This window comes from Mustela putorius, unplaced genomic scaffold (assembly GCF_011764305.1).
Source record: "Mustela putorius furo isolate JIRA1106 unplaced genomic scaffold, ASM1176430v1.1 tig00003854_pilon_pilon_pilon, whole genome shotgun sequence".
Classification (NCBI taxonomy): Eukaryota; Metazoa; Chordata; class Mammalia; order Carnivora; family Mustelidae; genus Mustela; species Mustela putorius.
In genome coordinates, this window is record NW_025422006.1 from 7686630 (window position 1) to 7792500 (window position 105871).

At 49.7% G+C, this 105871-nt stretch overlaps 2 protein-coding genes across 6 annotated transcripts in view; one reads left to right on the forward strand and one right to left on the reverse strand.

Moving 5' to 3' along the window:
- Nucleotides 1–3359: 3359 nt before the first annotated feature.
- FAM189A2 (family with sequence similarity 189 member A2) lies at nt 3360–67181 on the forward strand. Of its 2 annotated transcripts, XM_004769238.3 has the most exons (11): nt 3360–3914; nt 13880–13936; nt 42779–42889; nt 50496–50624; nt 52437–52544; nt 52635–52768; nt 58171–58300; nt 58453–58531; nt 60912–61064; nt 63280–63572; nt 66327–67181. In XM_004769238.3, the coding sequence occupies exons 1-11, from the start codon at nt 3489–3491 to the stop codon at nt 66528–66530; spliced, it is 1824 nt and encodes a 607-aa protein (XP_004769295.3). In that variant the 5' UTR covers nt 3360–3488; the 3' UTR covers nt 66531–67181. The 2 variants fall into 2 exon arrangements, with proteins under 2 accessions (XP_004769295.3, XP_012899607.2); XM_013044153.2 differs by lacking the exon at nt 13880–13936 and having other exon boundaries at nt 3709–3914.
- Nucleotides 67182–86528: 19347 nt separating this feature from the next.
- The window catches only part of APBA1 (amyloid beta precursor protein binding family A member 1), a 193574-nt gene continuing 174231 nt past the window's right edge, over nt 86529–105871 (reverse strand). For all 4 annotated transcript variants that reach the window (XM_045065075.1, XM_045065077.1, XM_045065076.1 and 1 more), the window contains 6 exons: nt 105545–105730; nt 100996–101175; nt 98839–99051; nt 93324–93443; nt 91059–91199; nt 86529–90219 (listed from right to left, as the gene is read on the reverse strand). In XM_045065075.1, the coding sequence (XP_044921010.1) occupies nt 90148–90219; nt 91059–91199; nt 93324–93443; nt 98839–99051; nt 100996–101175; nt 105545–105730 (912 nt within the window). In that variant the 3' untranslated portion in view covers nt 86529–90147. The remainder of the gene's footprint in view (nt 90220–91058; nt 91200–93323; nt 93444–98838; nt 99052–100995; nt 101176–105544; nt 105731–105871) is intronic.

Sequence of the window (105871 nt, forward strand, 5' to 3'; positions counted from 1 at the left end):
AATTTCTCCGTGGAGTCTGGCTTTGATCTTCAGGAAAGCTGGCACCTCCATCAATGAAATGCCTGAGTCAAATTTTCCACGTGTTCTTCTTCACTTTGTTTATTTTCAACTTTTTTTTGATAAGGGCCTTATTAATATAAACTTCACATTCATCTTGATTGAGATACAATTTACGCATTTCAAGTGTACAATGCAGTGGTTTTTAGTATCTTCACAGTGGTGTGCCATCGTCACCACGATTGATTTTAGAACATTTTATCACCTCAGAAAGTAACCCCATTCCCTTTAGAGCTTGCCCTCCCCCCATTCAGTCTCCACACCCCCCTCGCCCCTTCCCCCACCCCAACCACTAATCTGCTTTCTGTCTGTATGGATTTGCCTGTTCTAGGGATTGCAAATGAATGGAATCATATGATACCTGGGCTTTGGTGACAGGCTTTGTTTAGTTAGCATAAACTCTTCAGGGTTCTTCGTGTTGTAGCAAGTACAGTACTTCATTCCTTTTTATTGCCCAAAATATTCCATTCTACGGATTACCGCATTTTGTTTATCCATTCGCCCACAGTTGGTTTGTTTCTACTTTCTGGCGCCCGCGAATCATGCTCTTGGTGTACAAGCTTTTGTATTCATTTCTCCTGGGTGTGTCCCCACGACTGGAAATCCTGGGTTTGGTGATAACTCTGTGTTTAACTTTCGGAGGAATTGCCAGACTGTTTTCCCAAAGTCCTCACTTCTGTGTCTTTTAAGACAATTTGAAACCAATGACTCCGAATCATCCCCTAAGATTCCATTTATATACAGCCCAGCTTGACCCGGTGTAGCCAAAAACTTACTGTAATCAAGTGTTGGGGGATGCTGAGAGTCAAGCTTGGATTACAAAGTCCAACATTCAAATAGTGAAGAGTATATCTGGCCCAACCTTAAAGTCTGGGGCAGTGTTACTTGGATTTGTGTGTATGATAAGCAGAAAAAGAAGCTCACAGTTATAGACGGGGCTGGTAACAACAAAAAAGAAAACGTATGGTACTACAGTATGAAAGCTTGTAATCACCAGCTTCGGAAAAGGTGTAGTGTCTTGAAACTAGGGATTTTCATTACCTGCATTGTCATCTGTTTCTGTACGGTGGTGTCCCCTTCTATGTGGGAAATGTGCTCCAAGGAAACCACAGATAGTGCCAAAACCTATGTACATACCGACGACAAACTTTCATTTATAAATTAGGCACAGTAAGAGAGTAACAGCTATGACACAAATACAATAGGACAATGATAGCAATATACTGCAGTAAAAGTTAGGTGAACGTGGTCTCTCTTTCTTTTAAATTGTCTTATGTTTTGTACTCACCTTTCTTCTTGTGATGATGTGAGATGATAAAATTCTTACGCGATGACATGAAGTGAGGGGAATGATGTAGACATTGTGACCTAGTGTCAGGCTCTTATTGACCTTCTGATGATATGTCGGGAGCATCGCCTGCTTCTGGACAGCAGTTGACGACGATGGGTAACTGAAACCACAGAAATTGAAACTGTGGGTAAGGAAGGACTTCTGTACAGGGAAGGAGACTTTAAAAATTTAAGGGTAAAGTACTTAGAAATACTTTAAAGTATTTAAGCATAAAACACAGAGAAGTATATAAAATGTAACTGCATGAATTTTCTCCAAATGAACTTCACCCACATAACAAGCACCTGCCACAAGAAATGGACGGTTATCAGCTCCCCTAGAACTCCTGCCTTTCCATCAACTGGCCAAAGGGAAGCAGGACATCAAACTTCTAGCACCAGTATTCCCAGACACATAGAATACATTTTGATAGTACATTCAGGTGTCTAGAATTGATCAATGGAATAGATTCATTAAGCTAAAAGGATTTCTAAAGACTCAGACTTTTGACACTGCAAGGTGTAGAAGAATCTTAAAAAATGAAATATCTTTGGGTTTGTGTATAAAATAAAAGGTATAAACTCAACATAGAAGAAGATTTTAACATTCCCTGCAATTTAAGAACATGGGCTGTAAGATGTTTTAAAGTGCATGAAGCAATTTACTTTAAACATTTATCTTAAAATACAGCTCCCTGTTTCTCCAGAGTTTGAAGTTCATTTCCAAGAGGATTTCGTAAAAGAAGTCCTGGGGACTGTTAATCACAGGTGCTTTAATAATTCAAAAAGTGTATATGTAAACACACCTGCCCAGGGGCAATGCATCACTTTGTGGGTTGGAGTAAGTAATGACCAAAATAAATACAGCGTTTGCAAGCAGAGCATAAAAACAGATACACATTTCCCTGGGCTTACGGTGCAGGAGGTTGAATACCCCCACCTTACTGATAAAAGGAACAGCCTAATATTGAGACTGACTCTGCAAAGCGACACTGTCCTGCTTCTGAACCTGGAGAAAAAATTCATTATAATGTGTTCACGTATAAGAGCACTATCAAAACGTAAGAATCCTCGGAGCGAAGGGCATATACTCCTAGAGTAAATCTTTTTGCAAAAGCGAATCATTTTTTTTTTTTTTTTTTTAAAGCTCTAAGTGTGTCTTATAAGTTACCAAAAAGAGGTTAGGATTTTATTAGGGTATTTCTTTATTAGTTTGGGATGCTACGTTCCACCGGGTGATGCCTATTCTAGCTCAGGGGGCAAGGTGAGCCTCTGCCACACCCTCCGGGCCGCCCCCAACCCCGTTCTTTCTTTCTGGGTGGGGGATACTTCCAAGGTAACCTCGCGTTCACGCCGGCTCCCAACCTCGGTGCCAGGAAAGCGGCCCCGCTCGCCCGCCCCTTCCCCACCCCCCACTTCCAGGCAGCCGGGCGGCCGCGCAGTGTCTGCGCCCGGAAGCGCGCGCGAGCGGTGACTTCGCTCTCTGCCTGGTCCTTCCCCGAAGCCCGAAGACGTTTCCCACCAAGTCACCCACAACCCCTCTTCCTGCCACCTCCCCTCTTGCGGGGGGCCGGGGGGGGGGTAGTTTAAAGCCGGGCTCCCGTCGCTTTGCACTCGCCAGGGTCCTGACTTCCGCGGGACAGGAAGGGGGCGAGGGTCCGGGGCGCTCGCGTTCGGCCCCTGCTCGGCGCGCGGGGGACAGACGGTCAGACCGTCCCCCGCCGGCTCCGACGCGCCGGACTGCGAGGTCCCTCCTCGCCCCAGGGACCTACTTACCCAGTTGGGACTGGGCCCCTTTCCCGGACCCCGGGGAGCGGGCGCGGGCTCGGCGGCGTCCCGGAGGCGGCGGCGCGGCGCGGGCGTGCGGGGCGGAGAGCGAGGGCGCGCCCGGGGCCGGCGGGAGGCGGACCCCCCGCGGCAGGTGGGTGCGGCCGGCGGGAGCCCGGGCCGCGGCGGCGGCGGCAGCAAGTGGTTGGGCCGCGCTCGTTTCCTTCCCTCCCCCTCGGCCTCGGGGTCCGCCCGCGGTGCCCAGTGCGCGGCGCCCGCGGCTCGGCTCCGCGTCCCCTCCCGCCGCCGCCGGCCGCTCCCTTCCCCGCCCGTCCATGTCCCTGCCCGTGGTGCTCCCGGGCTCCTGCTGCCCTGTGGCCGGGCTCTCGGGCGGGCCGCAGGCCGGGGGCCCGGGCGCCGCCGCCACCGCCGCCGCCGCCGCCCAGGAGCCGCCGCTGCCCCCGCTGCGGCCGCGCTGGCCCCGGGCCGCCCTGCCGCCCCCCGTGCGGCCTCGCTGCGCCGCCACCGCCGCCGCCGCCGGGGTGCTGGCCGGGCCGCCCGCGCTCTCCTCCCGCCGGGCCGCCGCCGCCGCCGCCGCCGCCGCCCCGGGCTCGGCGCTGCTGCCCGCTCGCCCGCTGCTGTCGCTCGGGCTGCTGCAGCTGATCCTGGGCTGCTGCATGGTGGCGCTGAGCTTCGGGGCGCTGTCGCTGAGCAGCTCCCCTCAGGTGAAGAACTCGTGTCCGTTCTGGGCCGGCTCCTCGGTGAGTGCCGCGCGCGCCTCCCGCTCGCCGGGGCCGGGACCGGGCCCTTCGCGGGACAGGGGGCCTCTGGGGGTCGCCTCCACCGCCCCGGCATTGCAGCCCCCGCCCAGGGCTGAAGTTGGGGAGCACAGCCCCTTAAGCCAGTTGAAGTTTTTGGAGACATTGAGGCTGGTGCGGGGGGAAAAAGGCTCAAAGAGAGAGTACTTCAGGCGTGAAATGGGTTGCACCTGGACGGTGTCTGCTCTTTGCAGGCTGAAGGATTTTGTTGTTCCTCTCAAGTTAGGAGGCTCAAATAGATTTCCCGCTCCGGGAGGCTGCAAGAATGGGGGTGGGTGGTAGGAAAGTAGGAGAAAAATGATTCAACTTCGGGCCGTTGAGTATTCACTTCTCCGGAAACACCTGCGGGGGGAGGACGGGCATTTGATCTGTTTCCACGGAGGTATCCACAGTGCCTGGCACATTAGCAGGTGCATTTGTGGGATGACTGAAGTGACAGCCTGACTGGAGCATGCCATTTATTTTATTCCACTTCAAGGCACACAGAAATGTGAAATGTATGGCGTGGGATGGCTCCACTCTAGCTGGGGACAAGTTCAGGAGGTAATGACAGGGTGTGTGCACACCACGCTGGTACCTGGTCATTAAAGGAGGGCCCTAAACAGCCACTGGATTATTGGAGGCAGGCGGACTGCTGTGCAGAATTTAATTCTCAAGAACTCCAAGTGTCCTTATGCGTGAGCTCCCCAAAGCCTCCAGGGCAGGGGGCAGCTCCCTGGAGATGTCTACCCAACTACCCACCCAGCGCAGCCGGGGCCCTGCTTCCTCTGGGGGGGGGGGGTTTGCTCTGGGGCAAAAGGGACCCAGCCTCTGGGGAAGGCTACTGCCTTCAGTGTCGGTGGACTCCAGGTGGCTCCTCACCCTTCACTCCTAAAATGTCCTAGCACCTAAGGCATCCAACCTCTTGAGGTTTGCTGGGGATTGAGAGACTTGGAAATCGGTCTTTGTGGAATGATTGTGGAAGATGGGTGTTTGAAAGTAAAGGAACTTTTTATGAAGTAACTAAATCTGAAAGCTTGAAGAAGATCCGTAATGAATGTATGTGCCGAATAAACATAAAATGGTCCTTTTGTGGGTCCACGCATACCCAGATTCAAGAGCCAATTCTAAGACGATAGGGAGAACTAATTGCACCCAAAGTAGTTGTTTGAATAAGAACATCAAGAACATTAAGTGCTGTGAGCCTGGCCTGACATTTTATACCTAAATGGATGCCAGTCTGCTCTCCTTTCGAAATGCTTGGACACTGGATGGGCCCTTGCTGTGGAGTTCACGGTCTGTTCATGGTGCTCGAGGAATCCCCCCCTCTTGGCCCCGCCACTGGGCTCTCCCCACGGCCTCCTGGCGTCTTCTTTAAAACAACAGGGTCGGGATTAGATTCATTATGCTCCCTAGTCCACTTGTCAGACTAAATTCAGCCAAATGGTGGATGCATTTCGTTTCTCTAAATGCCACGGACCAGAAGTGAATCTTGCATACATTTGTAGGGATTTTTCCCTTTATAAAAACCGTAATCTCTTGTCTTCTCAAAGATAGCTAGTTTAGGAGGATTTAAACCTATTTTTTTTTCTCTTCTGAAATCAAACCCCCAAATCAGTGTACTACTGTAAATTACTTCAGAGGTGAATGCCCTTCGATGTCAGTCAAGCCACAGTTGGATTTGATGAAGTACATATAGCTAATAAATAAACAAACAAAATAAAAAACGGCTCTTCCTGGACCTGCTGGCTGGGCGTGTCCTTGTTATCTAGGACCTAGCAAAACAGAGCAGGGAAAGATCAGTGACTTGGAACTTTCTTTTCTGTCAGCTTGTTTTCCACACCCTACCCCTCAGCTCTACATGCAAAGCTGCAATTGTTCATTATGCTTCTTTTTTGGTGACCTGTTTCTGAGGTTGACCACAGAATTTACAAAACGACTGTAAAAACAGCAGAAACTGCATGTCCAGTAAGACTGGGTAGAAGTTGAGGATGGCATTAGGCACCATGACCATGGCGTTTTAGGAAAAAAATGTCACCAGTAACGTGTAACTTTTGAATTTATATACATGAGAGAGACTTTAGGTTTGTGTGTTCGTTTTTAACTCTGCATTATGGGAATTTTTTTTTTTTTTAAGATTTTGTTTATTTATTTGACAGAGATAGAGAGGGAACACAAGCAGGGGGAGTGGGAGAAGGAGAAGCAGGCTTCCTGCTGAGCAGGGAGCCCAATGTGAGGCTCAACACCATGACCCTGGGATCATGACCTGAGCCGATGGCAGGTGCTTAACAACTGAGCCACTCAGGCACCCCTGCATTATGGGAAATATTAAATTTACTCAAACATTGTTCAGTGAATGCTCCTATGCCTCTTACCGGGCTCCAACAACTGTTTCATCTCTGCCTCTGGCCGGCTTTGTTGCTGGCTCTGTGTGTTCTGATAGTATCGGAAGGATGTTTTAAGGGGGGTAGGAATGAGCTCCATGATGCTCCCTAGGCCATTTGTTGCATTAACTTCCCACATTATTTTGAAGCAAATCTCAGATATTACACCATTTCATCTGTAAATCGTTCAATATGGGTGTCATTTTGAAAAGAAAATCTAAACAGAAAGAAAATATAAACAGAATAAGGAGACTGCATTGAAGTGACCAGGCAGGTTTTAAGAGCACCCCCCCCACCCCAACTCTTCTTATGAAAATTTTATATCTCACCATATGTAGAAAGAATAGTATAACGAACCCCTATTTACTCATCATCCAGTTTCAGTAGTGAATCAACCCATGACCGCTGGTCACCCACACCCACTCCCCTACTGGATTATTATTATTTTTGAAAGATTTTATTTATTTATTTGTCAGAGGGAGAGAGAGCACAAGCAGGCAGAGAGGCAGGCAGAGAGAGAGGAGGAAGCAGGCTCCCTGCTGAGCAGAGAGCCCAATGCGGGGCTTGATCCCAGGACCCTGAGATCATGACCTGAGCTGAAGGCAGCAACTTAACCCACTGAGCCATCCAGGCGTCCCTGGTCCTAGATGATGATGATTATTTTTTTTTGGGGGGGGGTACTAGATTATTTAAAGGCAACTCCCTGGTATCATAATTTCAGCCCTGAAATATTTCAGTTTGGATTTCTAAAAAGAAAGCAGCTTAATAGGCAAAGAAAGGGCTCAAGAACACATTGTAATGTACTAATATAAAGATAGCTAAATTGAGGTTTTTATGAAAAAAGCTTAAAAATTATGACTGGAGGACAGCAGGATTTAAAAAATATATATATATCAGCTTTATTGAGATATAATTCACATTCCATACAATTCACCTATTTAAGGCATGCAATTCAACAATTTTTGGTGAATTCATGGAGATGGGCAAACATTGCCATAACCAATTCTAGAAAATTGTCATCATCCCCCAAAAAACCCCCGTACCCATTAGCAGTCACCCCCACCCCTCACTTCCCCCTTGATCCCTTTGGCCCTAGGCAACTACTGATTATTTTACTTTCTGGTTCTATGGATTGTTCTGGATGTTTCATATGGACAGAATCATCCAGTATATGGTCTTTTGTGACTGGCTCTTTTCACTTAGCATAATTTGCAAGGTCCATTCAGGTTATGGCACGTGCTTACGGCCCACTTTGTTCCTTCATTGCCTAATGAGATTCCACCATATGGACACGGGATGTTTTATGTCTCGGAAGTGTTGCTGGCATATGAAACTAGGTAGTCGAGTGGTAGAGCCAGCTTGTCTAAGGTTACTTTGGACCCACGATGGAACACAGTGGAAGGATATCTTCATCTCCAAACTCTGAATGACCATGACGTGCCTTCCTCTGCTCTCAAGATTAAACTGGCAAATCTTTCAGAATTGTCAAGTCCTATTAAGAGTCTTTTTCCTTACTTTACATTCACACCATCGGTAGTTTGAAGAGAGTGTTTTTAAACATACTCATTGTTTTTGAGCATTCTGTGATCATTTATTTTCTTCCTGGTATTGGGTAATGACTTAGTCTACTATTATTCCTGAAGGGCATGGAACTAAGAGGTTACCGCTTTTAAATGCATCCCAATGTTGGACCCCAGGGAGGTGGCAGGAGAAGAATCTCCAAGACCATGTTCAGGTCATGGTGTCCTGATTTTTTATTTGGGAACACATTTAGTTACTACCACACTACACTGGATTATTGAAAGAGTAGAGGATTGCATTGGTTTGTATCTTCTCCTTCAAAAACCAAAATTCCTTACTCTGATGACATGTCCTTGGGAGATATTTTAGGCGAGTGGTAGAGAATTGGTTATTATTAAATTTTGCTCTTTTCTGGGAGCCTTGACATCCTTAATATTATCTGCATACATCTCTGTTTGAGTCACTGACCTAAACTCATGGTCCCCGCCCCCCACCCCATTTGAGTCTGTAATTCTTTGTCAAGATTCTGGTTCCTTATAAAGAGACAGACATTGGTGAGCCTTCAGATAAGACTTTTTAAAAAAATTGCAGTGATGAAATATAAAAAAAGAATGAATGGTTCAAAGGAGAAACTAACTAAAAAATTCTGAAGTCTTTACTAGTTGAACAATAGTAAATACATTTTTTTTCCTATCATAATCATCAAATGCTACTTCAATATTTATGGGCCATTTAAAATATAACTTTAGTGATGATTTTTTGATGTTCTTTGATCCTTTATTTTGCGTAGCAGCAGAGTGGCATTGATAAATTCTTGAGTAAGTCTTTGAGCCTCTCAGCTTCATTTACCTGTCTGTAAAATGGGTGCATTGATTCTTGCCTCAGAACTGACTTTGTGAGGGTGTAATTAGACAACATACAGAAACACTTGCTGCTGGGCTCTAGTACCAGGCCTGGCATGTAGCTGAACCTCTATCAGTGTTTTTTAAATATCAAGGCAATATGTAATCCAAGTAAAGTGAAAAGGCCAGTTTTCTCGGGGACATTCTGGTAACCATCATGTATATGTTAGAAATATCCAGGTGGCCACTTTCTCAGTCTTTTTAATGAATCATGCTGGACAGATAGGGAAGCATGATACACACCAATACATATAATTGCACACACACATTTTTTTAAATTGCCAGTGTAAAAGCTGTATGTAAGATTGATTGTGGAGAGGTTTGACTCTTGTGTGCTTAATTCATAAGGTGGACATGGTACATTTACAGCTTGGGTCTTTTTATCTCTATGTTCAGATATAGCAACTTTTGGCAAACAGTCCAGAACATTTTTGCCCTAAGGCATGTTCATGGATAGCAAAGGAAAAATAGGGCAGTAAAATAATAAGCTTTTGTTCTTAATGATTTGATTTTTCAGTTGGGAAATTAAGGCCCATTAACCACATATGGTGGGTAACAACGATTCTCGTGTCAAGTATCTTGGAATCCTTCTTTGCAATATCTTTGAAAAAAGAAAGGCCTCTGCTTTTTCCTATAAGCTGTGAGGAATGGGTTACAAGTGAGTGAAACCAAAATTATAATAAATCTCATTATAATAACATAGAGATAATTCAGCATTAGAAAATAGGTGCTTGCCTGTTCATTCAGGACAAGTTTCATCTAGTACTGGGTGGAAAGAATGCTGATGAGGTTGCTTTTTGCTATTGGTAAACTCTTTTAGGAAGCCCAAGAGTGGAAAATGTATTTAGGCTGAAATAGTCATCTTCGAGCAGGTTTACCCCCCCATTTCTGATCTTCATTCATTTATTCACTGTCCATTCATTCATTTGTTGACTCTGGCCATAACTAACTGAGTGACTCTGGGAGCCTCGAATACTCAAAGATCCAAGCCCTCATGGGATTACCAGTGAGTGTAAAACACAACCAAACAAGTAACACCGTTGTGGTGTAATGGGTACTGTGGAGGGCCAGCATTAAGGGACCTTCCTGTCCCTTCTGATGGAGCTCCAGCTATTGCTGGATGGAGGTATTGAATCCTCTGGCTCCTTCTCTCCTTTCTCTGACCCTTCTTGCCATTTATGAATTCCCCCAGCCCCAGATGAAATGGGAGCATCATTTCCTAAGTCTTAAGCTCTTAAAAAGTCATCCCCAACTTCTCTTCCACATTCCAGCGGATTCTAACTGATCAGTCTCTGCCTCACCTCTCGCAGGGTCCCATAAATGTCGTAGGGTTTAATTGGGCTTGGAGAATGGGAGAAGTTGAGTAGAAGTAGATACATGCCTTTGTTGCCAGGTTTAGGATGGAGGTGGCTGTAACTACAAGTCCCACTTGCAACAGGAATGTAATTTCTTATATCCCTGTAAAGAAGGGTGGTTTATAGAAATCCCGTTGGGATTTAATGTGAGCGTGTGCTGAATCTGTAAAACAATTCAATGGAAATGTATTTATTACCTTTAAATAGTTTGCCTTACAATCCATGAACATGGTATATATTGATTTGGGTCTTCATTTAATTCTGCTTAATAAGGTTTGTATTTCTTCCTACTGGGTCTTAAGTTTCTTTAAGTTCATAAGTATTTTGAGATTATTGATATTTAGTATTTGTCAAATACATCTTGTACATATTTTTAAAATTATGTTTTAAGTTTAGTTTATTGTTCATATATGCAAAACCCCCTCTCAAAAAACAATAAAGATAGCTTAGTCCCTTTACCCCAGAGACCCTTTATTTTATTTTATTATTATTTTTAAAGACTATTTATTTGCTAGAGAGAGAGAGAGCAAGAGAACAATCAGGGGGAACAGCAGGCAGAGGGAGACTCCCCACTGAGCAGGGAGCCAGATGCAGGACTCAACGCCAGGACCCTGGTGCCATGACCGGAGCCGAAGGCAGCCACTTAACTGACTGAGCCACCCAGGTGTCCCAGAGACCCTTGATTTTAAATGACTATTGTATCTGTCATGATCTACTAGATAAATGAATATATATATATATATATATATATATATATATATATTTTACCCCTCTCACCTTAGCAACCCTATTACTGGGATTATATCCAACAGAAATAAAAAGCACTTGTTTTTAAGCATTATTTGGCCATGGATGGTTACCCTAGCATTCATTGTGAGGGCAAAAAACTGGAAATAGAATGCTTATCAATGAGCATGAAAATGATTGAATGCATTGGGCAAACCGTACAAAGGAATGTCATGTAGCCATTAAACAGAAATGAATGAGAGTTATTCCAGTGGACATGAAAACATTCCCTTGAGATATTTATTGAGAAAGAAAAAGAAGAGAAGGAAAAGTATCTTCTATGACCCATTTTTTATAAAAGTTCACCTCTGTGCATGTGTCTATGTACACATACACGTTTGTCTAGTAATAAGAATTTAAAGAAAAATCTATACATGTGTAAAATAGATAAACACACCAAATTGTTCATGTGGGTGAGGGGGGCGATCGTGTGGCTGATGGGGGAGGTGGAGAGTAGAGCTGAGGTCTCTCACTACTTTTTTAATGGGAATTTATGGGCCGGGCTGGGCACCTCATTTTTAAGATAATGTTGATTTAATGGAAAAAAAAATATGTTCCAAAAGCTGAACCAGAGGAGAGGCAGGGGTTCTAGATAGCAAATCCTAACTGGTCATTCACATCATATTTATACTTTAGTGAAGTGGGCAGTTTGTGTTTCCCTCAAGGGCAGTCAACTGTTTCAGTTATGTTTTTACAAAAATAGTTGCATTTCCTCAGCTGAGTCCAGTAAGCCGCAGGGCGGGCAGGCAGGGAGCGAGCGTGCACACACACACACACACACACACCACCACCGCCACCGCCACCGCCACCGCCACCACCGGAGCCAGCACTGGAGCCAGCACTGGATTGTAGGGAATGTGGAGGAATTGCTACAGTCACAGCAGGGGAAACTTTTTTTTTTTTTTAAAGATCTTATTTATTTATTTGACACAGAGAGATCACAAGTAGGCACAGAGGCAGGCAGAGAGAGGAGGGGGGGAGGAAGCAGGCTCCCTGCTGAGCAGAGAGCCTGATGCGGGACTCGATCCCAGGACCCTAAGATCGTGACTTGAGCCGAAGGCAGTGGCTTAACCCACTGAGCCACCCAGGTGCCCCCAGGGGAAACTTTTGAGTTAGAAGAGACAGGGAGAGGGTTTCCTCTGCTTCACCACATCTCTAACGAAACAAGAGCGAGGACCAGAAAAGTGAGCTGACTTTTCTGCATAAGCTGCACACTTATTCAGAAGCCAGGTGGGGAACCTGGACCCCAAGGTCTCCCGGATGTCACGTTCCAGTCTGTAACGGAGCTGCGGCCACAGGCAGACCCGAGCCCTGCGTGTCTCCAAGCAGCTCCCGTTCAGCGTGCAGAAGGAGCTACTGAATGTAAGAGGTTTGCAAAGATCTAGCTCCTGGTGGGCAGGCAGCTGAGAGTATGTTTAAACATCCCCAGGATGCAAGGATGGGTTGCCTGTCTGCCCATATGCGGTTTCTGGCCCTTGATATAAGGGGGTAGACGTGTCCTCTGCTGGTTTGACACTGTGGCAGTGTGGACTCTCAGCCAGTGAATGCAGAAGGGAGGGCAGGGTAGCAGGCCTGTGAGCTTGGAATCTAAAGTAACACTAAAATCCCTGTTGATGTGTACTGATAAACAGTAATCGTGAACTGTACCTATGAGGGATTTTGGTAAGAAGTACATAAAGGGAAGCTCTCCTAACAGCACTAAGCAGAGGCGTGCACACTGTTCCCCGAGGGAAAATGTACTCCAGGGACAGGACCATGTCCCTGAGCTGAAGAATCACTTCGTTTTTCCTGCTGGGCTTAGTGAACTGGGTAATCCAGAGGGCCAGCGGTGATTTCCAGTTTACGTTTTGGCCAAATGTCGATTCTTCTTTACCAAGGATTTTAGATTGTTGTTTATCAAAGTGTCATTTTGCAACGTGAGACTTTTCTTGCTGTAAGCCCTCCCCTCATTGTGGAATAAAGGCTCAGGAACAGTCATCGGTTGCCAGACAAGGTAGGAGTTGACAGTCGGTGGGCGAGGCAGAGAGGCACCTCTCAGAGAGCATTTGGGGGGGAACATTGTGTGGAGGGCTTCCCGGAGTGTGCCGGGAATGTGGGATGGTGGGATCCATGAAGGCTTCTCAGAGGAGGTGACTGCTAGTCAGGATCTTGCAAGATGCGTGTAGATCTCAGGCAGCCGTGAGGGGAGCTGGGAGAAGACACCACAAGCAAGAGAAGCATAGAGCCCTGCGGTGGCTAAAGCCTGGCCAGCCTGGTGGGGGACAGGTGTGCCTGGGAGGTAGAGGGGGAGGGGGAGGGGCAGGGGTGCATAGAAACCAGGCTTGAGAAGCAGGCAGAGGAAGATCCTGAGAGACCTTGGGGTGCCACTTCAGGGAGTTCACTTGTCCCACCCACAGAGGATGGGGCCCACCTAGCGAAGGGAGGGTTGCAGCCATGCATGTGTCATACGAGGTTGACAAGGCAACAGGTTCGGTGCTCTGGGGCAGGGAGCTTGGATCAACAAAACTGATCCCTTCACTAACTGAAAGGATAGACTGTTCTCTCTGTGTGCTTTTTTTTTTTTTAAAGATTTTATTTATTTATTTGAGAGAGAGCATGAGCAGGGGGAGGTACAGAGGGGCAAGCAGACTCCCTGCTGAGCAGGGACCCAAAGTGGGGCTCGAGCCCAGGACCCCAAGATCATGACCCCAGCCCAAGGCAGACGCTCAACCGACTGAACCACCCAGGCACCCCGTCTTTGTGTGTTCTTAATTGACCTTGAGAAAAACCATGCACAGTCAATAAAAAAGCTCTGGGGGCCTTGGAGAGAAGGCGAGTCCAAAGTGGTCTATCAGGGCTCATGTAAGCAGTAGGAACATTAAATGTTAGAATTAGAAGGCTTTGAAATTTCAGGGTTTTTTGAAAAAAAAATTTTAGAGACTAGGATTAGTTTATTGGAATTGGTCCCTTTTCTAGATTTATGATACTGTTTATCCTTCTAGGTGATACTCTCTGGAATCATAGGATTAACAACTTGGAAACGGCCTATGATACTCCTGGTATGTACTGATCTCATAAATTGTTACCCTTTGTAAAATGTGCTATGTGAGAAGTCTGTTGGAATCAACCACTGAAGAAATACCAAAGCTTTCTTGTTCATTGAAAAAAGAATCTCACAAGGGATACCATTAGAAGTCAGACCTTCTCGTAACCGTAAAGCGAGTTCATAGTTCTGTCAGTTTTCTGATTCTTCTTAAGCTTCTTATATACCCAATGTGTTTCTAGTTCCAGGCTTAGATCTCTTGTAAAGATGTAATTTTATTTTTATTTATTTATTTATTAAAATATTTTATTTATTTATCAGAGAGAGAGAGAAAGGGAGAGAGAGCTAGCACAGTCAGACAGAATGGCAGGCAGAGGCAGAGGGAGAAGCAGGCTCCCCGCCGAGCAAGGAGCCCGTAGTGGGACTTGATCCCAGGACGCTGGGATCATGACCTGAGCCGAAGGCAGCTGCTTAACCAACTGAGCCACCCAGGTGTCCCTAAAGATGTAATTTTAAAAATCGGTTTGCTATGGACATTTATTTATTTGACAGAGAGAGAGAGATCACAAGTAGGCAGAGAGGCAGGCAGAGAGAGGGGGAAGCAGGCTCCCCACTGAGCAGAGAGCCCGATGCGGGGCTCCATCCCAGGACCCTGCGATCATGACCTGAGCCGAAGGCAGAGGCTTTAACCCATGGAGCCACCCAGGTGCCCCTGCTATGGACATTTTAAAACATTCACTAAAGCAGAGGGAATAATTAAGTGAACTTGCTACACTGATCACCGGCTTCAGCAACTCCTGACTCAGCCAGCCTTGTTCAGCTGGACCCCTGCCCATTCCTGTGCTCCCAGGTTCTTTTTCTCTGAATAGTCTTTTGAAGTAAATCTCAGTTATTAAATCAGGAATACATAATTTTTTCTTGTCATCATGCTTTGATTGGACAACCGCAGAGTTTCATGACTTAGACTCTCTTTATCACAGATCTACCATATTTTCATGGCAATAAAGACCTGAATTGGTTAACTTTATCTTTTTTTTAGTCATTGATTTTTTTTTTGATATTGATATATTTTTAACATACTATAAAGTTAACCCATTTTAAAGTTCACAATTCAGTGGCATTTAGTACATTCCCAATACTCATTTTTTTAATTTGTTTTTGTTTTTGTTTGTTATGTCCTTTGGATTCAGAGAATACTATAAAAAATAGACAATTGCCAATGGAATTGCCAACTTTCAAAGACGAAGTAGGCCTGACAATTGCAATTTAAATACATATAATGAATTCTATATAACATATATGTAATATCTCTTCTGATTTTTCTTCCATCCATTTTGAATAGGGTTAAATAATTTTCTAGAACCGTTTTGTGTATCTGCTTAACAGTTCATCTTAAACAGACCACTGTTTGCTGGGTGGTGGGTAATAAATACAAAACTAGCTAAATTATTATTATTTTTTTAAAGATTTTATTTATTTGACAGAGATCACAAGGAAGCAGAGAGGCAGGCAGAGAGAGAGAGGGAAGCAGGCTCCCTGCTGAGCAGAAAGCCCGATGCGGGGCTCGATCCCAGGACCCTGGGATCACAACCTGAGCCAAAGGCAGAGGCTTTTAACCCACTGAGCCACCCAGGTGCCCCAAAACTAGCTAAATTCTTAAAAGCAGGGAGAAGTCCACGGTAGAATACAGTCGGAGTAATACATCCTGGTACTGTGGTGATGGTCTTGAAAAACTAAAGAGTTTTCAGGCCCACAAGACAATTTAGGTAACATTTCAGAAGTCCATCATTTAATATTTCTGGCAGGAGTAAATTATTGGTGCAGCATTTTAATCTATGAGATGGCAGGGTAGGACAAAATGAGGCTCTGGATGAGTTTTATGGCATGTGTTATGCGTGGCTGAGGTCTCTTTTGCAACAACTCTCTAGAAAAATGTTGGATGGGGTCCAGTGTTTATACTAATATTTGGCTATAGGAGTCATTTTTGTCCTGATTTTTCCATTGGGTCAATATTAAAATGCTCAGTAATACAAACCTCAAGTATTTAAATTAAAATCAGAAAATCCCTAATGTTCTTTGTCCTTTTAAGGTTCCCAGTGGTGAGAAGAATCAAAGCATGTGTTCTGGGTGGGCATTTAGAAGGTGGACCTTTTAAGACATTTGTTTCTCTAATGTTTTCTTTTGGAAAGGTAACTCACAGATTCATTAGGTGAGCTCAAACAGCTATAAATGAAAATGACCTTAGTAGAGATGTATGTTTATTATTATGCCTTTGGATTTATTTCTCAGCTTTGTTGATAAGCATAGGTACAGCTCTATCAAAGCTACAACCAGTTTGTACGTACCATGTTGTGTGCTGCTTTTTCTGTTTAAACATTACATTCATCACGTCCATATCAGTAAATATTATGTTTCCGTGTATAAGGAGTCCACATGCCTGCCTGAAAGGCATTCTGCCCTATTTCTGTGTTACCGTCAGTTATAAACCTGTCGGACACATGGGCTTCTGTATTTCAATTGTTATGAATTATGTATTTAGAATCAAGAAGTATATAGAATCAAGTAGAGATTGTTTTGAAATGCTAATTAACATCAGTTTATAAAGAAGATAAATTAGTTGATAGTAATTATACAACGACAAAGAGTTCTGGGTATAGCAACAGATCCTTCGAGTCTTGGTCAACAACCTGAATGAAAAATCCTCAGTTCACATGAATCTTCATAATATTCTGTTATAACTTGTGCCATATGCCTCTGCTATGTTAAAAAATTTTAAAAAATCATGATGTTATGAAGGAAACTGGACACACCTGTCAGACCCTTCTAGTCTGCTTCCCAGCTCATCCCCCGAAGAGCTGTGTAACGTATAAGCCACTTAACTTTCCGAGTGTAGTTTTCTTTTCTGAACTGGAGGGGTTAATCTAGTGACACCAAGTGGGTGGGGACTCAGACTCCCCCAACCCTCCCCATAATGGCTGCTTCACCTTTCCTTTGGTTTCCCCCCGACCCCTTCCTGAGTTTAGGGAATTGTGCCATTGGATGATTTGGGGTAGGAGGTCACATTCCATCAGAGAACCAGGGGGGCCCTGTGGGTCTCTGCCTCTGCAGATGGGGGCTTGGCTGGTTAGTTCCAGCCCTTCTCCCCTATACCCTAGCCACAGGGGCATCTTCTGACTGGGACCCAGCCTGGCTGTCTTAACCAAATGGGGGCCTTCTTCCCCTGGCTGTTTCCCTGCCTGGCTCCTTTTCTTCTGGGTCTCAGCTCAGTAGTCACTTCCTGAAGGAGACCTTCCCTGGCTACCCAATGACAGTGGCCCATCGTCCCTGTCTCTCAACACGTCCCAGCACGGACTTTTGGCTTCACAGGTTGTAATTAGCCTATGTCTTATTCATTTTCTACTTGCTGTCTGTCTCCCCACTGTGGATAGTTGTATGAAGACACGGGTCTTGTCCGTCTCATTCACCCAGTGTCCCCGGAAACAGTGTGCCCGATACACATCTGTTGTTGACTGTGAAGCCAATTTGGCAGCCACTAGGAAACGTAGGTCCTAGGTCCTTGGCGTTTCTTTTTTTACTTCTGTCTTAAATCTCTCTCACTAGTTTCCATCCTCTACAACATTGTAGTCTTCCCCTTTCTACTTCAGGGTGGTTAGGGAGTGTAAGGGTGGGGGACGTTGGGAGGGGGCAGGTGCTCTTCCCAGGGCCCTCTGAGAGGCACGCTGTCCTTGTTTTGCGTTGTTGGGGGCACACTTCATCTAGAACACTTGAATACTTCCTTTTGAGGACTGTTTATATTGGTGCTGCTGCTTTTGTGATGGTTTCAGTGATTACATTCGGTTTTATACTGGTGTGAACAAAGAAGGCTCAGCCTGACCCAATTCCTTCAAATTCACGTTTTTGTGGAAACTCGGAGTTGGAAGTGTTCATTTACTGGATCCTCTTTGTTATACCGATTAAATACTCCATGTGCCCAGGACAAAAATAATAATCTTGGAACATCGTGTGTAAACATTTATAGCTATTTTTGACCATGACTTGGATCAAGCTAGGGTGTTTGTGTATGTGTGTGTGTGTGTGTGCGTACTTGTGTGTACGTGTGCCCACATGCATCATTTCAGGCTGTGTGTTCTCTATCAAGAACAAACATTTCCCATTTTTTAAAAAAGATTTTATTTATTTATTTGATAGAGAGAGAGATCACAGGTAGGCAGAGAGGCAGGCAGAGAGAGAGGAGGAAGCAGGCTCCCTGCAGAGCAGAGAGCCTGATGTGGGGCTTGATCCCAGGACCTGGGATCATGACCTGAGCCAAAGGCAGAGGGTTAACCCACTGAGCTACCAAGACACCCCCATTTTCATCTTTAAAGAACATTCTTATTTCTTCGACTTACCTCCTTTTTCATTCTAATGAAATGGTTTATAAATTTTTAGATATTATAGACTCTGTGCTGGGAGTGATTTCAAAGAATGTCTTGTCTTGTCTCATCACCTCAATTCAAAAATGGAATTGTCTTAGTAAGATGTTTTTCTTTGGTGGTCCATTGGGTAAGAATTTCTGCCATGAAAACTTAGCCAGACTTTCTGCCTATAATTTTGGTTGCTTATGAAGTGGTCATTTGAACTATTTTTCTTGTCAGTGTAGAAGAGATGAGGGGAATATAACCTGAAGGTTGGTTAAGATCGCTTTATTCTTTAGCATCAAGAATAAAGGTGCTAGCATCAAGAATCAAGGAAACATCCTTGATGATGTTTCTGGGTGACATATGGTTTGTTCTCAACTGTGGGCCATGTGGGTCTGCACCCCAGCCTGAGAGAATAGGAGAGGTAAATGGACTGGGTATTTTTTAAAAAAGGATCCATCAGTTTCTCTTCTGACATTAAGATTATGGAATTTAGGGTAAAACTTCATTACCCAAAAAAGAAACTAAAAAATGGTTTCGGTAAGATCTACAGACATTCCGTTCTCTCACCTAACTGTCCACACAGGCTAGGCTGGCAAAGAAGGTTCTGCTCTGCGAAGCCATTTGGGGATCTGGGTCTTTCCGTCTTACTGTGCCTTGAAGGGAGACTCATGGATCACCAGACAGTGTCAAGAGATTGGTCAGATAGTCAGAATTACTTGTAGGTGGGTCAGCTGCGAGACTGATGATGGCCCTTTCCTTTCTGATGGCATGAAGACCGGGAGGGGTCAGAAGACCTGTGGGCAGTTTAGGGATTTCTACATTTATAAGATGAGCTCTGAAGCTCTGGCTTTGTGCATTCCGGTTCTTCTAAGTATATTTCCTGGTTGTCAAAAGTTTGGAATGAGCCTTGGTTTGAGAGTTCAAGAAATCTGCATTTTAATGCTGACACATAACCCCTAGTTATCAGTGACCTTGGGGAAGTCTCTTGGGTTCTGCATCCACAAAATGATGAACTTACGTCAGAGCAGTCTTCTAAGAGTCCTTTCACTCTCGTTGTGTATGTTTCTAGAATCCTCATTAGTTACCCGGAAGGCATTTTAACTTTAAATGGACATTTTTAACATAAGCTCCCTGTGTATAAATACTATGATTATTTCACTCTTGGTTTTTTAAGGTATAAAAATAGATGGCCGGTCTTCGTCTTCAGAATAGTTAATAACACTCTGTTGCACGCTTATAATGTTTGAGAGTTTATATCGTTAGCATGTGGCTAATATGGCAGGCATTTTCCCCATTTTATAGTTAAGGGACCAGTGGCTCAGGAGTGAACCAGCTTGTCCGGTTGACAAACACATGAACTATTATTAGAAAGAACTGGGGATGTTGACTCCCAGTCCAGTGCTCCTTTCCTGGTACCATTCCTCCACCTCCTCCATTAGCAAATTGCTAGGTACGTCTCTGTGCCCAACAATGTGTGAATGTAGGTATGTGTGTGTGTAATTTAAATTAATTATTTTTTAATTTGTGACTGCCTGATTCTTTTTCAAGTTCTAAAGGGGTCAGTGTATCCTTCATTGAAAAGGGCAAGTGGCAGAATTGAACAAGGCAACAGGAGGGCCCACTTTGAGTCTTTTTTTTTTTTTTAAAGAGTTTTTTTTTTTTTTAAGATTTTATTTATTTATTTGACAGAGATCACAAGTAGACAGAGAGGCAGGCAGAGAGAGAGGAGAAAGCAGGCTCCCCACTGAGCAGAGAGCCTGATGCGGGGCTCGATCCCAGGACGCTGGGATCACGACCTGAGCTGAAGGCAGAGGCTTTAACCCACTGAGCCACCCAGGTGCCCCCCACCATTTTTTTTTTTTAAGATTTTATTTATTTATTTGACAGAGAGAAATCACAAGTAGATGGAGAGGCAGGCAGAGAGAGAGAGAGGGAAGCAGGCTCCCCGCCGAGCAGAGAGCCCGATGCGGGACCCGATCCCAGGACCCTGAGATCATGACCTGAGCTGAAGGCAGTGGCTTAAACCACTGAGCCACCCAGGCGCCCCGAGTCTTAATCCTGATTGTCACTTTCCATCGTTGAGCGGCCAAGGAAATGATCCGATCAGTTTCCTCATTTGTACAATGGGGCTGTAGCCATCTCTCAGGATTGTAGATCGGGATGTTGTCGAAATTGTAAAATGGGGGCTCTGAGGGGCTCATTTGGTTAAGCATCTGCCTTCAGCTCAGGTCCTGATCTTGGGGTCTTGGGATCGAGTCCTGCATCGGGCTCCATGCTCAGCGGGGAGCCTGCTTCTCCCTCTCCCTCTGTCTGCTGCTCCCCTTGCTTGTGCTCTCTCCCTTTCAAATAAATAAGTAAAATATTAACAAAACCTGTAAACTGTAAAATGGGATCTGAGTTTAGGCGAGCACGTTATGAATCATTTTCATCATCCTCTCAGAAGATCTTCGAGAGGAGATTTGGTCTCTCAGTTTGGGGTCATCAGATAACCCATAGCAGCAAAATATGCACGTAGGCATCGTTAAAGCAGCCTGGGCTGGGCTGGGCTTATCTGGGCCCACAGTGAGCCTGGTCTGCTGGCAACAGAAACTTCTTTTCTCTCCTCTGATCACCTGCTCCCCAAATCTGTGCATTGGGTAAGAAGCTGGCATCCTCAGGGGCTGGGAGGACTTTGGGGTGGCCCATCTCCGGGCAGAATCAAAGCCTGGGCCATTCCTTGCTTTGCAGACGAGCCTCAGCCAAGCGGGTGTGCTCTCATTAGCAGCTCGTTTGTCAGCGACAGGTACTTGCCCAGGCTCCGAGGTATCCTTCCTGCCAAGTCCATTATTACAACGAAAGTGAGCCTCAGGCCCAATTCTGCTACACATGCACACACTTATTAGCCGACAGACAAAACAATCGTTCATGTGCTCTGTTCTGCAAGCTTAAAGGGTAGAAGACTAAGGTTTTTACTGAGCGCACAGAACCGCGTGAACAATTTCTTACCACTAGTTCTTGTTCTCCCTGTTTGTCTTGAAAACCATTGCTGATGCCCCGAAATTCTGCTGCTGAAGCAAAGCTCAGTTTATTGGATCTGGCACAGTCGGGGAGAACACCTCCTTGCCGGGAGTTCTCAGCAGGGGTGAATCAGAGAGCCTGTTTGCTGTTTTTGCCCATTTATAGGGTTGAAGGATCCCGGTTGGTGGATTGTAAGGTGAGCTTTCCAAGATAAGAAATTGATAGGATTTGGGCAAAAACCTTATAACCTAATAGCTTTGGATTGATTGGTGGTCGACTAGAAGGGAGGGCCTGGAAGGGTTGGCAGTCTTACAGTTGAGGAACAAATATTTCCCGGGGCAAGGAGCTGCGTTATCTTTGCTTGCTCTCAGTATTGTTTAATATAGGGTCAGAAGACTATGACCAGCTGCAGGGACAGGAAATTATGTTGGTTTTCGTTCTTACACATGTCCAGGAGTACCCCCTTTTTAACATCCGTTGTGCAAATTAGACAAGCTAAGCGATTCCTCAATGGGACAACTCATTCCCACAGTCATTCTGCTCATTTAACAAAGTTGCTTGGTTGTTGCTGAGAGATGAAAGCCAAGGAAGCTTCTGGAATATGGCCATGCTCATACATGCTGGTTCATTGTCCTGGAATTTGAATTCCTGACCGCCCTTAGGATTAGGGTGTCACGTGGACCAACTGATACATTCATGGTATCACATTGTCTGTGCTGAAGCGCGTCACAGGGCCCACTGTGGTGGTGGGGAGTGAGCCCTGCCTCTGGGCTGTCTGGGCCCCACAGCTTGGAGGGACCCATTTCTGACATGTTTATGAGAGAACTGCAGAAGCCACGAGCCATCTGGGGCAAGAGGGGAGACCATTTTGAACTGGCGAGCATCTTGAAATCGATACCATGTCTTGTGGAAAGTTGTAATGTATATGGTGCCATTTGTGTGTGTGTGTGTGTGTGTGTGTGTGTTTAAACCTGGGGGATCTATACCTATGTGTTTATAGTCACTTGGAAAATTTCTCAACGGACATACAGGAAAGTTTATAGTAGGCACTTCTGTGGCGTGTGTTGTGTGAGTGGGAAGGGGAAGGAGAGAGACTTGGACTTCCCACTTTCTACCTGGAGAGGACATGCATTGTGTTGTGGGACCTAGAAACTTTTTTGATTTCCTTGTTTTGTTTGGGTTTGGTGGCCAGCCTCTTTGTATCAGAAGGCTGGGGCTTTATTTATTTGCCTTCGTGGGAATCTCGGTGGGAGGCTGGGACCTTCCAGCGATGGAAGCTTCGGAGGCCAGATGCTAACACGTCTGGATGCCAGCAGTCAGGACGTGAGCCGGCTGACCTCCACGCGTGGGTGCTCCTGCCCCAGACTCTGAAGCTGGAGTCATTGATGCAGAGTAGCCAGGCTGCTTGGACCTCCTTAGGTCCAAGGCTGGCAACCAAGGACCTGGTTTTCCTGGGCCATGACCTTGGTAGAGGCACAAGCACCCAGTTTCCCTTGGCTTCTCCCCAGGTTTCTGAGCCTGGTTCCTGGGGCTTCTGTGAGCTACCTGATAGCCCTGCGAGAAATTCCTTTTCTGTTCGAACAGCCCAGGTTGGTTTCCGTTGTTCGTAACGTAATCAAGAACTCTGCTGTAGGACTGTGACTTTTGTCTTCTATGAATGTTGCTTTTATAACAATTTAAAAAGCGAATTCAAAAATAAGTGAAAGGGATTCATTTTAAATATTCGGTTACTTATGGTAACTCGGGGGAAAAATGAGCAGTCCTGTGGGTGCTCAAGTTCGATTAATTAATGGCGAGTGCTTGGTGTTGGGTGTCAGGGCTGGAGTGGTGGCTGAACCAGGTCTTACTAGATGTAATTTCTTTTTTTTTTTTTTTAAAGATTTTATTTATTTATTTGACAGAGAGAGATCACAAGTAGGCAGAGAGGCAGAGAGAGAGAGAGAGGAGGAAGCAGGCTCCCTGCTGAGCAGAGAGCCCGATGCGGGACTCGATTCCAGGACCCTGAGACCATGACCTGAGCCGAAGGCAGCGGCTTAATCCACTGAGCCACCCAGGCGCCCCTAGATGTAATTTCTTAATGAGGATACCGAAGGGTGGCCTTAAGGAATTCTTTAAAGAAGAAAACAGAATAATGTATAAATCTTTGTCTTTTAGCAGGCATCCTGCAAGTTGATGAAGACGAGGGAGTAGAGATTTGAGTCAGATCTGGATCTGATCTGGGTCCCCTAAGTGCATAATTTAGGGCATAATAAGTAAATCACCTCTTTGAAACTGTCTCCTATTTATTTTATGTCTGTATCCACAAAATATATTTATAAATGTATATATGCATATTGTATATTTCAAACATGTATATATAATACATATATGTGCACACTGTACATATCAAACACATGTATGGCATATATGCTATGTATATTTATCAAACCTGTGTATGTTATATACATACATACATTGTGTGTGCGTATGTGCCGTATGTATGACGTACACATGCACTGCATGTATCTATCTATTTTTATATATTTCAAACACACCCCTGTGACATGGTGACATTTGATAATTTGCTAAATGCCTTTTAAGAGGAAGAAAATCTTTTTTATTGAAGGCACTCATCAGCAGCCTTATTCTGGTTAAAAATAGTCATCAGACCTCTGTACATTTCTCCAAGCACCCCAGTCCTGAGCACACTCCCTGAATTAGCCTTTTTAACCCACTGAGCCACTCAGGCGCCCCTCAAATTAACCATTTTAAACTCTGATTTTAGTGCCCCTGATGGTTGTCTCCATTCTAAAGATGAGGGATTCATAACCTTTTCTCGCATTTATCCTTTCTTGTTTTGGGGTTTTTTTGGGGGGGAAATTATTTTTATTTCTCCTCTCAATAAGTTTATAATTTTAAATAATTTTTATAAACTTCTGTTTCTTAGTTCATCAACTTGAGGTAGTATCTTTTGACTCCTTTTATAAGATGAAGGGATTAGCCCTCAAACCTACTTTTTTCCTCCTTCTGCTGCCTTCTGATAGTAAAACCATTACTTTTAGATGCTCCGTATTTTAACATTTACACCCTGCTCTTAAACTTTATTAGACCATTCAGATTTTGATCTTAAATCGTGTCTAAAAGAGCAAAACCCAACAATGGGCCTTGCAGTATTTTCACTATGTGAAGGTGATTGTAACAGGGTGTGAGAATTGGAGTCTTTATTTAAAAATTTTAAAAATTATTTTAGAAGATTTTATTTATTTGAGAGGGGGGAAGGGGTCGAGGGAGAAGGAGAGGGACAAGCAGACGCCCCCGCTGAGTGAGCAGATGGACTCTGGGCTCAATCCCGGGGCTGGGTCCCAGGATGCTGAGATCGCGGGTCTGAGCCAAAGACAGACGCTTAACTCACTGAGCCACCCAGGCACCCTCGGATTCTTGATTTTCAGATTCACCTGGGGCTGCAGTTCGTAGAGGAGATGCCAACAGCTTCCACATTCCAGTGCTAGACTGTTGAAGCAGGACTTGTAAAACTTCTGGGTAAAAACCAGTTTTGCAACCCTTAGCTGATCTCCAGCCCCTAGCCTATACAAAGATTAGGGATTAAAGAGACAGATGGTTTGGAGAAAGTTACTGAATTGCTGTGGCATTTTGAGTCCACCTCCTCATGGGGGAGGGAATGAGTGCTTTAAGATAAGCCCGTGGAGAACCTGATACTGGTCCCTTGGTTGACTGGACTGGTATCAGACACTTGCCTGGGGAATTTTAAAGGGCTGGTTGGAGTGCCTTGTGGTCTCAGAGTTAAAGACTACTGTTGGGAAATCATTGTACTTTCCTGGACCAAGACCAAACTGGGAGAGGCTGGGCCTGCACTGTCTGATGCTTGAGAGAAGGGAACGGTAGGCTGCACAGTCCTGTCGCAGAGGAACCAAGAAGCGCGTTCGAGAACAAGTGCTCTGTAAACACTGAAAGCAGACGGGAGGAGTCCCGTGAGCTGCCCTTACCTTCTTTACCGGTGTGGCCCGGTCTCCCGCTTACTCCCTCCTCTCCAAGGGGACAGAGCTGTGGCTGGCAGGCTTTAGGAGAAGTGGACCCAAAAAGAGGGAAACAGAGAAGATGGCGTCAGTCCCTTGCCTTTCCCCTGCAGGCTGGCTCCTTCCCTGCGGTGACCTGTCAGATAAGAGGGAGAAAACCTGGGGCGCCTGGGTGACTCAGATGGTTAATTGTCCGCCTTCCGCTCGGATCGTGGTCCCGGGATCCTGGGACTGAGTCCCACACCGGGCTCCCTGCTCCTTAGGGAGCCTGCTTCTCCCTCCCCCTCTGCCTCTCGCTCTGTCTCTTATGAATAAATAAACAAAATCTTAAAAAAAAAAAAAAGAGAGAGAGAGAAAAGCTAGAACTGAAGTTCAAGTTTTGTCTGGGACCCAGGTCTGGACACGTTAATTATGGAAATGAGAATTTTTGTAACTTAAAGTGACTGGAGGATTTTTTTTTTTGCACCTGACATTGACCAGAGGGGTCACAGGTGCAGTCCCAGAAATCATCTAAGGGGTCAGGACACACTAGCCCTGCAGCGTGGGCTTGAACAACATGGAGGGAGAGAACAAAGTGGTTTTCTGTTGGCTCCTGCGAGCCCTGCTTACTCAAGGGATCGGCAACATTATTTTTGGTAGCAGCACCGTGAGTGATTAAGTTTAGAGAAAAGGAAATGTAACCCTGTGGTCCCTCAAAGGGGGATCGTTTTGAGCAACCACATCAAATCTGTTGTTTTTTCTTCTTGTCTGTCATTTGCTGGGTTCCGTCTCGCATTTCACTTGACTTCAGTTTTGGACCATGACTTTGACACATATGTTTATGTTATTTCTGGAGTTTTTAAAAAAATATGCATCTGAGTCTCCTTTTCTGGAGTTTCTAAACGCCTCTTTTCTTTTTCTCTTGGCAAAGAAAGCCTCTGATCTCGGAGATGATCTGACCGTTGTGGCACTGCCGTCCTTATGTCACCATTGTTGTCGTCTTCGACAGTTTTATGGAACTATATTTGATACATTATAAATTCACCGTGTAAAAGTTCAGTAGTTGTACATGTACAGTACAGTAGTTGTTACATGTTCACAGACAGGCACAAACATCTTTATCACCAGTCGTACAACATTTTCATCAACCCCCAAAAGACCCAGTACCCATTAGAAGCCACTCCCATGGGGTGTCTGGGTGGCTCAGTGGGTTAGGCCTCTGCCTTCCGCTCAGGTCATGATCTCAGGGTCCTGGGATCGAGCCCTGCATCAGGCTCCCTGTTCAGTGGGGAGCCTGCTTCCCCTTCTCTCTCTGCCTGCTTCTCTGTCTATTTGTGATCTCTTTCTGTCTCTGTGAAATAAATATAATCTTTTAAAAAATTAGAAAAAAAAAAGGAGTCTCTCCCATATCTGGGGCGTCTGGGTGGCTCAGTCGGTTAAGTGTCCGACTCGTTTCTTTTGTCTTTTCTTTTTCCTTTCTTTCTTTTCCTTTCCTTTCTTTTCTTTGTTTTAAGATTTTATTAGTTTGAGACAGAGAGACAGCACATGCGTGAGAGAGCATGAGCGGGGTGAAGGGCAGAGGGAGAAGCGGACTCCCTGCCAAGCACGGAGCCGGATGCGGGATGAGGACCTGAGCTGAAGGCAGACACTTAACCAGCCAAGCCACCCAGGTGCCCCAGGCATCGGACACTTGATTTCAGCTCAGGTCATGATCTCCGGTCATGAAGTCAAGCCCTGCGTCAGGCTCCTTGCTCAGTGTGGAGTCTGCCTGAGACTCTCGCCCTCTCTCTGCCCCTCCCCATCCAGCTCGCTCATGGGCAAGAGCACACACTCGCTCTGTTTCTCAAAATAAATTAATCCTAAAAAAAATCCTTTCCGTTTCCTTGCAGTTCCCCAGCCCTAGAAAACCACTAATGAATTGTCTGTCTCCATAAATTTGCCTCTTCTGGGCATTTCAGATAAATGGGATCCTATAATATGGGATCCTGTGTAACTGGGTTCTTGCACTCAGCATATTTTTTAGCACAGTATTCTAAGGGTCCCCCATATGATAGCATGTATTATTGCCTTTCCTCCTTTTTATTGTTGGATACTATTCCACGGATGGAGGTATTACATTAAAAAAAAAAAGATTTTGTTTATTTATGGAAGAGAGGGGTAGCAAGAGAGGGAACACAAGCACAGGGGATCTGGAGAGGGAGAAGCAGGCTTTCTGCTGAGCAGGGAGCCTGATGTGGGGCTGGATCCCAGGATGCCGGCATCATACCCTGAGCCAAAGGCAGACACTCAACGACTGAGCTACCCAGGCGCCTCTGGATGTATTACATTTTATTTATCTAATCATCTGCTGGTGATCATGGCCACTTTCTGGCTATCATGAATAGCTCTGCTGCGAACATGAACATGCAAGATTTTTTGGACAAGTTTTTGTTTCTGTTGCCTATACACATAGGAGAGAATGGCTGAGTCATATGGTAACTCTATGTTGAAGAGTTTGAGGAACGGTTTCCCTAAGCAGCTGTATCATTTTACATTCCCATCAGCGGTGGGTGCAGGTTCCAGTTCCTCTTTGTCGATACTTATTATTGTCTTTTTTTATTTTAACAAGATTTTATTTATTTGTTTGAGAGAGACACAGGGAGTGAGGGAACACAAGCAGGGGGAGTGGGAGAGGGAGAAGCAGGCTTCCCACTGAGCAGGGAGCCCAATGTGGGGCTCAATCCCAGGACCCTGGAATCATGACCTGAGCCAAAGGCACCTTAAGAGCTTAAGGGCTTAAGAGCTGAGCCACCCAGGCACCCCTATTGTCTGTCTTTTTGATGAGAGCCACCATTATAGGTTTGACGTGGTCTCTCAATATGTTTTTGATTTGATGTTGACACTCTTTTCATGTGCTCATTGGTCATTTTCTTGTCTGCTTTAGAGGAATGGCTATTTAGATTCCTTGCCCATTTTTCCATTGGGTTTTTTTTTTAATTGCAAGTCTCTTACCAATTAGCAATTTACTTTTTTGATGGTGTCCTTTGAGGCACAAATTTTTATATCATAATGATATCCAGTTTATCTATTTTTTTCTTGTGTTGTTAAACATTTGTATTTAAGAAGCCTCGATCTAACAAGTTTGTAAAGACTTGCTTCTATATTTTCTTGGAAGAGTTTTATTGTTTTAGTTTATGCTTGGGTCTGTGGTCCATTTTGAATCAATTTTTGCATATGGTGTGAGGCAGTGGTCCACGGTCTTTCCTTTGAATGTGGGTCTCTAGTTGTCCCAACATCATTTATTATAAAGACTGTACTTTCCTCATTAAATTGTCTTGGAATACTAGTTGAAAATCAGTTGAGTCTAAGTGGGAGGTTTCTTCGTCTGACTTCTAATCGCACTCTCTGCTAGCTGTTCCACTTTTCCCTTTGGACATTTCTGGGACTACTGACTTCCTGATCTAGTATGGACTTTTTTTCTGGTTTTCTCGGCCTGCTGCACAGCTGTCATCTGAAAATTTCTTTTCTTTATATTCTTGGGTTACAACTCTTGTTTCTTAGATCTCGTGCCTCATGTATTCTTTTTCCTCGAATCCCTTTTTCATTTTACTAGAGAACATGATCAAATAAAAAATTTCAGAAATGATGTGAAGGAAGAGGGGAGCTCTCTCAGGGTTTAAGAGTCTTGATGTGTCTTTGTTTTGCCCTCCTGCTGACCCTCCCACTTTAAGGGTGGTTTACCTGGATAGAGAATTCTAGGTTCAAAAAAAAAAAAAGTTTTCTATCCAGAATTTGAAGGCATTGCTTGATAATTTCTGTCACCGATGAGAAGCTTGATGCTGACTGATTCTTGCTCCTTAGTAAGCAGCCTCTTTTTTTTCTTATCTGGAAGCTTTCAAGATTTTTTTTTTTAACCTTGGTATTGATAAAGCTTCATTTTCAAGAAGAAAACATCATGACTTCTGGGAAAACACAAAGTGACATGCGTCATTAATGAGGGAAAACTGTTTCAAAGAACATTTGAGAAGTTAAGTGTTTGTAGGCCATGTTAAGAGGGGACTGCTGAGGTGGATACAAAACGAGTGGGTGTCCAGTAGGCCCCCCTACATGGTACCTTTAAAGGTTTTCTGTTCCACTGGCTAGAACTTATTTTCATCTCTCCTGAAAAAAAATCTACAACTTAAACTGTGCCTCTACGGAGTTGTAAAATAGCCAATTACATAAGTAGATAAGTAAATGGAATACCCAATAATCTCTTCTGTTTTTTTTTTTTCCAAGTTTCAGGTAATTTTTCTGACAGTGTTCTGAAATTACATGAGGATGTGTCTAGTTGTGGGTTTTCTTTTGCTTCATCCTTTTTGAGTACTTTCACTCTGTGAGGCTTTGAGGTCTTTTCATTAGAAGACACGTGTCTTTCTTCAACACTGAGCACTTTTCTTTATTGTTTCTTTGATTATTTACTTCCCTGCATTAGCTCTTTCTCCCTGGAACATTTAGTAGATGTAGAGCCTCTTGAATTTTTGCCTCTTTGTTTCTTCATTTTTCAAAGTCTTCAACTTATGATACTTTAATCCTATATGCTTTGTGAGGTGTTCCCTAAAAATAAGACATTCTTCTACCTCAGAATAATAACATTATCACAACTAAGAAAGTTATTGGTAATTTCCTTTTTTCCAAGTTATTGGTGATTTCCTGATGCCATGTAATATTCAGCCCCTTTTAACATTTCCCCAGGTACTCCAAAATGTTATGTAACTTTTTCTTAATCGAACTATACACTCACACATACAGAAATATTCATGGATCATACTTCAGTTAAAAGCCTTTGATTAGGAAAAAGTTATATAACATTTTTTTAATCCAAGACCCTATCAAGGTCCAGTCATTCCATTAGATTATTCTGTCTCTTTAGTCTTCTCTGTTCCAGAACACTCTTCCTGTCACTTTCTCCCCTTTTTTTCCCAGGGGTTGACTTTGTGAAGACGAGTCCACTGGTTTATTTCTTCCTTTCTTCCTCCCTTTGCTTTATCTTCTCCTCCTCCCCATTTCCTTTTGTCCCACTCCTCCACCTTCTCTTCATTCTAATTTTAATATGGGAAATTTCAAATTTGCCCTTATCTGAAAGAAATAAACATCTCCAGGTTCTCTCGTACTCATGTTCCAGCTATCATAATCATGGACTCATGTTTAGACCTATCTCACCTACACCCCTGACTTTTCTCTTTCTCCTGCAATGGGATTGTGTTGAAATAAATAACAGCCTTGACAACGTTTCATCCTTAAGTATTTTAGTGTATGCTTATAAATGGCATGGCTGGTAGTTCAGCAAGTGCTGTTGGCTAGAGCGTGGATGTGTGGCTTCCCCACATAACAGCTGCCCAGCACAGTGGCTGGATTCTGCAAGGGAGGGTCTCAGAAGGGTGTTCCAATGGCCTGGGGTGGGGGTAGGAGGTAGGGAGGCTGAGGGTGGAGTGGGGAGAGTACGCCAGGCTTCCTAGGGTCCAGACGTGATGTCTATTGCATTCTATTGGTCAAACAAATTCCTAAGACCAGCCTAGAATCAAGGGGATGAAAATTGGGAATTAGACTCCACTTCTTTTCCTCTTTTTCTTTTTTCTTTTGCAATTCTTATAAATTGGGGTAAAATGTACATATTTTAGGTATATCATTTTGACTCCCGAAAGTGTACAGTGTTCAGTGACACTGAGTACATTCACAATGCTGGGCAACCATCCCTCCTACCCATTCCCAGAACTTGTTCATCATCTCAAACAGAAACTCTCTACCCATTCAACCGTAACTCCTCATTCCCCCCTGGCAATTGCTGTTCTATGAATTTGACTACAGTAGGTGCCTCTTATAAGTGGAATCATGCACTATGTCCTTTTGTCTGTGGCTTACTTCACTTAGCAGAGTGCTTTCACAGTTCATTCATGTCATAGCTCGGGTCCATACTTCCTTCCTCCTGTAGACTGGCTCACCTTCCCTACTGTGCATTGTCCTCCACTGCCTGATGTGAGGGACAGCCTGTGGGAACAGAGGGAAGACTCGTTGGCAGCCATCCACGGAGACTGTTGACTCTGCCTAACTTCTCTAGAGCTGACAGTGGAAAAGCCACTAGAATCAGGGAAAGAACCAAAATTAGAGAAGCACAAAGGAAAATAGAAAAGAATAATGAAGTAAGAGAAGTGGAGTCTCAAGAATCACAGATCTGCAAACTTTCTGTGGTTTAAACCTTTCTGTGGCCGGGGCACGTGGACGGCTCAGTCGGTTGAGTGTCTGGCTTGGGCTCAAGTCATGATCCTGGGGTCCTGGGATTGAGCCCCACATCGGGCTCCCTGCTCAGCCGGGAGTCTGCTTCTCCTTCTCCCTCTGCTTACCACTCCCCTAGCTTGTGCTTTCTCTTTCTCTGTCAAATAAACAAATAGATAAGTAATATATTTTTTGAAAACCCCTTTCTGTGGCTGTTGGTATCTTCAAATCCCAATTTCCTCCTGCCACCTTATTCCCAAGGGCTATAGCAAACCATGTTCCTGCTCCTTCCATTTTGTTTGAATAGCCAGTCTCACATGTCACATCATCCTCTTGATTATTTCTCTTGAGACTGTCATTAGGGTGTCTTTTTCCTGGTCCTTACCACATTCTCAATTAGTATATGTGCATTTAGGGTGGTAGAGCTGTCTGATGTCTACATTGCATCAGGGAATCATGGAGCCAGACGTGCTCCATGGGCACTCTCTCCTCGGCTAAGCCTGATCGCTCAGGTCATGAGGAAAGTCACCTTTCTGAGCAATGAGGGCTGATGTCCTGAAAGGAAAGCCTGGGAGACTGAGGCTGGGGGTGGTCTGCAAGGGAACAGGGAGTCTACAAGGGAGCAGGGGATAGGGCCCCGTGGTAAGGCAGGATTTCTTCTTCACAAGCAAGGAGCTTCGAAAGTACCCCTGAGATTTGTATGTTTTCACCAGGAATTAGCAACTCTCAGTTATAAATGCTTTAACTGAGGTTATAAGCTCATCTCAAAGCTGTGTCCCAAACTGACAATAATTCGTCTTATTCTGTCTTATTCAGGGGGCAGGGGTGGGAAGAAGCCTGGGACTGGGAATAAATGTTATTATATTTTAAACACTTTATAAAAAGAGAATCTGGGGACAGCCATAATGTGAGTAAATCTGATACTTAACTGTCTTTGGGAGGAAAGGGAGACGGCTAGTTCCATATTCACAGCAACGGGCCTGTGTTTTGCTTGTTGGCAAGGAGAACGAGTCTGGACGTTGGTAACATATCTGCCAAGCTTCTGGAAGAAGTTTTAAAGGGTGTCAAGGAAGGGAAGCCCCAGAGTAGGTTCGTTAGGGATCCAAGGATTACAGGCACGTGGGCAGACCAAGTCAGTGCATGTGTGAGCTCCTGAAATAGGTTGAAAGCAGCAGGAGTCTGGGCTTTGAGAGTGGCCTGTGATTTGTTATGCTTTGTTGGTTGCCATGGTGCTGGGTGGTCAATCTTAACATTCATTTTGCTAACGTAGTTCAGAAAAGTATTCCCTTGATATCTTCAATCTTTTTTCCAGTGTCTGTGTGCTTTACTCCGATAACTTTGCTCATGATTCTACATGTTTGTATTGAAATGGTTCCCCAAACGGAATTAAAATGTTAAATATTAAGAGCTAACTGCACAGTGACATTAACTGTCAAAGGTCCTATGACATTCATCTTATTAACCAGTGACTAATCAGTGGTTTGGAGCTTGGACTCCCTGGTGCTTAGGACATAAATGTTAAAATGCTGGTCAGATTCCCAGCTTGATCCCACAACATTCTTGTTTCACTGGGAAAATATAACTTACATTCTAAGGACTGGGTGCTTCGCTCTTCTACCCACTCATTTACCACCTACACTCCTACTTCCTTTGATATAATGGGACAGGAGTCCCAATCGTTGCTACCTTCTTTCTCTAGAAAGTCGTAGTTCCCACCAGGAGCACTGGTGGTAGCCATGTTCATGCCAGTAGTGATAGTAATCGTGTTTGCCCTTCAGATCTGTTCTGTGTTTGTTCCAGAATGTTAGTAAGAATGCACAATGCCTTCATGTAGTGCTTATCATAAAGAATTGGCTCTTTCCTGTGTTTATTGATTGATTGGTGGGTTCCTCCAAACTAGTTCAGTATAATTTAAGACCACCTACATCTTTGTGTCTTTGGATCAGATTTTGTGCCCCATGGGAAAAAAGTGTATTTTGGTCTTCATTTACCTTGAGCAGTATCAAAAGGCTATAAATGAGGGAAAAGTGTTTAAATGACTTCCAGGGGTATTTTTTTTGAAATTGAAAGATGACTAAAAAGAGGGCCCTGGGTGGCTTAGTTGGTTGAGGGTCTGACTCTTAATTTTGGCTCAGGTCATGATCTCAGGGTTATGAGATCGAGTCCCTCACCGGGCTCTGCAGTGGGGGTGGAGCCCACATAAGACTCTCTCTGTCTCTCCCTGTCCATGTGCTCCTTCTCCCCTCTCTCTCTCTAAAAACAAGAAAGAGAGAAAGAAAGGAAGAAAGAAAAAGAAAGAAAGAAGAGCACAAAGGGAAAGAATTCTGAAGTGATAGTATTTTTTAAATTGGAAGTTTCTAGAAGTTTCTTTTCATGAGGAAAGAATTTGGTGAGCTTCTGATATTTATTTATTTAAAGATTTTATTTATTTTATTTGACAGACAGAGATCACAAGTAGGCAGACAGGCAGGCAGAGAGAGAGGGAGGAGGAAGCAGGCTCCCCACTGAGCAGAGAGCCTGATGCGGGGCTCGATCCCAGGACCCTGGGATCATGACCTGAGCCGAAGGCAGAGGCTTTAACCCACCGAGCCACCCAGGTACCCTGATGAGCTTCTGATATTTAAATGGAAGCGCACATCCACGTGAGTGCGTGCACACGTGTGCACACACATCCAGATTCACGAATCCCACTCATGAGGCTCCGCCCTCATGACCTCATCATCCCACAGAGGCACCACCTCCCAACGCCAACACCTTGGAGTTAGGATCTCAACAAATATATTTTGGGGGATGCAGACATTCAGAACGTAGCACTGAGTTTTAGTTCCTTTATGAGCTTCCTCTAATTTGTCCATCCATTCTGTTTTTGGACATGGGCATTGTTTCCAGTTTGGGGCTAGTATGAACCAGTGCTCTGACGTGTCTGGGTGTGTCTTCTGGGGGACATATGCATTAATTTATCTTGGCCATATACCTAAAGTGAACTACTGACCCATAGGCCGATGTGTGTTGAATTTTGTGAGGAAGAACAAATGCTAGTGCTTCTTCACAGTGGTTGTACCAATTTCTAATGGCTTCTTAGACTCTCAGCCAGTCCCGTTTTTAGCCTCACTGTCATGGCCACCACCCATTTCTGAATGTTTGGAGAGTCTGAGGAGTGAATCCCATGGTTTTGACTTCCCTCGTGGCTCTTGTAGGAATTTCTTTTCTCAGCACCCCTGAGTCCAGTTCATACTGGCCCACTGGCTTTCCAGCTTCTAAAATTGTGGTGCCATTTTCCTGTTCTTTCTATCCTTACGTATTTCTGCATTTAAAACATTTCCTTTGCTGCCCCTGTAATGGGTTTTTAGGAATTGGTAGCACTAAATGCTTATGTTCACTCCACCATACTAAACCTCTCATTTTTAAACCACGCTACTTCCACACAATCTCTGGAACCATCTATTTATTTAAACATGCCTGGGAACATTTCAGATGCATCTTGAGTCTGGAGCAGTGGGGAAGAAGCAGCAAAATACAGGTCCTTGTACAGTAGGGAAAGGTCAACCTAGTTAAGGAATGAACTCTTGTACCAAAGGAGACATTCAACAATACCAAGCAGTGAGAGGCATAATTATTTAATGACATTATGTGATGGGGATTATGAGGAATTTTTAGCAGGTGGGAATGGCAAATTGAAAGTGATATTCCTTCTCGGTGGCCTCAAGTTCCCCAAACGTGCTTTTATTGAGACCTGGGATGGCCTGGGGGCACACTTGCAAAAGATCAGAGCGGAGCTGAATTCCGTTATGCAAAGCATAATGCCTTTGCATCAAGCTACTGGTATGTGCGTATCACAAAATACTCCTGGCTCAAGTTCATAACAGTAAAACCAAAGGCATAAAAGGTATCACTCATGTTGCCTGTCCTGGGAGAGGACCAGCTCTTTGGATCTTGGATTTTGCACCTTACCCTTAAAAGCCCCCGATGCCAGTTATGGAGGGCAAGCCTTCCACTTTTTGGGTCCCACTGTCTTTCATGTCTAAAATCCAAGTTCTAGGGCGCCTGGGTGGCTCAGTGGGTTAAGCCGCTGCCTTCGGCTCAGGTCATGATCTCAGGGTCCTGGGATCGAGTCCCGCATCGGGCTCTCTTCTCAGCAGGGAGCCTGCTTTCTCCTCTCTCTCTCTCTACCTTCCTCTCTGCCTGCTTGTAATCTCTCTCTGTCAAATAAATAAATAAAATCTTTAAAAAAAAAAAAATAAAATCCAAGTTCTAGAAGGACCCTTCTGCATCGACTCTGGACTTTTCCGTTTCTTGATGGTAAATCCCAATGATGATTTGGTCTTGGTAGAATTCAAGGAACTATATGTAACCCATGGTGTTCCCTTCGCGGGGCAGGTGGTGATGACTGTGAGTTGAGAACAATAGGAACAAAGCTTAGAGATCAGAAAAAAATATAGGTCAAATGTAAGGAAGAAATTTATAGAGAATATTAGTCAAGGTCCTGGCAGGGCACAGATAACAAGAAAATTATACCTTGAGAAGAGCTTCATAAAGGGCTTGTTCATGAAGGAATGTGCAAGGTGTAGGAAACCGTGAAGCTGGGATTGTCCCGAGGCTTGACCAGAATCTGGAATTTGGAATCAGGGACCGAGGATCCCTTGAAAGAACCTGTGGCTTTCCGTTAAGGGACACAGCCTACAGGGAAGGAACCTATGGAGTAACTACCCACGTCACCCTCCTCCCTCCTTCCAGTCTTCTGCAAGGGCCCCCCAATGGCTGAACTTCACTAAAGGCAAGAGACCAAAGGGGACCCATGGATATAGTCTTCATAGGCCAGCCTCCTTGGGAAGGGCTCAGGCGAGAGGGTCAGGAGGTCTCTTCCGCACAAGAGTCCATGGTCAACATGGAGTGAGTTCCCTTAGGAACTTATCTGCAGGCTGTAGGAAGAATTCTTCTTAGAGAAGTTTTGGAAACAGTATACCTGCAGATTATTCTTACAATCAGAGTGTCTCTCTAACTGCCATTAACTCCAGCATGTCCCAGGCGTTGAGGAGAAAATGCCGGTACTGGGCCTAGTGAAATCCATTTTGTGATAACAAGCTGCTCCCCCAAAGGGGAAGTGCCTATTATTATAAATAATGAGCCCGATTGCATAGCATTCTGCAGCGTGCAGAGGACTTTTTTGGACAGCATTTTGTGTGATTCTCTCATTAATCTTTTGAGGTGGCTAGGAATATAGACCTGTTTGATGAGAAAAGTGAGTCTCACAGAGGTTGCTTAAAATATCACGGCGGGGGTGCCTGGGTGGCTCAGTGGGTTAAAGCCTCTGCCTTCGGCTCAGGTCATGATCCCAGGGTCCTGGGATCGAGCCCTGCATCGGGCTCTCTGCTCAGCGGGGAGCCTGCTTCTCTCTCTCTGCCTGCCTCTCTGCCTACTTGTGATCTCTGTCAAATGAATAAATAAAATCTTAAAAAAATTTTTTTTTAAATATCACGGCAAACGAACCAGGCATCTTGGTTCCAAATTCAGGTGCTTGCCGGAAAGAGCAAATTCAAGTCACCTGCAATGATTTCTTTTTTAAAAAGAAAGAATTGGGGCACCTGGGTGGCTCAGTTGTTAAGACTGATACATGTCTGATACATGACTGATACATGTCTGCCTCTGGCTCAGGTCATGATCCCAGAGTCCTGGGATCGAGCCTCACATCGGGTTCCCTGCCGCAGGGAGCCTGCTTCTCCCTCTCCCTCTCCTACTCTCCCTGCTCGTATTCCCTCTCTCGCTTTGTCTCTCTCTGTCAAATAAATAAATAAAATCTTTAAAAAATTAAAAAAAAAAAGCAAGAATGATGAGAATATAAGAAATGTAAGAAATCCTTGCCCTTTGCAAACAGAGCCGAGCAGACTTTGTGACTAGGATGTTCCTCCTTAGTAGCTGATGTCTTCCTGCCTTCTGTTTGCGAGGACACCCTCTGGTGATGAGTGGGATGGAAATTTGGGTCTTGGAAATTACACGATTATAGCTGGGTTAAAGCCAGAGAGGTCTATCCCGAAAGTCCCTGTAAATCCCAGCTGGGTCCCTTGTAACTCCACTATTATACACCCTTGAACCTGATCCAGCCTCTGAAGGAGACAAGCTTGGTATCCTTCTAGCTCCCATGTCTGATACATGCTGCCGTTTCTGCACTAGACTAATTCGAATGACCAAATAACCAATAAGCTCGGCCAGAGTTTTAATGATAGTAATAAAAAAGCCACCGGAAGGAATAAGTATGGGGAACAGGGCACAGTGATTTTGTACACAGCCTATGTGCCTTGGCTGTGTCCTCATTCTGGGGTTGGTGTTCAGTGATCTGACTCTGACTTCTCGTTGGCAACCCATCCAGTGCGGGACAGGAGCTAAGTCTACCAGGCAGTGAACCTCTGGAACATTCTCTCAGCTCGTTTGTTATTCCGACGTTCGAGAAGTAGCCCCATCCATTGTATGATCTCATACTCCTGTCTTGGCAGATGGATTCAGAATTGTCTTTCTTTCTTTTTTTCTTTTCTTTTTAAAAAAGATTTTATTTATTTATTCAAGAGAGAGAGAGTGAGAGAGAACATGAGGGGGAGAAGGTCAGAGGGAGAAGCAGACTCCCCATGGAGATGGAAGTCCAATGCAGGACCCGATCCTAGGGCTCCGGGATCATGACCTGAGCTGAAGGCAGTCGCCCAACCAACTGAACCACCCAGGTGCCCATCTTACTATCTTTTTAATATACTAAATATAATTGGGCACCTGGGTGGCTCCGTGGGTTAAGCCTCTGCCTTCGGCTCGGGTCATGATCTCGGGGTCCTGGTATCGAGCCCCGCATCTGGCTCTCTGCTCAGCAGGGAGTCTGCTTCCCTCTCTCTCTCTCTCTCTGCCCACTTGTGATCTCTCTCTGTCAAATAAATAAATAAAATCTTTAAAAAATATATACTAAATATAATTTATATAAATCCCTGATCAAAAGTGTTCTAAAATTAGCTAGGTTTTGAGAGTTGGATACACCAATGTAGACAACATCCCAAACAACATATGGAACATTTCTATCATTTTAGACAATTCTTCTCTTTCTTCCCAGTCAATCCCCACCCCCCACCAAATAGGCACCAGTCTTCTGATTTCTATCACTACGATTATTTTGTCTTTTCTTGAACTTCATGTAGGTGGAATCATATAATATCTGGCTTACTTCACTCAATGTGTTTGAACTTCTGTGTGTTGTTGTACATCGGTAGTGTGTTCCCTTTATTGCTGGAAGTATTCCATTATTCGGAAATACCACAATATGTTTCCTTGTTCTCCTGCTCTTGGATATTTTGAGTTATTTTTACTTTTGGTCTAATATGCACAAAGCTGCTGTAAACATTCTTCTGTAAGTCTTTTTGTGGGTAACTGCAGTCATTTCTCTGGGTCTGTTCCTAGGAGAGGAAGAGCAGGTCAAAAGGAAGGTGTATGTTCAGTTTTTTTTTTTTTTTGCAGTTTTTAAATTACACGTTTTACTGTAAAACAGTGTTAGAGTTACAGAAATATTTTAAAGATAATAGAGGTCGTGTAGATGCCATACTCAGTTTCCCCATCATTGACACCTTACTTTAGTATAGTACATTTGTTGCAACTAACGAACCAATATTGATACATTATTATCAACTAAAATCTGGACTCTTCAGATTTTCTTATTTGTATCTAATGTTCTTTTTATGTCCCTTATCCAGCCTAGGAGGCCACATTATGCTTGCTTGTCATGTCTCCTTAGGCTTCGCTTGGCTGTGACAGTTTCTCAGATTTCTCTTGTTTTTGATGAACTTGACCATTTCGCAGAGTACTTGTCGGGTATTTTGTAGCACGGACCTCAGTTGGAATGACCTAATGTTTCTCTTATGATTAGACTGAGATTATCATCAGTTTGGCAGAGCAAGAACACGGAGGTAAAATGCCATTTTCATCACATCATGTCAGGGGTGCATGCCATCCACGCGACTTATCAGTGATATTAACCTTGGTCCCCTGGCTTCTCAGGGTTCTCCACTAGAAGATTGCTCCCGCTCTTCCCTTCCATATGTATTCTTTGGAAGGAACTCACCTGCTACAACCCATGGTTAGGGAATAGGGAGTCGAGGATGGACTATCTCCATAAACCACAGTTGACCTTGGAACAACAGAGGTTTGAACTGCATGGGTCCACTTACATGCAGATTCTTTCTTTTTTTTTTTTTTAGATTTATTTGAGAGAGAAAGAGCACACAGAGGGAGAGGGAAAAGTAGACTCCCCACTCATCAGGGAGCCCGATGCAGGGCTCCATCCTAGGACCCTGGGATCATGACCCAAGCCAAAGGCAAATGCTCAACCCAGTGAGCCACTCAGGTGCCCCCAGACCTTGTTGTTAATAAATATAGTACAGAATTGTAAATGTTTTCTCTCCCTTATGATTGTCTTAATATAATAACATGTTCTTTTCTCGAGCTTCCTTTCTTGTAAGAATGTAGTATATAACACATATAACATGCCATATATGTGTTAACTGACTCTGTTATTGGCAAGGCTTCTGGTCAATAATAGGCTATTAATAGTTAAGTTTATGGGCATTTGGAAGTCATAATCCGATTTTGTACTGCATGCCGGGGTTCAGGGTGAGCACCCCTGAGCCCTGCATTGTACAAGGGTCAACAGTATTTAGAATTCTTTGGCAAGGAAATTTACATTTAGTTTTTAAGAAGAGGCATTTTATACTCAGACAAGCAACGCCGGAGGGTCCGTGTGCTCCTTGTCCTCGCCAACCCTTGCTGTTGTCACTCTTTCTAAGTGTAACCATTCTAGTTGATGTGAAGTGGTATCTCACTGTGGTTTTAATTTGCATTCGTGATGACTAATGATTTTGAGTAACCTTTTATGGGCTTATCGACCATTCCTATGTCTTCCTTTGTGAAATATCTGTCCAAGTCTTTTGCCCGATTTTCTGTTGTCTGTTTTTTATTATTATTATTGAATTGAGGAGTTATATTTATATCCTGGATAAATGTTCTTTGCTTAATACATGCATGAAATGTTTTCTCCCAGTCTGTGGCTTGCCTACTGGTTTTCTTAACAGTGTCATTTGATGAGCTGGATTGAAGATTTTATTTTATTTATTTTTTTTTAACTTTTTTTTTTTTTTTTAAAGATTTTATTTATTTGACAGAGAGAGATCACAAGTTGGCAGAGAGGCAGGCAGAGAGAGAGGGGGAAGTAGGCTCCCTGCTGAGCAAAGAGCCTGATGCAGGGCTCGTTCCCAGGACCCTGAGATCATGACCTGAGCTGAAGACAGAGGCTTTAACCCACTGAGCCACCCAGGTGCCCCGTGGATTGAAGATTTTAATAAAGAGATTTGAGAACCTGTGCTGGAAGTAATGAACTCTCACTCTTTCTATATCTGATGCTGCTAATCGCTAGCTATGGGGATTTTAATTATTTATTTATAAAAGATTATTTGAGAGAGAGAGAGAGAGACTGAGCATATGGGGGAAGGGCAGAAGGAGAGGGACAAGCAGACTCTGAGGTGGGCACAGAACCCCATGTGGGGCTTGATCTCAAGACCCTGAGATCATGACCTGAGCTGAAACCAAGAGTTGCGCTCAACTGACTGAGCCACCAGGTGCCCCATAGTTAGGAAGATTTGTGATGTGCTGGTGGGCATAAGGATTATAACCACGCCTTCTTTTCAAAGCATCTGATGTTGCATGAAAAGATAATTTTCAAAGGAAAGTTAGACTTCCCCATAGTAACAATAAATATGTTACTGGGTGTGAAGATTCCAGATGTATTAGGTGTGTCTTTGAGTAGCTGCTGCCGGTGCACAGGAGAAGCCCAGGTGAGAAGATCATGTTCTGTCCTTGGCCAACTGGGCCTCCTAGTTTTCCAAAGCTTTGGCATGACAATGACTGACACTGTGCCCGGGGGAGGGGGGTGGCTTTTCTTGCTCCTGACCCAGGTAAGTCCCACAGACACTGACAAATCATGAGAAATAGTAACCCAGCAGCTGCGGCCGGCAGTTCCCCCAAGATCTGATGAGAGCACGCATAGCCCTTTTAGAGTTCAACAAAACAAGGAAAGGAGCGGAGGTCAGACTACTCCTGGAGAGGCAGGAAGAATTCCTCTTAGGAAACAACATCACGTGATTTTTTTCTTTTTAAAGATTTTATTTGTTTATTTGACAGACAGAGATTACAAGTAGACAGAGAGGCAGGCAGAGAGAGAGAGAGAGGAGGAAGCAGGCTCCCCGCTGAGCAGGGAACCCGATGCAGGACTCGATCCCAGGACCCTGGGATCACGACCTCAGCCGAAGGCAGCCGCTTAACCCACTGAGCCACCCAGGCGCCCCAACATCACGTGATATTAAATATTGACTCATAACATGGGTTTAGGGGAGATGCTTTCAAGCTTCTTGGAATACCACAACACACAACAGGCTTTCCGAACTAGAGTTCACGTGAGAACTCACTTCCCAGCCAACTCTGGCATTACTACCTGGACTGATGCCGGGTGCCAACGCTGATCATCATTAGTTCCAATCCTTTCTATTTGTGATGAGATTTGATTTCGATCATCAATATAGTCCTCAAGTTGAAAAGCTATAGCAGTCTCTAATTGGCACTAAGTAAAATCTGGCTTCTTGGTTGATTGCTGTCAATTCTGAATTATTTAGCGTAACATATGGAACATTTAGCTTTGGAAAAAAGTACATAGAAGATCACTGTAGACTTATTTTTTAGTACCTACACTGTTTGGAACTGAGAAAAGACGTACTTTTGTTTTTACTTCTGGCCAGTAAGGGCTCTGAGTGCTCCGACTTTCCTGGGTTCTAGTAGAACATGCTAGAATTCTCCATTTACCTACTTACCAATTGAACTCAGAAAAAAATAACAAGGGCTCAAGGAGGAATTGGCCATGGCTTTAATGCAATGAACAGATTGGATCTAGGGAGTCAGAACTTCCTTAGATGCAAAGAGAGGCAAAAAAAACTGAGGGACTTGAAATTATTGACAAGACGTGAGAGTCAGTGGTCCTCCTCAACACAGTTTTAAAGTTCTACAACATGAACGAAACGTTGGTACATTAAGGACATGGTTCTGACTTAAAAAAAAATGTGTGTCCTCTAGGAAGAGAATATGAATTTTATTTATTTCTTTATTTTTACTCAGACAAAACTCTGATTTAGCTACTGTCTTTTTTAATGGCCTCTTTTCCTGCCACTTCAGGTGAATCTCTTTGTGCTGCTCTCCGTGGTGTGTGTCCTCTTAAATCTAGCTGGATTTATCCTCGGCTGCCAGGGCGCCCAGTTTGTGTCCAGCGTGCCCAGGTGTGATCTGGTAAGTCGACCTAAACCATCGCTGGGCACCTGCTGGGACCCTGGCTTTCCGGGGGGGGGTGGTGGTGGGAGGCGGTAGGCAGCAGCCACGAAGGAAGCCGGCTCTCTGTTTCGTTTACCCGCTTGCCCTGGCCGAATTCAGGCATTTTGTTTCCAAAGCAGGGGCCAGCTAGCAGAGCCCCAGAGCCACAGTAAAATGCCTGCGTCGTTAGTTAGGGAACGGCTCGGTCTCCTCCGAAGGGGGAAAGCGGACGTGATCAGAATACAGGAGAGCAGTCCTGTCTCAGAAACTAATGGAGGCCGGTTGTATTTCAGAGTTTTCCCGATTTTTGAGAAGATGAACCTGATGCAGACATGACTTAACGCTGTAGCACCGCCTGCCCCCCACCGCCCCGGACTCCGGGGCAACAGGCTGTCATCACAACGTCTAGTTTCCAGGGCTTTTTGAATTTCAGGATTGCGGAGACGAGGTTGTGGGCCTGCAAAATCTCTGAATATTTTCTTTTAATTTTTGATTGTGGCAAAATGCATGTGGTCGCATAAAATGTACCGTCTTCATTTTTCAGAGTTCAGTTCAGTGGTTGAAGCATATTCACATTGTTGTGTAGCCGATCTCGGGAACACTTTTCCTGTTGCAAAACTGCAACTCTGAACCTATTAAACAGCTCCCTCACTCTCCGGGGCCTCCCCCTGCCCTTCCCACCCGGCCCTGCCTCTGGCAACCATAATATTCCACTGCACGCACATACCGTATGATTCTTTTAACCACAAAGACAGTAAAGTGCCATAAAAATGGGCATACAAATATCTCTTTGAGACCTTGCTTTCAGTTCTTTTGGGTGTAAACCCAATTGCTGGCCAACTTTGGACTGTTGAAAACGACTTCTCAGTGACACATACTTCCCTGTGGCCCAAAGCGAAGGGACTGGAGTCTTGAGAAGCTGGAGTCAGTCTCAGCTACTTGGGAATTGGTGACAAGGCAGTGTGGCCCCTTAGAAACCATGAGGTTGCCACTGGAGGAGGGGCTGCATTTCTCAAAACACTGATAAAGCCCGGGCCTTCCCTGATGGGCAGACTCAGGGATTCACCACAAACCTGGTGCTCTCTCTACACACTCCTTCACAAGTTTTCCGATTTTGTCACACCGTTGTTTAATGAACTTCCGTCATGGGATCCCAGGCTCACAGACTTTTCTGGTTTTATAGGCCTTGTGCAATTCACCCTTGTCTTGCCAGCTCTCGGAGGCAGCTCGCACTGCCTGTCCTTGCTCCAAAGACCACCTGGCATGGCCCTATTTTCTTACTTTTCACAACACCATCTCTCCCCGCAAATTCCCTATCCCTCAGTCCTTGGTCCCCCAAATATCAGTCCTTCACAGCTCCATGCAAAGAGTAACTCCTTCAGGATATAGTCCCTGAGCCCCTAGGAAAGATAATCTTCCAGAGTGTCCTACATGTCCACCTCTCAGACATATGTCCTTTTCGTTTTTTGGACTAGAGATCTCCATGCACCTGTCTCCTGCCTTCTTCTGAGCCGGGATCTCCCCAAGGGCAATGTTAGCGTCTCTATTTGGGAGTTCTCAGTGGTCCCCGGAGCTGCCTCCCACTCCTTCACAGACAGAGTTCCCAGGAACAAAACGAAGCAAAACAAAACAACATGTTGAGCCAAGCTTGGTTTTCTAATTACTCATCACACAGCCAATTAGAAGGGGCCAAGAGGCCAGACCCAGGCTGAAAGTGAAAAGTCGCCCTATCTGGAAAGACAGTTTGGCCAAACTGTAGCTCCTCTTATGTCAGGACACTGATCAGAGAGGCTGCTGAGAGTAGAAAGGAAAGTCAGACCTCGTTGCTGACCTAGAAGTTTATGATGCGCAAGCGGAACAGGACAGGCACGGCGAACGCTTGAGTGGTGTTTACAGAGGGAATGGATACGTGTCTGCTGGCAGGTAGATCAGCCGGGTCTGGCCATCAGAGGGAGACAGCGCCTGGGGCACGCAGAGAAAGAAGGGCTTGTATCCGGGCAAAGATAAGGAATGTAGGTATGTGAGCTGGACCTTGAGTGATGAGTAGATAATGAGAGTGGGCAGAGCCCGAGAGAGGAGAGGACTCAGGGAGCAGTAGTGGAAAGGGAGCTTTGGTAGCTCTTGGAAAAGCAGAAGCCAGATTGCGAGGGGTCAAAGATACATTTAATGGACTTTCCTGAGAAATTCTGTGGTTCTCTATCCTGCGTACCCATCACTTGCGGGCACTTTGTAAAGAATCTTCTAACGGGGTGGGGCCCCATTCCCAAAGATTGTCCATTGACCTAGAAAGGGGGAGGGGTCTAGGCATCCTTATCTTTTTATATTTTAAGTGTATTTTTATTTATTTTATTTTTTTTAAAGATTTTTATTTATTTATTTGACAGAGAGATCACAAGTAGGCAGAGAGGCAGGCAGAGAGAGAGGAGGAAGCAGGCTCCCTGCTGAGCAGAGAACACAATGTGGGACTCAATTCTAGGACCCTGGGATCATGACCTGAGCTGAAGGCAGAGGCTCAACCCACTGAGCCACCCTGGTGCCCTTTAAGTGTATTTTTTTTTAAAGATTTTATTTATTTATTTGCCAGAGAGAGAGAGCGCACAGGCAGGCAGAGTGGCAGCAGAGGCAGAGGGAGAAGCAGGCTCCCTGCTGAGCAAGGAGCCCGATGTGGGACTTGATCCCAGGACACTGGGATCATGACCTGAGCGAAGGCAGCAGCTTAACCACTGAGCCACCCAGGTGCCCCCCTTTACGTGTATTTTTAATTAAACATTTATCCCCACCACAAAAACCCACTCTGTGATTGTATCTGATTATAAAACAGTAAAAATTCAGACAAGTCATAAACATATAGGAAAGAACTTAAAAATCACTTGAAATTTCACTCTTCTGGGTAAGTGCGATAAACTGTTAGGCAGATTTTGGGGGCACGTCTTTATATCCATAAAAACACAATTTCCATCAGTGAGACCATATCATATCTGTTGTTTTCCATTAGGGAGGCTATTTGACCAATGAAATCTTTTTGGGGAAGGGGACACTTTTCCTCATTCCCTCCCCACCATGCTAGTTCCCCCAAATTCTTGCTGATAACAGGGGGTCTCCCTCCATGTGTTCAGGTGATCTCACCTAAACAGGTAGGGGGTGGACCTAATTGCGATTTCTTTTCCAAAAATGGGACATACTGTATCCCCTCCCCACCCCCATACTGTGTTTCTCACTTACAGATCTAACACTCTTTGCTTTGAACAGGTTAATTCTCTATTGCCTTGTTGTCTGGAGTAGTTTGGGTTTTGGCCGATAAAAACAATCTAGCCACCCTTACCCTCTTGCACAGCCCCTTCCCAGGTCAGAGAGCGTTCCTGGTCGGGAAGGTACAGTGTTTCTTCGGTTTGTCTCATTTCTTTAAAAATTACACATTCAATCCTTTGGCGGCTCCATCCATTCTTTAAAATGGAGTTAAAATTTACACTGACACGCACAGATCTCAAGTGTACAGTTCACTGAGTTTTGGCCAATGTATACATTCATCTTGACCAATGTATACATTCATGTATACCCCCCAGACCAGAGCTAGAACATTCGTCTGGCCAGTTCTTGCGTTTCACCCAAATGGAATCCTTGGGTATGTACCTTTTTGTCTCTGTCTTATTTTGCTCAGCATATTAGTTCGGAGATCCAGCCATGATTTTGTGTTGTGTCCGTTGCTTTTTTTTTTTTTTTTCTATTTTTGCACAATAGGATTTCATTGTATAAAAATATCACAGTTTGCTGAATCCACTCTCCTGCTGATGGACATTCCCATTGTTTCCAGTTTGGGGCTATTATGAACAGAGCTCTTGTAAACATTTTTGCGGAGTTGTGGTTTTTCCCATGGGCCCATTCTCGTTTCTCTTGAGTAAATAAAGGGGTGTGGGATTTGCTTGGTCACGTGGTAAACTTAAGTCTGTGTAACTTTATAAGAAACTGCTAAACAGTTTCCCAGCGTGCTTGCGGAATAAGGATTTTTAACTTAAGGTATATAGCCAGTTCCTTTATTAAACGGTTCAACTTACGTTTCTACCGGTGACTCTCCGCCAGCTACAAGCGTTTCTCTCTACTGTTTGTCAGTCTCATGGTGGCCGTGTGAGAACTCGTCAAGGCAGCTTGCAGTCCCCTGGTTGCGAGAGAAGGTGTTCTCCTTTGTAAAAGGCTTCCTAGAAGATGCTAATGAGCAGCCCATGCTGAGAACCATAATCCTGGTGACGAGGAGAGAGATGGAGTCAGGGATGATGGTGTCAGGGAACAGCCTCAAGGTCGAAGCGTGGATGGTTTTCTTTTTTTCTTTTTAAAAGATTTTATTTATTTACTTGACACACAGAGAGAGATCACAAGCAGGCAGAGAGGCAGGTAGAGAGAGAGAAGGGGAAGTAGGCTCCCTCCCCGCTGAGCAGAGAGCCCGATGCGGGGCTCGATCCCAGGACCTTGGGATCATGACCTGAGCCAAAGGCAGAGGCTTAACCCACTGAGCCACCCAGGCGCCCCAACATGGATGGTTTTTATGTAGAGGCTTGCACAGGGATGTTCGTGGATGCTTAAGAGATCAAAGAGAAGTTGGAACAACTTTGCAGAAATGTTGGGGCAGAGCCGAGATGAAGAAGGGAGGGGAAGGGTCAGGAACAGAAAGAACAAGAAATCCAAAATGCTACGTCGCCTGGTACCTTTCTGTGCAGAGACTCAGGCCTGCCGTGTCAGCTGCGCCCGGCCACTGATACTCATTTTTATTTGGATACTGATTAAACTTTCTGAAAGCCTTGTGTGAAGAGATTAACTTTCGCCCATCTGGAAAATTCTTGCATCTGGACCAGCTCCCCCCGAAGTTCCGGATAGCTGAGGTTTCCGGATACATACAAGTCTGGTTATGTTTAAGTAATCCCGGTCTGTCTTCTCCCTTCACTGGACACCTTGGATCAAGAATGGACTCGAGTGGAAGGAAGTGCTTTGTAAGACGACACCGGGTATTACCTGTGGGAGGCCGAATCCGTAGCTGAGGTTCTGAAGCTGGCCTAAGTACAAGAGCTGGAAACCCCTAGGGCATGGTGTTGAGAAAAGTGAGTGTGGTTGGTGTTTGGGAAGAAGGGGGCCTTGGGTACATGTAGCAACTGAATGGTGGCTTATTTGTAACTACCAAATAGTACTGTTAGTGTTGAATCCGGGAGATCTCAGCTAGGCTTCAAAGGAAGAAGCCCATCAGGAGTAGCACTTACCTGCTGAATTTAGCCCGTTAGTAAGGACTATTAGTAAGGACTATTATTAATTCATACAAGAGGGGCTAAGAGAAAGCCCAAAAGGAAATAAAATCCCCCCGCCCCCTCTCCGCACACCCCACCCCCGCACACCTCACCCTCGCCCAGACCTTGGCTAGAGAAATCCTGCGTGAATGGCCGCAGTAGTTTTCCCTTAGAAAGTAAAAATCGAATGTAGATTTTAGCAGCAGGGGGTGCCTTCAAAAATGTGAGACAGTAGCAGAAAATCACGAACACAGACAGTCTTTTGCTTTTGTGTGTGTCTGGGGGTCAGGGTGTGGATTTAGGTGTGGGGACATTATGGAGATAACAGTGTCTGTGGGCAAACCAGGAAAGGACAGAAAACCAAGTGGAAAGCAAAAGGTAGAGACAGATCCGATAACTCCAGTAACTCTTGGTGTCAGAGGCAGAATTCATGTCAAGATCTGGGCCTCGGTGTTTGATATAATAATGTATCCCCTTTCAAGGTGGTTTGGGGACAGAGAATAAAAAAATCTTATAGAATCCCTGGAGTTTTGGAAGAGGCAAAACTAATCCTTATGGAAAAAAAATGAAAGCAGTGTTAGCCTGTAAGAGGGTGGGGGCAGGGATTCGTGGGGAAGGACATGGTGGAATTTTCTCTGGTGATGCTATGGTCTGGATGTTGGTAAGGTTGGTAAGACGTGGCACAGGGGAGGCATTGCTTAAAATTGGTAAATGGTATGCTTAAGATTTGTGTATGTAAATTTTGTGTGTGTGTGTGTGTGTGTGTGTGTGTGTGTATGTGAGTTTCATATTCAATGAAAGAGAAACCCAAACCCCCCCAGATGTGTAATATTTAGTGGAAATTTTTCCCTTTGCTTCCTAATCAACATATTATAAAGAACTATATTTTCTCTTAATTTGGAAAAACACTGTAAATCTGTGACTAGAGGGTTATTAGAGGGTTGAGTTTGGTTAGAAGAAAAGAATCTTTTTAAAAAAATTCTTTATTTTTTAGGGGCGCCTGGGTAGCTCAGTGGGTTAAGCCTCTGCCTTCGGCTCAGGTCATGATCTCAGGGTCCTGGGACGGAGCCCCGTCTCGGGCTCTCTGCTCAGCAGGGAGCCTGCTTCCTCCTCTCTCTCTGCCTGCCTCTCTGCCTACTTGTGATTTCTCTCTCTATGGGTCAAACAAATAAATAGAATCTTTAAAAAAATTATTTTTTATTAACATATAATGTATTATTAGCCCCAGGGGTACAGATCTGTGAATCGCTAGGTTTACACACTTCATAGCACATACCTTCCCCAATGTCCATAACCCCACCACCCTCTCCCTACCCCGCTTCCCCCCGCAAAGAAGGTAAGAATCTTAATTCAATAAGAAAAAAGACTCTTTCTTTCCTCTTAAGTAACTCAAACACTGTAGACGTTCAGTTATTCTTAAAGATTCCTGAAGACTTTTGCAGCTAGTGACGTCAAAGCTGCCTCCTTAACAAATATGAAAAGGGCATGACTTTCCCTTTTAGCCACACTAGAATAGCCAACTCCGACAACTCAGGAGGCAAAGCAAGTAAGAATGAACATCTGCGCCCAAATTACGGGTGTTCATTAGCCAAAACCAGGTGTTGCGTATTTTCACAACTTGATTCAAGGGAACCGTCGATACGTGGCTAAAAGTTTGCAAAACATTTCATTACAAAATATGAGATACTCATGACTTATCACTTCAATTCTGCGACCACACTGAAGATGTCCAGCTGAGAGATCTCCTTAAGCCTACACGATTTAGGGCTACTGTTTGCTCAATACACCCTGTGTTTCCCACAGGCACATGGGAGCTTGAACTTCCTCGCCCTCTTGGAGTTAGGTAGGTAGGGCCATAGGATTCGCTTTGGCAATAAAATGGGAGCTAAAGGGGTGAGCGTCATTTGCAAGAGGAAGACTTAAGCTAGAGTTACAAGATTAAGCAAGTACAAACACAAATCCGGGTTTCAAATAGACAGCTAATAGTTTTCTAACAGCGTGTCTCCTATTTTATCCAGCAGCCCTACTTTAAGCGCCAAGGTGCATTTTATCATGTGCTCTCCACCTCTCTGGCATAACGATCATTAATCCTAAAACAGTGTGTGCTTCATCAGCCTGGGATCCTAAGGGGCAAAGATGAGCAGAGCCCCTGCTAACGTGCGGCGGCCATTAGCGTGTTCAGAAAATAACCTTGTCCTTACGACGGCATACCCGAGCCTGTCCCGCCGTGTCTCATTCTGCAGGGTTAGTGCTCCCGTGGGTAGCCTGTATATTTACTCTCAGTAATTAAATTATGGTTCTGCCTTTCCCTCCTTAAGGTGGACTTAGGCGAAGGCAAGATTTGCTTCTGCTGTGAAGAATTTCAACCAGCCAAATGCACAGACAAAGAAAATGCCTTGAAGCTCTTTCCGGTTCAGCCTTGTAGTGCTGTTCACCTTCTGCTTAAGGTAACGTGAACGGACCCCAGCCCCGTCCGTAGTGCACCCTGGAGCCCTCAGAGAAGGCAGAGCTACTTGAAATATCCTTACTCTGTTAGCTCCTTCACATGATGGGGCTGCTGAAAGCAGGTAGGAGCCAACCCTGGTCAGCGACCCAGAGACAGGAGTGACTCCAGGAAGAAGCACAGATGATTGTGGGACCCTGAAATGATGACGGCTGGTTTGCTTTGTGTTCAAGAATTACAGGATAGCAAAAGACATAAAGGAGCCTGAACCTGTACATACGTGTGTAGGTGCATTGATATACACGTGTATCCGTACAGATGCAGGCACGGTGTAGGTGCACACAGCTGATGCAGCTTTTAGCAAAACCTTACCTTGAATTTTTAAAGAAGGCTTTGCCCCCACTCGGGGCTTGAACCCATGATCCTGAGATTAAGAGTTGCGTGCTCTACCGACTGAGCCAGCCAGACACCCCTGTTTTGGGCAAAACCTTTGAACTGCATGCCCATTTATCCTTGTTCTGATGCTCCTTTGTTGGCTCTGTGGACGCTCATGGGTGTTGGATGCTGGTGAGCCAAGACACAGAGACCTAGGAGAGCTACAGGTTAGGAAATGCAAGGGAAATCCATGCACCTTGCCTCTTGTTTCATGGGCACGACTACAATAATCGAGAGGTTAAAAATAAATGGTACCAGTTGCAGAGAAGGAAAAAATTATCCTTTAGTAGGCAATTGGATCAAAGTTGAGTCTGGACTTACGGCTCGGCTCTAGACTCGTTAGCCCAGTGAGTGACGAGCTCAGCTGGTAAACCCCGAGGTATTAGCTTTTGGATAATCCCTCGCTGAGGGCTTTTTCCAGATCTTTGTTTGGGGTTTGTTTTCTTGTTCAAAGGAGGAATCTCACAACAGCCAGCTCTCTGAATTGTGTAGAATGTAAAAGTGGCCTTCCGTCTTCGGCTTCTGGATTTCTGGTAGCTGAGTCACCCCCAAACTTTCTGTGAGCCAGGACCCCTCTTGGGGAAAGCCTCCCTGGGGAGCCAGGACCGTGGCCACAGAAACTTTTCGAAGTGCCCTTACGGCTATTTTGAGATGTGGGTTTGGAGAAGAGATGCCCTTTTTACACTGTGGCTGGCCTGCCCCCGCCCCCCCACTGTCATCGTTGGGTGCCCAGGGGAGCTCGGCCAGTCGCTCCTGAAATAGAATCAGTGGCTTCCATCAAACAGCAGGCCGCTGCGGTGGGAGCCGATGGGAGTGGGAGGCAGGGGACACCAACTTCAGAGGAGGCACCCCTTGCCCTCCTGGACGGAACATCTCCAGACAACAGCGTGGTGCTGGCAAAAAGAAAATTTGTAATACCAGGGCTTTCTGGGACAGGAAGCCTCTAAGATAAATTTTTAAAATTAAAATATATGACCGCACGAGAGCTGTGTCAATAACCGGTATTTCTTTGGCACTTACCATGAGCCAGACATCAAAGTGCTTGGCATGTGTTTTCCCACCAGAATAGCCTTACTGAGACATCACTGTTATTATTTAAAGAAGTTTTTTCGGGCGCCTGGGTGGCTCAGTGGATTATAGTCTCTGCTTTTGGCTCAGGCTATGATCCCAGGGTCTTTGGATTGAGCCACGCATTGGGCACTTTGCTCAGCAGGGAGCCTGCTTCCCCCCTTTCTCTCCACCTGTCTCTCTGCCTGCTTGTGATCTGCCAAATAAATAAATAAATAAAATCTTTAAAAAAAAAAAAAAAAAGGAGTTTTTCTACTGCCTTCTGGTCGTCAGCTTCCATGTGCTCAGGGGTGTTACTGTTTCCTCATTCTAGAAAGTCCTTTTCGCCCTGTGTGCCTTGAACGCCCTGACCACCACCGTCTGCTTGGTGGCAGCCGCCCTTCGCTACCTCCAGATGTTTGCAGCCAGAAGAGCCTGCATCGTAAGTCCGCACGCGGCGGCGCCATGACCGTGTCCCACGGAGCCGCTTGTCGTGAAGCCTGTTGACTAACCAAGGTGCTCGTTTCATCAGGACGAATCTCAGATATCTGCCGAGGATGTGGAAGAACACGGACGGATCCCAGACCCCGAGGACTTCGTGCCGCCGGTGCCCCCCCCCTCCTATTTCGCCACGTTTTACTCGTGCACACCCCGGATGAACCGCAGGTAGGCTTCCTCTGTGCCCCCGCCCTGGCTGTGCCTGAGGTGCCCTCGGGTTGGAAGACGGAAGGGTTTCCAGTATTCATAACATGAGCTCACTGCTCTCCAGAATGTAGACAGATGGTGTTATTTTTCAGGATTTTCTTTCTCTTTCTCCCTCTTTTTTTTTTTAAGTAGGCTTCCCGCCCAATGTGGGGTTGAACTCAAGACCCTGAGATCAAGCCTCTTGGGTGCTATACCTCTGAGCCAGCCAGGTGCCCCCTTCCCCACCCTGCTCTTTTGTCTGATAAACAGCAGGAAACCAAAGAAAAGTCCCACCTTGACCTAAGGATATACTTTTTCCATTTCAATTAGCTTCCCAGGAAAACTGACACCCAGTGAGACAGCCACTGTCATGTGACTTGATTGAGGGCTGAGGTTGCCCTGGAAACGCGCTGAGGCCAAATCGATGTTCATTATAACACCATCAGCGGGTCCCCAAATCCTGACATTCTTCCCAGCCATTAAGCAGAGATTAATTATTCATGACTTCTCCCTGGTCTAGAAAAAATAGACACCATGCTTATTTGCTTTCTCAAATTCTAGCTCAAAATCTATCGTTTGCTTCTTAAATTTCAGAAATGACTATCCGCAGAGGGAAATGCTACATGCGCTCGTTTTGCTGTTAGGGACTTCTAGAATTGTACCTCTCTAAAGAATGACTTTGTTTATTCATTCAACAAACATTTAATCAGTCCTCTGCCACGTATTAGTCACCCTGCTGGGTTGGTGACCTTCCAGATGACTTAGACCCACTTCCTTCTCCTCTCAGGGGACTCACAGCCTAGGTCGTGACAGATGAGTGTTGCAAGGATCCTAATAATTCTCAAAAAAGAGATTTTGAGTGCCCCGAGGAGGACCACCTAACCCAGGATGGCAAATGGGCTATGGAGGGCTTTGGAGAAAGAATCAGCCAGTCAGGGTTGGCTTCGTGGGTGGAATGATCTTATGCCGAATTTCAAGGATCAGCAAACCTTAAGCTTCCAAAAGAAAATCTTTGAATTCTGTAAGAAAGACTCGTGTCTTTAGCTTGAGATTCAGAGAGCCAGGAATTTCTACTTTTAAGCCCCAAGGTTGATGTGGAGAGTCGTCAGACAAATGTGGTGCCGGCCTTGGGGTTTTTGGAATCGGCTTGCTAGTGCTCAGGGCGGCCACCTGTGGCTTTGAACCAAGTCACCAGCGTGAGCTACCGCCCAGACACTGTTAACATTCTTTTCCAGGAGTGACCCCCCACTTGTTGCTCAGAGTCCTGCCTACACCCCACCTGCACGCCCTCCCCTCCTTGCCCACCTAAGCAAGGCCCGAGAAGGCCACAAAGCTGGAGGGGTGCCCACGGATGCACGGGGAAATTCAGCCTCCCGGTTGTGCAGGGGAGGGTGTATTGGAATTTCGAAGCTGGAGGGTGGCTAGGAAGACTTTCGTTAGTGTCTTAGGAAATGAGGCAGAAATTACAGGGGCCAGAGAGACGTATTTGTGTGCTGACGGACACGCTTGCTCATACCTTAGCCCAGTCTCAGGCTGTGTGCAGAGGGACATGCTGGAAGGCAGTTAAAAAAAATGCCTGTAATTTTGTGGTTGGGAAGAGAAATGCCCTCTTAGAGACGGAGAATTAATTGGCTCTCTGAGATTGGAGGTGAGCCCTTGGTTGACCTAAGAGGAGGCAACAGACAGATTTAATTTCCTGCAGTGGCAGAAAGGGAAAGTGACTCATGCGGTGTAGGAGTCGCGCTGTCCAGGCCGCGTGTCCTGCGGACCGCCCCTCCCCCGCCGGCCCTTCTCTCTTCCGGTTCCCTTCTCGGTCCCTCCATAGTAACACTCAGCAGTGTGGGTATTTCCACACTGATGAATCCCTGGATTCACCCCTCTGAGTCCTGAGACCGCCCCTGGCCAGATCTAGACAAGCTTCTCACCAAGGGCTTTACCATTCAGAACTTTCCGGAAGGAACATGGGGGAGGGTGTTAAAGCAATACATCCCTGCGGGAAAGAAGACACTGCTAGGCCTAAAATATATACTGTATACACTATACTACATACTGTGCGTGGAGGCCTAGATCGTATCTCCAGTGGGCAAACAGCCCCATTTTCTGAAATTCTCCCAATACCAGAGGACGGTCCACTGTTAAAATGGCTACATTTATTCACCTTTCGATACACATTGTAGCAAAGGTATTTTTGCTCTTGACCCACTTTGCTAGATTTTTCCATATCCACTTTATAGACACCCACTGACGCCAGGTGGTGGTTTTCCTTCTTACAAGCCGGCAGGCAAGAATCGTCACGAATGTTTTCTTTAACGTTTCCACAACCCATTACGTGAAGAGTCTTCATGCAATGCAAGCCCCCCATTTCCTGCAAGGTATCACGACCTCTCAGAGAGGTTTATTTATTTACCTTCTATAAATACAACCCCTTCAGGCCTTGGCCCCTGCTTGAGAAAGGACTTCTCAAATTGCCAGAAGCAGAAACCTGGTGGCAGTTTCCGCCCGAAGATGGGTTTCTGCCTCTGGACTTGATTTGTAAGGACAGTCGGGGCTGAGCGCTCCTCCTCCACCACCCCAGGGACACCCCCGCCCCCCGCCCCCATCCTCAGAAATCAGTTGCAGCTGGGATCGGAAAGGAGCGCCTCCCACCTGTTCCGTGACTGGGGCTCTGGTCGGACCGTGGGGCCCTAACGTGTTACGGAACACGGAGTATGAGGGCAAACTGAACACAGGCATCTGTTCCTCGGTGGTGGACGTAGTAAACTCCTTCCCTTTCCTCGTGAGGTTCAAAACCCAAAGTCAGGGGGAGCCAGGCTCTGCTGGAGGGTGACTGCGTGCCCAGGGCGCCTCTGCCCCGCAGCCCTCACCGCCAGCCCGGGACGCAAGGGAGGACCACTCTTGCGTCGTATTAGTTGCTATATCCCTCTCAGGAGTTCTCAAAGCCCGGTTGTCCCCTTAGCAGAACTCATTTCGTGTGCTCTGTGTGGGTTTCCTGTCCGTACTCAGTGCTCACGGGCGTGAACCAGTGAAGGCTTCCTGGAGAGTTTCGGGTGAGCTTGAAGGAGCCCAGGCTCTGGGGTCTCTTGCCAGGGTGACACTGGGCCCGGCAATGGGGTTGGGGGGTTCTCTTACCATCTCTGAAGCCCAGCTTCCTTATTCATCACATGGCCGCTTAGCTGATTTTTAGGAGATAAAAATCTCTTCTTACCTGTCTGTACCCCACCACTGGCAATTAGAGCAGAATTTCTGGAGGTGAGGCCTGGGCCTCCCATAGTCTGCAAACCTCCCCAAGTGGTTTCCCGGGGTGATTCTACTCCCTAGCTAGGGTTAGGGGCCATAAGGATCAGGAAAACACCTGTCAGGACACAGTGCACCGATTTCACCCTATAGATCCCTACGTACCAAACAGATGTGAATAAGAACTGCTTCATAGGAAAGGAACATTCCTTTTCTTTTCTAGAAGCATCTTCTGTCACACGGAGGCTTTCTTGGTCATCACAGTAACCACCATAAGAATCATTGGGGTCGATTTAAAGAAAATGTGTCCCCTGCCCCCGCTTCTTACAGGGATTCCATGCTCATTTAGGATCTAAAACGGAAGTCTGTTCCTCTGACCTCCTGGTCCCAAGCAAACCCTCTCTTCTCTGAGAACATAGCCATTGGGTGGGGAATATCAAAGACCACCAGAGCTGACAGAGCAGCAGACACAGCTGGGGGTGTTCCTGGGGAGGACACAGCAGCGGGGAAAGGTGGGGAACTGGCTCAAGGGGGGAAGCCAGGGGATTTGTGAGCACTGGAAAGATGGCTCATGGGGTCCTGCTAATTCAGGACGGAAGCCTGGCTCTCTGGAGAGGACGGAAGGAGTCCCCAGGGCTCACTGAGTTTTATTGCAAGGAAAAAAGAACATCACATCTTTTTCAACTTGTTTTCCTCCACCAGTGGCATTTTTATAAATGGGCTCAGGGATAAAACGAAACAGCCACAGTTCGTCAGAGTGCCTTTCTGAATGTGCAGCGGGCCGGGGCCGTTTCGCCCGTCTCCTTCAGCTCGTGACCATTTTCATCGTTCGAGAACGGACACGAAACTTCTGCTATTACCCTTTCTTTTCATTTTCCAATGCTCCATGGCCTGAGCACAGGTTTTCTGGTTTTCCTTGTACCTTTTTAAAATGGGATATAAAACTGACCTAGAACATTCTACTAGCTTCAGGGGTACAGCCTAATGATTCCATATTAGTGCATATTGTGGAGCGATGGCCCCCGTCAGTCTGGTGAGCATCCGTCCCCGCACATCGTTGTGGGATTGTTTTTCTTGTGACCAAAACTTTGAGGGTTTACTATCTTAGCAACTTTCAAGTAGGGAATACGGTATTATCAACTGTGGTCACCGTGCTGTCTCTTACATCCCCTGGGACTGACTTATTTTATAACTGGAAGTGTGGCCAAAAGCAACAAGTTTCTGTGTATTTTAAATCGCTGTTTCATAATTGAGGCTCTTTATTATCTAGGCTGTGTGGGGTGTGTGTGTGTGTGTGTGTTTAGCTTTCTAGGAACACAGGCAGAATATCTTGAGGTTTATTTAGTTATTTGCTATGGAGGGCCTCTCACTCACAGGACAAAAGCCCCCGTGCCTGGCTTGAAGCCGGTGCTCAACCAATGTTTGCTTGACTGACTACAGTTAGGAAGGGTCACTCTCCTTCATCCTGCTTTGTCTCTGAGCTGTGATGTCGTTCACTTTCCTGGAGAAAAAGTAATTCAGCCCTTGAAATATTTATTAACAAATAGGGAGTTTTTACCATGAATCAGACCCAGGTAAATCCAGGCCCTAGGTAAACCCAGGCAAGAAATCTTGTACTAATGTAAGAAATAATCGTGTTGCCCTGAGTCCCTAGTTTTGTTTTTCCTTCCATCGAGGTGAAGTTCACATAGCATGAGTGGAACCGTCTGGAAGTCTACTGTTAAGTGGCATCTGGTACAATCATGGTATTATGTAACCCCGCCCCCATCTGCCTCCGCAGCGTGTTCATCCCCTCCAGAGAGACCCGTACCCACTCAGCAGTCACCCCCCCATTCCCCTTCCCCCAGCCACCACCCATCTGCTTTGTCTGTGGATTATTGCTTGCTTTCTGGCTAGTGGCTTTAAAAGCAACGATGACATTGCATTTTATAGGTCGTCACTTGCTTAAGAAACTCTGGACTTTCCCTCAGCTGAGATTATTCCCCCCGATTCTGGGCCAGGAGACGGTCATGCAGGGGTGAGGGGTCAGGGGTCTTCTGCTCGGTCTGCCGAGAGCCGTCCCGAGGCAAAGGCCGTCATCACGCAGAAGCAAGCACCGTCAGACCCGCGGTCTGTAGACCTGCTTCCTGATGCCAAGATGCTTTCCCTAGGATGGTCGGTCCTGATGTCATCCCCCTCCCCCATATCTACGGAGCACGAATCAAAGGTGTGGAAGTGTTCTGTCCCCTGGACCCCCCGCCTCCATACGAAGCTGTGGTGAGCCAGATGGACCAGGAGCAGGTACAGTCCATGTGCTGACCGCTGGTGGGAAGCACAGCCCGGCACGTGGAGAACCCTGGGACACGGGTCCTGAATGTGGTTTTAAGTCCAGCAGAGTCCAGGTGGGAGATGAGCTGAATACCCACAGATAGCCCTTTTCTCCTGTGATGTAGGGGTCTTCAATCCACGTGCCAGGAGGATCGGAAGGTGCCGCAAGCCCCTTGGAACCGATCTGCATGCCACTGACTCAAGGTAATAAATACACGATTCCTGCCCAAACGCAGGATTCCTTAGAGTAACACATCATGAAACAATGACCTATATATATATATATTTTTTTTTAATTTTATTTATTTATTTGATAGACAGATCACAAGTAGGCAGAGAGGCATGTTGGCTGCTGGGGGGTGGGGGTGGGGAAGCAGGCTCCCTGTTGAGCAGCGAGCCCGATGTGGGGCTCGATCCCAGGACCCTGAGATCATGACCTGAGCCAAAGGCAGAGGCTTTAACCCACTGAGCTACCCAGGCACCCCAATGACCAATATATTTTATGTGGAATTTGAGAAACAGGACAGAGGATCACAGGGGAAGAGGGGAGAAAATGAATCAGGATGAAACCACAGAGGGAGACAAACCATAGGAGAGTCTTAATCTCGGGAAACACACTGAGGGTTGCTGGAGGGGAGGGTGTCTGCGGGACGGACACTGGGGAGGGCACGTGCTATGGTGAGTGCTGTGTGTTGTGTAGGACTGGTGGATCACAGATCTGTACCCCTGAAACAAATAATACATTATATGTTAATAGTTTTTTAAAAATGCAAAAATAAATAAACTGGTGAAAAACTTTTTTAAAAAACTCCTGTAACAAGTCATCAAATATTCTGCAGAATATACAATAAGTATCACAGGAAATGAGAAGAAATTCCTACGAGACAAGAGAAAGCAAAAATTTAGAGTCTCAAACTTGCCTAAAACTGCACCTGCCCTGAGGTGATTTGCTAATAGTAAAACCCTAAGGCCTTGAGGGTTTTTTTTCCCCTTCATGTGTTTTCATCAGTCTTATTATGGAATAATTTAAATACAATCACACTCACTGAAAACAAAATAATAATGACCTATATATTTTGTTGGAGGTCAGATATCTTGAAGCCACTGGTTCAAATTACATCCTTCTTTGGGTGCCTGGATGGCTCAGTGGGTTAAGTGTCTGCCTTTAGCTCAGGTCATGATCTCAGTGTCCCATCCAGCCCCAAATCGGGCTCCTTGCCGAGTGGGGAGTCTGCTCATCTCTCTCCCTCTGCCCCTCCCCCACTCACGCTCTCTCAAATAAGTAAATTTTTAAGATCTTAAAAAAAATTGCATCCTTCTTTCCAGTTTTAAAAATACTGTCAACAATTGGTGAGTAGGAGATACTGTGTGAACAGAAATAAAGATAGGCTCAGAATCTTCGATGAGTCCCCAGACTTGTCTCAGGGACCTGTGAAATGGATTAGAGAGTTTAATTTGGCATTCCCGTGTTTTCCCACCTAAGATTTCTTCCTCCTGTTAAAATAGGAAGGGCTCTTCTAAAAGGAAAAATGAGTTTTGTCTATGGCAGGATGATTTGCTATGAGACTGTGCTGTCATTTATAACCTCGGGTCTGGGTCATGCCGCCTTCATGCCTAGTGAATGCTGATTTTCCGTCCTGCCTCAAAAGACAAGAGTCAGTTTACAGCTATCCTTGTCATTTAAGGGAGCATGATTGCAACTCTCTATCTTTGGAGAGGTTTTTAAATGGCCCAGAGAGCTGTGCACCAGCACGAAATGGCAGGGGTGAAAAATAATGGATCGACTCTCTCTAGCTAGTTTCGGTGGGGGTGATTTTTCAGCAGCACTGTTTGGAATGAGTTTCTCTTCTGTTCACCTTCCGTCTTAGACAAAGGCAGCAGTGCTCTCTTCCGTAAGGACGGTTGTGATTCTCCCATTTCTTAAGAAAGTTGCCCAGACCACAGTCAGGCTCACCAAGGCTCTGATGTGCTTGTCCTAAGCAGAAGTCATCCATTTCTTGAATGGTTCTCCCCATCCACAGGGTGGTCACAGGCTCTTTGCCTTGGCCGCCATGCCTTTCACATCCCCGCCTGCACCCTGGGCTGTGCAGACGCCTTCACAGCCTGCCTTCATGGTCTGCAGCCCTGGAAGTCCCCTGACCCGGGCAAGTGTTCCTCCCACCCTGCCCAGGCTCACCTTGCATTGCCAGAAACTGGAAAGTGGCGAGGAGCTTTCTGGCACCACACCAGGAGGGTTCCCTGGAGAAGATTCTAAGCCTTTTGCAGGAAAAAAAAAACAAAAAAAAACAAAAACCAACAACCCACAAAACACCTGACATTTTGGCAGGGCTTCTTGACTTTACTTGTGGACTTACAATTTTTTGTTGGCTTGTTTTAGGTGTGGAGGGGTGGTTTGGAGAGGCAGCATTTCCCACAATGCTGGGAAATAAAAACTCACCTGGCCAACAGCCCAAGCAAATGTGGTTAACTGTGTCCTCTTGCCCCTGAATGTTCGGGCTCACAGCTTCCTGCCCAACCTTGTGAAGGCAGCAAATGGTGAAAAAATTTATGTTTCTCTTCTTAAAAAAAAAAAAAAAAAAATCAGGTGAGGACATTCCTAACACACCTGGAGAAGAAAGCACATCCATCTCAACTCCCGATGCAAACCAGCTGCCTCCCACGAGAAGCCGGACAGTCTTCCCAGCCCTGAGGACGAGATCAAGGAGCGACCCTGTGCTCCATCATTCCGCAGAGAGAGGTATGTCCCTCCCCAAGCTCCTTGCTCAGCGCTGTGCGTGTTGGCCCAAAAGTGCCCATCGAAAGTGGGTGGCTCTGGCCGCCCACTACCCTGCAGCTTGAGAGATGTCTCGAGAGAGGTTAAGAGGTCTTGGGAAAATAAGATATTCTCCATGCACATTAGGAATATTCACCAGTCCCATTGTTGAAGGCTGGTAGAGTTTTTTCTTTTTATTGTCATCAAAAGCATTTAGTTGCACACAGAAGTGTTCTAGGTACAACATGAAGAAAAGGCAAATGTTCTGACTTCTGGGTGCTTGCGGTCCTATGGAAATAAGTGTTCTCAAGGAAAAAGTTAAAGGCGTGTATTTTTTTTACCCCCTCTCTTATGACCTAAGTTATGTTTTTTTTTTTCAACTGTGTATAGGTTGTTGAGTTATTTAAATCTGACCTGTTTTAAGAAGTTTAGCTAGAGTGAAAGTCACACTCGCATTCTCTCCCTTTCTGTGTGGAGTCTGTTAGATGTCGTTTGAATAATTTTAAATTTAAAAAATCTTAAAGACTTAAAATAACCCTGAGTGCTTTCTCTGAATGTGGGATACCTGAACATCTCTAAATAGCTCTTCATTGCGGAAAACTGTAAAAGTAAAATGAAGGAAAGAAAGGGAGAAAATGAAGACCTTGAATCCCGCCAGCACAGGCTTCTTCCGGTGACCTCCTCTAACAAGTGCCTCTGCCCTGCTCTGTGCAAATACGACTTTGCATGCTCTCTTTGCTCTCTCTGGGGCCGCATGTCGCACCCTTGCAGTCTTGGTTTTGTCCCTCTGACGGCTTGTGTTGTTCGCTGCAGCTCTGGACTGACCGTGCGGGGAGCCAGAGAGAACACTCCTGTCTTCTGAGCGGGAGGAGTCCTGCCGCCTAGGACTGAGCACCTCTGCAAACCCACAGGCCAGCAACCCGGCCCCTCAGCTCCCCAGGCCCGTTTCACGGCAGGTCTCTACCCGACCTGGCAAGCTGAGGGCTCGAGCGGGCCACATGCCTGCTTCAACAGGAGCTTGGCTCTCTGCACAGCTTAGTGAGGTCCTTCCAGATCTGGGGTGCTGCAGGAGAAGGAGACACGTGTTTACCTGCTGGAGTCCTCAGCTGTAGAAGGACCGGATTGCCTTCCCGTGACGGAGTATAGTCCCTGACTGTCCTCACACAGGAGTGTCCACAGGGAGTGTTCCTGGAAAACTCCGGCTCTCTGGGACATGCACGTGGCAGGCTGGAGGATGGCCGCTAACCCCGGTTTAGAGCGCCTCTGTTTCTCCAGAGGAAAAGAAGTGCTCCCCTTCCTCTACCTACCTTCCTACCCCCCACTTCCTCTCTCCCTTGAATATCAAACTCCTGCTTGTCAGGTCTTCCCAGACCGAAACCTCCAGGGTTCTGTACACTGAAGGCTGCTGGCTGGCTTATGAACATGTGGAGACTGGGCCTGCCTTCCCCTTTGCCCACCCGATGGCACAGTCAACGTTCTGCTGGTCCTTAAACCTCCTGATGTAGGTCGTTGTGGACATTAGAGCCCCTGGCGGTGAATTTCCGAGGCCGCTGCTGACTTCTGGAATGACGGGTTGATTTCCCTGCACCTAGATTTTTCTTTCTGTGAATAGTCAGCCCTAGAGCTGCCTCCCAGCCCCGGTGTGAGCGTGGATAAGTCAGCACCATGCCCTGAGGATGTTTAGGACAAAGGTACAGTCAGAGGGAGCGGAACACTCGCTTCTCACAGTCTCGTCTCTCCTCAGCCTCTCCCAAGAGGCTCCTTCCTGCCTCCTCTTCCCTTGGAGCCTCTTCTCATCAGGTCACCCGTCTTTCCTCTGCTCGTCCGCCCACCTCCCCACATTGGTCATCACCCCCCAGCACGGTTGCTCCATTCTGGATGCCCTCCCCTGTCATCTGTCGCTCCCGTGGTGATTGTGTTCTCTGTGGCACCATGAAATGTTCTGGGGACGCATCCTGTTGGACCTTCAGGGAATGAGCTTATGTCATTTTTTTTTTTTTTTTTTTTTTTTGTTTCCCCCCTTTTCTTTCTGCAAGATGAAAAGCAAGTTGTGCATGGTCACTGGTGTTTGCAACATGCTTTCCACGCCGAGTTTAGTGGCCCGTGCTGTGGCCCCTGCTGTGGCCCGTGCTGCCTCGAGTCGGGCGCGAGCTCACAGGGGTGAGGCCAACGGGCGCGTATTGTTTGTCTCCGCCCACAGCTGCCCCCGTGCTCAGCTGCGAAGCCGCGACGCAGACCGAGGGCAGACCGGACCTGGCCGCGGTGACCATGAGGCGAGGTCTGCGGTGCAGAGCTGCGCGATGCCGGCCCCGGTCCCTGATAGATTACAAGTCCTACATGGACACCAAGCTCCTGGTGGCGAGGTTCCTGGAGCAGTCGTCCTGCAGTATGACCCCCGACATCCACGAGCTGGTGGAGAACATTAAATCCGTCCTCAAGTCCGACGAGGAGCACATGGAGGAGGCCATCACGAGCGCCAGCTTCCTGGAGCAGGTAGTGTTATTACTGACCTCCGCCGGAGTCCGGGAGCTTGTTTCCTAGCAGCTGCAACAGCTTCTCCGATTTCCTGTCCAGGGCGCCCTAAGTTCAAGGTCAGGGTATCAAGGAAATTGGGGGGAGGAGGTCTGGGGAAGGAGAGAGAGGAACCCGGAGCATTTCTTTTCAGGCCTGATGACTTTTCCAGAAGCTTCCAGGCCCAGAGAGAGAAACCAGTTTCCTGGAATGTGGAACAGGCCTGGGATAAGAAAGCGGTGTCGCTCGGGAACAAAAGGGGTCTGGGCCGCGTAGGGCCCCATCAGCACTCTGTTTGCCAAGTCGGGTTTCCCTTGACAGGGTGTCCTGTCTGGCAATGATGGACAGACATGAATTTTCAGATCCCCATGAAATGATGGCAAGACACCTAGATCGATAGGACTTAAAGGAATAAATTATCTTTTCTCCATAGATTATAGATGAAAAAGCACAATTCCTTCACCTGAAGTCACCCAGGGGAAAGATAAAATCAGGCGTGTAACATAATCCTTTTGGTCATCAGTTTTCTCATTTATATTTATTTATTTTTTAAAAAGATTTTATTTATTTATTAGGAAGAGAGAGAGAGAGTGAGGGAGAGAGCACAAGCAGACGGAAGGGCAGAGGGAGAGGGAGAAGCAGACTCCCTGCTGAGCAGGGAGCCCCTGGGCTTGATCCCAGGACCCTGAGAAAAACCCTTTAAGAAACCGTTCCCGGGGGCGCCTGGGTGGCTCAGTCAGCGAAGCGACCGACTCTTGATTTCAGCTCTGGTCATAATCCCAGCATCCTGGGATCAAGCCGTTTGCTTCATTGCCCCTTGACTGTGGGGTGGCTGTTGTGACCTCAGAGCACAGCGGCTCGAAAGTGTTTCCTGGCCGTGTCTGGGTGCAGGAACCCGTACACTGGGCTGCGGGGTCCGAGGCGAGTTAAGGCAGACGTGCTGGCGTCTGCTGACAGAAGCCAGAAGCCAGAAGTTTCTCTCCCAGCCCCTCAGGGGACCTGGGAGAGCAGTCTGATTACTCTCATGAAGACGTACATGAACCTCAGACCCTCTTCCTGTCCGCTTTCAAACAGCGGTCATGATGCCAGTGGTCTTGGGTCACGCCATAGTTGGTATCCGTGTAGGGGAGACATGTACCTCCTCCTAACCCTGGTCTGTGCCAGAAGTCATTCCCTGCTTCCTCCCCTCCGCCTGGCCCTGTCAGCCCAACGCACAGAGCACGTATTTGGAGTCCCTTGTCCACGGCTGCCAAGCTCTAGTGAGGTGAGAGTCAGAGCGTCTGCCGAGCCGTCAGTCTGCATCTTCTGCTCCGTCTGCCCTGGAAAGTAGCTTTGGGGAAAATGAATGAGTACTTACAACTCACCACACGCTCTCACTACAGATGTTTGCTGGGTCTTTGTGGCGAGTCTGGATAGAATTTCAGGTGCTGGGATTGTTGCAATGGACCCTGGGCCATCAGCTGCGACCTCCCAGGAGCCCCAGCGGCGAGGCTTCCTGGTGCCACACCAGCCCCAGACAGAAAGAGGGAGGGACAAGCAGAAGGAGAGCTTTTATTCCCCACTCGACCCCGCTTTGTACATGTTCACTTTTCCTAGTAGGACTGGAATGGGTTTTAGATCCATCTTGATGTTTATCCCTACCAAAGCCTCTTGCCCTAACTTACATGTCACAGCGATGGACATCTATGAATGTTGGAATTTTATTTTGGACCAGGAAACAAGGACAGGGCTTTGAAGACACATATAGGGACAGTGTGTCAGCAAAATTTAATGTCCCATCTTTTGGAGAGATTAACCTCCCAAGGACATCAAAATCTCAGACAGGTACAAGCTAAACAAAACTTCAGCCTAGTGGTTTTTCTGTGATGTTAGGTGGCCACGAAACACCTGGGATTTTTCTCAAGGTGCTAACCATATTATAGGTCTTATAGCATGACTGTGCAAATTCTGGAAATTGTACATACTTCCTCAGTCCCAGCTGGACGAGGGGTTTCCCATATGGTTGCCATTTTACAAAGTAAGTGATAATATTACATATTTCAAGTTACATGTATGCTACATTGTAAAATAGATCTAGCTTCGAACCATTCTTAAGCGTTTTTTGTTTTTTTTTTTTTTACAAATAAACTGGCCACAGTGTTATGTTGTTTGTTACGTTTTGTTATCGAAGGGTTAGCAGATGAGTTGGCGGCATCACCGGTTTGGGGTGACATTTTATAAACTCATTAGCTGGCCAGAATGCCAGACAGGTGGTTATCAACCTTTCTAGAACATTGGGAGCACCTGCGTTCTTGTTAGAAATACAGAGGTTCCAGCCCTGCCTGTCACAGTGGCTACGGGGGAGGCGGGATCCGGGGTACCAGCCCCCTCTCCTCCCCTCGAGAAGTGGGCAGGGCCTGGCACAACCCCTGTCTCGGACCCCAGGGAAACTGGGTAAAAATGGCGAGAAGACTGTGACAGATAAAGCAAGAATCTGCCACGGGCGAATCAGGGGAGTGACGTGAGGCAGGTCGGCAGCTGAAACAATAGAAAATTTGGGAAACATTTTAGGAACGTTAGGAAAGAGGCCATCTGTGGAAATTACCTCTGGAACTTCTAGCGTGTTCCACTTTGGGAAAACTCCCTACTTCTTTCCCAAAGCAATGACGCTAGGCAGGGCGTGGGTGGGCGAGGAGGCAGGCGGGGGGCCACCTCGGGTGCAGCCTAACGCCTCTCCACCCTCTTACTGTCCCCAAGATAATGGCCCCGCTGCAGCCCAGCACTTCCGGGGCCCACGCGCTGCCCCCGCCCAGACGGCCTGGCTTCCTGCACCTGCGGAGCTGCGGGGACCTGAGCACCTGCGTCCCGGCGGGGAGGCCCCGAGCCGAGAGGAGGCTCCAGCGAGCAGAGGCCGAGCGGCCCCACAGCCTCATCGGCGTCATCAGGGAGACCGTCCTGTGAACCTGTGGGGTCCCCCCTGCCCCCCGCAGCGCCTCCCAACCCCCTCCACCCTGGCGTTGGCCGGGGAGGGGGCAGGACGGCAGATGGACTGGAAGGTGGTGGAATGACCCCCCCCCTGACCTTGGAGCGCCTGCTGGAAGGGGCGTGACCTCTGGGCGCTCCGCAGAAGGGGGCCAGGCCCCCCGGAGGACAGGTGTTCCCACTGTCCAGCTCCTCACTCTGCTGACTGAGAACATTCAGGGGTGGACAAACGGGTTCTTCCAGGCCCATTTCGCTTTCGGAGGCCTGATCTGGAGGCCCCGGAGGCAGCTCCCTACAGCGTCTGCCAGGTCACGTGGGCCGAAACTGGGCTGACGAGTCTTTGCCCACCTCCTCCCCCTGCTCCCCGAGCACCCCCCACCCCCCAAAGACAGGGCTGCTGGCTCCCACAGCCTTCCACTGCTGGGCCAGGGGGTCACGGGCACAGAAGCAGGACAGTTAACCCTGGTGTTCTGCACGTGTCAAGCTTCGTTTTAGGTCGTCCCCACATCGCTCAGTGACAAATGGTAAGGAAAGACGTTTAGGGAGAGGCTCTTGCTGATTCCATGTATTCGTGCTTGCAAAACTCGAGATGGTGAAGGCCCAACCGAGAATAAAAACATGTACTTTGGACCTCTGGGCTCCGTGTACAACATTTGTATGGGCGTAGGTGGCCAGGCCTTCCCTTCCGAGCACTCGGGGCAGCGGTGGGCAGCCTCTCAGGTCCCCGCAGGTCCCCGAACCAGTTTAAGCAACAAGGCGCCTTCCCCTTCAGCTGGCGGCACTTGGCTGAGCAGCTTCCCAGAGCTGCTTTCTAGCCGGGATTACGGACTGGGGAGTCGTGCCAAGAAGAAAGAGGACAGTTACGAACGGCTTCTTTGAGGAGGTGAGGTTTGAGCTGGGCTGGACTTCTGAGGGTCAGGGAAGGGTGTTCCAGGGGGAGGGAACAGCCAATGCAGGAACACTAGAGGACCGTGGGACTTGAGAGCGAAGGGAGAGGTAGGGAGAGCTTCAGGCTGGATTTTTTGCTAACAGTAAGGTGCCCCAGAAGAGTTTTTCACAGGGCGTAACAGCTTTAGTTTACGTTTCAAGAGAGCTGCTGGAGACTAGCTGTGGTTGGGGTAGGAGGCTGTGAGCTGAGGGGCTGCCAGCCTTGCTGGGCGGGCCAGTGGTGGAGCTACTGTGAGCGGCTACCCACACTCTCCGTTCACCACCCAGCGGCCTCAGAGGTGGGCCTCTTACTGTCCCCATTTTACAGATGAGGAAGATGAGGTTCAGGACCTTGCCCCAGGTCGCTCCGAAGTTCAGTGGCGCAGAAGCCAGGCACACGCCAGCAGCCCATCTCCAGAACCTTCCAGGCAGCCGCGGTTTGGTGTTTCTGTGTCCCTGACAGAGTGCTGGGTAAGGCTTGGAGTGCGGCTCATGGGGCCCCAGGTGGGCTGCCGCAAGCCAGCGGGCCAGGCCGGGGGCGGCATTGCAGAGGGGTCTGGGGACTGAGTAACCAAGAGGGGAAGCGTGTGTGGAGGTGCTCTGGGGGGAGGGGAGCCGCAGCGGCTGGGGAGGCAGACCTGGAAGCCAGGGAGAGCTGTGTGTAGGGGGAGACGGCCCTGCTGTGCTGGGGTCCCTGTGTTTGTGGAGGAGGGGGATGCAGCTCCCCAGGGCAGTTTCTCCCTTCTGTCCGCCCACCCCCAGACCCTGAATTCTCTGCCAGTGAGCTACCTCTTGATTCCTCTAGAAGCCCTAGCTGTCAGCACCAGAGCTGCCCTCTGGGGCTTGGCTCCCTTTGCTGGGGTCTCCAGTGTGTTACAAGCCCCGCCTCTCACAGGCTCTCTGACCACTATACGCGGCCCACGGAACCTGGTCCGGGTGCTCTCCAGCGGGCTGCGTGGCTGCCCGAGCCTGTGTCTCCAGGCGAGGCTGGGAGAGGCCAGGCCTTTCTCACCTCTCGAGGTTTATGCTTTGTCCCACACCCAGACGGCACTGTTTTTAGATGCATCCCCCCATCTCCTCTCCTGAAGTCTGCACCCCTGCCTCCAACCGCTGTCGCGGGGAAGGTAGGTGGGCGCCCCCAGGCTGATGGCATCTGCTTCTAGCCTTGGAGAAACAGTCACAGGGATGGTCTGGGCCATTCTGAGGAAAGGGAATTTGCCAGCAACAACCAGACCAGGAAAGGGGTGCGTGAAACTGCGGGCATCGCTGGATACCTGGCAGGAGGCAGTGGGGACCTGTCTCTGCTTTGAAGAGTTGATCTGGCCCCCTGGGGGCTGTCCCATGTATTTGTGAGATCTGAAGGTATTGGGGAAGTCAGAAAACTGACTTCTGTCTTGCTTCTCGGACTTAAAGGAATATTACAGTAAAATATATATATAATTGCAATGTAATTAGAATACAATGTTTTATATGTATTTTCCCTGGGAGGGAATTCGAGGTTCTACAATTCATGTCCCAGCTTGTGTGTCCGCATGTGGTATACTTAGACAAACCTCAGCATTACAGTGCGATGATCACGGGTGTCCATACCTGACTATTCACAGGGAGGGCAGTCCGCTGGCATTCGGAGTCCCTTAAGGATCCACAGTCCAGAGGCGGTGATAAAGCATCCCAAATGCAGTTACCAGAATTACATCAGAAGTTTGATTAATTAGCATGAGTAGCTTTCGAAACAAGGTTTCGCTAACGAAGGTCAAGATCTCTCCAGCTGGGCAGAGAGGCCTCATAGAGTGAGGAGCGAGAATCCGGCCCCAACTCATACCACGGTTATGGGGTCAGGACACAGGCTGCGCCTTCCTAATGTTGTCACTGGGACCCTTTCACACAAGCTGTGTGTCTAAGTCTCTGAGGCCCGAGTGGGACGTCCCAAGCTTCTGGACTGTTTTGGGCAGACGTGCCCGTGAGTGTGTCTCTGGCTGGCAGAATTCCTTCAAGCCCTGCTTGCTTTGGGACGCCCTCCCCAGTGGCGAGCTCTGGGAGAGGGGTGCATGAGGCTGCCCATATTTATCAAAAGAAGCGGACGTTTGCGGGGCAGCGAGACTGGTGAGGTCTGGTCGCTCCACAGCCTCACTTGGCAGCCGACAAAGCTGGGGCTCGGGCTCAGGGCTGAGGGCAGAGCGGCCGCGGGCGACCAGCACGTCGGGCTCCTGCATGGGGCTGTTGGTGCAGGTCAGAGCTGCTCACACTTTCTGGGACAAAGGACTGTGTTTCCCCCAACTCCAGTCCTTCATGGACCAAAAGCTTTTGGAAATTAGAATAAACTGACTAAAAATGGTGTCGGTTAAGACAGTTACAAAAAGACGAATCAAGCAACAGAAACTTTCTCTTTCCTGGTTCTGAAGGCTGGGAAGTCCAAGATCAAGGTGCCGGCAGACTCGGCGTCTCGGGAGAACGTCTGCCTTCCTGGCTTGCAGGTGGTCCTTCTTGCTGGGTCTCAGGGAGCGGGGAGAGAGGGAGCGCTGGTCTCCTCCTCCGCTTCGAGGGACACTAATCCCATCATGGGAGCCCCCACCCTCATGACCTCCCCTAAACCAAAGTCTCCACCTCCAAACAGCCTGGTGCTGGGGCTTCGCGCTTCAGTGTACAGATTTTGAGGGACACAAACATTCCGTCCATCGCACTGATGTACCAGGAAAATGAAATAATAGTAATAAAAGACATACAAAATGCAAACCCTCCTCACCTTAAATAGGTTTTATTTTTAGAGCCGTTTGAGGTCCCCAGCACACTTGAACAGCAAGTGCAGAGGCTCCTCGTACAGCCCCCAACCAGCTCCTCCACCAGCTTCCCACACCAGAGCCCCAGAGCCGCTCTTGTCAGGCACTGGGAGCAGAGAACATCCTCCGCCCGGGTGTGTGGTGTGTGTCGGGGTTCCTGTTCTAGCCCCAGCTTCCCAGTGTGCCGGGTCCTGGGGATGCCGAAGCAGCCTGGGAGGAGGAAGACAGGCAGACGCCTTTCCCTCTGCTCCCGCGTGTCTCTGAGGATGCCCGAGAGCGGAGAGTGCTTTGGCAGGTCCTTCAGGGTGAGGGAGAACTGGCAGAGGAGACAGGTGGCTGGTCTGTACCCAGCAGCTGGGGAAACAGAACAGAGGGGCGCACTCCCCTTACCCCATCTCGGCCCAGCAGAAGGGCTCAGAAGAGAAATAAGCAGAGCAGTGCGGGAGGGGCCTGGACCAGCGCATCTTTGTTTACACGGTTTTTCTGCCTGGAGTGGCTGCCGTGGAAGCCAAGTCTGGGGCTAAAGAGCACCATGTTTCTTCCATTTCTCTCTGGCTGCAGGAGCCTTCCTCCTCACACTCGTTCAGCAGGTGCTGACTGAGTTACAGAGGATGGGCAGCAGGCCGGGGGTGGGGGACAAAGACCGCTGAGCGGGGAGAGGGGCCAAGCCAAAAAGGTATAAGAATGATAAATGCAAGGCGTGGGCGCCTGGGTGGCTCAGTGGGTTAAGCCGCTGCCTTCGGCTCAGGTCATGATTTCAGGGTCCTGGGATCGAGCCCCGCATCGGGCTCTCTGCTCAGCGGGGAGCCTGCTTCCTCCTCTCTCTCTGCCTGCCTCTCTGCCTACTTGTGATTTCTCTCTGTCAAATAAATAAATAAAATCTTTAAAAAAATAAAAACTAAAATAAAAAAATAAATGCCAGGCGACATTTCTCTTGGCTGCTGCTGAGCTGCTTCCCTGGCCCCAGGGGGGCAGGAGGTGCTGGACCCTCTTTGGGTCAGCTTGGAAGACCAAAGGTCCTGGGCCTGAATCTTCAGGATGTTTGAAGGGATCCTTCCTGCTCAATTATGAAACAGGTCCAGGCAGGGATGCCTCAGGGTGAAGCTCTGTAGACTTGGGCTGGCGGCAGCACCTGATAAGGCTGGTAAGGAAGGTTTTATTACCGCGGAGCTGCAGTGGTGTTCTGCAGTCGGGGAGAGAGATGAGGCTCAACTCTGATTACGAGCACAAGGGCAGGCGGTGGTCAGTGGAAGGAAGATGACAAGTGGAGGCGTTAGGGCTGGGGGATGCTTGCTAGACCAACTCAGGAGGAAATTTCTGGAGGCAGGCCAGGGTGACCAGATACCAAGCGTGGGGGCGGGGGGTGGATTTTTGTTCAACGACTCAGCAGGATTCCTGTTAAAACCAGCCTGAGCGGGCCAAGGACAGGGCTCAAGGTTGGAGCCTGGTCAGAAAGAGGATTCGGAGGAACCAATTCAGGTTTGGTCAAAGAGAGCGTCTTTGTCAGAATCGGATAAATACCTTCTCTTCTGAGTGAGAACCTCCTGCCACACGGTGCCCTTGGCCTCAGGCATGTCCCTGTCTTGGCAGGAATCTTCTTTTCATTCCAATAGCGGGGAGGATCTTTTGTGTTTTGCCCTAACAAAGGAGCTAGGGCCAAAATTCTGAATGAATCCTAGTTCCTCTCTTGAAAAGTGGCTGTAGGTCCCAGGTGTATGGAGACTTTCCAGTGTCTTTAGATACTGAGCGTGAATTCGGAAGGATCCAGTGGGGAGCATTTCATGGTGGAGTGGGGACACATATCAGGCAGCAAAGGATCCAAGCAAAGAGAGTTGCTGGAATTATTTTTGCTTTTGGTAGGAGCTGTTTCTCCCACTGCTTCTGTATCTGCTTGGTGCAGGTAAGTGGGTTTTTGACAATAAATCGTAAACCACAATATCAGAGGTGTTAAGGGCAGAGGCTTGCCTCTTCGTTTTATGGACGAGGAGCCCAACATCCAGAGAGATTAATTCACTTGCTGAAGATGACACAACCTGCAGATGTCAAAAGAATTGACCTATGTCTTCTGCCTTCTGTCAACACAGACAGCTTATTCTTCCCTGGATGGCCACAGCCTGGAACTCTGAGAAGGTAAAGGAGACAAGCCACAGGAACTCTTAAACAACTGTAACATTAACACCAGTGTATCAGTTAAAAATGGTAATAATGACCAACATTTATTGGGAGTCCTTCCAGAGCTGTTGAATTAACTTAGTTGAGGTAATCTTCACAATAATCGTCACAATTCACTAGTTCTTATGGCTGAACTTGGTTTCTCTTATCTAATTGCATTGGCTGATATCTCTAGCACAGTGTCAAAGGGTAGTGGAGATTAGTGGACATCCTTGCTCTGCTCCTGACCTTAGAGGAAATACGTCTGATGCTTTCCCGTTAAATAAGATACTAGCTTTGGGACAAAATTATATATATTCCATCATGTTAAGAAGGTATACCACAGTCTCTAAGTTCTTGAGTGTTCTCTTCTTTTTATTTCTTTCTGTGAAGAGGTATTGAATTTTTTCTCAGCATTTATGGAGATAATCACGATTTTTTTGGCCTGAGATTTATTAATGTGGACTATGGTTTTAATGGATTTGTAGTAGTGAACCAACACTGTATTCTTGAACAAATCCCACTTACTTTTGATGTATTATTTCCTTAATGTGATGTTAGATTCACTGTTGCTAATGTTTTATTTAGAAATTTTACAGGGATATTTATGAATGATACCGGTCTATATATTACTCTTTACTGCTTCTGCTTTAGCCATCAGTGTTATGTTTGCTTCATAAAAATTTCCCTTCCTTTTAAGTGCTGTGGAATATTTTAAGAGCATTTGATTATCTGGTCTTTGAAGGTGTGGTAGACTTTCCTGTGGAATGTCTGGAGCGTTTGTGCAGGCTAGTTCCTTATTAAATTTCTCCATTTCTTCAGTGGAATTGGTCTATTTAAATTTTCTAACTCTAATGGGGGTCACTTTGGGAAATTTTAATTTTCCTGGGAAATCATCCACTTCACATAGTTTTTCAGATTTGTTTGCAAAGAAGTCGCTTTTTAAAAAAAGATTTTATTTATTTATTTGAAAGAGAGAGAGATAGTGACAGAGATAAGAAGAGAGAGCATCCGTGGGGAAGAGAGGAAGAAGCAGGCTTCCCGCTGAGCAAGGAGCCCAATGTGGGGCTCCATCCTAGGACCCTGGGATCATGACCTGAGCCGAAGGCAGAAGCTTAACAACTGAACCACCCAGGCACCCCTATTTGCAAAGTCATCTCGTGAAGTCGTCTCTTATCACTGTGCACTTTTCTTCTGTTGCAATGGTTAATTCCTCCTTGACATCCTTTATTGTGTATATTTGTGTTCTCTCCTATTCTCCTATTTATGTTAGCAAAGTTAGCAAATGATTAGTTTGTTGACTTTTTTTTAAAAAAAACAGGATTTTATTTGTCAATTTCCTGTTTCTCTATTCTTTCATTAATTTCTGTTTTTATCTTTATTATTTTTGTGCTTTCTTTTGGTTTACCTTGCTCTTTTTAAAGTGTTTCAAGCTGGGAATTGAATTCATTTTACTATTTTATTCTTATTGGCAAATGTATTTAGTGCAATGATTTTTCTTATTTACTACTTGCATTCCACAGAGTATGATATGTTTTCCTTGCGATTAGGGACCCTTCTTGAGGAATAAGAATACAAAATTATGAATATAAAACTAGGTAGGAGGCCTTGAAAGGGGGCCATGTAAATTGAGGAGCCGTGGTGCTTGAATTTCACTAGTTTCACAGTAAATCCACCTCTGTTTAAAAGTAAGGCTTGAGGGGCACCTGGGAAACTCAGTCTCTGGCTCTTGATTTGGGCTCAAGTCATGATCTCAGGATTGTGAGACTGAGCCCCACGTTGGGTTCTGCACTGGGCATGGAGGCTGCTTAAGATTCTCTCTCTCTTCCTCTTCCTCTTCCTCTCTTCTCTCTCTCTGCCCCTCCCCCCACCTTCCTCTCTAAAATTAAACAGATTAAATAAAGAAAGAAGGAAAATAAAAATAAGGCTTGGGATTTATTTATTTATTTATTTATTAAAAAGATTTTATTTATTTATTTGACAGAGAGAAATCACAAGTAGATGGAGAGGCAGGCAGAGAGAGAGAGAGGGAAGCAGGCTCCCTGCTGAGCAGAGAGCCCAATGCGGGCCTCGATCCCAGGATCCTGAGATCATGACCTGAGCCGAAGGCAGCGGCTTAACCCACTGAGCCACCCAGGCACCCAAGTCTTGGGATTTAAACATGATATTTGTGGTTGGAATTTTGAGATGCATTAGTCATCAGCGAAGTCCTTGACACATGAGTAGCAAGAGAAACAAATGGGAAAGAGAAAGAACTCTGACGGTCGGCATAGCTTGTGGTTAGTGTGTCACAGAATTGATCTCAGCAATCGTTACCTCATGCCTGATTGCTTTATTATTACCATTTTATAAATGATCAAGAGGAATTTCTGTAATGTTAAAGTACTTGCTGCAGATCACACAGGTGGCGAGATTAAATCTCGCCGAGTCCAATATGGCAGCCTATGTCTATTTCACTACACCCACCGTATTGTTGGCGCCTGGAACTTGTATTACAGGAAGAACCTGGAAGGGCACGTGCTGGTGTTGCAGGGCGTTTACTGCAGGTAATCAGACAGGGCCCGCTGACTGCATCAGTCAGGTACTGCTGTGTAACAAAGGATCCCCAAACAATAAACATGTATGACGTCACAGGTGCCGAGAGTCAGGAATCTGGGAGCAGCTTGGCTGGATGGCTCTGGCTTCGGGTCAGTCATGAGGCTGCTGCCGTGCAAAGACTCAGCGGGGACGGCAGGGTCTGCTTCCAGACGCGCTCACGTGGCTGTGGACAGGCTTCCATTCTTTGCTGGCCATCGCCTAGAGATTTCAGTTCCTTACTGTGTAGACCTGTCCCCTGGGATGTTCAGGACATGGCAGCCAGCTTCCCCCAGACTGTGTGCTCTGAGAGAGAAAAACTGGGGAGACCCTTCAGAGGGAAGCCATAGGCTTCTTCTGTCTGACCTTGGAAGTGACACTCCACCACTTCTGCTTGTTAGAAGCAACCCCATAAGTCCAGCCCACACTCTCCGGAGCGGAATTAAGCTGCACCTTTTGAAGGGAGGTGTACCCAAAAATGTGTGGACGTATTTTTAAAACCACCACAGTGCCATCGTGTGTATGGGGAGACTTCAGAATTTCTCCCTGCCACGGGACTTGTCACCAGGGTTTGGCCTGGACTGAGGTCATCCTCCAGAATCCACTCCTTGCTCTTCCTGGAGATCTGAGCCCTCGTCCTGTGGGGTAGAGAGAAGAGGTCACCTTCGTTCAGGCCTCCAGGCATGCACTCACTCAGCAAATATTTATTAAGCGACGACTAGATGTTGGGTGCAGTTCCGGGAGCTGGAGACGGAGCAGTGAACAAAAGACATGACGTCCTTGTGCTCACGGAGCTTTTATCTGAGTGTGAGAAGCCAGATAATCAATAAAGAAATGACTAAAATAACGGCGATGGTAATAAGGACTATGAAGAGAAATAAAGCGCAATGAAAGGATAGGAGGTGACATGTGTCACTGCCGCAGACAGGGCGAATGGATTAGACCCTGCTGTATTGTCTCAGAGGACAAGCTCAGAGAAGTCCTCTTTGCTGAGGTGACATTTCAGCAGAGAGACCTGACTGAGAGGAGATGAGCCACATGGTCACTGGGAGAGGGCACAGCAAGGGCAAAGGCCCTGGGGCAGGAGTGACCTTGGTGTGTGTTCGTGAAATGTTCTGGTCAGGACGGAGAAAGCATTGGAATAATCACTGGCAAAGGAAATCAGAGAGGCGGCCGGCATCCCTGGTTTTAGTCCCTGTGGACTGGGACCCATTTAAAAGGACTTGAGTGGGGATTAATCTGATTTTGCCATGCTTCGGGCTTCAGTCTGGCTGCTGGGCAGAGGGGGAGGAAGAGAGAAGAGAGAACACAGGGGACAGGAGGCTGCTGCAATTATCCATGTCGTGGTGATGGGGGTGGCTCGTTCTAGAGAGGACGCAGTAGAAGTCGTGACACACGGTCAGAGGCAGATTGGCTCCTGTTGCAATCGTTTATATGTAGATGGTGACGTCACCGACCTAATGCACTGAGGTTCCTGCTGCATTTGCAAGTTTCGAGTCAATGGCTGACCATTCTGTGAATGCACCGTATGCTGTAAGCCACGTGCCAGGCCTGTGCTGGCATATGGGTATGGACGTGAGCAGGACCGACACAGTGCCCACCCTCCTATGGCACTTCCAGAACAGCGGGGCAGAGATGCAGGGAAAAGACACATTAGGGCATTCTGGGCTCCATGTTGTAGAAAGTGCTGGAGATGTCACAGGGCGGGGAGCCTGTCACACGGGGCGGGGGCCCTGAGGACGGCAGGGGACTTCCACAGGCAGGAATGGGGTGGTCAGTGTTACAGGCAAAGGGCGACGTCTCCCTGGAGATAGAAGCTGTGCTTGGAAGAAGTTGGTTCCAGAAGCAGGGAGGAGTTGCCGGAGCAGAGGCAGCATGAGAGTTATAAGCTGGCTTGCAGAGACCCTGGAATTCCAGGATGAGGTGATCGGCTTTGATGGGAACCCTGGAAAGAGCCCGCAGACCCCATCTGGCATGGGTTGGAATGGAAAAAGCTGGAAATACAGACTCCCATTGGGATGTTATTGCGAACACTAGCAGAGGAGGATTTAAGAACAACCACAATGATCGTGGTACAATGGAGAAACAGCGAGAAAAAATGGAAAGAAATCGAATATCCAGCAAGCGGACTCATTAAGTTTTCTTGTGTTAGAATTCTTTAATGGTGTGTGTGATAGAATAATGTGTAGCAAGAGAAAAATGTTCTCAAAGAAATTCTTTTTTTTTTTTTTTAAAGATTTTATGTATTTATTTGACAGAGAGAAATCACAAGTAGATGGAGAGGCAGGCAGAGAGAGAGAGAGGGAAGCAGGCTCCCTGCTGAGCAGAGAGCCCGATGCGGGACTCGATCCCAGAACCCTGAGATCATGACCCAAGCCGAAGGCAGTGGCTTAAACCACTGAGCCACCCAGGCACCCTCAAAGAAATTCTTAATGACATGGGGAGAAGTTTCCAATATAATGTGAAGTAAAGAAACTCAACAGATCTAGGAAATAGAGCAGAGCACGTAAGGCACAGGCTGAGCAGAAACGTAGCAAAATGTTCACACTTCTCTCTAGGAGCTGAGGTTTGTGTGTCTGACATTTTCCTTTTTCTACCTTCTTAAATTTTTGAAAATGTTCACAGAAAAATGGATTCCTTTTGTAGTCAGAAAAATTGCTTATCTATAAAGATTACACATCGATTTTAAATTGGGGCTCGTCTAGCACCACCGAGAAGGGGGACCTGAAGAACCTGACTTGGAGGAGTAAGTACTTTGGAGGCAGGACCGGCAGAACTTTTGGGCTAAATGGATATGGGAGACAGGGAGAGGCAAGAGTCCAAGATAAGTATCGCTTCCTCTGTCTTTTCTCCTTGGCAGGAGCCAGAGCAATCTGATCAAAATGTAATTCGGGGCGCCTGGGTGGCTCAGTGGGTTAAGCCTCTGCCTTCGGCTTGGGTCATGATCCCAGGGTCCTGGAATCAAGCCCCGCGTCGGGCTCTCTGCTCAGCAGGGAGCCTGCTTTCCTCTCTCTCTGTCTCTCTGCCTGCCTCTCTGCCTACTTGTGATCTCTCTCTCTGTCAAATAAATAAATAAAATCTTTTTAAAAAAATGTAATTCGGATCAATTTCTTCCTCTGCTCAAAACCCTCCAATGGCTCCCATCTGGCTCAGAATAAAAGCCAGAGCCCTTTGAGTCCCTTACAGGGCCCCAAATACCAAACCTAGGATTATTTCTAACTTGGTGGTCTTATTCTTTCCCTTCCTTCCACTCTCTGCTCTGGCTGCCTCACTGTTTCTGAACGCGTCCCAGGACCTTTGCACCTGCCATCTCCTTGCCTGGAATGTTTTCTGAAATCTCTGTTTCGCCCATTCACCTGTTCTCCTCTCAGGGAGGCCTTTTCTGACCACCGTCTCCAAAACCTCAACAACCTGGCACTCCCATCCTTCCTCTGCTTAGTATTTATCTCTAGCAACATCATAACTTCAGGTAACTATATATTTTATTTAATATATAAATAAATAAAAATATATTTAAAACAAAAAATAAATAAAATATATACTTATATTTTATTTATTTATATATTTTTTGTTTTTTTCCTCTTCCATTAGAAGATAAATTGCAGGAGGGCAGAGGTTTTCTTTTGTTCACTGAGGTCTCCCCAGCTCCTGGCAGAGTCAATACTAAGCTAATGCTTGCTGACTGCATCACCATAATCTGAATAAACCAAACGTTCCATTTACTCTAAAGATCATCAGATTTGCCATTGTTCAGTAAAAGGCATTAGATGGCCAGACTTCTTGCAATTGTAAATTCTCTCTGTTCACTTAAAGTTAAGGGTCCAGGGATGCCTGGGTGGCTCAGTCAGTTAAGCCACTGCCTTCAGCTCGGGTCATGATCCCAGCGCCCTGGGATCGAGTCCCGCATCAGGCTCCTTGCTCAGCGGGGAGCCTGCTTCTCTCGCTGCCTCTGCCTGCTCGTGCTCGCTCTCTCTGACAAATACATAAATCAATAGAATCTTTAAAGTTAAGGGTCCATTATTAAGAATCCCATCTCCACGTGATTTATCTGTTGGTTGGTTTCTTTGTTTTCAGGAGCGATATCACTGTCTCTGTGGCTAAGAGAAGGGGTGGCAGTGGGTCCTAGAAGCAAGGACTCTGAGTAAAGGCGGGGGTTGGACGGGGTCCCCGGTGCTCAGCGCTCCGAGGACGCGGGAGAGTGCCCTCCAGGGTTTGCTCGTTGCAGCGCGTCGCCCTGACCCTCCATAGTGCTGACAGGTCTCATTCCAGTTGTGGAGCGGCGGGCGGTGGCCATTCCTGCTCAGGGGCTCTGAGCACCCGTATCCACCATTCCCTGAGAAGCTGCCCCGAGCTGATGTCACCACCTCCCCAGGGGAAGCTGTGCTTGGGGCTCACCTGGTGTCCAAAGCTGTGGAGTCCCAGCTCAGGAAACTCACCACCCCTTGGGCAGATGGGCGGGGACCCCTGGAACGCTGGCCAGTGAGAGCTACTGAGCAGGATGGAAGGTTCTGGAACTCGGGGTGGAGTCGGTGGAGACTCTCTCCCACCTCCAGGCCCCACCGAACCTGATTTTTATGAAAATCACTTGAGCCAAGCGGTCAGTGGGAAGGGCTTAGCCCGCGCCCTCCACCTCACCCGCCATGCAGAAGCCCAGCCAACACCGCCGCACTAGCGGCTGTTTTCCCGGAGGGAAGTTTGGATAATGCAGGCCCCGAGCAATCTATGGGGGGGGGGGGGAGGGAATCTGCGCCATCCCGGCCCCCAGACGCCGTCTCCCTCCAGGAGCAGGACCCCGAGCTGAGTCAGCGAGTTGCTCCGCTGCCTCATGGCCCAGCAGGTGGTGAGGACGGTCACTGAGGTGCCAGGCATGGGCGGGCGGGGCGGGAAGGACCGCAGAGCCGGCGCCCCGCGGGGACACCGGGGCCGCCTGCAGGCGGGGCTGTTGGAGTCCTCCCCGGGGCCACCGGACCGGGCCTCTCCGCGGTCAGCAGGCGGACACGCACCGCACGCGTCCGCGGCCGGGAGCCCGTGGAAACCCGGCCCCGGCTCTCCCTCGCTCTCCGCAGCCGGCCTCGGCCTCGGCCTCGCAGGTGAGCTCGCTCAGCGGCCCCGTGGCTCGGCTGAGGCCGCAGAAGCGCAATGGGGACGTTAAGTACCTTAGCAAATGCCTCGGCGCCCGTGGGATCCGCGTGGGAAGGGCCCCCGAGCCCAGCGTGGCCCACGGTCTCCGGCCGCACCGCCCTGCAGAGCGCGGGCCGTGGCTGGGCACCCCCGGGGCCGGGTGGCGGCTCTCCCCGGCCCCGCACCCGCAGTCTCTGCCCCGCGCCCCCACAAGCGCGTACCCAAGTCCAAGGCCGGCGCTAAGGGAGTCTGTAAGGCAGCGAGCACACCGGCAGAGTGGACTGTGCCGGCCCCCGGGCTCTCCTTCGGTGAAAAGTGAAAGAAATAACATAAAAGGAAATTGGAAACGGATTTTCTCCTGTCTGGACTGCATGGACCCCCTAGGGCAATGCTAGCCCCCCTGTATGGACGGCCGGTGGGCCAAGGGCACTCTCTATGGCCCCTTCCAGGTGCCCCCCCCCAGGGGCTCCCTGGGGGTGACATCTGTGTCAAGCACCCTGCTTGGGGGCTCAGGGCCTCGGGTACGTGCAGGCCACCCCGCTGACTGCGTGCTCCCACCAGCTGCCGTGGAGTGGGAGTTGCCTCTTCTGGTTCCGGGACAAGCTGCCTACCACGTGCAGGTCAGTTTCTTTATTCCCAAATGGAGGTGCGGCTGCTTTGTGGGACTGGTGTGTGCAGAGACGGGAGACCAGCGCTTAGAGGGGCTCAAGGGACGGAAGTCTCATGAGGACGCTTGGGGGGCCTGGCCGTGGGGGAGTGTGTGTTTGTCCGTGAAGTTACCGGGAGAAATGGAGTACGGGAGGTTTTCCAGGGAAGACGTGAGGAGGGGAGATGGGTAGGAAGGTTGGCTGAGCTGTTGACGGTGAACCGCGTCAGTCCCGCAGCTGCAGACTTTGGGCAGCCGGGAGCTGGGCGGAAGCCTGCTCTGAGCCACCGCCCCCCGCCCCCCGCCTCCCCTGCAGTCCACCCCACCGAGGGGACCCTCAGATGTTACCCAGCATGCATCCTCCCCTCACCGAGCCAGAGCCTCCTGGTGTCGCGACAAACACCTAAGGAGACTCGTGGACATGTTGACCTACTCGCTCTCAGACGGGCCATGAGAACAGTACTTAGTTGTTAAATAAAGATTTGCAGACCAGCTCTTCCCAAGTCAGCTTGGGGCAGCCCAAGCCGACTGAAGAGCTTGGCCTAGAGCGGGAGTGCTGGGAAGGGGTTAACAGCCAGCTCCGCGGGAGAAGAATAAATGCCCCCCCAATGCATTATAAATCACTCGCGAAGAGGATGTGTAGCACACGGCGTACAGATAAGTAATCTGACATCAACAATCTTTAACGTAATGCCAAAGCTCTGTAACTGTAGCGGGACCCAATATTTCTCGAAAACTCCATCCTCACCAGTTCTGTTCTAGCACCAAGAGTAGTGTTACAAACCAGACCACAGATCCATGCCTGATTACTGCCCGAGTCCGCAAACACACCACTCACACCACTGACCTATGAGGGTAGCTCTGATGTGATGTTAGTTGATGCTTTTGTTTATGTTGATGGTTGTTTATGATGTTTATGTTTATGTTAAGGCAAAGCGAAACGACCGGGGCGTGTGTCAGAATGTCCCTGTCCATCAAAGATGCGAGGGACTTTTTGGCCAAATGGGCAAATGGTTGGTTTTTCTTCTGTTTCCGTGCGAGTCACTGCTTGCTGGCCACAGACATGAAACTTTCCAGTTTAATTTATAAGAGCATTTTCTCTTCCACTTTCTTAACTGTCGACGGTCGACAAAAGGGATAGGTCAAGAGTTTGCTTCTGTCTGGCGTGTAAATGCTAACCCACCACGGCCAATGGCGAGCTCTCGGTGTGATGTCACTGGGATCTGTTAGGAAGGGAGTGGCCCCAGCGCAGCAGCTGGTGTTTCTGTCGTCGTACAGGTGACGGGGAAGCGGAAGAGCAGGGATTTATGGTGAAATGCAATAAGGAATTCGTGATTGAGTTTTGATTATTTATTGCCTTTGTTTTCCAACGAGCTCTCATCCATTTTAATAAGGGCTGATAACAAAATTCTGAGAATTGCACAGTGGGTTCTTGAGAGTGACGGCAAGCCGGCTGCAGCACACATGGCCAGAGGCACCCCAAACCCAGGGCCCACCTGCCCCCCTAGAGTGTCGGGGAGTGGGCAGTGTGAGGGTCCCCAGGGGGAAAGTCAGCTGCATGGTGTCCTCTGCAGCCCTGTGGCATCTTGGAGGCCACGAGACCAAAGCTTCCTTATCCTTCCCTGTTCCTGGCAAGTGAGGAGCTCCAGCCAGCCTGGAGATAAGACGAGTGAGTTCGGGGCATAGGGGCGCAGTCACTCTGTTGTCCCGCCCTTGCAGACAAGGGCCTCCTATCTGGTTTTGTCTTGTGATGTGGCTGGGGCTGTGGAGGTTCCACCTCTAACCCCCAGGGTGGGGGACACCCTCTACTCTTCTGCAGCCGTGTGTCCCCGGGCTGAGTTTCCCAAGTCTCTGACCCTTACTTTCCTGACAGCCAAATGGGATGCTGTGGCTGGTTGCCGAGAGGACCCAGGTGTGGCCAGGGATAGGGAGGGGGCAGTTCCCAGCCATGCCCTTCACGGACCCCAGGGCTGGAACAGTTTCTCCTGTGCCGTGGCTCTCCATGAGAGCCGTCTCATCGCGGAACTGGAAAGGTTCTCACATCTACAAACTCTGTCTTACAAAGTTCAGGAGTGGGGGCAACCCCCAGGGGCTGTGTATTCTCAGCTGGAAGGAGCTGGAGGGGAACAAAGTTGAAGCAGTTGCGCAGGCTTTCTAGAACATTCTGTGATCAGCCCCAGATGGAGCCTCTCCACTCCCGTTTCCTTCTCTGTCTGTTTGGGTTTGGTCGCTCTGAATGATGTTTGACGTTTACTATAGGGATTAGACCCGATGCGGCTGCGGGAGCCGGGGAGGAAGTCCAGCGTGGGCTGTGCTTCTGGGTTGGCAGGGCTGGCTGTTGGAAGGACAAGTGGGTGTGCAAGAGACCGGAAACTGGGCTCAGAGTGGTACTGGGTCTGTCACCTGCCACCTCCCATCTCAGGGACATGGTGACCTGAGGAGCCAGCTGGACATGCCTGGTCCAGGTCCTAGAAGCCACTGGAGGGGCCGCTGGATGGTCTTCCTGAGCCCACAGTGGGCACTGATGGCCCAGGTGCTGCGGGAGCTGCATCAGCTCCCAGCTTTGAGCTGACGTTCAGGGCATTTTGGCCGATGTTTGTGCCTACCATCCAAAGGTCACTCAGACTTCTCTTGTGAACAACCCTAATTTGGAACCATACAGAAAACGAATTCTGGAAGAACGAAGTCCCAGGGTAGCTTAGTCGACCTGGTGGAAAGCTCCCACCCCGCGCTTCTGGAGCACCAAGTGTGGTGGGATCCCCTCGTCACATTCTTCCAGGTTCCTATGCCTCCACGTGGAACGTTCCCCTCAGCCATGGCACTCAGAAAACTCCTACAGCACCTTCAAAACCTCACAGAGACATGCCCTCCTCTGAGAAGAGTTCCCTAACACGCCCCCTCCAGGCCCAGTTCTGTACCCAGCACATCACGACTGCCTCTGCTGTACACGTGAGATGACTCCAGGGCAGACTCTCCTCTTAAGGGGGACAAGCTGTGCCTAGTTGACCGCTGAAGAAATAGTTGCTCAGGTTGGCTAGTGAACTTGGCCAGGATTGCACAGTGAGATGATGATTCGTCTAATACGGAGCTGTACTTTGAATCCTTGTCTGTGACTCTTCTGACTATAAGCCACCGTCACTAGAAAGCTGAGAAAAATGTGGCCGTTGCCCATCAGACTGGTTAGTGGTGGGGAAGGAGAGCCGTGATGCGGTGAGGCGGCTGGCGAGACCAGCAGGAGCAGAACGTGCAGTGGGCTCTGGGGAGGGCTGCGCGGGCGGCAGTGAGGCTGTGTGTCCTGCCTCGCGCAGGGCTGCCCTCCGCCTCCAGCCCGGCAGAAGGCATGGGGAGCCGGCGGTTAGCTCGGCTCTCAGAGGCTCCACAGGTGGCCCCAGCTGAGGTCCTAGCGCTGTGCCCCCAGGAGTGTACCCAGGCAATCCAGGCCTGGCTAGTTTGAAGATTTGAAGATAAGGATGCACAACCCACCCCTCGCCCCCCCCCCCCCCCCCCCGCTCCGTCAGCAGCTGCCAGGGAGTGAGGCTCTGGTGGGCTCCTCACTGTGTGGCTTCCAGCAAGTCCTACTCCTTGTCTGGAAAAGAAGGGCCTGGGATGGGGGGCTGAGATTCCGCATTCCCTCACCCACATGGGCTCTTGGCAGGTGGTTGTCTGGATTAGGCATTTCTCATGCTCTGCCACCAGGTGGCGCCAAATCCCAGCTCCTGCCGAGTTGGTTCCCTTATAAGCAAGGGGTGGTTTTGGGAAGCGATCTCAGAGGTGTGGTGGTGTGAGCTGAGCGTGTGTGTCTGTGTGTTTGCATGCAGCAGCAGAGTTCTTTCAATGCCATACGTCTACCACCATCCCCCCTGCCCAGTGGAGTTCATCTCTAGCTCTTTGCTGCCTCTCTTCCTCCCCTCTAGACACGTCTGCCTCCTAGGGCTGCCTGCAGCACTCCTGGCAAGATCTGGCCCCAGGGCCTTTGTGTGTACTCTCCCTTCAGCTTGGAACACTCCTCCCCCAGACAGCCACAGGGACCTCCCACATTCTCTCTCAGCGCATCCCTTCCTAGCCATCCCACGTAAAAACCTCCAAACTCACCCCATGCTTTATTTTTAACTGGAAACGCTGTGGTAAAATAGGCACACCAAAATTTTGCCATCTTAACCGCCCTCAGGTTTGAAGTTCCGTGGCATTAACAGGTTGTGGTGTGACCCTGTTGGCCATCCATCTCCAGACCTTTTCCGTGTTCCCAGACTGAAATCTGATATCCGCTGAACAACAGCCCCTATTCTGCCCGCCCCCTGCCCCAGGCAGCCACCGTTCTTCGGTCTCTACGAATCCGCCTGCTCTGTCTCATGAAAGTCTGCAGTACTTGTCCTTTTGGGACTGCTTTAGGTCACTTAATGTCCTCAAGCCTTGTCTGTATTATAGCCTGTGTCACCGTTGGCTTCCTTTTCGAGGCTGTGTGATATTTCTATATGGGCTCTAGATGTCCTGTTTGGATTCCTCATTCGTCTGCTGATAGACACCTGCGCTGCCCCCACTCTTGTGAAGAAGGCTGGGGTGAACCTGCTCTTTTCCAGGCTTTACTTCCCAGCACGGCACGGAGCCCCATCCAGCTGTCTCCCTCGGCCCCTGGCCAGATGTCCTGACGATTGCTTCTCGGTAGACGAGATCCCCTTACAGTCCTAGTGCTGCCTTTAAGGCCGCTGGCCAGCTACAGCCGTTTTATCTTCCTCTTCCTTTTGAATGTCTGTAAACTTGGGGTCCCTCAAAATGCTCTTTGGACCAGCTTTAGTGTTCTGTGACTGAGTTCATCTTTGCTATGTGTTCATCCTGTATGTGTAGGAAAGTCGGAGTTTTAACTCTTAAAAAGTGACACATAGACATACCAGAGGTTTTTCTTACCAGAAACGACGCGTTGGTGGGATGAAATCCGCTCCATCCGTTTCTAAGGCTCTGCCAGCCAAGTTGGGGCTTTGGGAGTCCGGGGGCCACCCGAGCTGCACAGAGACACCGCCAGCACCCCTGGGGCCGTGCAGGGGTGGGCGACGTGGCAGGCAGTGTCTGCGGGCCTGGGTCTGCGGGTGCGGGAGGGTGGGCGTGCGTGCTCTCACGCGCGGGGGCGGCCCCTCCGCAGCCCTCCCGGCAGCCGAGCACACTGTAGGGAGCCGTGCACCTTGTAAAGGCTTTGAACGCGTCCGCTGACCCTTGCCGGGTCCCCACGGGATAGATGTTCTTCTGCAGATGAGGAAGCAAGCTTGGGGCGGCGGGGGTTGAGGAACGGACGGGGGAGTGCGGTGTAAGGGAAACAATGGGGGACCGAAATGAAGGTTGTGTGTGACGGGATGGGTAAGTGGATTTTTCCCTCTAGTTCGGCAACTGCAGCGGAGATGGGAGTGTGTGTGGGGGGGGGGGGGATGGTGTGAGATGCTCCTCCTCCCCCGGGCAGGGGCAGTCGTCTCCTCCAGGGGGCTGGCTGAGAGGTACCCATGAGTAAGCATCCCCCCCACCCCCGCCCTGCTGCTCCCGCCCGGTGCTGGTGACGCGAGGGGACCCCCAGGACCCCCCTCCCGGGGTGCTGGGATGTCCACACTAGCAGGCGACACAGCCAGTGTTGAGCGAGTTTCAGAAGATGCCTGGGCTCTGGGCAGAGGCAGGGCCTCCGTGAGGGCCACGGGGTGGCCTGCAGTGGACGGGGTGGGGGATGGGGAAGACCCTCTGTTTCCCCTACCTGGGGCCCCCCTCACTGTCCCTTCCCCGAAATAATAGGACGCTTGGCCAGGGTCAAGAGGCGAAGTTCATATTTATTGTTGAAGCAACCCTTACAGACATCAGCGTTCCGTTAAGTAAAGGAAGAGAACACACCGACTACATCACCGCCCCCCGCGCGGCACAGGGGTGGGCCGGGCCCGGGGACCACGCTGGTGGAGAAGTACATTCAGTGGGTGTGCGGCGCCAACGTTCCAGGCTCACGGGCGTATATACTGTATTTATATAATTTATATTTATATATAGAGATCGAGTTTTGTGTATACAAAGAACGATATTGTTACAAATACAATACTCTACTTGTCCCAAGCTTTACAGTAAGCTCTGTTGCACCCTCTTTACAGACGGTATACAAGTTCACACTGCAGGGGCTGCACTGGATATGTACAAGGAGTTTCCTCCCCACGGGGTCCTCACGCACGCACTGCCTTGACGGGGGTAGGGGCGGGACTGAAGGATCGGGGCGTGTGTCCCCGTTGGCCGGGACCAGGGAGGGCGCAGACAGACGCGGAACTCAAACCAGCCAGCGGCCTTGTCAGCGGGAGAGTAAACATATCTGGAAGGAGGTGGCCCTTGGTTGTAAACAGTGGTAACAGCCACACCACTGGGTCGAGGGACCCAAGTGGGGCTCGTGGGTGGGTTTCCTCAGCGTGCAGATGGGGGTGTGGAGTGCGAACGGGGGCCTTGGGGGTGGCGGGAGCGATGGGGGAGGTAGTAGGTTACTCTGGGACTCTTTGAGGCCGGTGGGGGGGTGGGCAGCGTCCGGACGGCAGACCCGCGTGCGGAGGCTCGGTGGCCAGTGCCCCCGCGTGGGCTCGGGGTCTCGCGGGGCCCGCTCTGGTGACGGAGCGGACGCTGGGTCTTTGTCTCTGGGGGTTTCCTCCTCTCGCGAGCCCAAGGCGGACGGTGGCTCCCTGAAATGCTCCCAGGGGAGAAGGCAGAGATGATGCGTTCTGGGTGCATCCTGGCTAGACTAGGGGTGCTGGATCTGAGAAGCTGTCGCCAAAGCTGAGCCACCGGCATGTCCCAGCCGAGCAGCAGGAGTGGCTTTTTGCCCGGGGCCCTGTTGGGAAGCTGCTCTGTATACAGTCTCCCCCAGGGGATGGGGGTTCGGGCATTTATACTTCTAACTACACACATCGGGATGCCAGAAGGGAAAGACCACCCTGTCCCACGGGGTTCCCCAGAACAGACGTGCTGACACTTCCGAGCCCGTCTCCTTGGCTAACAGCAGGTGGGTGACCTCCCCTCCCCCGTCCGCTGGGAGCTGGGCGAAGAAGGGGCTCGAGCCAGGCCCAGCCGAGCCGGGCTCTAGGAACACCGCTATCCGGGTGTGAGGGGCCACTCCGACGGAGGGAAGGGGCGTGGTGTACAGACCACCCTCCTCTCCGGAGAGCTCACCAGACTCTTCCAGCAAACGCTGCGGAACGTGCCAAGATTTCTGTGCCACAGCGACAGAACGAGTGTCCGCTCTCCCCTTGCCTTTGGATGGAGATGCTTCCTTGTCACTAAGGGGAGACCACCCAGGGCTGTGCTCGGGGAGCACCCCCGTCTGCTGGCCCGTCAGGGAGAGGCCTCCGCCCAGGTGTTCGGGCAGCAGGCGCACCTGAGCCCCTCCCATGATTAGCCAAGACTCCTGATGCCTAAAATACCGCCAGGAATGCTTTGTTCCTGTTTCACCCAGTCTTTCTGCCAGAGGAAGGACGGACGATGGCTCCTGAGCCTTCCTTACGTCGTCAGACACCCTACCGTGTGGCCACCGGAGGGCCTGGAGCCACGATCTGCTGCTCACGGCTGTGGCGGGCCGGCCGTGGGGCCGAGCACCCTCAGAAAGTCCAGGGGGCCTGACTCTCCACGCCGGCGCCCGTGGAGAGGGGGCAGCCCCTTGCCAGAGAACATTCAGGAGGTGGCAATCCCTCTGCCTTAGTGCTTATACTATAGTCAAATCGAGGGTCAGCCACCGACGCCTTTGGAACCTTCGGCTCTCCTGACTCTCGGAAAACAGGAGGCACAGCAATCCCAGGGGAACCGACTGCTGGGGGTGGGGGCGGGCTTTTGTTCCTGTTTTTTAAAACCCCCTTTCCTCCCTCCATCCGACACGTGAATACACCAGCTGACGTGTGCTCGCCGAACTCCTATTTCCACAGACACAACATAAATGTCCCGGTGCAGAGAACAGGGACTATATTAATATCACAAAATATATTAGTTTCTCTTCCCCCGTCTCTGCTGAGGTCAGGAACAAAACAAAACGAAAACCAGACCGACCCACACCCACCTACATGAACACAAAATGCTCTTTGGACCCAGAATAAGTGACAACTGGCTCAGAATAATATTATGAAAACACCCGCACCGAACTGAGACCCAGCCCACGGATGAGGCACCTGAAGGGGACACGCGAAGCTCTCGGACTCACGAGGCAGATGTTTCTAGCACACGCTTGGGGATTCTTAGGCATAGGGGGGAGGTCCGTTCCTGTCCTCTTAGTTTTGTGGTTTATTACTGTTCTGGCCTCTGACCATCCTGTGCTGCCTCAGGGGCCCTGAGCAGAGGAGAAAGCTGGTCCTGCCTTGGGCACCCGGGCCCTCTTCCTCGGGCGGGAGCAGTCTGTCGTTCCCAGACTCCCCACATGTAGGTGGAGTGGGGGGCATTGGGGGGGAGCCCACTAATGCTCTCTGAGCCCAGGTGATGCCGGGAACCAGGCCTCAGCCCCCGAGGGAGTGTGTGTCTCAGGACAGGGCTGGGCGGCCCCGTAGGCCACCCCGAACAGGGGAAGGGGCCTCCCGGAGAGGCCTTGTGGGCCTTCCAGAGGCCCTGTGTGCCTCACTGGTGATGGGAGGTGGTGAGAGGGACCGTATACGTATGTGTGTGACAGCGAGGGGGGGGGAGCCCCTGCCCGTGCTTCTCTGATGATGGGTAACCTCGGACGACCCAGGGAGGCCGCCCCCCAACCGCTGAGCTTTCTGCAACGAGATGGTGTCCCAGGCTGCTCCCCTTCGACCCTTGGCTGAGAAGGCTCACGTTAAACAACACAATGATGTTGAACCTAAAACTGGCTACAGAAGAGGCATAAGGTTGGCTCAGAAATCCTGGGCAGAGATGCGGGGCGTCCCTGGTCCACAGCTGGCAGGGCAAATCCTTAAAGACGCAGCTGGTCCCTGCTGTCCCCCCCACATTCCCACACGCTGCCCGAAGGAGAGCCGGGACCAGGGGCTGGAGGGCAAGCCTGGTCGCGTCCACGCCCTCCCTGCCCCGAGGAGCACCCCCTACGAGGCCTGGGCCGGCCGCTGTCCGGGAGGGAGGGCTCCCTGTAAGCAGCACCCGGCCTCCTCCAGACCCACCCCCGGCGCCCTCCGGGACGGTGCCGCGCTGGGCGCACACCCGGTGGACCCTGGCTGCTCTCCATCCTCCAGGGGGTGCAGAAAAATCTTCCCTGGCATTAAAAAAAAAACAAAAAACAAAAAAATGTGCAGACCGGAGAGAGACGGAGCAAAGAGGTCTGCGGATTCTTCTCTTCCTGTGGAGAACCGGTGCTGGGCGTGAGGGGGACGTCTCAGTGGGCACACAGATGCAGAACGAGAAACACCACGAGTGAGGGCAGTCCTCCATGCAAGCCGCCGGGGGCGCGGCCTCAGATGTACACGGGCTGCTCCTGCGCCGTCAGCAGTCGGTACATGGCCGCCGGCATCGTCTTCATGTGGATCTGGGGGCGGGAAGGCGCGTCAGGGGCCCAGAGGCCGGGGGCTGTGGAGGCATCGACCCCTGTGGCCCCGGGTGGGGGGGGCAGCACCTCTAACCACAGGGGGCTTTGAAGACCCCCACCCCCCACCCCCCACCACCAACAGGGATGTGACCCCGGCCTCCTGGAAGACAGGAACCCACGGGCTTTCTAACATGTTTGGGGCGGCAGAGAGCGAGCAGGGACCACCAGACAGGATGTGTTTTCCCAGCCAGTGCCGTGTTCTTGCTCTCAGCAGGCTGTGTTGGGGGTTTTGTGTCCCCCCCGCCATCCCCCCCCCCCAAAAAAAAGGAAAACCTAAGGAGAATGACGGTGGTTTGTCGCTGTTCCCGCCCCCTCCTTCCCTTGCAGGTCGGGTGGCGCAGGAAGGGGGGCCTGGGGACAGCCCTCCCGACCTCAGGAAGTCCCGGGCCGGGTGCAGACCCTGGAGCGGGGGGGACTCTGCTGATCAGACCCCATCGAAGACGTCCATCTCCCCAGCATGTTAGCTGGACAGACGGACAGAACTCGGGCGGCCCCTGAGGGAAGCCCCACGGAGGAATCCGCGAGTCCGAAGCGGAAGGAGAGCGAATAATGCGAGAGACCCCCCCCCCCCCCCGCAGGAGCTGTTCTGCGGCCCGGCTGGTCTCGGGGCTGGGGCTGGGCCGGCCCGGACGGTTCTGGCTGGCGCGCGGGGCTGGGGATCCGGAACGGACACTCCCTGGAAGGCCTGGGAGGGGCCGCACGAGTGCAAGGCCAGGGGCACCAAAGGGCAAACAGGGGACCCCCCCCCCCGCACCTCACCCAGCCCCGCTGGCTCCTACCTCTCCCACCGCATTGGAGAGGATGTGGACGATCTTCTCGTGGGGGGTGGCCACCACGCTCTGCCCGTTGATCTCAATGATCCGGTGCCCCACGCGGACGCCGCCGCGCTCCGCGATCCCCCCTCGCATGAGGCTGCAGATCTGTTGGGGTCAAAGGCCACGTCACCCTTCAGGGCAGCACCACGTGTCGGGGCGCAGTGGGGGGGGGATGGGCCTGTCCTTCTTGGACCCCTGCCCTCTCATCCCTAAGAAGCTGCTGTGGTTACTTTGGGGGCAGGTGAGTCTCTCGGTTTCTTTTCCCGACACACAGGACCATGCGCCCGGTGCACTCCGTGTCACAGCCCACTGAGCTCTGATCGCTTGTAGTTGCAGCTGGGGCCGGGGAGACCGGGCTGTGTGGGCCTGTCACCAGCTGCTTTGAAGCTCACAGGCTGTGGAGCACAGGTGAATGTCATGTCCCATGTTCCCCCCGAGACTCGAACATCCGAGCGGGCTCACGTTCGAAGCCTGCTTTCCGGGGTCACAGTTACACGAGCCCAAGCGTGGCCAGCTCCCTCGTTCAAACTCACTTCTCACGGAACGGCCACTGCGGCGGGCTTCCACCGCCGCAGGGGCAGGCCCGCAGCATGCTGGAGGTGCGCTCTTTCCAGGGCCTGGGGAGCTCTGGGCTCAGCCCTGGGGGCCGAGCCATCCCCAACTCAAAGCATCAGACTTTCCCCCCAAAAACATGTTCTGAATTTACAGAGGTGACTTTTCACTTCAGATCATGCATCTTTTCAGCCCGTGTAGACAAGACCTCGGCGTCCCAGGACAACGCGCTGTGTCTGGGTGTGTGGACACGGTGGGCCTTGGGGTACCCTGGGGTCAAACACTGCGCAGGTGGTTCCCACACTTCAGGCAAAACCAGCGGATCCGCTGCTGTTGTCCGTCCACCCTTTGTGCACGTCTGAACAACTTCTCAAGTTATTTGAATATGCACAAAGTGAACAAAGCCCGCGGATAAAAGCAGCCGACTGCCCCAAACCATAAGGAGGACCCTGGCTCCCCAGCCCAGCACAAGGCCACTGAAGTACGAAGAACAGATGAGGGGCGGGATGTTTCCACGCCAGCTGGGAGCCTCTAGGGTATTTCTAAACCTTGAAAACATACGTGAAATAAATTTTTAATAACTTACAACTCTTAATTGCAACTCAAGGGGGAAGAGAATAAGGTTCTTCAATTTGGAAAGATGGAGGCAAACAGAGGGCGCATCTAAAACCTGAAAGTCAAGAGGTCACAGATCGCGGACAGGACCGTCCTCACAGCCCAGATCTCCTGTGAGTCCAGAACGAGGCAAACAAACCAGGACCAAGGGGAGCAGTACTGAGTAGGGCGTTTCAGTCTGGGACGAAGTTGTTCTGGAAAGTTCTGTGAATGGATCTACTTCATGCGACTGAACTGTAGGCTTAAAAATGGTTTGAATGGGGGCGCCTGGGTGGCTCAGTGGGTTAAGCCTCTGCCTTCGGCTCAGGTCATGATCTCAGGGTCCTGGAATCGAGCCCCGCATCGGGCTCTCTGCTCAGTGGGGAGCATGCTTCCTCCTCTCTCTCTCTCTGCCTGCTTCTCTGCCTACTTGTGATCTCTCGGTCCAATAAATAAAGTATAAAAGAAAAAAAAATGGTTTGAATGGTCCATTTAGCACTGTGTGTATTTTACCACAATAAATAATAAAAAAGGAAGTATTGTTTCAAGGCAGACCTCCAAGTGATGAAAATACTCTTCAGTCCTACCGTGCTATTCCAGGTTAAAAAGGCGAGATGGAGACCAGGCGTGGGTCAGGGGCCTGGGGGCTCCCTCCACGGCTGTGCCTGGAGTCACCAGGGGCCCGCCCCACCCCAGTGCTGCACCCTCCAGGGCTGGGGGGGCAGCAACTCTGCAGGGGCTCACGTGAGCAGCCCCCCCCTGGCCCGGAGGGGTTGGAAGGGCTCGGGGGGCACATCCCAGACCGTCTCAAGTCGGCAGCTGGGAGCAGCACCCTGCCCCGCCCCCGAGAGCTGCAGGGCCCGACTGTGGGAAGCACCTTTCCCTTCTCGTGTGGAAGGCCCAGAATTCTCTCCCTAGACGGGATCTGCCCGCGCAAGAGGCCCAGCGGCCGCCCCCGCTCAGCCCTCGCCTGGCTGCACACATTCGGGGACCTGTCCGGCTCTCAGTAAACACGTAGGATCCGGCTCCAAGCCAGAGCTGTGTGTGCCAGGCCTCGGCGACGGGCCGCGGAGCCGTACTTACGATTCCGTTCTGGACGCTGAAGCCCAGCTGGTAGCGCAGGTCCGGCCTCCTGATCAACACGGTGGTCACAGGGGGGCACCGCACGATGTTCAGCTTCACCCGGGGCTGGTTCTTCAGGCCCTGGAATGGGAACGGGGCATGGTGGAGACGGCAGCCAGGAGCGGGCAGAGGAGATCAAAGCAGACGGCACCGAAGGCCAAAGGAGCCCCAAAGTGGTCTTATTTTGGGGACCCGTGAAGCAGCCCCACACACAGGCCAACAGTGCCCGGGCAGGGACAACCCACAGCCCGATGACCCAACTCAGGCTCCAGAGAGGTCAGGGACCCCACCCCCGTGGCCAGTGCGCTCCGAGTGGGGGAGTGTGCTGGGGGAGCATGACCCGCCGGCCACCACCGAGTCGGCAGCACATGTGAGCACCGCACCGTCACTGTCCCTCCAAATCCATCCCGATGACGAAACCAGCTGAACCACCCATCACTGAGCACGGCCTCCGGCCACCCGCAGGGGCCATCTTCCTTGTCTCCTCGACAACCTGCAGCGCTATGTCCATTTCATAGAAGAAAAAACTGAGGCTCAGAGACTCTCGGCAACTCACACCGGCAGCGGATCCAACCCCACGTCTGCTGCGTCTCCAAACCCAAGCGTTTTCACCGAGACACGATCCCCACACAGACAGTGGCAGCTGTGTATCATGACGAGCCAGGTTTGCTCAACAAAGACACCGGGGAGAACGTCAGGAAGACAAATTTGTGCCACCAAATCCTTTCTTCTGGCCTGCACGGGGCCTGTTTCCAGCTGACTTTCCTACCTGGGAAGAGTCCAGGGCTCCTGCCCTCTGACCAGCGCCTGCCCCGGTGGACGGCCGCGGGTGCTCTCGGCGTCAGTGTGGACGGGGCCCAGTGTAACATCCCACCTCTAGCCTCTCTGCCCCTCCACTTGGTGTTCTGAACCGCTCGGCTTTCTGCGGGATTGGGGGCTCCCGTGGCTGCCCTTGGGCTAAGGGTAACTTGGGGTGCACACGCAGGCAGCCCTCACCAGCCCCTCTCTGTGGTTCCGAAAGCTTCTCTAGGAAACTTCTCCGGTTCACGACGTGACGATGTCACAGCGGAGCAGCAGCGGAGCCGAAGCAGCCACTGTCCTGGTCCACGGGGGAGCCAGGCTTCCGCACACGGGGCCCACGGTCCCTACCCACGGGGCCGGATGGGGGGGTCACAGGGCCTGTGCTCACGCTGTGCTTCTGCTTTGGCAGCTGGGGGGCCTCAACTCTCTGCCCCCCGCGTCCTCTACCTCAGGCTCCTTGTGGCCCGGACAAGCGGCGGTGACACCCGGAGGTCCCTTCCCGTCCTGGCTCTGACTTCACAGTTTCCCCTGCTGCTCTTTCCCTAGCCTATCTGCTGACAGCACCGCGTCTTGACTATTGTGCCTAAAAACACCCATTTCTACCACATCAAGGAGGCTTGTTTCGGGGGGTGGTGCTCAGATATAAATGAATGTATGGTTGACCCTTGAAGATGCAGGGGTCAGGAGCGCCAACCCCCTCCCCGACCGGTGCAGTAAAATCTGACGTGTATAAACCGAACAGGTAACAGCCTCATCAATAACACGAACGGTTAACCCAGACTTGGTGTGTGGCTTCTACGCTGCGTTCTTACAGTAAAGTCCGCTCGAGAGAACCGACGTTATTAGGAAAGTCACAGGGAAGAGAAAATACGGGTGCGGTTCTGGGCTGTTATTTCTTGAAACACACCCACGATTCCGTGCTGTTCACGGGGACACCGCGTTTCTCCCTCGAGTGCGTCCTCTTTCTCAGTCACTGGCAAGTATCGGTCACCCTCAGTGCGCCCAGGCAGGTGTCAGGCACCGGGAGGGGGGCAGTGGGGGGCTGCGGACACATGTGGGGCCACCGGAGGGTTGAGCCCCTGTCCCCTGCTCCCTCCACAGTCACACACCCAGAGATCAGGAATCCGTGGGAAACCAGACAGAAGTAATGCTTAAGAAACCAGCACAGTAGTGAAAGGCACAGCCTCGGATAAAGCCACCCGTTTTGAATGTTTCTACCTACTAACCGCTGGGGTTATGCAGGTAGGTTTTGTGAGGCCTGGGGAAACCTTCCGGGCACCCTGAAATGCCAGAGAACGACTTGGTTTTCTCGATCACCTAAACACAGAAAAAAGTTCACATCGTGCTGGTGGGTTCCGTGTGTGTGTGTGTGTGTGTGTGTGAATTAAGAGGCCTGATTTGTCCCTCAGTGAGTGACTTTCTAGACTGGGGACGTGTGCTACAGGGCTAGGCTTCAAGGGAGGGGCTGTTTGGAACACCAGACCACGCGTCTGCTGGCCGTCCCCAAGCGATGCTTCGAGGTGCGGCCCGTTAGACGTTGGATTTCTGAGCTGCCATTTTACAGGAGGGGACCATGACGCAAGCGGTCATTCTGACCCCACGGCTGACCGCAGGGGAAGGGTGTAGCCGATTAAGAAACCCTGTGGGAGGGGAGAAGCCAGAATGGTTGCTATAGGAACAGGAAAGCCAGACGGCGAAGAGCCCGTGGAAGGAAGGGAAGCAGTGCTTTACTTCAGGAAAGAAAAAAAAAAAGTCAGGAGGGAAGGACCATGGAGGCAAATAAACTGGCCGACTGCTTCGAGGCGTTGCCTTGGGAATTACGACAGGAGAAGTAATGGCTAGGGAAGAAAGCAATGAAAATGATTAAAATGACTCCGTGCCTATAACTCTATTCTAGAAATGCGTTCTGTGTCCATGGTTTACACCCCCGTTTCTCAAGCTGCAGGGCCTCCTGTCCAAGACAGGGGTCTCCTGTCCAAGTTTTCGAAGCGGAGATTCATCAGGGTGAGAGGCGCTTGCTAAATTCATGGCAAGCGGCCTCGGCGCAGCACCGAAGCAGGCGATGCTCCCCGGCGCCCGGAGGAAGCCCCGCACGTTCCCGGCACTGGTCCCAGGGTGGTGGGGGGGTCGTGGGAACCGGGGCTCGGGGTGTGGGGGGAGGCGGAAGAGCATGTTGTCTGGGGAGTTTTAAACCACCATTCCCCCCGCTGGAAGTCCTCATCCGGCACCGGCCGGATTTCTAGCTGAAATCAGTGCTCGAATTCTGCCCCCAGCCAGGGTGGGCTGGCCCCACGACGGCACCAGACACAGAAGCACATCCCCGGACACCGGGGCTGCAGAGCCCTGTCCCAGCCCCGTCCACCTCTGCGGAGGGCGCCCGCGGAGGCCCTGATGTCTTGCTCTGCATTTTCTGCGTTGATCTCTCTCTCATCGCCACGTGGCCTTCTAATTCTCTGATTCCACACAGACCCTTTTACAGACCTCCGAGATCGGTTCCCGGCAGCAATGAAGGCTTCCCCTGCGGAAATGGCTTCCACGGTGGTCCGACTGGTCGCTCGCAGCGCAAGCGGCGTGTGCACCCCGCCGGGCGGCCCAGCAGAGAGGAGAGGAGTCCCCGTGTGGTCCCGGAGCCTGGCACTGCCTTTGTGGGCTCAGCCTCCTGCATCTGGCCTGCCTCTGGGCCTGGATGCAGCTGAACTCTGGGGAAAGAGGCAGGTCCTCTGCAAGCCAGGTGCCCAGGGGAGGGGGCTGGCTGCTGTGGGGCGGGAGGAGGTGACCGGGGCTGCCTGGCAGGTGATACTGGCTGCCCCCTGCACCTCTTCCCGCAAGACACCGTAGCACCCCTCCTCCCTGGCTGTCTCCACCTCAGCTGTCTCCTTGGGGAAGAGGACACAAGATCCCTCGTCTGAGAACCACTGCCCCAGGGGCCAACCAGACACTGCCGAGTGACGTCACGGGGGCTGAGTGTCCTTGCTCCATGGCGGACCACTGCGTGACCCTGAATGATTACATCACCTTTCCGTGCCTCAGTTTCCTTGTGTGTACGGCAGGCGCGACACCAGCCCCCACCCTGCAGCAGGCTGCTGTGAAGGCTCCATGAGCAAATGCGCACATTCCCAGAATGACGCCAGGGGCGCCGCGCCCAGCCGCCGGCAGCTTCTCGTCTCCCCAGCAACGCCAAGCTCATGGGCGCAGACAGCCTCTACCATGTCTGGTTCCCACGGCCCCTCAGCGCTTCTCATGCACACACCACGCTCACAAGTGCCCTGCTTGCCCGTGTGAAAGGGCATCCGTGAACCTTTGCCTGTGCGACTCAGATGCCAAACATACGTGCATCCTGTATTCCCAATCCGGCCCCTGCCCCTGGCCTTGCCACAAGATCACGGCACCAGCTCAGCCTTCCCTGGCCGGGCTCCTGCAAAGCCAGCCGCCTGCCCATTGGTTCCAGCAGGAACCCCCGAAGGCCGTTTTCCTTTCTGTTATGCACCTGCCTATGTCTTACTCCACCTTCCAAGTCCCCCTTCGAAATCAGAAAAAGCTCCTTCCTCTGCAGGGCTCTAGCTCTTCACCTCTCTGTTGCCATTAGGGTCCACTGAACCCTTTTATTTTTTAAGATTTTATTTGTTTGAGAAAGAGAGGGAAAGAGCACACGCATGAGCCTGGGGACAGGGGAGAGGGCGAGGAGGAGAAAGAGGGGGAAGCAGACACTGCCCAGCCACAGATGCTGGCTTTTGTGATTTGTCCTTAGTTTGGAATAAGATGGATTCATTTTCCCTCCGTCTCTCCTACACACACACACCACTGAGCTCTAGCTCCCAGGCCTTCAGGGAACCCTGAGGGACGAGAGCGTGTCGTGGAATCCCGGTCGGCCCGGGGGTCTCGGGGCCTGGCGGGGCCGGGGTCAACAGACACGGTAACGAAGGCGGAATGTCCCCCCTGGCCATGCTGCCGGCAAGTCCGGCTGTGTGCGACAAACTACACACAAGTGCTTGGTTTCTAAGAAGAAAATCTAATTTCTTCCTCTCAAATACCCACGTTTTAGCCTCACGTGAGTAGCTATTCTCAGCCTTAGGCAAGTGTGTCCGTGTGGGCTGAACGAGAAGTAACTAGGCTCAGGTGCGAGAGGGAGCACACGGCCTGCCCCACAAGTCCCCCTTCTCACGACACCGGGCGCGTGTGGATCCCATTATATGCAAGCTCCGGAGTAGGACATGATCGCTTGGGTCACCGCCGCGGCCACCGCGAAGGAAACCGTGCTCTCGGACTTGAAGCGTTGCCATGATTTCCAGCAGCGATGGCCCACGACCTCAAGTGCATCTAGCTGATTCTAAGTGACGGGGCTCCTGAGCGGCAGGAAATTCAGTTAGGGCTGGGCCTGGCTTCGGGAAAGGGAGTGCTATGATTGACTAGTGATGTCTGCAAGGCGCACTGTACAGACAGGAGTATTGTGTGAGCCAGATATACTGCTTCGACGAAGGAACGATTTCAGGGAGGAGTCTGCATTAGTTACTTGGTGGTTCAGAGGTTGAGCGCAGGCCCGGACTTTTATTACCTGTGTCCCCCCTCCTCTGGGCCTGACACTGAGTGTCTGCTCAGAACATGAATGAATAAAAGGCGGTCCCACGTCCTCCATCTCAGGTGTGTAACATCAGCCCCTTTTCCCACCTCCAGGTACCTTGATGATGCTCTGGCAGGTGGACAGAGGCAAGCCCACCAGGCTGGTGCCGTTGATGGACATGATCTGGTCCCCGATGTTCAGCTTCCCCGATTTCTCGGCGGGCCCCCCGTGCATCATGTTGGCTATGATCACGGTGGGCAGGATGGACCCCCAGCCGGACTCCACGATCACCACCCCTAGAATTTCTCCTTTCTGCTTCTCTATGAAGACCTGAAAGGAAAACGCAAAGCCAGAAACCTGACTCAGCAGCCACCCGGCAGCGGCACACATCCAAGCACCCCCCCAACTTCCCATCGACACTGAAGGAGAACAGCCCCGTCCTCTCTGGATTCTGCGGCATTTGGTAAGAAATGATGCCGTCTCCTGATGCCTGGTCTAGGGGAGCAAGCCTGCTGCGGCCACATGAACACAAAGGGCTCCAGGTGCTTTTCTCTTGCGGTCCCCGGGGAACAGGAGGAGAGGCTGTGTGGCTGGGGACGTTCGGGGGGGTGCGGGGGGCATTTACGATTTCCAGAAATAGCTTCTGGAGTCTCTGCACAGGCTGCCCTATTCCCCAGCGCTCACCAAACCACCCACCCCCCCCCCCGCCGCCAGCATTTAAGATTCTTGAGGTAAAAATAAGTAAACAGACATTATAGAAACATTTCTTTGCAAGGAGCAAGCTGAAGAGAAAGGAAAAAAGAGGGGAGCTAAGGTTATCACAACCAACACGGTTGGAGGTGCACGTAGGAAGACCGTGTTTCTAGACAGACGGAGTTCTGTGTGGCCCTCCTTGGCAGGGAGGAGACAGGAGTCAGGTCTGATGCCTGCAGCCTATGAAGGTTTGCAGAGACACTACAAAGGGACACAACACTTTCTGAAGCCTCTGACAAAAAGCCTAAGTATGTACTGAATCCTAGTCATGGCCGGAGGTTGCTGGGGTCTGACAACGGCCCCTCCCTCCCCCGCAGGCTGGCGTCCCTGTCCCTTCTCCAGGCTGCTGAAGCTTGCAGCTGGCTGCTTCTCTGGAGAGCTGCCCGACAGGAGACAGTCCCCGTGGTGGGCTGCTGAACTGTGCTCCCCTCGAAATTCCTACGTTGGAGGCCGAACTCCCAGGACCTCAGAATACGACCTTATTTGGATACGGAGTCTTTAGAGGCAATCACGTTAGAATGAGATCATCGGTGTGGGCCCTGATTCAGGATGACTGCTGTCCTCACAGGAAGGGGAGGTTTGGACGCAGACATGTACACGCGGAGGGGAGACGATGTGAAGACATACGAAGACCGTTCTCTCCAAGCCAGAGTGTAGGGCCTGGAACGCCCTGTCTCCCTCAGCCCTCAAAGGGAACTGACCCTCTGGACACCTTGACCTTGGACCTCAAGCCTCTCGAATGGAGACAATACGTCTTTTTGCCACGAAGCAGCCCAGTCTGCCGTGCTCTGTTCAGACGGCCCAAGCGCACTGACACCCCCATCCAATCTTGGTGGCTGTGACTGACTGGCACCGGGCACAAAGGCCTGCCAACCCCTTTGGCCCAAGGTGGGACAAGCCCACCCTGAGATCTGTGACCCAGAGCCCCTCTGGATCAGAATGACGCTCGTCTCCAGCAAGGCCCTGGTGCCCACACTCGCTTTTTCCTGAGTGCACTCTCCCCAAAACCCCCTGAACAGGAATCCCTGTCTCAGGCTCTGCTTCTAGGGCATGGAGGACGCCTGACCTACGTCAGTGAAGAAAAGAACAGGAATCGCTTTCTCATATTGGTGCTTCTGTCTACTGGATAAAGCCCAAGCCCCCCAGCTAGACGTTCAAGGCCCCCAGTTCTGACCCGAACCCTGTGGGGGCCCCCCTCCTCTCCCACACATACCTCGTGCGCCAGTTGTGCTGTCTCATTCATGGCTCCCCAGTCAATTCCCGAACTTTCTGACCTTCATGCTTCTGTGACTTTGACTCAGGCCCCCAAATCCTTTACGCTAACCCAAGAACACCCAGACGTCCCGACCAGCTCAGGGAGCTGCGTTCTCCTCCAAAGCGGCCCGTCTCTCAGCGGCGTCCTGACAACCCCACTCCCCACCCCACCTCCTGCCCCCACACCGTTCCGCCTCCTTCCGCCGTGGGGCCGCCCCGCGCTGCTGGGACTTCCGCCCGGCCGGCCGAGCACGGAGAAGTACCTACATCTTTGCAGTTTTCCGACTTGGAGAAGTGGATCAGGTCATCGTTGTACATGTCCTGGGTGTTGAGCAGGTCACTATACTCCTTCTGGCTGAGATCTTCAGGGTTGATCCCGTTGGCCCTGAGGAATTCCTGGTACGCCACGCTGAATGCCTGCCCGATGGACTGTGCGATGAGTTGGGCCTAGACAGCAGCCGGAGAGGGAAGACAGTGGTCAGCTGGGCAGCAGGACGGGGAGCGCCGGGGGTCAGCTGGGCCAGGTGGTCGACACGGGGCGTGAATCCTGGCCAGAGCCCGTGCTCAGAATTACTAGGGACGTGTTTTATTAAGGCAGTGACCACAAGGGGGCTTGTGGGGACTCAGGGATCTGGACTTGCTGTTGTGAGCGGGACTGGCCTGCACGATGATGAACCATCCTACACCCCAAACGGTTCTCGAGTGCCCCCGGACGCTGGTGTGCATGTAACATCGGGAACAAACCACATGGGTCTGTGTCTGGGACTCGACTTCAGGTTATATAAAACACAATGGCATGACTTGCCCAGCTCTAATGCACGTGGAACGTTCCAAGAATACAGCTGCGTGGGGCACCTGGGTGGCTCAGTGGGTTAAAGCCTCTGCCTTCGGCTCAGGTCATGATCTCAGGGTTCTGGGATCGAGCCCCACGTCGGGCTCTCTGCTCAGTGGGGGGCCTGCTTCCTCCTCTCTCTCTGCCTGCCTCCCTGCCTAGTTGTGATTTCTATCAAATAAATAAAATATTAAAAAAAAAAGAATACAGCTGCGTGTCAAGTGGGAGAAGATGATGACTGGCTTTGTCTGGCACTTTACTGGAAAGAAGCGTCGTGACTCTGGAAAATCACTAGCCTCAGTGCTCGTCATGGTATCTGGGATCCGCACGGCAAGGGGGTCCCGCAGGGGTGGGGTCTGCGTATCTATTTTATTATGGGCCCTCCATTCAAGATGTCACATACAAGTGTTTATGACGGTCAGCGATACACCGCTTTCTTACATCCAAACCTATTACTCCAGGAGGTGAAAGCCTCTGACGGCTCCAGTGTTCCTTTCTGGCATGGCTGGACCCAAGCATCTACATACTGGAGGAAGGATCGCTTTATTTTAACTGGCTTTCCTTTTATTTTCCCTCTGTGTTGCATGTACAACCGTACTTCAGCTTGTGAACAGATTTTCAAAAGGGCAGGTTATATTATCTGTGAGTTTTATCTCAGGACTGGAACAGAGCATCACAAAACATCTGTTGTACAAAGGGGGTTCAGGGCCCCCTTGAGAACCCTGCTTGAGTCCAGCCCCCTGTTTTCTGGGTGAGGAGACAGAGGCCCAGGGACACGAAGGACCCTGCTCACGGTCACACAGCTCACAGCACAGGAGAGCTGCTTCCATGGCTCCTTTCCTGGCACTGGGCTCTGATAGCCTTTCCCCCACCAAGTCATCCAGGCTGTGGGTTCAGCGAGCCAGCAGCCACCAGGCACTTCTCATGCGTCCGTGCTGCATGAAACGCGACCTGAGGACCCCTGCAGCAATCTGGATGTTCATCCCACGACTGAGGGAAGCAGGACAGCGCCACAGGCCCTTGTCCTGAGCTCTTGAGGCCATGTTTCAGAATCTAGAAATTTTTAGATTTCAGAAAGGTAAAAGCTGCGTCTATCATCCACTGTCTAAAAATCTCTTTAGAGGGGCGCCTGGGTGGCTCAGTGGGTTAAGCCTCTGCCTTCGGCTCAGGTCATGATCTCAGGGTCCTGGGATCGAGTCCCACATCCGGCTCTCTGCTCAGCAGGGAGCCTGCTTCATTCTCTCTCTCTTTCTCTCTCTCTGCCTGTCTCTCTGCCTACCTGTGATCTCTCTCTGTCAAATAAATAAATAAAATCTTTAAAAAAAAGATTTTTTTAATAAAATCTAAAAAAATAAATCTAAAAAAATCTAAAGATAAAGATTAAAGATATTAAAGATATCTAAAAGATAAAATCTAAAAAAAAAATTAAAAAAAAAAAACACCTCTTTAGAACCCGAGGAAGAACCTGCCCTATAAACAACCGGTAATTTTCCTGCAGCAAAACGTGCCAGACTGATGGTGAGCGGGACAAGTCCTACACATGGTCTCCTGGCAGCTCTGGGCAGGTGTATCAGCCGGCTGAGGACAAAAATCCCTTTTGCTTCTCAGAGCCCTTTTTCTGCTCCACCCCAAGATTTATTTATTTTAGAGGGAGAGAGAGCATGACTGGGAGGGGCAGGAGGAGAGGGAGAGAGAGAATCTTAATCAGACTCTATGCTGAGTGGGGAGCCCTACCTGGGGCTCGACCCCAGGACCCTGAGATCAGGACCTGAGCCCAAATCAAGAGTCTGAGGCTTAACTGACGGAGCCACCCAGGCGCCCCTCTGAGAGCTCATTAGAGCTGGAACCGGAGGTCTTGCTTATGATCTCCACGGCACAGGCAGGGGACAGAGGTTGATAGTTAAGGTGTTTGCTCCCCCGGAAGGGGGTGACATGGGCCGAATCCTGGCAGATGGATGCCAGTGCCCACCTTCATACCCACCCTGTGGGACTGCCTCTCCTAGAAGAACATCGAAAATCTCGAGAGCAGTGTTTTAAACACCCACACAGTCCGAAATCCCTCTTCCTTGCCTTGACTTCAGGAGTTCGGCTAAAAGCCGCTAAGGAACAGGGACAGAAGAACTGGCTCCACGGCCGTGCTGAACTTTTCTCCCTCTGTGACTCTGGGGACTCCACCAGCCACGACAAGGACCCCCAGCCCCTGTCCTGGGTAAGAGGGGGAAGGGAGCGAGGCCTCGCCCCAGGCGTGAGCAGCAGGGCCGGGACCACGGTCGGGACCACGGTCGGGACCACGTCCCTGTGGACGCACAGGCCAAGCGCCCAGGCTGCTGCTGGGTGGGCGGCCCAGGGCGGGGGCCGCTCTCACGTCACAGCAGCTCGGCGGCCTCCCCGCCTGCTCGCGGAGGCAGGCTCCAGAGCCAGCTCTCCCAGCTCTGGAAGCAAAGCAGCAAGATCCCCAGGCCCATTCTTGTCTGAACTCTCGCTTCCCCATCCTTCCCTTTCTTCGGGGACTCTTGAGGACAAGCAACCCCTCCTTGGAAGCTGCAAGCCAGGCGGAGGGGGCAGAGGGTGACAGGCACCTGCAGCCCGGGGAGCTGGCCTAACTCCAACTTTTCGCCCGCCTGCAGGACACAGGAGCCGTAAGCTTGGAAATTCAGCTTTTGAAACCTTCTGAGAAACTTCTAAAGCCCATCCGCTCCCAGTCTGAGCGCTCGGCCTCAGGCTCGAAAGGGACAGCAGGAAGCATGCCTAGGAGAGGCGCGTCAGGCCGTGTGCCGTCGCAGTGCTCTTGTCCCCGTGCTCTTGTCCCCAGGGCCCGTGTTCGAGAACTGGACCAGTACAGGATGCTGCAAAAAGCGTGAGCATCCCCACGGCCCTGCGGCGGCAGCTGTGACGGCTCTGAGTCCCCGGGGAAGAGAGCCTCTGCCTCCCGACTTCTCGCAGGAAGGCAATTTACTGCAGAGAGATGTAATGCTCTCCTGGAGAGAAATCGTCTCCTGGAAGGAGTCAGGGCGACCACAGGCAATTTTTCTTGAAGGAGCTAAGGGCTCTCTGCTCACTATGAGGAAGGGAGCTTACTCCACTGCGGCAGGAGGAAGATCTCAGTCAACAGCATCAACATGGCCCTCCGGGTGGGGAGGGGAGGGGGCTCTGTGGTCCCAGACCTTCCAGGCTGTGGTCCTGGCCCTCGAGGGACTATCAGACTTTCAGAGAAGCTGGGTCCTAATGTAGTTTGATGCCCGGACGCCTCTCCAGCAGGTCCAGGGACGACGGGGGAAGAAGCCAAAAAGAATGGGCCCTGCCTCTGTCGTAAATGACTTTTCTCTGTTGACCATGTCACCTGGAAAGATGGGGCTGGGGATCCCTGGGTTTATAACAGGAGCAGTGGCTGGTCTTTGTAAGGACTGGGAGTGGGCGGGGGGTGCTCCTGCTACTGTGGGGTGGGGGGTGGTAGGAGCAGGAATCCCGAATTTCCTGCGGTCTAGAGGGCAATCCTACACAACCGAGAACTGCCCTCACGCCCAGGGGAGATGTGCCTGGGGTCCCCACAGGACGGACCCCCCGACCACATTCCTTCTGCTCTTCTCTCATTCTAAGCTGTCCTCAAACTACACGAGCAGGTCCTGGCCTCAGGGCCTTTGCACTGCTCTTCTTTCTCTCAGTTGATACAGGTCTCTCCTCAAATGTCATCTCCCCAGAGATGACTTTGCTGAGTACCCCATCGGACACAGCTCTAGTCCCAGTGTTATTTTTGTTTATAAAACTCCTCACCGTTACGTTCTGTATTAAGTATATTTACCTAATTTATTTTCTGTCTCCCTATAAGCCTCATGATGAACACCTTGCCTGTTAACTCAGCCTTGTTTCGCATGTACCTGTTTTGTGCACGATTAAGGAGACCAATTCGGGTTCTGAGAAAGAGCACCTGGGCCCCCCAGGGGCCGCCCAGGTCACCCAGAGGGACATCAGGGGAGGCGGGCTTACATCCTCAGACTCAAAGACATGGCAGACCATCTTGTACTGCCGTTTTCCATCCTGGGACGGGTGGGAGGCCTCCACATTCTCCTGGGAGTTGGAGCGGGGCAGCCGGCGGCGGGCCATCAGCACCACGATGTTCCCGATGTCGGCGATATAGGAGATGGTCCTCAGGGGGTGGTCCATCATCGTCTCCTGGGGGCGCAAGGGAGAGGGTGCTAAGTCCAGGAGGCAACTAACGGCCCGGGAGAGAGTCTGCTGCCCTGCAGCCTGGCCACATGCGGTCCATATTCAGGGGCCCAGGGGCGCCCTGCAGAGGCAGCGGGCAGCCTCACA

What these genes read in the sequence shown, in the direction of transcription:
- FAM189A2 (XM_004769238.3), top strand. Translation starts at nt 3,489, where the DNA reads ATGTCCCTGCCCGTGGTGCTCCCGGGCTCCTGCTGCCCTGTGGCCGGG. An exon ending in AACGGCCTATGATACTCCTG is followed by an intron (nt 13,937 to 42,778) that starts GTATGTACTGAT and finishes CTGCCACTTCAG; the next exon opens with GTGAATCTCTTTGTGCTGCT. An exon ending in GCGCCAGCTTCCTGGAGCAG is followed by an intron (nt 63,573 to 66,326) that starts GTAGTGTTATTA and finishes ACTGTCCCCAAG; the next exon opens with ATAATGGCCCCGCTGCAGCC.